We start from the raw sequence: 144,179 nt of genomic DNA, 5'->3' as shown, positions 1-144,179 counted from the left end.
CTCCGTCCCTTTGAACTTGCCTCCGGCACCTGGGATACGTGTGCGTGGATCGGAGAAAGCAGGGAACAGGCTTTGCCCCCACCCAGGCAGCTTCACAGCGGCAAATGAAATCAGAAAAACAAAACAGTCAGTTCCTTGCTGGAGACATGGAACATCAGCCCCAGTAAAGGAAAACAGCCGGTGCCCTTTCGTTGGGCGGCCAGCTGAGCAGGGGGTTCTCATGGGTCTTTTCCACGTTGGGCGCGTGATTCGTCCTATATAGAGGAGGGTGGCTCTCCAGTGAGCCGGGCCAGGGGCTACCCGGGGGTGGGGACCGGCCTCGCCTTATCTCTGTTTTACTCCTGCCTTTCTAGGCTGGGGGTCCTTGGGTTCTAAACATTCTTTTGTGGAGCATGTGGGGAGAGATTATTTTCCCATGCGTGGTGGGTATTCCCTTTGAGGCCACATAGTCTGCCGTTTCAGAAACCAACGCTGGGCAGCGTGCCTCTGCCGGGTTTAGTTGGAAATGTCGGCATCCTCGGCGCCACTTACCGAATCAAAGACGGGGAAAGCAGCTAGCCCAAGCCAGGTGGCATCCTCGCCCGCACACAGATGCAGCGAGAAGGGGCGGGGGGACGTGGAAGCAAGGTTTATGGGAGCAGATCAATCCGGGATGCAGGGGTGGGGGGGGGGCGGGGGAGGGAGTCCTCTGGATAAAAATAGCACGCACGTGAACTCCTGCCCCCCACTCCTTAACGATCTCTCTCTCCGCTGACTAGTGCTTGGCTCTCGGAGGAACAGCGGGAGCCGAGACTGTTACTCAGCTAGACAGACATGGAGGGAGCCCGCCTGCCAGGTGGGCTTTCCAAGCCCGCGCGGCTCTAAACTTCTCCACATGTGAACAAGTGTTTACAGTTTTAAAGATGTGTTGAGTAATTGCACATGCGAGATATCTCCCCCTTTAATGCGCCCAGCATGTTCCCAGGCTTTCCAGAGAACACCCTGGTTGACAATGAAATTGTTTGCCTTCCCTGCGTCCGGCTTAAGGAGGCACTGTTTTGTGTTGAGATATAATTGGTAGCACTCCTGCCTTCGTAGTTCAGGTTTAGCTACTGAAAATGACTGCCTTAATCCACTCTTTATTTACCCGGATTTCGGCTAGAAGCCCCACGGAACCCCCTTTGCATCACGGCACAGAGTGGCGGTTCTTTTTTTTTTAATTTTTTTTTTTTCTTTTCAACGTTTTATTTATTTTTGGGACAGAGAGAGACAGAGCATGAACGGGGGAGGGGCAGAGAGAGAGGGAGACACAGAATTGGAAACAGGCTCCAGGCTCTGAGCCATCAGCCCAGAGCCCGACGCGGGGCTCGAACCCATGGACCGCGAGATCGTGACCTGAGCTGAAGTCGGACGCTTAACCGACTGCGCCACCCAGGCGCCCCAAGAGTGGCCGTTCTTAAAACTCATTTTGAGGCTCTCCCAACATCTCAAAATGCTGGTTAAAAAAAAAAAAAAAACAACAACAACAATAATACCAGCTCACTTTCGAGCTCCCCCAGTTTTCAAGAGTTTTGAAGCCCCTCAGAATACTGCAATGTGTTCTTTTGCTGCTGAAAAGTCACTGAAAACCCGCCTGTTTTTACGGAGGGGTATCCGATTCTCCTCTCCCCCCTCTCTTAATTATTCCTTGCTCTCTTTATTTTCATGGGAAAATAGCTGGTGTCACCTCAGGGAGAGAACGCATTCTGCTTCGCTTGTTATTTTTTATAGTGTTCTTTGTCTTCTCTCTGGCTTCCAGCAAAACACAGCCAGAATGGTTTGGCAGGTCACTTTGCATTAGTAAAACTCTGTGTCAGCCACAACTGAGGTCCAGAGTAAAGGACTAACGTCAGCTTGCAAGTTGGAGAAACGTACCGAACCTTACAACCGGCTTCCCGGCGGCCTTCTTTTGGGGTTCCGGGGGCAAGCAAGAGCAGCGGGACGGACGGCACCCTCCTTCCATGTGTCACCTGCCTGCTGGTCCTCTGGCCGCCCCAGGATCTCCGCACCTCCGCTGACAAATCACGGAGCTTCATGACCTGGCTGGTGCCTATCAATTAACGTCGGGGCTACGATCGTTCCAACTGGAAAATCGTTTTACTACCGTTTTGCGAATTTCCCAACTGGCCATTTTGGCGTCTGAGACGCGTCTCTGAGAAGTAGGGCCCAGAGGGACTGTATCCTCCCTCCTGGCCGGGGAGCTCTGTCCCTGCTCCAGCCCTGCTGCTTCCACTCTTCCGTCCGGCCCTTCCGTGGCCAAGCGGATCCTCACTCGAGACACGAGTGCCTGTTTGGAGGACAGACCTTCTAGTTTCTCAGGCCTTTGCAACCTCTGCGCCTGAGGCTCGGCTTCGCTGGAATCAGACGTTAATTACGTTTCAGTTAGAAGTGAAATCTTGCTGACGCTTCCTGCACGGGATCCCTGCTGCCCCTCCACCCGAGCCAAGGGTAGGGCAGCCTGTCGAGGAGCCCCCTTAGTAGGATGGTCTGGTGGGGAGGCACCTGGAGCCCCCCCCCCGTCTTCTCTTTCCCCTGCACCCCCCTTCCCGCAGCTCCAGTGGCGGAAGCGGGGCACTTGTCATCTTAGGGTGGTTATTTGTTTCTTTGCCATTTTGTGAGGTGGCTTCTCGAGAGGAGTTTCTATGGTTGCTCGGTTTTGAGCAACTCCCAAAACAGAAGATCTGGCACAGAGCAGGTGCTCGGGAAACATCGTTTGAACGAATCCTATCTTCTCTCTGGACTTGGGCCTATTTCTGAGATTGGTATTAATCCCGGAATTGGCATTAAGGATAAAATTCCTACAAAAGGACCGGGCTGGGAACGGGAAGCTGAAATCTAGATATAGCCTTTGGAGGGTCTGGGGTCAGGCAGCAGAGCGGTCAGCCCCGGCGGGGGGGAGCTCTGGTGTGGAGGAGAGTGGTGATCCGTGGGCAGTCCTGGGAGACCCAGACCGGGTGGAATTGTCTGGCATCATTCATTCCAGCACACGAGGACTATCTGGGACAGAGGCCCAGACACTGGGTGGGGTCCTGTGGATCCAAGAAGGAACAAAAGAGAAGCAGACACTGTCCTCCTGGTACATGCTGCCCACTGAGGAAGACAGACGATAATATGTAAAATTAATAATTCTGAGAAGTGCTAGGAAGGAAACGCACCTCCCCCTGCCCCAGCTGGAGTCAAGAGTGGACCCTAATGCAGGGGTCCTGGGAATAGGAGCAGACGGGGCAGGAGGTTCAGGCCAGGGCTTTGGCTCAGCGTATCGGGGGGCACGGGTGGGTCAGGAGTGGGGGCAAGGCAGGGATGGAGTTGCAAAGGAGGCCGGGTATTGAACCCAGAAATCCAGGCTGGAGCTCCTTAAATGCATCCCTCCTCGAGTCGGGATTGATGCTGAGGGAGACGGGGCTGACCTTAAAGTTCAGGCCACGTTCATTCATTTGCTCATCCATCAGATGTTTATGGTGCGTCTACCACATGACTGAGACTGTTACAGTTCCCCAGCAAAATCAGCGCAGTTCCTGCTCTCACAGAGCTTGTAGTCTAACGAAGAAAACAAGCAGCTCGTACTTTAGACTGGTTTATCTGATTATCGACTGCTGGAAGTGCCACCAGGGAAAGAAACAGGAGCCTGGTAGAGTAACCAAGAGGTCTAGCCAACTTAAGGTGCCTTCTAGGGAGGTCTCTCGGAGGATTTGACATTTGCCTGGAGCAACTGGCCTGGGGTAGAGTGCACAGATGAGCATTCTGGGCAAACAACACATGCAAAGGGCCTGTGGTCTGCAGAATGATGATCCCCCTCCCCCACAGATGTTCACACCCTAATTTCCAGAACCTGTGACCTAACCATGTTACCTAACATGTCAAAAGGAACTTTGCAGATTTAGGCTACAGACCTTGAGGTGGGGGAAATAGGCTGAAGATCCAGGTCACCTCAATTTAATCATAAGAATCCTTCAAGGCAGAGAAACGTTCGTTCGCAGCCACAGAGAAATGTTTGACAATAGAAGAAAGGTCAAGGAGATGCGGTGTTTGGAGATGGAGGAGGGGCCATAACCTGAGGACTGCGGGTAGCCTCTAGAAGTTTGAGGGGCAAGGAAACAGATTCTTCCCAGAACCTCCAGAAAGCCACACAATCCTGCCGAACGTGGACTTCAGCCCGGTGAGACCCGTGTGGGGCTTCTGACCCCCAGCACTCCGTGGTGATACATTTGTGGGTTTTTTTTTTTTTTTTTAGTTTATTTATCGATTTTGAGAGACAGCAAGTGTGAGTGGGCAGAGAGAGGGAGAATGCCAAGCAGGCACTGTCGGTGTGGAGCCGGACGTGGGGCTCGATCCTACAAACCGTGAGGTCATGGCCTGAGCCGAAATCAAGAGTCGGATGCTTAACGGACCGAGCCAGCCAGGTGCCCCACGTCTGTGTTGTTTCTAGCTCTCTTATAGGAAACCCATGCAGGCCAGAAGCAGGAGTGAGCTTGGTCCGCTGCAGAGACCAATAGGGGCTGGTGTGGCCAGAACCGTGTAAGTGAGACACACACACAAACCATTTAGGTGATTTACACAGGGGAGGGCAGACACAACGGTGTGACTGCACATGTTGCGACTTCGCTTGCGTGTTGGGCGGAGAAAGCGTTAGAGGGCAGGTGTCGGTGTTGGGCGGGGGAGACGAGTTAGAGGCTGTTTGAGCAGCCCTCACAAAAGATGGTGGGAGCTCAGACTTGGGGGACTGCAGAGAAGAGGAGAAATAGTGGACGGGTTGGCCAACTCTCCGGAGGTGGAATTAACCACACAGGATGGTTGATTGGATTCGAGGGGCAAGAGAGGAGAGGGATCAGGGATGACCCCAGGTTTCTGGCTTGCACAGAGACTTGGAGCGAAGGTCGAGGGAAGCTGGGAAGGAGACAAGCAGGGCCCCACCACCCCCGGCCACCGCACAGATGGCCCCACCTACCACTAGCAAAGCTGATCATTGGGAAGCATCTGTCATCTCTGAGGTCGACGGAAAATCCTCTGAAAGGCAAGGAGAATGGCTGTTACAAAGCCCACGGGTTGGGACTCTTTTGGAAGATGCGAGTGTTAGAAAGACCAGGTCCCAATGTCTTAAGCCTGAAGAGAATTTGCTTATTTTTAAGCTGAAAGTTCAGGGGGTCACCTCTGGCTTAATCGTAGCTGCATTCAGGGTTCCATCTCCTGGCCTCACTTCCTCTGTGGGGCTTCATCCTCCACCCCTGTCTGCCAGCAGCCCCTCCCCCAGAAGAGGACAGCAAGTGTCCTTCCCCCGGGATGCCCAGAAAAGCTATTCTGGTGATTCTGAGTGGACCAGCCTAAATCAACCGCCCCCACCCTCCCGCTAAGAAAGCCGTGGGACAGGGACAGGGACAGGGAAGGAGCTGAATGGCCTGGCTCGGGTCCTGAGTTCCACTGCTTAGCTGTGGTTTGAGAGAAGGAGGCGTGTAGGTGTAAATACAGGTCAGGAATGCTACGGCAAAAGGGGCGGGTAGGCCCAGCGCAGCTGACCCCACCGCCACCCCATCGACACATCCACAATCCCTGGGTAAATACTGATTCATAGCAAAAATGTGTGTAGCCCCCAAACATAGGGCATGTTGACTGAGAAGTACGTGTGAAACAGAGCACTGAGTCACTGGGATTGGTTGTCTCCTTCCCGGGCTGTTGGTTGCGATTCACATTCACAACAGGCAAAACGGAAATATCGGGTTAGAGGGACCAGGAAAACCGGATGGGGAAAAGCAAGTGGCAGGGGCGCCTGGGTGGCTCAGGCGGTTGAGCGTCCGACTCTTGATTTCAGCTCGTGTCATGATCTCACGGTTCATGGGTTCGGGATGAGATTCTCTCTCTCTCTCTCTTTCTCTGCCCTTCCCCTGCTCTCTCTCTCTCTTTCAAAATAAATAAACTTAAAAAAAAAAAATGTCTGAGACCACTGAGTGTAGGGGCAGCAGAATATTCTGTGGGCATCACCGGGCTTGTCATCCTGAGTGCTGGACATATCTCACTGGCCCTGTCGCTCTTTCCCTTGTTGCCGAAGAGCAGTGTCCCAATGGATGGGGGTCCTTTCTCCCCCGGGCACTTTGTCCCTTGAGCTTAAGTGGCAACTTCCAACTCTCCCCCCCACCGCCCCGCTTTTAGGGAGGGCATGGAGAGCTTTGATCAGCCTCAGAGGGCTGCATGGTTTGAGCAGACATTGCTTGAGGGGCTAAAATCACAGCGGGACCCATCTTGGCCCTACCAGCTTTGGGTGAGCCCAGTAACTGAGCAACTGACAAAGGCACCGCTTAGGTCTGAAGGTTCTCTGCGGAGCACTGAAGTGTGTGTCCCATCTAAGAGGTTCTAACAAAAACAAAGTTAAAACCTTAGAGCCTGGGCAAGAGACATTTTAGGCAGGATAGCTCCTGGGTAGTTTGGGCCCATAGCAGATGCCATTACGGCCATGGCCAAAGCCCCTCAGACCTCGCCGTTTCCCAACACGCTAAGAGTTTGCTACAGCAAGCCACGGAGGCTCCCGGCTGAGGGCACTCTGTGGCTGGAGTGTCTGTCCCCTGCTAGGGCAGGCTGGAATGTCTGGCAGGTGACTGTCCAAGGGCAGCCGTTGGCCAATGACTGGGCTGTTGGCGGGGGCGGGGGGGAGGGGATGTTCTCCACAGTGGCCTCTGCTTCCGGGAGGATATCATCTTGCAGAGTCCCCCCCGGGCAGTGGTGTGCTGGCAGACAGGCTCTGGGGAGGGAACAGAGAAAGCTCCGTGGTTATCCCACCAACCCCCCCACTGCCAGTTAGGAGAGATGTTGCTTTGTGTGTGTCCCTCGCTGGTAGCACCGGGGCTTTGGTCTTGTTTGCAAGGTCCGTGCTTGAGGGTGTTGGCACATGAGGAGCCAGCACCCCTTTGGATCCCGACTCCCGGAGGCCCCGCTGCATGGTCGCCTCGGCCCCCCTGGAAGCTGTCCGTCCAGCCCCTCCCGGGGAGACCCTTTCCCACGTGGCCTCAGAGCTTCTGGTCAGGCTCTAGGAGCCCTGGGCAGCGGGCTGAACAGATGGAACAAATGGCCCCCAGTTCGCCACCAGCGTCACCTTCTGCAACGCACCTCCCTTCTGTGCTGCCTTCCCTCCCAGCAGCGGAGCTCGAAGGCTCACCGCGTTTCTATGGTGAAACGACGTCCCTTGTTTGGAAATACGCGGAGCTTATAAAATATGCTCCTGTGTTTTCCTGGATCGGGGCATATTGTAGAGTCCGGGGATTTATTTACAATGGAGAAATTGTTTTTGCGGATTGTGGTTAAACAAAAAGATTGTTTTTGGAGGGCTGAGTAAAGGAGACATTGTTTATTATATTAGTTATTTGGTCGCACGCTGGAAAAGGATGTTTGGGGGGGCGGGGCGGCTAGTGAAGGTAATGGTCCATTTCTTTGGGCCAAGGGAGCTAGAAGCAAAACACTGTGACCTCTATCATCGTCCCCTTGACAGGGGCTCCGGGGCGCTGGCACCCGCCCCCCCCGCCAAGCCCCACGACAGGAGATGTGCTGCCCGGCCCACCTGATCTTGCTGCAAAGCTTTGCCTCCAAGGGGCTCTCAGCGCGCGGGAGACAGAATATCTTCTTCGCGGGAGGGAGAACGGAGCCGGTCAGAGTTCACGGGATGAAAACAAGAGGCGAATCTCAAATCTTTACATTGTTACCATCACCTCTCGGGAGCTTTCCCAAGTGGCAAAACTGGGGCACAGACAAGGAGAGCTTATTAACAAGGCTCGGTTCTCCGGAGGATCCAGGCAGTAGTCTGCTCTTGGGAAGATATGTCCTTACTTATTCAAGGAGGTTGTCATCTGCCAAGCCCTAAGCTTTATGCATTTTGAATTTTTATTTTGGGGTGGGGGGAGCAGAGCTAACTTCAGTTATTAGGCATGTGGGCGCGTGGGGCGGGGGTGGGAATGGGGCTTGTTAGCCTAAAATACCTACCCCACAAATGCCATTTTTACACCTTCAGAGGTCTTGAAGGCTTTTCTGTCTTTCTGGAGCCCTGAGTGAAGATATCCCCAGGATGTGTGTGAGCTCCTGAGTGAAGAGTACTCTGTGAACCTGCTAAAGCTGTGGGAATTAGTTGCCTGCCTTCAGGAGAAGGGTCACAGATGTGCATTCGGGGGAAAAGCAAGGGAGCTAGCTGGTGGAGAGGGTGTGTGGGTTCCTCTCCTCTCACTTGGCGATTTTTCCCAGGGCAGGGCGGCATCTTATTCAATATAGCCCATGGGCAGTGCAGACCCATAGCCCGTACTGTTAGGGTCCTGGCCATGACCACTCAGCCCTCCCTATTCTCTTACGTGCTAATGGTTTTCTACTGCAAGTGACTCAGGTTCCCAGCCTGCTCCAGACTGATTGAATGTGTCCCCCTGGAATTTACGGGTTGACATTCTAACCCCCCATGTGATGATATGCGGACGTGAGGACCTTGGAGGGTGATTAGCTCATGAGGGTAGAGCCCTCGTGAATGGGATTAGTGCCTTTATAAAAGAGTCCCCAGACAGACCCTCGGTGCTCGGTGCTCTGTGCCAGTGAGGACACAGCAAGAAGATAGTCATTTATGACCCAGGAAACGGGCCCAAATCTGCGGGCACCTTTTTTTTTTAAGTTTACTTATTTATTCAGAGAGAGAGAGAGAGAGAGAGAGAGAGTGTGTGTGTGTGTGTGTGTGTGTGAGCAGGGGAGGGGCAGAGAGCAAGGGAGAGAGAGAATACCAAGCAGGCTCTGAGCTGTCAGCGCACACAGTGATTCACGGCTCAAGCCCATGAACTGTGAGATCACGACCTGAGCTGAAATCAAGAGTTGGAGGCTTAACTGACTGAGCCACCCAGCTGCCCCTGCAGACACCTTGATCTTGGACTTTCAGCCTCCAGAACGGTGAGAAATAAATGTTTGTTAAAACCGCCCTCTCGATGGTATTCGTATCACGTAGCGTGAGTGGCCTGAGACCCACCTGAGGGCATTCTTCAGCTGGACGTGTGCTTGTCCCATTCTAGGGCCCGCTGAATGCCTGGCAGGTGACCTTCCAGGGGCAGCTCTCAGATAAATACCCCAGCTCCCCAGGGCCCTCCACCCTGGGGGAACATCCTTCGGAGGCCCCAGCAGGCACCTGTATGCCGTTAAGCAGCTCTTGGGAGGGGACTAAGCCCAGAGAAGGCCTTAGTCTGTAGCACCTGCCAATTTCCGTGGTGTAAATTCTCCCACTGTGGAGGAATCCAAGTTACTAACAGATGTCACTGAGCTCAGAGCTGCGGAAAGATGCACACAGTTGGCTCCTATGAGTCAGTCGCAGCCGCTCCAGCACGGTCCTGCCAGCGGGACGGAGGCCCAGCTGCCCCTGGCGCTAACCTGCTCATTAACGCGGCCCGCACTGGCGTCCTTCCCTTCCCTGTCTCCATCCCCCACAGCCTCCCAACGCTTCTTTGGATCACCTCCCGAATAAACAACTTGCACCGAAATGCTTCTTTCGGAATCGGCTCCTGGAGGATTCTAAACTAGAACGAGATGATACTCATCGTCTGTTGTTCTTTGAGCCAAGCGGGCAGAATTCTGCACCGAACGGACGAGGTGCGTGTGCTGGTGGTCTGGTCCCAGCCTCGCTTTCAGCCTCGCTCCCCACCAGAGCCCGGCGCCTTCCTCTGACGTCTTCTCCACCCACCACCACACGGTCCTTCGTCGCCTGGCATCGCCCCACGGGAGCCTCTCAATCTTCCATCATTTCCTTAGTCCTAATTTGTATCCAGCCTCCTCTCCGAGGCAGGTCCTGGTCCCTCTGGGCACGACGAACCTCTTCCTCCCTGTTTCGGTGACTGTTTTGGACCATGGTTATGACATTTGCTGCGATGCAGCCCGTATTCGCTCTTCTTGGGTTTGTGACCCTCCGCCACTGCCCTGGGAGCCTGGAGGGCAAGGGCCGTGCTTGGAGTAAGAAGTTTCCAGCCCAGGCAGTGGCTGGGCCATGTCAGTGAATGTCTGCTGAAATACACGGGCCAGGTACTGGCCCGAGTTGTTGACTCTCCAACTCCTGCTTGAACTTCTCCCAAGTCGCCGGCCAGAGCGTTCCCCGTCTAGGAGCAGGTGGGCACCGTGGTGGAGTGAGCCCAAAGAGGGCAGTCCGGAGGGGGTGACTGTTCCTTCCCGAAGCGGGAAAATCTACCAAGCTGCAAAGAAAACCTTTCCAGTTCCTCTCAGGGTGTGTTCAGCAGAGCAAGCGGAGGTGAGATAGAATCTCCGTTCCCCAAATTTCCCTCTGATGAGAGAATAAGGTCACCTGGCAGTCACCATGGTCTAGCAAACATTCTCTGCTTGGCAAGATCACAGGGGGTGGGGGGGGAGGAGGGGGCACGTTAATTTTTTTCTTACACCCGTTAGTTCATCAAGTATCAAGTGCCTGGTCGTGTTCAGGGATTAGGAGGCTTTGTCTGGAGAGCTCGGGCCCCGGGCTTGGCTCAGTCTTTGCCACAGGCTGGAAGGCTTTGAACACAGCATTCAACTGCCCCTGTATCTCCATCTCCGCTCCTGTAAAATGAGGATAATCTGGTGTCTGCCTCTTAGGATTCGGGGGGAACATTCGAAGCAGGTGACGTATGTGAGGTGTTCAGTGGGTAACACGGGCACAGACAAGCGTCCGATATGTATTGGCCATTATTAGAGTAACAGCGTGGGCCGAGCCCTGTGCTAAGCTCAACGTGTGATCGTTTGAAGAAGATGCAGCCTTTGCCCTTGGGAAGGTCACGGTCTAGGGAGAGAGGCGACGACGGGCCAGCGACCCCAATGCAAGGTGCTGAGTGAGAGCGAGGTCTGCAGGGGGCTCAGGGGGGGTCCAGGAGAGCAGGCACATGGCAGCGGCTCCCCAGCCACGAGCTTCCTCTGTCTTCTGATAAAAAAATGTTTAGCTTTTTATCAGATGTTAGTCTGATAAAATGTTAGTCTGTCCCTTCAATCCCTACTGTGTCATGATGGAGGAGGCTGGCTGCAGCAGAGGACCCAGGACACGGGGGGAGCACGCAGGCCACGGGGAAAAGGCAGGGGCTATCGATCATGCCATCTTACCATCCCCAAGACTGCAAGGTGCGGTGGAAGGGGTCACAGGGTCCCCTGTGCTGGACAGCAAGTCCCCGGAAAGTCAGGAAGGGCTGGCTGACCCCTCCCGAGAGCTCCGTTTATTCAGATGGACTCTTGGACTTTCTCCTAAGTACTTAAACTTTTTGATTTGTTTAATCTCGGAAATAAATCACAAAAGGGGAACTTTCTTACCCAATTGCTAGTGTCTCTTGGCTCCGTGAGAAGCTAGAAATGGTCTTCTGTATGCTGCTTTTAGGTCCGAGGCAACAGTGGGGGTCGATTTTGCTCCTTGGGGGCATCTGGAGACATTTGAGGGGTGTGTGTGACACGGGCACCCAGTGTGACAGACACCAGGGACACTGCTGAGCATCCTATAGGGTCCAGGGCAGCCCCCGTCACAAACAATTATCTTCTCATTTCCAAAACGTGAACGGTGCTGAGGTCGAGACTCTGTTCTAAGAGAACGAAAAGTAAGGGGTGTGTTGGGGCGTCCGGGTGGCTCAGTCGGTTAAGCGTCCGACTTCGGCTCAGAGTTTGTGAGTTCGAGCCCTGCATCAGGCTCTGCATTGACAGCGTGGAGCCCAGTTGGGATTCTTTCTCTCCGTCTCTCTCGCTGCCCCTTCCCTCCCTCATGCTCTCTCTCTCAAAATAAATAAAGAAACTTTAATGGGGCGCCGGGGTGGCTCAGTCGGTTAAGCGGCCGACTTTGGCTCAGGTCATGATCTCACAGTCCGTGAGTTCGAACCCCGCGTCAGGCTCTGTGCTGACAGCTCGGAGCCTGGAGCCTGTTTCAGATTCTGTGCCTCCTTCTCTCTCTGACCCTCCCCTGTTCGTGCTCTGTCTCTGTCTCAAAAATAAATAAACATTAAAAAAAAATTTTTTTTTTTTAAAAAGAAAAGAAAAGTAAAGGGGGTGGGTCGGGGGAGGGCTGGCAAAGAGCAAGAGAGGTGGGTAGGGTGTGAAGGGAAACGCTCTGCGGTATTTTTCAAGCCTCTAAGGAGGGAATGAAGGAAGATATCACTTTATTTTTTTTTTTCAACGTTTATTTATTTTGGGGACAGAGAGAGACAGAGCATGAACGGGGGAGGGGCAGAGAGAGAGGGAGACACAGAATCGGAAACAGGCTCCAGGCTCTGGGCTGTCAGCCCAGAGCCCGACGCGGGGCTCGAACTCATGGACCGCGAGATCATGACCTGGCTGAAGTCGGACGCTCAACCGACTGCGCCACCCAGGCGCCCCATATCACTTTAGACTCCACTCTATTGAAATTTGATTTGCTGGTCAAGTCCATTACCCAGGACAGTTTTGGATCTAGTTTGTAACAGGAGGCGCCTGGGAAACAGACCCACGAAGATGCTGGTGAAGCCTGGAGACAGCATCCACGGTGCAGCCGAGGCCCACGCACAGATCACCCTCTGACGGCAGCGGGAGGGATCCCGCTGTCCAACGGCCGGACAGGACGGCTCGGGAGCTGTGGCGGGTGGAGCGGAAAAGCGCCTGGCAATTATAAATAGGTCTCCCCGCTCCCAGCAGCAACAAGCAAGCAGAGTTCAAAATAAACAGGATGTCCTCCTCCCAGGAGGCTCGGATGACGCTAATTGATTTGGAGGCCCGGCCCCGGACGGCAGGCAGCTCTCTCGGCAGAGGATCTGGGCCACGGCTGTGATAAAACACCTGCTCCGCTTCGGGGTCCCGGGGGTCTGGGCCACTGCTCCCCATGCAGCACTCGCAAAGCAAGTGGCCTGGAAGCCTTTGCCCCTTTGCGGGTACCTGGCAACGCCTGCCCTTTTGAGGCGGCTGGGCATTCCGGGGCCATCGGATGCCGTGCAGGCTTCTTGTCGAGATGGGTCTTGCTCGAGTGACTGTTTTAACTTCTCCTGCTTCCAGACGGCTCCCTTGTGCCCGGCTGTAAGGACTCTTCAATTCCGTCTTCGGCTGCGGGGCATTTCCGACGTAGCTAGTCCAAGAGAAATGCAGTCAGAGTCAGCCACCCTGCACTGATGGTCGCCACACGTCCTGCGTGTCAAAGAGGCCCTAAAGCTTGTACAAGGCACCCCGCGTCAGGCAAAGACCTCATGTCACCCACGCATGTGGGTAGAGCCTAGGAAAACCATAGAAGGCCCTATGGGCCAACCTGCATCTTTATCCAGTCTGGTCACTTAGATTAGCAAAAGTGTCAACTTTTTTTTTCAATCATTGATTTATTTTAATGTTTCTTTTCTTTTTTTATTTTTTTAAGAGCGAGAGAGCAAGGGAGAGAGAGAGCAGTAGAGGAAGAAAGAGAGGGGATCTCAAGCACGCTCCCCACCTAGCATGGAGCCCAACGCAGGGCTCAATCTCACAACCCTGAGATCACGACCTGAGCCAAAGTCAAGAGTAGAACGCTTAACCGACTGAGCCACCCAGGTGCCCCCGTTTTAATGTTTCTTGAATGCCTACCATGTTCTTGACCATGCCCTGGATGCTGGAGATGCCCAGGAGGGGTGGCGTTGAGAACAGGAACGAGGTTACAAACACATACACGCGCTCTCACGGAGCCTCCCACGAGGACTGTGCGTAAGACACGCGGGGCCCCACTCGTTTGTGAAACAAAGGATGTGGGGTGTTGGAGGTGGGACGTAAGGTAGAGGTGGGTAGCAGCAAGGTGAGGTCCCCAGGAGGAGTTGGGCACTGTGCTAATTTTCTTGGAATCCCAGCAAGCTATGCGATTCAGTAGAATATGGGCGCGAAATCAACAGTCCATTTAAAATGTCTTACATAAGATCTGGCAATCCATTGGCAGACTTGGTTGGGAACATTAGGGAAGGTTTCGTTTGGTTGGTTTGGTGTGTGTGTGTGTGTGTGTGTGTTCGGGTTTTTGGTTGTTGTTGGTTTGTTTGTTTGGTTGGTTGTTTGTTTTGCCGGAGTCAGTCTGTTCTGCGTCTGGGCAAGCTGTCACATTGGTTTCTACTCCCAGGCCAGTTCTGGGCCCTTGGGGCACAGATGGTTTTGAGGAAGAATCCGTACCGGCCAGGAAAGTGTCCCATCTGATTACCGCTGTCTGCCAAGGTCTCGGGAGAGTGGAGTCTCGAAGTGTGTGGCACGCCTTTGCCATCCTGGGTAAAACCATGACCCTTCAAAGCACCTCCCAGGGTGTGTGAGTCTCTTCTCCCGCCGGTACATGAGCTCTGGTGGGGTTCCCATCCTGTCAAAGTGGTTCTGGAGCAGTAACCACCCCCTTCACCCCAAGGCAGCTATGGGGACGCTCGTGGGACAGGAGGAGCCCCCACAGGTACAATGCTTCCTCTGCACGAGACACGAGGCCGCGTCTGGATGCTCCTGCATTTCTCTTCGTTTCCACGGCAAGTGGCGCTTTGCCTGTCCCTTGAAGATCTCTGCAGACAGCTCACAGGCTTGCTGAGACCACACGGCTCCTTAAAGAGTCCCCCCCAGAACCCCGATTTCGAGTGTGTTGCTTCACTTTCTCTTCTCCTAACTAATCATTATTTAAAAATTTATTGAGGGGCGCCTGGTGGCTCAGTCGGTTAGGCGTCCGACTTCGGCTCAGGTCATGATCTCGCGGTCCGTGAGTTCGAGCCCCACGTCGGGCTCTGTGCTGACGGCTCAGAGCCTGGAGCCCGCTTCGGATTCTGTGTCTCCCTCTCTCTCTGCCCCTCCCCTGCTCGCACTCCGTCTCTCTCCCTCTTTCGAAAATAAGTAAATGTTAAAAAAATTATTAAAAAATAAAACTGTATTGAACTGTGGCCAGAGTAACCTCATTTGACATATCTAGAGGATCTAAAATAACAGCTTCAACTGCTTTTGAAATGTGGTTGGAGAAATCTTACCTCAAAGAGGATTTTGAGAGGAATTTGTGGAACATTTCTAAACCTGCAGAGAAATGTCTTACCACCCGTGAGTGACTCTAGATCAAATATTCTCCACTTGACTTTGAAAAATTAATGTCCCTTATTTATTTTTCTAAATATGAAAGCAAAACAATATGCATTAGAGAACATTTGGAAAATATAAAGAAGTACACATATGAAAATAAAAATCATCTTTGTTGCCTCTGCCAGGGCAATAGTCACTGCTAACATTGTAGTGTTTACTTTTCCAGTCTTTTTCTGTAAAACTGATATACATTTGAAAATAAACTTTATGGAAATACACTGTATAGCGATATCCTGTCTTCTCAGAGAGATTTTCCTGGACAACCCTATTTAAATAGCCTACTAGTCTTATTTTCAGCCCCTCATCCTGCTCTATTTTTCTTCCTAACACCTTTATCTTAATATCCAGTATATGGTGACATTACATCATATATCCATTTGTTTATTGGTTGATCTCCACCATTAGGATGTGAGCTCTAGAGAGACAGAGGCGATGTGCCAGTCATAGCTACAACACCAAAGCCGAGCAAGGTGCTTGGAACATAGTAGGTGATCAGTAAAAACATGGTTCAGTAGGTGAATTAGTGGGTTCTTACTAAAAGTATTTAGTTTGCTGTTGGATTACTTATTGATCTTTTTCACAGAATATGAGACCCCGTGTCTTTACCTTGACAGAGAGCACATTGTCTCTCTCGTTCCAGTCCAGACCCTCCTCCCCTCCCCTTCTCTATTGCTCTGGCGATGAGTTCATTGTTGTCTCTTCCTCTGCTCACGGGCACCCCTACATTCAACCGCTGTGCTGCCATTGAAGGTGGTTCCTGGCCTTCCCTCGGGGAACCTTAGCTGTCCGCTGCACCTTCACTGGGGACCAGCACATCCTGGTCCACTGCCTGTCGTGGGCTCATTTTCCGGGGTCTCTGCTGCCTCCTTCACTGACTACTGCCCCCTCTACCAGCCACCGTGGTCCCTTGACACTGTGGTCATTTCTGTGCCCTCACCGCTTCTGGGAAGCAGGGCCTTGACCTCTCCGATTACCTTGGGATTACAGAGAGACTCCATCATGTTTCATTTTCCCTTTAAACTGTATGTAGCAGTCAAGGGCAAGGGCTTTAGCACCCCTACACCTGGACTTGAGCACTGGTTGCTGAGTACTAGCCACAGAGCCTGGAGCAAATTATAACCTTTGTGGACCCCTAGCTTCTTCATCTGTAAGATGGAATCAAACTCCAAATGTGATCGTTATTATTTTTAGCACATGATGAAGAGGTCAGTCCATGCTGTGAAATACAACCATTTCCTCTTGCCCTCCCTTCCCTTGAACTTCACACTCCAGCCACACAAACACCGTCTACTGTTCTGGGCTGTTCCCCGCAGCTGTGCCTTCGCCCGTTCTCTCCCTTTTGCCCAGGGAGGCCCTTCCCTCCCATCTCGCCCTGGCCACACTCCTACACATCTTCTAAGAGCCACCTTAGAAGCCACCTCCTCAGGAAGCTCCCCACGATTGCCCTGCCCTCCTTCGGGACCCACGGCCCCACCAAGGCTGTGACAGCTCCTGGTTGGTAATCACTCACAGTCCACAGGGCATGTCTCTACCTGCACGTTGGCCACTTCGTGGTTGGGTTGTCTGTCTTCCTTGCTAGACGGTGAGCATCTTGAAGGTGAGGGCTGTGTCTTACTCTCTTCCGTTCCCTTGCACCAGTACTGTGCCTGGCCCCTAAAAGCTCAGGATCCATTTGTTGCTCTCCAACGAGTGGCATGGACCGGCTTAGAGGGTATTTCTCTCCTGGGGGATCCTCTTGACGTGGAGTGCTGTCGGTGGGAGCACAGAAATGATGAGCAGCTAGGGAAAGCAGCAGAATCTGCCCTAGCGATTAAGAGGAAGACACACACAGTAGCCAGACCGCCTTGGCCTTTCGGGGGCAGAATGGAAACGGCTCACCCTCGCAGGGCGGCCCTTCCACCAGAGCTGGCCCCATTTCTCTCTTTCTGCTGAGGATGGCCACATTCAACATGCAGCAGGGATAGAAGCAAAGACACATGTGTCACTCCCAGGCGGCCAAATGCTCCCAGCTCCAAACAAGGCCCGACTCAAAGGATCAAAGCCTGCACATGGCCAGGCAGTGACAAATTTATGAAGTCCCGTCATCCACATGAAAACATTGTGTATTTTAATCTGCCCGGTGGAAATAAATCAATCTCGAGTTTCTGTAGAAGGAATTGCAAGTCAGCTACACTTCTCCGTAAAGAGGGAAGTGATCTGCTGAAAGCAACGTTTCCATCTTTCAAAGAATCAAGGTTTTCTTCCCAGTGGAGGCATCTAAATGCACCTTCGTTTATCCCCTTTTACAAAGAGTCTTGAACATCTAGCTTTCGGTGAGTATACAAGCTTTGTTATTACACTTAGATTTACAAACAAAATTGTTGGCACAGGAAAGCCTGTGGTAGGTAGGACAGACCACCCATAAGTATGCGTATGAAAGCCCAGTTGGAAAATCTCCTTATGTCAGCCAAAAGTGTGACTGCATTTCTAAAAACTTGGCTGTGCTCTTGGTGGTCGAAACAGTGAACCTTTTTGTTCATTGAATGCTGAAAAAACAAGTATGCCAGAGTGCCTTTTCCTAAAGGGTTTCAAAACTCTTAGCTATTTTTGACCCTTTCTCTCAGAGCTTGAGAACATTCAATAAACGTGAATCAGAGATGTTTTATTGTTTTGTGTGCACATCGGAGACTTCAGGTCATGGCCAACAAGCGTTGGCCGATTTGCCAGGCATGTGCCTTACAATGGGGCCTCTTTCTGCCCGTGTCCTCTGGCCACAGCGGGGACAGATGCTCAGTGTGTGCACTTCGCTTCTCGGGGATGTGGGGGAGAGGTCTGGCCGTCGGATGGGAGGGAGAGGAGTGTGATCTTTCATCCTGGAGAGTCCATTGTGCAAGACGGCTGACCGAGTCTTCACGCGTGGTCTGTGATGATGGGAGACGGAAGCCGTGTCTCCAAACTGTGGAACTAGTGACCGGAATTTCACGAGCTTGCTTCTTCCAACCAACTGGGCCAACACATATATACATGGCACGTATATATGTAATATAGTTGACATATTAATTACATATATACAACGCATAATAGTATATAGGCACACGGATATGTAATACTTTACACAGCAGAGTTGACATAATTTCTCTGGTATATTTTTATGTTTTTGTCATGATCCCTGATAGACTAAAAAACATTTTTGAAACAGTTTTTTTTTTTATGAAAAAGTAATTGCACCTGTAAAGGTAAACATTCAAAGAGTACAAAAAGCTCTGCCATAAAAAGTAACTCTCCCTTTCATCCTGGGTCCCCAAGTCCCTTCCCCATGGCAACCACTGTTACCACTTTTCTTTTAAATGAATCTTTCTAGAGTATGTCTATGCATACACACACACACACACACACACACGCACACCTTCAAACCATACAGCCAGACCAAATGCGAGCATACTGTATTATTCCCCGCTTTTTCCTCTTAATGATACATTTTGGAGATCCTTCCCCAAGGGACGTGTTCACTCACCTTATTCTTTTTAATGACAGGGTGGTATTCGAAATCAGATGTCCCACAATTTAATGTACCAGCCCTCAGCCAAGGGCACACAGTCCCTTGTTAGCTTTCTGTTATGATAGACAGCAGTGTTATGGATCTTCCAAGTACGAACTTATCTCTAGGAGAATCTCCTAGATGTGGTTCATCAGTGTTAATGGGCACATGCTCTGCAATTTATTCCGACTGCTATTGTTGCATCACTGCTTTCTATAGACATCCAAAGAGGTTAAGCCAGTTTCCTCACCCATCAGTGGGGCTGAGAGCGCCTGTTTTGCTCTTCCCTTCATAAGCTCGGTGTGTTTCAAACCTTAGTCTTTGCCAGTTTGATGAATGAGAAATGCCAGTCAACGTGAACGCTTTTGAAGACAGAAACACTTTATATAGCTTTGCCATAGATATTACAACATCGTGGGCCTTCAACCCTCCTGAGACATCGTTTGGTCCAATTTTCTCAGTTTTTCAGTTGAGGAAGGAATGCCTTCTTCCGGTCCCTGCAGCACCACCCCTGACCTGCCCCCTGCCAGTGCAGAACCAGCAGCCGAGCCAATGTAGGGCCAACACAGGCCTTCACACCTGTGGAGCCACCGCTCCTGGTGAGCGACATCAGACCAATTACTTGACTCTTTGGTGAGCAGAAGTGGAGGTACAATACCTGCCTCGTTATCCACTGCTCTTGGGAACATAGATCCTCTGTAGGCAGAGTTTGCCCGCACGCCTCACCTCAGTGATGTTTCCGATACTGGAAGCTCTCCCAACGGAGGTAGTAAAACGTCCTTTTTGATCACGTGAGAGAATTTCCGAAATGTTTGTCTCCTGGAGGAGGCAAGGCATCCCTTTATTGACTCCGAGGGTATGAGTGTGAGATACGAATGATTGATAGCAGATCCTTCCTAAGAGGGAGGGCCTTTCTTTGGGGGTGAGGGAAAGAGAGGGCAGGCAAGGGGAGAGCAAGACGTGAAGGCTAATGGCGTTAGTCTGTTCAGGCTGCTAGGAAAAAAAAAATCATGGACTGCGTGGCTTCAACACCATATAAATATAAACACCATTTCTATCTCACAGTTCTGGATTCTGCAAGCCCAAGATCAAGGTGCTGGCAGATTGGGTGTCTAGCGAGGGCCCATTTCCTGCTTCAGAAATGGCCATCTCTTCACCGGATCCTCACATGGCAGAAGCAGTGAGGGATCTCTCTGGGGTTCTTTTATCAGAGCACTAATCTCATTCATGAGGGTGGAGCCCTCATGGCCGAATCACCTCCCAAAGGCCCCGCCTCCTAATGCCATCCCACCGGACATTAGGATCCAACACATGAATCTGGGGGAGAAGCGCAAGCATGAGCACGCGGTCTGCAGCGACCAGCTCTGGTCCTCTCCTCCCTAGTGTTGCCACTTTGGACAAACTCCCTGATTCTACCAAGCCTCAGTTTCCTCATCTCTAAAATGGGGATAATTAGACTATCCACCCCTTAGGGTATCCGTGAGGACTCATAAAGTAGTACGTGGAAGGCATTTGGGACAGCGACCGACAAGAGGTCGTTAAGCTCTGGTGTATGAAGACGTCCACATCAGTGTTATTCACTGCTCTCCAGAGTTTGTTTCTATGACCTCTTCATCTCAGCCACCTCTGACCTTTACTTTCTTCACCTGCACTCAGAGATGCTCAGAGACGACTCTCCTGGACGAGGCATCATCTAAAATAAGAACGTCATCGGAGAAAGTGACTCCTCCTGGAAGACGTAAGCAGCATCCCACAGGGAGGAAGGCGAAGACCCCCTCCTGCCCAAGAAAGACCCAGCCCTCTCTCAGTTGTGCTGAATCAACGCTCGAGACATAGGTGGTGTGGTGATGTTCGGAGCCTTGGTTCATCCAAAGGCGTCTGGGAGAGGGGAGTCGGGATTTGTCTCAGCTTCCTCAAAGCCAACCACTGGAGTCCTTTGGGTCTGTATTCAACATGGGGTTGTTCTGAACCCGACTGACATTCTCCACTCATGTTTGATTTCAGGAGCTGGCACCCTTGGAGATAAAGCCCATGTGGTGAGACAAAATGGCCACCTAGGAGGCTGGCTGGGATAAACAGCTTTTCTAGACCATCAAAATATCAAATAGAAACTCTGTCCTCCCAGTATTTTAAATCTAAAATATTCATGTCACTTTCTCTCTTCTCTAGTAATGGGACAGTTTAACTCTTGAGTTTTTGAAGCTGGAGTTTGGTTGTAGTTCTCGGCTTTGGGTGTACAAAGTGTATGAGTGTGAGAGTGTGTGTGTGCGGGGGGGGGGGGGTGGTCATTATCATCCCTTCTTATTAGCCATTCTCTTCATACCAGTAGGAAAACTGGCTTCCAGGAGATCTGCTGGTTTCTAGGGACTGTAGAGGACATATTCTGTGTGCCCAGGTTGCAGGTAGGGTTTCTGTAACCTGTGTATTTTTTGGCCTCCTCACAAAAACATCAGGTCTTTTTGATAGAGCTGTAACTGATGCTACATCCGCCCCTTTGCTAGAAAAGATTCAATGTAAAGATTAGTTATAGGAACAATAGCCCCTTTTCACCTCATTTTTATGTTACACATTCTTCCGATTTTGCTAGCCCTGCCTCCCCCCAAACAATCAGGGCTCTGTCAGAAAGCTTTCAACCATGTTCCAAGCACACTTAAAAAATAACACACACACACACACACACACACACACACACACACACACACCAAGCACAATGTGGGCACTTCACAGCCAGCTTCATCCATAGGAAGTGTGTAGAAAAATATAATTAACTCTTGTTTTATTAAGAGAATGTAAAGGGCATGAGGCTGGTGGTTAACGGATCAAGGCTCTGAAACCAGCAGTGCCCCCCTTGCCGCAGGGGTTGTTGCCTCTCTGGGTCCTGTTTGCTCAGCTGTGACACTGGACTGAACGATCTGGATCGGGGGTGGATCCCCTCCACCCGTAATACATCTGAATTACAACACCATGCCCCTGTTGTCCTTTCCTTACGTTTTCCTTATTGGCTTACTTGCCTTCTTTTTTTTTTTTTTTTCCCATTTGTGGAGATTTATAAAACAAAATAAAAGGAGAAGTAACAACCATTTTATTTCTAGAATCTTGAATGGATAGGCTGGCATTATGAATCCAGAATTTCTTTCTTTCCTCTTGCCCTCTTTTAAAAATCGTGCTGTTGATATACTAAATATGATATATGCTCAGATTAAACAAAAACTCATACACTGGATGCAGAATAGTACCAAGAGGAAAGTTTTAAAAAGTGCATGAAATCCTACCCTCAGGAACAAATATTCCGAATATAAAGTGAACATCATTTCTTCCATACACACACGTATTGAGAGACGTATTAGGTGGATCGATAGATGTCATTGATAAAGATGATTTTAATCTGTACGTGTTCTTTCAGTGACAAGTGGTTAGACTGAAGTGTGAGTATAATAAAAGAAATTCTGAACTGAAACAGAAGATTTTGTTGGAACCACATGTGGGGTTTTTTTGTTTTTTGTTTTTGTACCTATGAAAGATTATTTTCTAAAAGAATTCTTTAAGGCTAAAAATGTAATTGTGGTGTTTTGGAAAATGTATTGGCTCATGTCACTGGGAAGTCCAAGGAGAGGGTGTTATTTTAGATGCAGCCAGAGCCAGGAATGGCAGTGAGATAGCTGGGTCTCTAATTCTCCCTTCACCCATGTCTCTTGCTGTTCCCTTTGGCTTTGCTTTGTGCTCCGACCAGCTTCCCCCACGGGGCCGCACATATCACGATGCCGCTCCGCGCTTACATGATGCTGAACCAAGAGACTGGAGTCATTGCAACTTCTTTGTTTAACTATTCGTTTCAATCGTCGTCAATATTCACTGGCTTCCTGCTCGATGAGATAGAACACTAGCATCACACTTCTGCCTCGTCTCTTTCTACTAGACGCCAGTTTTGCTAATTACTATGTTTACATCATTCAGGTTTATAGCATTAACCTTTATCATCGTAATTCCTGTAGCTGTTTGGTGTTGCTTTGACACAAAAACAAATTCAGTGTTCACTATGAGTCATTTTAATATGGTTCTCCATTCCTGATGGCATGATTTGGCCTCATCATGATTGGTTGGATTTCGATGTCAAGCAGCTTTTTCAAAACTGTTCGTTATGACTGTATACCCCATGGTTTTTCATGTTTGAGACTGTCTCCATGTTGCGTTTATACTTGGATGGTATCATACCTACACAAAATTTTCTTGGGACATACTTTATTTTCTTTGGGTATTTGCGATTTTGCCAATGTCTTTGAGCTTTAAATTTTGCTAAGAATTCTGAGACCAACTTGGTCCTCTCCCTGCCCCCACCCCAACACTTACAGGCACTTTTTTGCCTGAGGAATTATTTCCTTACCATTTAAGTTGAATAACTTAAAAAGGATATGTCTTAATGTTAAGCATTCTCTTTCACATTTTCCTGGAATACTGTATGCTCTTTCAGTCAGAGGAGTTGGGTCTTTCTTAATAGAGGGATGTCCTCATATGCTATATGTTTAAATGCATCTTATTATGGGGCACCAATTCTTTTTATGTTGGATGGTTTTATTTTTTCTGCCTTCTAACTTGTTAGCTTTATTCATTGTTTCCCATCTTTGAATTTTGTAAAACTCTGTATTTAGCTTGATTATTTCAAACCTCTCTAACAGTAATCTGAATTCGTATTTTAGTTCATGTTTGCCATTTCTGGTATTCTTTATCTTGAGGTTCCAAGTTTCCATCTATTGTCTCTTTTTCTTTTAACTTAAAGACCTTTCTTCAGCATTTCCTGTATTTTCACTTAATAGATTGTACTGTACTTTAGATTCTAGGATTTTCGTTTGGTTCCACTTCTCTGCTGAGGTTTCTCATCTTTTTTTCATTTTACTAAGACTGTATATATTTTTTAAATCCTTAAACATACTTTTACTAGATGCTTTCAAGTCTTTGTCTACTAATCCCAACATTTGTGTCAAATTGTGATCAGTTTCAACACCTGTTTTGACTCCTGGATATGGGTCACATTTTCCTATGTCTTTTCACATTTAGTTTTGCCTTGTTTTGTTTTTATTCTAGCCTGAACATTGTGAATGATATATTGTAGAGACCCGAGATTCTGCTATCTTCTTCTGAAGAGTGTGGAGGTTGTTTTTTTTTTTAACTTTGTTTGTTTGTTTGTTTGTTTGTTTTGAGAAAGAGATAGGCAGAATGCACACAAGCATATGCACACACATGAACAAGACAGGGGCAGAGAGAGAGGGGGAGACAGAAAATCCCAAGCAGGCTGTCAGCATGGAGCCTGACGTGTGGCTTGACCTCATGAGTCATGAGATCATGACCTGACCATAAATCAAGAGTCGGACACTTAACCAACTGAGCCACCCAGGTACCCTGTGGAGTTATGTTCTAGTAAGGAATTAAATCACTAGTTAATCATCTTGAACTTGTGGAGGCTCAGTGTTTATACTTTTATACTTTGTTTTGGTTTTGCCTTTTATCTAAGGGTGAATCTTTAGTTCTAGGACATAGTCTTTATTCCTAAGAATGGCCTTTCTGGGATTTCAATGAAAAACCTGAAGTATTTGCCAGGACTCTGTAGTTTGTCAGGATCCAAGCTCAACACACTGTCTACCCTGCTATGGTCAGCAGCTGAAATCTATGCTCAGCTTTTTCAGTCTTCTAGCTGTTTCTTTCTACTAACCTTTGAAGTATCTCTCCCCATGTGCAGTTCAGGGGTCAGCCAAAGATTTGGGGAACTAATATATGCATATTTGGGGGCTCTCCATTAAGGTGTTCTCAATTTTTGGATGCTTTGGCAGCTCAAAATTCCATCTCCAAACACCTCCAGTCAGTAAGTTTGTGGTTTTCTGCTTGAGCCTTAGCCACTCTGTGCTCTGTGGACCTGAGAGTTCCATCAAGGAAGACGTCATACAAGCATAGACCTTACCCAGTGCACCTCCATCTTTCAAGAATTGACTCCCAGTTCTGTCTGATTTGGGTTGCCCTCCAGCATCCTTAAATTGTTGCTTTTTAGGGGTGCCTGGGTGGCTCAATTAGTTAAGCATCCAACTCATGGTTTTGGCTCAGCTCACGATCTCATGGTTTCATGAGTTCAAGCCCCACTTTGGGCTCTGTGCTGTCAGCACCGAGCCTGCTTGGGAATCTTTCTCTCTCCCTCTCTCTCTGCCCCTCCCCGACTTGTACTGTCTCTGTCTCTCTCAAAATTAATAAACTTCAAATAAATAGATAGATAAATTGTTCCTTTTTATGTTTTTCCCAGAGTAGGTGCAATACAAGCTGCTCCACCATTACTGGACTTGAAACGCCATCGATAATAAATTGTTACTGTCCTCATTTTGGTTTTTTTTTTAAGCCTGAACCTCCACTTTTATCTCACTTGGTGGGTTTTCTATTTTTTTAGGATTATTACTTTTTAAAAAATGCTAGACATTTCATTTATTCAGGAGCACTGCAACACCAAGAGGGTCTGCCACATTAAGATGGTGTTAGCAAGAGAATTAGCCCAACTTGGCAGCATGGCTGGGTTTCCAGTCACTTCCAATGTCATATTCCCCAAAGTTGTGTTATCATCAGTTCCTCCTTCTATACACAATTGTATCAATTAGAACTCCCTTCGTTGCAAATGGCGCAAAATCTATCTTGGCTTGAGTGTGAGAAGGAAAATGATTGATGTACATGACTGAAAACTCCAGGAATATGTCATTTCACACGAAATCTGATCCTGGAGCTCAAATGTTGTCCCCAAGACCCAGTCTCTTTCTCTTTTTCTCAGCTATGCCTTTGGTACAATGTGAGCTCCATTCTCAGCAGATTGTCACCTCAAGGTGGAAAGATGGTCCACCCATGCCTCATTTTGGTCTGGATTTGAGTCCAGTGGGAGTAGGAGGTACTGAATGCCTCTCAGCAGGAGCCATGAACTCTCACTGGCTCTGACCGCAAAGTCACTTAACCCTGAACCAATCACTGTGCCAGGAAAATGTGATCCTCTCATTGGTAGGCTTGAGTAAGTAGCCTCCTCCGGATGCACAGTTAGAGTCGGCTCCACTGAACCACGTGGACTGATGGTGCAGGAAGTGATTTCCCAAAGGTAAACTATCATAGTGTCAACAAAAGAAAGGTCATTGAACTCTGGAAGACCGCAGAACAACAGGTGTTCTCTATGACAGAGTCGTGTGTTGGGTGGTTGATTGGTTCCAAGTATTATTTTAAAATTCAAAGGTCCTGAATACTAACTTCTATGCTCATCAGTTGATTTAAGGGTGTGTGTCAAGACTTATATAAGAACCACCCTGGAAGAAGCCACATGAGTCTCCCAAGCAGGAAACCTGAGATAATCACAGAAAGGCGAGATGCTCGTATGACCCAACTTCCATTTATTTTCTGCAAAGATGAACCATTCCAGGATTTAAGTCTTTGAATTTTATAAAATTAAATAGAAAAGTATTTCTTCTGGGCATTGGGATCAAACATGCATTTAAAAATATTTAATATTCTAAGCAGAGATACAGGGTGAGGGCCCATGGAGGCTACAAAGCCCTCTGGTTATCTCAGATCATTCTTTCTTATTTATCTCTGGTTTTTAAAGGAAATGAGACTGTATTCTGATACAGTCTGTGCAAAACTTTAAATCTTTAGAGAAATATGCAAGAGAAAAGGATCTGAGAACCCTATCTGGAATTTGTTTTTGGTAAACCGGACAGAATTAGAAAGAATAGATTGAACTCTTGCTATGTAGCATGAAAATGAAATTCTCTGTAGGACAGAACAAAGCTGGTTTGGCTGTGTTCTTTCTTCGGGGCACTTCACTTTATGGTCTCTGCTTCTTGTCACTTCTCAGGTTATCTGGGAACTTTTAAAGCAAATGTGTAGACTGGTTAGTTTCTCTTAATCATCCTTTCATCCTTAGCCTGGATTGTACTGTCCTGGTAGATAAAGAGGTTATCATCATGTTATGCTCACATCTAACCTCTAGAAGTTAAAAATAAAATTAAAAAAAAAAATTCCACATCTGAAGAGTATCCCAATTTAATGTATCGAGGCCTGGCTTAATCTGAGAATTTTAGGATTAAGAACAGGTTAGAGACCTTCAGCAATGCTTTTTCTTCTTGAGCCTCTGACTCATGTTTCTGGGATATTTCCATAATATCCTTAACTGGCACACTAGCCTCTGTCCTAGAGGTCAAGAAGAAACCCAATGACTAATTATTATCTTTACAAGCCTTTATAGCAAAAAGTCTTGGGTTTGGGGGTCTCACCATAGAGGGAGGGGCAGATCTGGGGCTCTTGCTGCATGCTATGAAATTCCCACTGTTTCCTAAATATTATTTGTACTCAGTTTTATTTAAAAGACAAATATTTCACATTTGTAGCAGATAAGGAGACGGGAACCTAAAAATTTAAAAATAACCTCTTGCCAGCTGCCCCAGATTCAATGGTTCACCAGACTTTCGGGGGTGAAAAGGGTTGCCTACCATGGTGGGGGGTCTGAAGGTGTCTGATGAACCTGCTATGGTTTCTGTCCCAGGACCGTGCCATTTTGAGGGTATCCTACCACATGACCCACTTGCTTTCTGGGAAACTAATGATGCCACATGATGAGGAAGCAGGCATTGCAGGATGGCCAGGAGCTTTCACACCAAGAACTTGAGCAAGGCTGCCTTGCTAAGGGCCCTTTCAACCTCTGGGTTTGCTCCCCTCTGATCCAGTCTCTGAACCACAGCTCATGTGCTTTTGAAAAAGCACAACCTTGACCTTATCACTCCCCTGATGAGAACTCAGAAGTCACCTTGTACTGCACAATAACAGCACTCCAGTGGTGGTGCCTACTACCTTCAGGAGGAAGCCCTAAGTTGTGTGCATGCCTCATGAGACCCTGGTGGTCTGGCCCCCTCGGCTTTCCAGCCTCTTCTTGGCCTGGCCCCCTCCAACAGGGGGGCTGGGGATGGGGAATGCACCTTGTCCTCTCCTCTCTTGTCTGCTCCACTGGCCCAATGCCTGCCCCGCTCCCCCCTGCCTCCCTCTCCCCACCCTCCCACCCATCTTGAAGGTCAGATACTAGCTCTCCAGGGGATCTCCCCTCCCTAAAACTTGAACCAGAGTGCCTCACCCAGCTCTGTCTCTGGACTGACAGCTACTGTACAGAACCATCTTCAGTGCCGCCTCCCTGGGGCCCCTGGAGTGGGCCTGGCATGTGGTAGATGCCCAGGAAACATTTGTTGAACGAATCTGAACATAGTTTACAATCCTTTCACAGGTAGGGCTGGGAGACAGAGCAAAAACAGTTGGGAGCTGTTTCGTTTCCTTTTAAAACAGTTGTTTCTGAAAGTGTTAGCATTTAAGAATCTGCGTGTGTGTGTGTGTGTGTGTGTGTTTGCGTGTTTAACATCCTTCGATGTCTGCCACTTTAAAAAGGGTCTCTTTTGATCTGCGAATCAACATCTCAGGATGGAACGTCAGAGAATAAAAAGCCCTGGGAACAGTTCATTCGAATTTGACGTGGTGGAAATGACTGAATGGACTTCTCACCTGTTTATAAATAGTGATGAAGTACTTTCTTCTAGTTTCTTTTTTTTTCTTTCTCTTAGAACATCTTGGCTGAGGGAAGTGGAGGAGAACTTGGAAAACGGTCCCTTGAAACTCAAGTCATTAACTGAGAAATGGTGTCAAAGGAAAATATCTGCCTTATAGAAATACGGTGTAGTTATCACCCATATGGGATGCATTTTACTTGAGTCAAAAAGTTTCTGAAGAAAAGAATCCCATAAATATACAAACTGCTTCATTTTGTTATCCAACTCAACTCACAAGTGCCACAGGGAATTTAATATAAGCAGCACTGGCTTTTGAAGACCACACCTACATTTTTATTACTGTTGGCATATTTACTGAAACATGTAGCGTAGATGATTGATTGATTTCCATGCTGTTTTGCTGAGCTCAGGTTTAAGTCTTGGTTTCTGTTCAAAGCTGGGTTTTGTCTTTGGGACTTTATTTGAAAGATATTTTACCGTATGGGAATAGATCCATTTTGACTTTCATTTCTGTAAGTAGCAGAACTGCTCTCGGAACCTCCCTTTTATGGCTAAGGTGTGAAAATTCAATAGTGCTAGCGAGAGGATCTTCTGAGAGTCTCTGAAGTGCCTCCCAGTTGTCTTCCCCTCGCTGGCTTAGAGCCCCAGGGCAGGACCACCTGGGTCAGGGTCGTGAACTCACGTGACTCTTTGATACGGTAATGGCCATAGGACCTGCTACTTACCCAAACATAAAAATAGATCTTGCAGGAGCTTAGTCTGGGTTCAGAATCCTAGGCTTGCATGAAATTCACATGTGGCTCACACTTTCTGCTCTTTCTTTGCCAATGCTGGAGCACAATGCAGTTAAAGAGAAGATAAGCCCCTGGCCAGTTGAATGGAAAACTTGTAATAAAATGAATATCTCACCACTAAACCTAGATCTCTTTTCACCAACTCTGAGCCACCTCTGACACGACCAGAGGTCCCTGGGGGAAATGTGCTGGACCTGCATCAAGTGGAGAAACTATTCCAGCAAAGTTAGATTGTGAGAATTCTTCTTATTGAAAGGAGCTCTTTGTGGAAAGGAGGGAGGGAAGGAGGGGCAGGCTTGGAGCTCAGCCCAATAACTCCCCTGCTCGTCTTGCAAAACACTCCACCCAGGCTCCAGGATCCGGAGACCACAGTGATCCCAATTCCTCTCCTTGTGGACTCTCAGGAGGGTCCAGGTTTGTCTTACCTGTTGGTCTGATCTGTCCGGTCTTCAAGCTGTTGTGAGCCTGGGAATTTTTAGGCAAAAGCTACCACTAGGCCCTCTTAGACCTTGAGGGAGGGAATGACCAAAACAAATGTCCTCAGGAGGCTTCCCCGGAGAAGACCATCTCACTCAGACGATAGGTTCAGGAACAGAAGCCCCTCAGACGAAAATCTTCCGTGTTCAACACTGCCTGTGGAGGCGTCTAGGGGAAGCACCGTGATGGAGACTGATATGCATCGACACTTGTCTTCCAAAGTGTCCAACACTCCATTTTCCTCCTGATGTGGTAGTTAATCGCTGCTTCCTTGTGTTGAGCACTAAATGAAATAGTTGATGTGCCTCTAGGAGCCATGTTTGAAAATACATCCTAAATATGAGAGGTGTCCATTCTGTGGACCCCACAATAAAAAGGGAGGGAGGGATGGGAAGAGAGAAGCAACGCAGAGAAAGCCAGATGGATGCTTCTCTCCCAGTTCACATTGACTCAGGCACGTGTTCACTGAGGGAGAGTAACCCTATTCTTCCTTGTCTCCCATAATCCACTCTGCTTCACTCCCGTGCCCTGCACGTCTCACCTACAATTGAATGTTTCGGTCTGCTTCAATTACTCCTGTACTGCCCATGCCTACACTATTTTCTGTAAACATTTGTGACGCGAACTAAAATATTCAGGAAGAGATTACATGAGAAATGAAAATGATGAGAGTAATGGTTCTGAATGGCGTTAAATGGGTGAAATCCGATTTAGTAGCTGAGGGAGTAAATTCATCAGCTGAACTTGACTAAGGAGAGCTTCCTGGAGGGCGTGGAATTTGAACTAGCCCCTGGGTAGGATTGAAGATGGGGCCTGAAGGATACGAAGACTGAACAAGCAGAGACAGGAAATTACAAGGAGCGGTCCTAGAATTCTGGGTAGACCAGTTAACTAAGAAAGCTAGTAAAGCAAGAGTAGGAAAAGTATACAATTAACCAAAAAGTTGGACTAAATTGCAGTGAAATCATAAATTTCCAAACTTTTTGGTCTGTTTCTTTGATATTTCTGCTTTTTTCCCCCTCCCCTCCCCTCTCTGACTTCTCAGTTACGTGTTAGCCTTCCCTTTATAGTATTTTCCATGGGTTAGAAATCTATTGGTTGAATGTTCCTAGGTAGGCACTAAGGAGGGGTGCAGGTGGTATAATTCCTAAAATGGGGGGGGGGGCGGTGGTTCTCGGTGACTGAGGTGAACTGAGTCCACCATCTGAAGGAGATGTGATGCAAATGGGTGAAAAAAATGTGCTTCAAAATATACGGAGCAAAACCAAAGTGCATTGGATATGATTTCATGTGACTTCTCTATGTATGTTTTCAAAGGAATATTTACGAGGAAAAAATACACTGCTTTTAAAAAATAGAACTCTCCTGAATGAGGGCTGCCAATGTAGACCGATGGGATAATTCATATCATGAAGATGGCTCAGTTACCAAAAAAAGTGTTAACCGGTGGAGAATGCAGTCAAGTTCAGAACGTTTCTCAGGGTTCTAATGATAGAGCAAATGCACTAATCAGCAGCACATTTCCTGCATTACTATGCAAATCGCACTACCACGAAATTAATAGCTGTCATGTGTTGTGTTTCCTGGTTTCTCTTATCCCTTTCATTTTGGTATCAGAGATTAAGAAAAAAGGCATACTTCTATTATCAGTCAACTTTTGACGACATGTATTTTCACTCTTCTTGGCCAACCTCTGGTTCACTGACACAGACTTAATGGAAAGAAATGATAGTACTATTAAAAAATAATTATGGGCTTAAAATAGCAGCACATTCTTAACCACCATGGTTATAATGGAGATGGGTTATGATTAGAACCTTGAGAGCAACTGTGAATTATCTTCCTTCTGCTGTTTGGGGGGCAGGGGGGAGGGGTACACATTGATTCTGACCTGATCTTTTTCCTTTCTGAAATTATTTTTTTGGCTGGAGACAGAATTTAAAGATAACTTTGCTGTGGCGCGCTCTAAGAAGCCCGCTGAATAGCTTATCAGTGATTCCCAAGGTGTGTGGGAGGGTGAGCTGCACATCAGAATTAGCAGGGGGACTGGTTCGATGTAAGGTCCCCAGGAGATTCTGATATAGCTTAAGGGGACCGTTCACATCGCTTCTTGCCATTGTGAACAAGTTCCATTGGGTTCCATGATATTCTTTGGGTATCTTGGGGATATAGAAGAGTTGAGAGCTGCCAGCTTGAATGGATTTTACAGCTAAAAGAAGTAGGCCACCGTTATTTAGCATTCATGTCTTATAGGATAAGATTAGTGGCCGGTTATTGAATATTGAGTACCTGCCAGGTACTTTGCTAGGCGCGTACATCCAGCGTCTAGTCTAAACAGTGTTCTCCCTGTATGGATGAGGAAGTGGAAATTTGGCAAAGTGTATTGTCCAAGATTCCAGCTAAGTGGCACTTTGGTGGTTTGCATCCTAGCTTTTCTGGAGCCAAAGCTAACCAAGGTCACTGTCAAGTCCAGCAACTGGGTCATGGCCCTATAATGGGCATCTGGTTTAACGTGTCACTATCTCTTTCTGCGTCCGGGTAGCAGCACCCTGACTCTCCTTTTGGGGATTCTTCCTCCCTTGTTCTTGGTTTCTGTGGCCCGTTCTCACCCACCAACTCCAGGGATGAGCACCTTTCCTAGCTAACACCATCTCACAGTAGAACAGTATACCTCACTTCTGGCCCACGACCTCTCCTTCACTGTTTCTTGTTCATTAAAAAGTGTGCGCTGCTTAAACTGATGTGTCCCTGCTATACCTACCCGATGGTTTGATGCATCCTTAGAGAATAGAGACAATACTGCAATCTGGGCTTACAAAACTATAAAGACGCTTCGAACAAGCCCATAGCTCAGATTCTATCATCCACAAAATGGGACAGTCAGTGTATTCTCAGTTTACTTTCTAAGGCAATTTTGAGAATAACCTTACATACAAGATATGAAAAAGTACATTAAAACACTCTCCAGGGTAGTCATTCTGTGTTATTCTTTGCAGCATGGGTTGGGGGAGGCGGTTCTAATGGGGCTGAGTGATGAGGACCTCTTTAATCTAAAACCATTCTAGGCAGGGGGTGGTCTAAAGTCTCCTGGGGCGGGGGTGGGGGGGTGGGTGGGGTGGGGACCTAGTGCAGGGCAGGAGGTCTCCGTCCTTCCCCACCACAGACAGCATGGAGGACAATCACAACCTGTGGCGAAGCCCAGATTCCTAACACCTCCATGCTCCAAATTTTCTAGAATGTGAAGCCTTCCGTGGCTATGTTGCCAAAAGCAGGAATGGGGTATCAGCACCAGTGGCTCCTCTGGCCTGAGGTCTGGCTTGGACAGGAGCAGGTGGAGAGTGACGGAATCTTCTGCCCTCTCCCCCAACACACTCCATGTCTCCACTCCTCTCTCCCTTACAGATGGATGTGCAAATGGGTACAAATGGGTCATTAGCAACTAACCGGAAATCTGCCATAGTTTTTTTAAAAGTCTTTAACAACACAACTATTGAAACATAAACTTAAGCAAAAATTACCTGCCATGTAGTTCACACATGAATTTGACCCACCAGTGGGTTGTGACCCTGCAGATGAGGATCGCCCATGTGTGGGGGGTGGGGGAAGATAGAGATATGCAGCAGGAGAGATGGGGCTACCATGGGTAAAATCATCTGGGAAACCTGCTCCTTGCAAAGATCACAGGTGTTCCTGGAATTTCAGAGTGAGCCTCCATTTGTTCGTCTATGAAATGGGCGTAGTATTAGGACTGGAGACTGTATGAAAGCACCTAGCCTGCAGACGCTCAGTGAATGGAAGCAAATCTTCCTCTATAGGACGCAACAGTGGAGCGCTTTTCCGGCTCTTAGAGACTCAGAAAGCATTATCGAGCAGCGGGTTTTCTGCTACGCGTCCTGCTGGGGCGTCAGAAGAAAAGTGGAAACAAACCCGGCATATGAGGCACGCTCTCCTGGAAGCTCCCCACTAATGGGGAAAAGAGACACAAACCTGAGGAATTCCACTATGGCTAAGTGTGGACAAGACCTACATAGAAAGGCAGAGAAAGTTCCATGGTGTGGGATTTGCAGGGGAGGGGAACAGGTAGGTGATTGTGTTGAGCCAAAATGGATACTGTTGTGATGCTTAGCAGCTCCCTTCCCTCCCCCCAGAAATTTCTGCCACTCTACCTTAACACATCTAGGATGGTGCAGGAAAAAAAAACAATTTTTTTTTTTAGCAGGTTGGGCTCCTGGGAACACAGAGCCATTTCTTGGTGCCTTCCCAGGGAGCAAGAGAAATTACAAGGGTGTGCCTACACTGATTACCGAGAAGTTGCGACATGAGCCTCTATCAAATGCATATGTTCCCTGGCGAGGGATAATTCCAGTTCAGCCTTTCTTGCACAAACAAACACTACCAGGCATCAGCGTCATATACGGGCACGCAAGAGTGCCAGGTTCCTTGCTTCCTTGAAGAACTGTTGCCCTTAAAGAAGAGAACTAGATGCTTTCCTTCCTTATGGCGGGAACAAGGAAGTCAGTGACTAATGGCCTCTGTGCCCTGGTGCTGCCTGCCCTTTGGAGGGCAGCGTTATCTCGCCTCCTTCGTCTGGCAGGGCTGGGCCTCGACCTGGGAGCCCGAGAGCTGGCGGGGAGCACCAGCTTGTCGGCTGGCTGCTGAACGCGCAGGCCAGCCAGCCCTTTGTCTTTCCTGAAGCCGCACCGAGCAGCCTGGGAGGCTAGAGAAGATTTGGCTGCATCCAAGCCCCACGTGGAGGAAAAGGCTGGAACAATGGCTCAGTTGAAGTGATGATCCACGGTGTGGTTGCCAGCGTCTGGTCCAAGGGTAATGACAGTTGGTGTGAGTCTTTCGCTCAGGAGCCCTATAATTAATGCGCCAACACGAACAGAATTGGACCTGGGCAGCCTTTCTCCTAAAACTGGGTCAGGGCAGGGCAGCCCCAAATGGAGACAGGCCTTGTTAAAACACTGGGACAAATAAAAGCCCAAGCCGGTAACAGCCCCACAAGCTTCTCACTCAACCATTAAGGAAAAGGGACTTGCATTGTTTGAGTGCCAGCAGGTTGCCGGCTCTACACGAGACTTTCAGTGAGTTGCCTGATCCAGGCTCCTAACGATGTAGAAAGTGGGTATTATTATTTCCATTATGTAGGTGAAGCAAACGCTCAGAGGTTAAGAAAGTTGCCTGGAGCGGTTGCATTAACAAGCCCGGTAGAAGAGCCTGGTCCCCACTCAAACGCGCCAGACTAACGCCATTTTCATATGCTCTTTTCTAGAATAATCCTCCGTGAGCCCAGAGACCGGGTTTGTTGTTTTCATTGTTGTTCCCTCTGTGCTTAGCCCAGCATCTGTTCTCCTTAGGTATTTGCTGATGATCAAAGACCTGCTCGTAGCCATGATCTTAGGCCAAGCATAGCAGAGAAGGAGCCCGGGACCCTCCCATGCAGATGCTACAATCCAGTAGCTGAGATGTCCACATTTACTGATCTCCTGATGTGGGCAAGTGCCATGTTGGGAGCCACAGTGGGAGACAGACGGGGCATCTGTGGGGCACCGGCCTAGGAGGCACCACTCACAGCAGAAGGGTGTAGAGTAAAGGTAGAAGGAGGGTCCTACCTGAAGGTCTCCATCACCACACTCTGTGAAAGCCAGATCAGTGCTCCATTTGTCCCTTTCTTCTGTGTCAGCTCTTGGTAAGATATCATTTGAAGAGTAGACGCTGTGGTCTAAAATATAATCAGCCTTCTCGGTTTAGGGGATGCGGAAGCGGAGGACCGGGTGATTTGCGGGGACCCGCCCAAGACCACCCAGAAGTTAGTGGCAGATCCAGAATCGCACCCCGCATCATGGGGGACAAGTCTGGGCTTTCCTGCATTCCACCCTTCCCTTCTAAGCACCAGACTGCGAGGCCTCCTCTTGGTGAGGTATGGCTGCAGAAACACCCAAGCATCCTTCTCATGAGAAGAACTCAAGCTGTCTTTCCTAACAGTAACCACTAATCTGTCTGTTGAGGACTTACTGTATGCCAGGATTGTTCTAGGTGCCTTTCAAGCTTTGTCTCATTTAATCCAGGCAGAAGTTCTTCGGGAGAAGCACTGTGATCATTGTCTTGCAAACGAGGAAAACTGATCCGCAGTGACTCCTTGAGATCCCAGCCGGAGAAACCCGGGATCTCACCAAAAGCTGCTTCTCCCTTAAGACTGCACTGAACACAGTAATAATCAAGCCATGTTTTCTGCACACTTTGCCTTTTTCTTTCCTGGTTATTATGTGTGTGTGTGTGTGTGTGTGTGTGTGTGTGTGTGTGTGTGTATGTATATATATATATGTATATACGTGTGTGTATATATATATATATATATATATATATATATTTAATCTAGTGAGGCATGCTTGAAAGAGCATAGGCCAAGAGATCCTGCTTATTATTCAGCCAACAGTTTCAGTGCTGACTTTCATATGAACCTTATCAGTGTCAAACCAGAGTTTACTAACACTTTGCTAACTTATAAACAGGCTCCCACACGCTCACTTTCATGCTTATACAAAGAAACACATGTAAACATTTCAAAACATTTCTGGTGGGCAATTAATTTTTTTTCCCTTTGGGAAAATATCCAATTGATGATGATAATGAGGCAATGCATATTTTGGAGATAAATAATATCAAAATGGGTAGCTTTGGTCTCTTTCAGGGGATTTTGGATGCGTAGAAATTGTCATTAAACATCTGTATCCTTAGAGATCCGTTTTTCGGCATGCTCTGAGGCATGCGCTCAGGAATTCGAGATGGAAGACGGGGACCGGTCATGAAATTTTTTGGTTTATTTGGAAACTGTGTGCCTTCTGGAAAACTGAGAACTTTTGGCAACGGGCGTTCTTTGTTTTTTCTAAGCCCAGTGCTGTCCTTCCAGATTTCTTCCTTGTGGTTTCTGTTCTCCTTTTCCTTTTCCCTTTCTCTCTCTTCTCTGCGTGGGAAAGGTAGATTGAGAGGCTGGTTGGGGGAAAGGAGGAGCATGTTTTTCATGGTTTATGACCCCAGTGCTTTCAAAGGGAGAAACAGTCCTATCTGGGCATCCTCTCTGGGTCTGCTGCCTTTGAAAGATGTCTCTTTCCAGGAGGAAGCCCTGTGTCATAATGGCTTGCTTCTCTCTAGCAACATTAAGATAGCTCCAACTCTCCAGTTGAACATTTTTGCCTAAGTGCTTCAAGAAAGACACCAACAAATTCAAATCCGTGACCCACAGACTCAGACGTTGTGTGTCAGTCATCAGTTTTGGCAACCGTTCACCCTCGGTTCAGATGGGGCACTGGAAGGGTCTTTAAGACATTTGCTACCTCTCCTTTTTTTCCTGGAACATAGTAGGGTTGCACTTCCCCACCCCCCTTGGAAGTCAAGCATGACCTTGTGGCTTGATTTGGCCAACGAAATGTCAGTGGCAGAGCCAGGAGCCAGAGGGCAATTTGCCACGTTCTCTTTCCCTCCGTGGTAGCAACCAACAGTATTTCAGTGAAGACTCCATCAGTCGGAGATGCCTGGTCATCTGTGGTGGCACATCCTATGTGGTATAAGTACTCAGTGGGTGGGGAACTAGGCCCAGATGTCCACCCGTGGGGAGTTTCTTGGCCAGATGAGGGTTGCCTCCTGAGGTTCCTTTCTATTCTAAATTCCCAATCACTGTGAAACTCCAAGTTGCAAGTTAACTTTAGGGTCTCCATAGTATTTTTTCTGACTTATACTCAACGATTCTGGTGCAGATTTGATTATCGCCTCTTATTAGCTATTCTTAGCCAATTAGTAACCTTAATGAGCCGAACAGTAACCTTTCCAAACCTTGCCCAAATCATTTCATCTTCCCGAACCCCAGCTCCAAAAGTCCAAACGTGCGGTAGCAACAAGGTCTGCCTGTCCTACGGCGCCTTTGAGGAATCTCAAAGCCAAAGCAAGATGGCACAGTGGAGGGCCAGTCCAGCCCTCTACAGGTGGAAAGCGGTATCATCATCCCATGCTACAAAGGTGCAGTCCACCAACTCCTGTTTGCTGGGATGGGCGGTCCAAGGGCTGGTGTATGTGGTACACACATCCTCGTTGGGTCCGGGGCTCTGCTTCCTCACGGGATGAAATAGACTCTTTCTGCACCCAAGAACTGGAGACCCCCGTCTCCTCTGACCAGTGCTATCTGTAGTTGGGCTCTTTTTACTAATCACAGGTGATGCACCTTGGCTCAACCATTTGCAAAGTACCCAATGACATCTGAAGGAACATTGTAAGGCCAGAAGGGTCACACAGAAGGTCCTAAGAGAGCATTGGTCCTTTTTCTATCTCAGAGCGTTCACGATCCCCTTCAGTCATTGGTCCCAGCGTGTCCTGTCTGTGAAGAGTCCAACCCCAGGAATCCGTCACTTTGGCCATTTCCTAGTCAGTGAGAGCAAAGCATTTACCACCTTCTGAATACCTGTCTTTCCTGAGGCGCCTGGGTGGCTCAGTCGGTTGATCGCCCGAATTGGGCTCAGGTCGTGACCTCGCGGTTCGTGAGTTCGAGCCCCGCTTTGGGCTCTGTGGAGCCTGGAGCCTGCTTCGGATTCTGTGTCTCCCCCTCTCTCTGCCCCTCCCCTGCTCGCACTCTGCCTCTATCTCTCTCAAATATAAATAGACATTAAAAATAAATAAATACATTTGAATACCTGTCTTTCTCAGTAGATAGATTCCTTTTCTTGGTTATATTCTCACTAATTTTTATTGTCAGTCTTTTGCTGTGGAGTAGATCCTGAGCTTCGACCCTAAGTAAATTTATTGTATTTTATTTTTTTAAATTTACATCCAAGTTAGTTAGCATAGAGTGCTATAATGATTTCAGGAGTAGATTCCAGTGACTCATCCCCTCCATATAACACCCAGTGCTCATCCCAGCAAGTGTCCTCCTTAATGCCCCCTTGCCCATTTAGCCCATCCCCCCCACCCACAACCCCTCCAGCAGCCCTCAGTCTGTTCTTTATATTTAAGAGTCTCTTACCGTAAGTACATTTTTTAACTCTACGTAAATTTGGGATATTTCAAGACCCACTCCCGCCCCGCATTGCCTTTTCATTTTGACCTGTCTTTTCAAGGTAACATTGTTTCTATTTTCATACACTGGGCATCACACAGAGATTCGGAATAACTCAATTCTTCAATTCCTTCTCTCCCCTCTTTTTCTCCCTCCCTCCTCCCTCCCTCCCTCGCTTCCTGTCTTGTAGTGTTCTGACCAGCTCTTCCTGCTGACCCTGGCTCCTTTGGGGAAGCCATCCACTGGACATCTTCCAAAGCAGTCCCTGAGAAAGTGATGGTGGTAACCCCCATAGACTCTTGCTTGGAACCAGCCCCCCTCGAACAGGTTGCCTCCCCATTTGGGAGTGTGGTTACAGAGCTCGGGAGGCATGTCGGGCCAAAACGGATTCATCCATAAGCGTGGCCACAGCGCACAGAGAAAAGCTCTTTCTCTGCCCTGGACCCCCGGCCCCAGCCAAACAGCTTCAGCTTATCTCCGAGAAGATTAGAGGGCCTTTGGCTCATCGCTGGCTTTCTTTCGATGCCAAAAGGCCTGGCCGATCAAAGTTGACATGACTTCACATAGCTAGTGGCTTATCTCCGGTCTGTCCTGAGACTGCTGACCTCTCAATTAAGGTTTTAACAGCTTCTCTTTGGGGAGGAAAGGCTCGTGGTATGGAGGACAGTTTACAATGCTGGACTGCCGGTCCTGACCCCATGGGCTGGGCAGCTTGTCGTGACTGCTTACCATGCAATTAGGCGATGTTTTTCAGTTCCCTTATAAAGAGAAAAAATGTTATTTTTACTGAAAATATCTCCAAGTGTCCTAAAGCATTCTATTTTTCACATCTAATGAGGTGACAGTGGAATTTGGTAGATGACTAGGACTTTATCAAGCTTCAATGCTAACACGCCTCGCAAGTCCAGAGCCTCACGGCACATCGAAGGAGACATTGGTTATCCGAAGCATTGGATGATTGATGCATTTCGGTGGATTCCTCTGCTTTCTCATGGACACCAGCCCCTCAGCCCCTGTATAGTTTCAGCCTCATCGGAGTTTTGTTGGAAATACGGCCTGCTAGTTTGAAAGGCTTCAGTTGATTCCATTGAAATCGAAAGCCGGAGAAAAATATTTTGTGCCTTGGTACCGAAAATTTTCCTGAAAGATGTAAACTTGTCAGGTGAATGTTGTAAACTGGTGAATTATGGGGAAAATAAAGATACAGATTTTTTTTTTTTTTTACTAGCAGATAAATTCCTTTTATTGGATGTTTGTGCCAGTCATCCTGGAAGATACCAGAGACTCCTGTAACGTGTCTCTCTGCTTGAGAAGCTAACACGGTAGTTAGGAAGCTAGACTGTTGCAACAGACCAGGGTTCAGGCTCTGGGGCAGACAGACCTGGGCGGGAATGTCAGCTCTGCTCTTTGTGATTTCCACCCCCCTCCCCAACCTCTCCGGAACAGTCCCTGTTTCTTTGTCTGGAAAATTGGAAGAAGCATCCTCAGTGCTTCTCAGGGTTATGACCAGTATCAAATGCTGCCCGGTGCATGGCACATGCTGAGTGTTGCATGAATAGCTAGTTGTTTCATTGGGATTTTGTAATCTCTGCAAAGTTTGTTGTGAGATTGGGGGTAGGATGTACTGGAAGGCAAGGAAGCAGGAAGCCCTTGTTGGAGCAGAAGCAGACAGGAGTGCAAGCTGAGCACTGAGGGGACAGCTGGTAAACCCTCAGGAGCCCCTTGTTGGCCAGCTGATTTTACGTGTGCCTTCTCTCCCCGTCTTTCGTATACCTTGTCTGCCAACCGGCTTGCTGAGAATTCCTGAGAAAGCCACAAAGTTAGTTTTCTGTATCTGTTACAGAGGAGGGTCAGTTGTCATTTCCATCATAAAATCCATGCTTCATGGATCTAAAGCTTGGAATTTAGAATGATATGGGGCTTAAACTCTGCTTAACACTTTTGATTTAGAACCTCAGAGAACGAGCATTCTTAGCCCACATGGCTGATAATACCACCGCAGGCTCTTTGAAAGTGAATCCTGTATCTGGCTTTGCACGGCTTTTTCAACACACATTCTTTAAACAAAGAGCCATAAAAAACCAACACTTTTAAAAGGCACGTAATCGGCCCCATTTGCGTTCTTGGTGGAAGAGTGACTGGAGACTTTAGAGGTTTCATTTTTGTGCCTTTTAATCCTGACTTTCTGAAATGACTACCTTAGAGAAGGAAGGTTTAAGCAGGGGAAGGAGAGACATTTGAGAGGCTACTTTCTTAGAGTCTAGAGGTATATATTTAGTTCATCTATATTTTTATACGGAATTTTATTTCAAAGACAAAAATGTGTTATATACAAAATCAGTACATGTTTTGTCTTCTGGGTATGCATCAAAGACATCCTACAGCTAACTAGGCCTCTGTTAGCAGACGGATCCAAAAGCATTTTATTTAAAAATAACGGGATCAATATCCCACGGGAAGTATCCAAGGGCCAGGATCAGCAAAGAATTTTAATATTTTGTTGAAAAAAAAAAAAATGATTGCTCTGATTTCAACTTTGGAGAGAAACGGAGACATGAGTATGCGCAGAAAAGTTTCCAAGGGAAGGCTGAGAGTTTGAAACACCTGCCGGAAATGCTCAGAAAACTCCCCATTAATGTGTGTTGCCTATCACACATTAATGCTTCTGTATGGGGTCTGGGTGAAGGTGACGAGGAGGGGAGAAGATGATGGGACTCCGTCTTCATTTATCTGCCGTTTGGATTGTGAGCAGGACAGGTCATGGAAGGACTGGCCTGGGAAAGACTCCTTGTCCCCTTCTGGAGAGACACGGCTATCGCTCGCAGCCTTTTACTTTTCATTTTCCGGGGTCCAACGCGTGTATCTTCCGACATTGGACTACTTGCACGACAGGACTCAGCATCTAAGAAAAGCTGTCAAAAAGCATTTAGACGGGGAGCTTAGTTTCATGACCGGTGAATTGGCTTCCATGGACTCATGCTGGTCACAAGGGGCCTGTAACCTGCTCACAGGCCCTAGTGGATTTCTATCTACTAGTAGAGATGAGAAAGCTAAGGGAGCCTGGCCGCTTCCCAGACAGGTTGAAGAGTAACGACGATGAAACTGAGCAGCTCCCTCTAGAGACTCCAGAGGCAGAGTCTCCTTCCCTAACCCCTAGAACCTGGCCCAGCCTGTGGCTTGCTTTGACGAATGCAATGTGGTAAAAGTTGTGTACGTTCTGCGGTCTAGGCCTCAAGAAGCCTTGCAGCTTCTGCCTTTTCCTTTTTGGAATGTTCCAGTCACTGCATAAGAAAACCCAGACTAGATTACTGAATGTGGAGAGACCGTGCGGAAAGAAAGGCCAAGCTGAAGCCGGCACCAAGGTCCTGGGCATGTGAGTGGGGTCGCCTTAGTCTCCCCAGGCCCAGCTAAGCCACTGGATGACTGAAGTTGCCCTGCAATGAAATGTGAACCCAGGTAAGAGTGGTGGAACTCGTCAGTCAACCCACAGAGTCAGGAGAAACAAGAAATTATGGTTTGAAGTCAGGGTCCGCAGGCCAAATCTGAGCAGGCACATGTTTGTGTAAATAAAGTTTTATTGGGAACACCACGACCCTCACTTATTACATATTGTCTACGGCTGCTTTGGAGCTCCACAGCAGAGTCGCGTGCTTATGACAGAGACCATATGGTCCACAAAGCCTAAGCTATGTGCTCTCTCGCTCTTTGCAAAGGTTTGCCCACCCATGTTTTAAGCCCCTAAGTTCTGGGGGTTGCAACAACAAATAACATAGAGATTGGGTGTATCCGTCGGTATTCTCTACAGAAACCTAACCAATAGCGGTTGGCTTACATGATTACGGAGGCTGAGGAGTCCTAAGATCTATAGTCAGTGAGAGATGGAGACCTGAGATTGCTGATGATGTAGTTCCAATCTGAGTCCGGCCACTTGAGAACCAGCAAACCCAATAGTGTAATTTTTGGTCCCAAAGTCAGCAGTCTCAAAACCCAAGAAGAGCCCATGTTTCAGTTCCGGTCTAAAGCCTGGAAAAGACTCATGTCCCAGCTCATAGTCAGGCAGGAAGAATCCCCCTCTTCTCGGGAGGGCCAGGCCTATTTGAGGTTTACTCAAATAGAGAGGGCAATCTGTTTTCCTCAGTCTATCAACCCAAATGTTAATCTCATCTAAAACACCCTTGTAGACACACCCAGAATATGTTTGACCAAATATCTGGGCACCTCATGACGCAGTCAAGTTTACCCGTAAAATTAACCACCACAGTTGGTAACTAAAAGTGAGGTGTTTCAGCAACAAAAATCTAAATTAATGGTGTTGGCTCTGGACAAGGAGGTGGGCAAGAGATGGGAAGGATGCCATCAGTGGGGTCTGGAAAGAAGGGGAGGAAACTTCTATTGGCACTTGGAGAAAAGAGAAGCCCAGGCTATTCGATGGTGGAACAATAGTCCCAGATGGTGCAAACTATCACCCAAGGTGACTTGGGAGGTAGGAAATTACCTGTTGAATTCACAGATCTAGCCAAGGAAGTCTCTAGATAGAACATTGAGAGTGCCAGTTGGCTACTCCGAGCTGTGTGTGATAGTGTACATCAAGAGAGAGATGAGCTCAAGACCCACTAAGTTTACAGGCAGAATGTAGAGGCAATGTAAAAGGCTCAAGATGTGCTTGCTTAGAAAACATGACTGTCTCTCATTTCCAACACATGCCCCCCCAACCCCAGCCAATAAAACATTGTGTCCAAGTGAAACAAGGCATGGAGCCCAAATCCATCAAGGGTGTGGCTATGAGATCCCTTATTAGGATCTCGGAAAGCTTTAAGCTTATGCCTAAAGGACCCTTTAGCTAGACAAAGGGCTTCTAAGATTTTTTTTTTGAGAGTGCGTGTGCATGCATGTGTGCAAACACACACACACACACACACACACACACACACACACACACATGAATAGGGGAGAGGCAGAGGGCAAGGGTGGGAAAGAGAAAATCTTAAGCAGCCTCCACACCCAGCTTGGGCTTATGCAGGGCTCGATCTCATGAACTGAGATCATGACCTGAACTGAAATCAAGAGTAAGACACTTAATTGCCTGAGCCACCCAGACGCCCCAGGCTTCTAAGAATTTTAAGGGAGTATCCTACAGCAGGTCCACAGCCCAAAGGAGAGAGAGACATGTCTCCAAAAAGAATAACAGATGTGACTGTGTGGCCACTGAGATTCAACCCCAATCAGACTTAAGGGAAATTTGCTAAGTTTTAAAGACCTAGTGTTGGTGAAAACACTCCCAACTTGGATGTAAATGGGAGGACACATTTGAAAATGAAAACAGTCTCTGGGTCCCCAACTTTCTAGGGGAAGGAAGCAAGCAGAGGAAAAATCTATTCAACTGCAAGCATGTGGCACTTCCTACGGAGAAGGAAGGACTACTCAGAGGGCAGAGCCAAGACCCAGGGAGTGGAGCCAAGAGCCAAAGACAAGAATAGGTTACGGAGCTGCTCTTCTATGGACTGGTTGTTTGAGTCCCTCCAAAATTCCTATCTGGAAGCCCTAATCCCCAATGGGACAGTGTTTGAAGGTGGGGCTTTGGGAGGTAATTGGGTTTGCGTGAGGTCATGGCAATGGAGCCCCCATGATGAGATCGGAGCCCTCTTACGGGGCTGAGGAGACTAGGGCTCCCTCTCCTCTCTCTGTCATGTGAGGATATGAGAAGACAGCCATCTGCAATCATGAGGTGGTTCTCACCATACACAGAATCTGCCAGTGCCTTGATCTTGGACTTCCAGCCTCCAGAGCTGTGAGGCTGTGAACAAATGTTTTCTGTTTAAGCTCCCCCAGTCTACGGCATTCTGTTACAGCAGCCCTAACTGACTGAGACGCGGTCCAAGGGAGAAGCGGACCCTGATGGAATACTGCTTGATTGGAGATGAGAAATTTGTGCCTGGCTAGATTTCAGAATGCTGTGGGTCAGCAACTAGCACGTGCCTTCCATTCTTCCCTATTTCGGAATGGAAACATCTACCGTGGTAACACTCTTTGCCAAGTATGTTGCCAACGTGGGACAGATAGGAAGGCTGCCTAGTTTGCAATTTTTGATTCCAGAAGAGCTGCATCTGAAGAATTGCACCTGAGGAACTGCTTCCAGGGCATCTCAGCTGTATTTGCATTTAGATGGTCAAGTCTCTGGACTTTGAGGCCAAAACTGACACTGCCATAAGATATGATCACAAGGCAGGGGGGTGAATGCATTTTTTGTGTGGGATCAATGAAAATAAGTTTTCAGTCCCTCCTATTAGAAGATGGAATTTATCCCATCACCCCTTAGACGGGTTGTGACTGCCTCTGGCCAATGGGATATGCTGGAAGTGACACGTAAGAGTTTCAGAGACCTGGCAGCCTCCAGCTTTGCCCTCTTGGCACACTACCACTCCATGGTAGAAACCCCACGCTAGATACCGAATGATTAGTGGCCTCATGAAGAGAGAGACATGGCCAACAACCAGCGCCAAGGCCCCAGACATATGAGTTAGGCCATTGTAGTCAACTGGTTGACTGAGTAGTCAACCTACAGAGCCACAAGAAGCAATCAATTGTGGTTTTAAGCAACTATCTTTTGGGGTGGCTTGTTACACGGCAAGGAATAACTGATACACTCTCCAACTAATTATTTTCATGCTCACATTCAACTGAATGAAATTCAGAAAGAACAGTATGGTTACATTTGCCACTTATGGAACAGTCATTATTGCATAATTCCAATATAACCTCTTTCTTTCTGTTAAAGTCTATCAGAGCCACAGGCACTATTCCAATCAAACGTATATCTAAGATTGTGAAAACATATTTGGATCCAATAGCTAAACAGAAGAGTTCTAAGCCCACAAGCCAAACCATTTTATTTGTGTTAGTAAATATATACTCGTATATTTATTGTTTAAAAAATGACTCCGGGGACCTTTGTTCCAAATTAGGAGCGAGAGTTTCCATCTCAGAACCTACCTGGGACAACCTAGAGAGATGTATTCAGCTTAGAAAATACCGGTTAAGCCACACAAAGTGAGAAAGCATCCTAGTCAGCTGTAACAATATTGTCACCGCGACGAAGGCAAAGAGGAGTTTGGGGTCATTGTTTTAAGCATGGCTGACTGCAGTACTTGGTACTAGAGAATTAAAACAGAGATGGACGTTTGAACAAAAGTCTCCATGAATAACTAGAGCTTTCTCCTTCTCATTGAAAAAAAAATGCATAAGTAGTGATGAATTTCCTTGTCACTACGTTTTAACAGAATGAGGGCACATCGAAGCAATAGGAATGTTCAGCCAGCCACTGGGCGGGGGTGGGGGGGGGGGTGGTTTCATGTGTTTACTGGCATCCTGCCCACCTCTAGAACTTATGTGAGTCATTTTGGTTTGTCTCTCTGTTTCTGTTTGTAAGAAGGGGGCTTCTTCCCCCACCCAGGGCTTGACCCATTTCAACCCGAGGCCGTTCTTAGCACGCAGGCGCTGATAACTCTAGGATTAAATAACTGTTTCAAGGGTTCTCCTGGTGTTACTCATTCTTCCTTACTGGGGTTCAAAGGGCAGATCTGCTGCTTGCTGCGGGCCCTTGGGCAAGTTATAAAACCTCTCTGAGTCTCAGCATCTCCTCTATGGAGAAAATCCCTCCCCCTTATAGGACAGGTGTGAGTATTCGAGACAGTGTGGGTACAACAGCTCAGGTGGTGATGGTACTTCTCTTACAGGGCTTTTATGTGAACCTAACACGTTAATACTTGTAACGCTCTGAAAACGTTGGCTCGCACATGGTCAGAATTTGTTAAATAAAAGAAAAATCTCCTAGATGCTGTTGTAATCGGTAGATGCTGGGCCTCCAGGAGTTTGCCTTCAGTCGTATACAGGAAGCAGAGTCAAAACCCTGATCATTTATGACCAAACCCGGTGGGCAGAATGTGGCTGTGCCCTGGTTTCCATGCCATCCCCACGCAGTGGATGCCTGCTGTGTGCACTGTGCCAAGCATCCTGGAGAGCACAGGGGAGGATGTAAGCATCAGAGAAGGAGAGCTTCGCAAACCGCTACCTGGGTGTTCCAGGACCATCTAGGCCAACTCAGCGGTAGTTTGTTTGGACTGCCATAACAAAATACCACAGACTCGGTGGCTTATAAACAGCAAGTATTTATTTCTCACCGTTCTGGAAAGTCCCAGATCGAGGTGCTGGCAGATTCAGAGTCTGGTAAGAACCAGCTTTCTAGTTCCTAGATGGTCATCCTCTTGCTGTGTCTTCACTTGGTAGCAGGACCAAGGGAGCTCTCTAGGGTCTCTTAAAAGTTTATTTATTTATTTTGAGAGAGTGGGAAAGAGAGAATGTGGGGCAGAGAGAGAGGGAAAGAGAGAATCCCAAGCAGGTTCCACGCCGTCAGTGAAGAGCCTGATGGGGGGCTCGATCTCGCCAACCACGAGGTCATAACCTGAGCCGAGAGCAAGAGTCAGACACTCAACCCACGGAGCCACCCAGGTGCCCCTTTCTGGGATCTCTTTAAAAGGACACTAATCTCATTCATGAGTACCCCACCCTCATGACCTCATCACCTCCACGTAGCAGCACGTCGAGGGCTAGAATTTCAACACATGAATTTCAGTGGGACACACATAGTCCATAACGGCGCCCATCCCCCTTTCCTCTACTTACTTTGGGGGGCTCCCTGTCCTAAGGGTTATAGTGTTGGTGGGATTGCCCATCAACGTGTCTTCCCTCTTCTGACCAAGAGGTGGCCTCAGACCCATCTAGACCTATCAGAAGCTCTCTTTCCCTGGGATCAGAATCTTCTTCCCAGTGGTACTGAGACCCCACCCCCCAGTCTGGTGCTGACCACTCTCTGACAGGGTATCGAACCTCTGGTGTTGGGGCCCGGAGATGCATCCATTTATCATTCATTTATCACAGGCCCCAAAGAATGGTAACCCGTGAGTTGGAAGACTGGTTTCTGGGGGCCACCGATAACAGCCCGTGGCCAGACTGAAAGAATCACATGACAGTCAGCCCCTAAACCGGTGTTTTTCACACTGGGAGCTGGTTAATGAAATTGATTACTGGGTGGTAACCAGCACTTTTAAAGATGGAACAGAGTACAAGAGAGTGCAATGGAGTGGAGCGAAACGGAAAGGAAAACGGTGTCCAACAGATAAAGTAAGGGTAGCATTTGGTGAAAATTTCAGTCATTTGCATGTGTGCTGGTTTGCAATGTCAAGTGTATTTATTAATGTATTTTTACCGTGGGTCTTGGCCAAAAAAAAAAAAAAAAAAAAAAGGTGAACCCATGTCCTGAAATGTATTTCTCAAAGCTCCGGTACCCCTGGTGACACTTCACCACCACCAAGCGTGGCAGTGGACGCGGGGCCACTGCCCTCCATGCACGCAGCTCTGCGTTTGACAAGTAAGAAGCTGGCAGAGAAGGCTGAATGCTCGCTGAAAGCGGTTGCCGGAGCGGGAAGGCTGAGCAGTCCGGACACAGTGCAACCCAAAGGGCAGAGGAGTGAGGCGCAGTGAGCTTGTGCACCAGGACGATAACCTGGCAGGTGCGTCTTTCTGCCCCCTCTGAAGACCAAACGCTCATTCCCTCTCTCAGCTCACATCGCCGGAGACCACCAAAGGCCTGTGGCAGACTGCTTCTTTCCTACAAGCTCTGTCAGCCCGGCCACCCAAGTCAACCCTCTGACGTCTCAGCGAAGGAGGAGCAGGTGGACGTTGACCCCCATCTGTCGGACCCCACGCTTGGCCCCGCAGTCCTCCCTGTCCCCCGGGATGATGCTTCTCTCCGACAGACTTCCACTGCTGTCTGTCTGCTCAGGCGGCTGGCTGTATCTTTTGACCTTTTCTGGACCCTCTCACTCTCCACCGTGATAGAAGACGGCAGGGACCGTGGGAGGTCCATCCCTGGTGTCTGTTACTAGGAGGACATTAGCCTTGGCCTGGTGCGCAAAGCTGCTGGGGAGATCGATTCTTTGTCTTGTCCACACTCTCCAATCCCATGGCGGTGCTTATCAACAAGGAGGCTCGGGGCCTCCCCTTTGGGCATGGCTGTTCCTCGTCGTGAAACAAAATGAGACGCTGATTTGGACAGCCCAGACACCTCTCCCCGCTCTTCTTGTCCTGCCCGGTGTCCCCACTGACTGAGCTTGAGTGGAGAGAAGGCGAACATGATCCTCACTCTGTATCCTGTCTGGAGAATCCAGCTACCCCTTTGTGTGTGTGTGTGTGTGTGTGTGTGTGTGTGTGTGTGTGTGTTGCGGGGAGAGGGTCTTAGGAGGAGAGGGAGGACTGGGGGAGAACCCAGGGACCACCGTGTGTCCCAGCTCGCGGTTTGTCCCCTCGGACCTGCCAGAAAGGTGTTTGTATCCCTGTGGAAAGACTCAGACCAGAGCCATCAGCAAGATGCCCTTTGGGCCAGGCAGGGAAGGTTCAAGGCTGAGCTCAGCCTCTGTAGAAAATGACCCTTGTCCCCTCTTTCCATCTGTCCGTCCATTTGAAGCCTTTACCTGGGAAATTCTATGTCTTAGCTGAGTAGAAAAATGAAGAGTATGTTTTAAAAAATGTTAAAGTAATTTTTAAAAATTTAATGTAACGTTTAAAAAGTGTTAAACCACTAATATGCACTGAGTGTGTGTGTGTGTGTGCGACAGGGAGAGAGAGAGAGATTGTTCTAGAAAAGTGGCATTAAGAGGCAGAAAGAGCTGGGATCTGAGATTCAAGAGATACAGGCATGAGCCCGGGCTGTACCACTTGGGTCTACCTGTGAACCTCAGTTTTATTCTTCTGTGAAATGGAGGGAATTGATAAAAGCCATCTTGGACTCAAGAATGTTTGGGCAAACTCCTACCACGTGTCAGAAAACACACGGGAGCTTTTCACACACGTGAATCATTGCACACCATGCAGTCCCGTTGGGTGGAGATGACATCCATCAGGCAGGTGCAGGTAGGAAAAGTTAGTTTCGGGGATTTTTGCGGGCTAGCAGACTGGGTCTCCTGGAGGCACATCTCTGCTGCACCACGGTTGCCCCCGGCTTATAGGAACTGTGCAGATAAGGCTGTGCGTGTGCACCATTCATTCATTCATTCATTCGTTCGGTAAATATTTGTTGAGTGCCTGTAATACACCAGCCACTGTTCCAAGGTGGGGACATGTTGGTGAAGAAAACAAATAAGGTCCCTGCTCTTGTCAAACTCCTCCTTCTTCTAGAGAAAAGAGACTATAGGCGAACAATAAGGAATAAGCTAAGAATAAATGCTGTGAATAATCTAAAACAGGCAATCGGATGGAGTAGGTTCAAGGGCCATTACTTAGAAGGGACATGGCCTCCTTCAGAACAGTAATATTAAAACACAGGCTGGATCCCACTGACTTCAAGGAACAAATATGCTCTCCCAAGGGCCCCAAGGCCTTGGATGCCAAGTGTCCCGTGATTCTGGAAGCTTATCTTTATAACCACCCAAGCTGTTTGCTGCTAATCCTAGGTAGTTTTGTTCGCTGTGATAGAGGCGTGTCTTAATCTTCAAAAGAATATCAGATAATGAGATTAAGAGAGGCCACCAGAAAGAGCCAGATACAAGGTTTTATGCCGATTTGAATTCAGTGCAGAAATAAACATAAAGTATCAGCTAAGTAAACCATGATTTTTAAAAAATGAATAGCCCATGTGTGCATGTGTGTGTGTGTGTGTGTGTGTGCGTGTGCAGATTGTGTAACATTTCTTCCCATTAGCAGAAATTGCTCTGTGGCCAGAACTCATTGATGGGATTCGGCTGTCATCCCCTCTCCATCACATAATACCTATTGTCCCTGGGACTTTGAATCACTAGGAGCTGAGGACCGAGGTCATCAGGGTCTGAGTGTAGGGGGGACTCAACTGGACTCTGGCTCCCAGCTGCAGAGCCAGACTCACCCCCTTCCCAGCCCCACACCAAGGCCATCAGGCCCTGTCTCTGCCATCTTGCCTTGTCTTTGGCCTTATTAATCACTTCCCTGGTATCTCGGTGTCCCTGGAAAGTACCACACAAGTGTGCGGGCAGCACGGTCCTCATTTTCACTCAGCAGTTCCCACTGTCTGTGTCTCTGCCGACGGCTCAGAGTTTTCATGCTACATGGGGCCTGAGAAATTATGTTACTCAGCAGTTTGATTTAATGGATTTATGTACTTAACTATTTAATTACTTAACGGGTTTGGGCCACCAAATCCTTTCTTGAAACAAAATTTCACGCAGACTTCAAAACTGTGAAACAGATACACGTGGGTCAGGGACCCAGAATCCCCCCCTGGCCCCTCCGGAAGGGAGGCCCTCAAAATGCCCAGAGCTCTTCCCAGAGGCCCAGTTTAGAAAACACCCGTTCTCGTCCAGACCCCTTCCTGTTCTAGAAGGGCCAGGAAGAGCAAAGCCTGCTGTTGGCTTGGGGAATTGGTAGAAAATAGGTGAATGAGCGCAAAACACCAGAAAGCAGCCCAGCGGTGGCACGAGTAGGGTTGCTCGGGGCCGGGGGGGGGGGGGGGGTTCATGGCAGGCTGGTCCCAAATATCACTGCAAGTCAGGCAGACTGGGGGAAAGTACACTGGGTTAGAAGGCTGTGTGGCCCGGGGTAAGTTTCCCAACGTCTCTGGGCCTTAATTTTCCATTTGTGAAATGAGGTGGATGATAATAGGGTCTACGGCACAGGGTCCGTGTGACAAATACAGGAGGCAAACCGTCTGAAGTACTGGGAATAGTCACCAGTATATGCTCATTGAGTCCCCAGTAAATTCTGGCAATTGTCCCTACTGCTGCCGCAGACCTGGTAAGGACTCTTCTCCTACTTCTCACCACAGGAGGCCACACCACATTCGCCCATAGCTACCTGGAGGGCTATCTTCTGAAGACCCTCGGGAAGAACTTGTAGGACAAATGTCTACTGCTTGCTAACAAGCGTGTGCTATAGGGGCTCTCTGCTGGGCACTTGACCTGCCTTTTTGTCATTTATTTTATTTTTAAGTTTATCTATTTATCTTGAGAGAGAGCACGAGCAGGGGAGGGGCAGAGAGAGAGGGATAGAGAGAGAATCCCAAGCAGGCTCTCCGCTGTCAGTGCAGAGACCAACGTGGGGCTCGAACTCACAAACTGTGAAATCGTGACCTCAGCCAAAGTCAGACGCTTAACCGACCGAGCCACCCAGGCGCCCCTGCATCTTTGTCATTTAAATCTCACACCAAACCAATGAGATGAGACTGTTTAAGTTCTCAAGGAGGGGACACCGAAACTCGGGGCGGGGGGTGGGGGGTCACGGCCCTCTAGACAGGTGTGCAGCTCAGGTGGGCAGAGCAGCCTGACTCCCCCTCCGGGGGCGGGGAGAGACAGCATGACAGCGAGCAGAACTGGGCCACTTCTTTGGTCAGCAAATTCTTCCCTCCTGCAGGTTCTGGAATAGAGACCCCTGCTCCATTGTGAACCATGTGACCTCCAGCAGCCCTCCTCACCACTCTGCCATCCAGGCTCTTCCTTCACGAAATGGGAACATAGGCCCACCTGTGTTCTTGTAACGTGCGTGGATCATGCATCATGTTCGCCACGCAGCAGGATGGGAACTGCAAATCCAGAGACTAGGAAAATGCCAGATAAACGCACTGTTCACACCAGAGGCATTCTTGCCATTTGGGCTGGGCAGGCTTTACGGCGTCGCCGTAGAAACTCTTGAGACGTAAAACTCTCGTGTTTTGAGGAGCAGTACCACGATTGTGCTGAACGCTCGTTCACAGCCACACTTTGGACAGAAGGGAAAGGAAGCTCGCTGTGTTTGTAAAGGGGCAGAGTGCAGAGCCGAACCTGGGTCTGTCTGAGGAGCTCCGATAGTTCTAGTACCCCACGTGACCCCCTCGGGGTGCGGGACGGGGCAGAAAGAAATAGCAAAGGGGGTGTGATGGCTTGGGGCTTGTGCGGCTTCCTCCGCCTCGTGTCCTGCCTTGGCACCGGGACTGGCGTGTGTCAGGTCTCAGGATCTTTGTTGAATTGTGTAGAAAGACACGGCCGACGTCGTTCCTGCCTTCTCCTGCCTACGCCCAAGGAGTAATTCCTGGGGCTCCCCGAGGAGAAAATTGCCAGGTTCTTTCAGCCTACCCGAACCACACACCCATCTATAGCTGCCGAGACAACCATTCCCCGGGAATCCTAACGCTTACAGCAGCCCGATCTTTGTAAAGTAGAGAAAAACATCTCTCCCCAGCTCAGCCCGTGCAGATGGGCTCATTTTTCAGTGCTCTCGGCCAACAGGCTGACTCTATGCTTGATTAGGGTAATGAGGCTTATGCAGGCTTCCTCTGTCCCTCCCCAGCCCCTTGGCTCAGAAAGTTAGCCCACTGTCTATCAATACTGTCTGGCACCAGAAGAAAGCCCCTCTCCCTTCCTGCACCCAGCATCTTGTTGCCTGGAAACCAGGGCAGAAGCCTAGAGCATCTTGGGTTTCTCTTTAATTTTCCTGCCAGGTCCCGAAAGCAAGCAGCGTTTGTCTTAAACGGAACCTTTGCCCTGTGGAGACTTGCCTTAACCTTGCCCAGAATGATTTCATCAACCTGCATAAATGTCAGGTGGAGAGACAGGGACGGCCACTCCCGGCTCAGCGTCATCTGGTTACTGATGCACAGAGTCATAATTAACAGTGAGGGCTGAAGATGAATTGTTTCAGAGGGAGCCAGGACCAGGATCCCCGTGTGTGCCCGCGCGCGTGCGTGTGTGTGTGTGTGTGTGTGTGTGCATGCATGCAGGTGCCCACGCACATGTGTCGTAATTGGCAGCTTTGTAACTTGCAGCTTGCTGTAGCCACACGCAAAAGGCAAGAGAGATTTTTCTTTTCTCAAAGAACAAAAGCCCATCTTGAAAATGAACATCCTTCAAAAGCCACGCAGTGCCAGACAAAGGCTCTAAGACTTTGCTTGGCTCACCCCGCCCCTGCTGCACCTCAACAGGAATGTGAATCATCTTCAGATAGAGCCATAGGAGAGGCAAGGATCTAGAAAGTCATAAATGGGAAGAGAATCTCCCCGCCCCCAATCCTTTGGCTGAACACGGAGAGGGCCTGCCAGAGTTTAAGACTAAAGCTGGCTCCCGTCCCCTCGAGTGCATTCTGGCTCATGTCACCTGGATGCTGTGCGTTCCCAGGGCTGAGAGGCATTTCATTTGCAGTGAGTAGGATTGGATTTTCTATCTGGTCCAGGGAACGCAGGACCCAAAAATATGAAACCTTTTTCGGGAACCAGCAAACGAGGCTCCAGGGAGGAGGCCACTTCCTAGGGATTATGAGCCAAACATCTTGACCTTCACCGAACCTGGCCACCCAAAGCATTCTCCCGTTTTACAGATAAGAATAAAGAGGCCCAGAGTGGCCAAGCATCTTGCCTGAGGTTGCATCGCTACCGGGCAATGGAGCCGGAACTTGAACTACAAAGCTGACTCAGAAATCATTATAAGGAATACTTTATCTCACCTCCTCGATCTCAAGATCTTTAAAAAAAAAAAAAAAAAAATTATCTTTGAAGGAGATACTGGTCTTCGAACACAATAGTCTTTTGGAAAAGTCTTATCACTCAGTGAATAAATTGGCATAGATCTAATAAAAGACAGATATATAATGTGTCCAAAAAAGGTCGATGTGCTAGGTCTTCTTGCTAGAGTTTTAAAAGTGCTTTGATGTACTTTTTGCGGAGAGATGGAGGCGTAGACTGTTTTCACTATCTAACTGAATCCCGGTTTCCTGATTCCATGACTTTCCTAGAATTCCCTTGTCGGCGTTTTGGGGGATCCTGTGTGTTTAGAGGCATTTTCTCGACAGCGGTCTTTCTCTTGGCTCGACGAGTATTTGAGAGACAAAACAATGTGAAGACAGGGTCTCGTGTGCTTTCCCCACAGAAGCGGGTGAAGTGTTTGACCACCAGGTTGCCAGGATGTGCTGGGTTCATAGTCTGCTTCTGCCAATTTCTTACCCCATGTGATGTGAAGAACATCGATCACCCATCCAAGCCTCAGTTTGAAATCTGTGAAACGGGGATGGCGATGGTGCTGAGTTAGTGCAAAGCGTAGGAGAATTAACACGCAAAGTGAGGAGAACGTGCCTGACAAACAAGGACTGGAGAAGGGGTAGCCACTGTGAGTTTATCATCAAAATAAGAGACTGGAGACCACAGGGCAGACTGAGTCTGTGGTACAACTCAGGACTAGAAAGCAGAAATTCTTAAACCTCAGGGAGGTGCTCAGAAGGGGCTTGTCCTGATACAAAGAGGATTTGGTCACGGACCCCTGTTTCCCGACTCGTCTATCTGTAAACAATTTTTTAGGTCTTTGAAATAGGACTGGCGTATAGGCAGATGTCTCCATGGTGTAGGAAGATCTTGTCCACGGGAGGTAATTCCTGCTTGAAAGCACAACACTCTAAATTTCAGTGAGAGAATTTGAAATGATGACCTTAAAGAAAAAAAAAAAAAAATTCAACCCCAGGCCCCTTGAAAAGAACGCTTCCTTCTGCTATGTCCTGCCCGTGCAAAGACAGTAAGAGTGATTTTGTTGGGGGCGGATCCTGTAAACGCCGGGAAATGAATTCTTGTCACTTTCGTGCACAAAACACACCCTTTTCATCTTTGCAGCTCTTGCTTATGCCCTGTGCGAACGCCACCTGGACCCCCGCGTGCGTCCGGCAGGGCGTGGAGCGTTAAGGGACACAACACTCGGAAGAAACAGACCTTCCTTTCTGAGGGTGAGTGTCTGGGCCCACCTGTCTTCCTGTGCATCCTCCAGGACTCTGCAGAGCTTCGTCACCCGGCCCGGCCCACCCTCGGTCCCCCAGCCTCACGCAGCGGGGCCGGGAACGGGATTCACACCTCTGTGCTGTGGGCCCAGAGAGGATGCTAAGGCTGTGCACGGCGCCTGCATTCCTGCTCCTCCTGGACCCCAGTCCCCCTCGGAGCCCCCACTCTACCTGCTACACACAGCCCGGGCTGCGCCCCTGAGCTCGGTAGAAAGAGAGCTGGCTTTCTATAGGAAAGACACTGCCTCCTGCCTCTGTCCTTTCAAACCGCCTCGTCTTCCTCACCCCAACCTCCCCCAAATAAACCCAGCTCAGCAATTTGCTAAAGAGGATAACTTAATATGTTTCCCTTTGAAGGGAACGGATTTGCATTTTAATGCGGGTTTCCTGGAGCCTCGAAGACCATTAGAGACACCTAAAGGATTGCGTCTAATGGTGTGAACCTTAGGCGCCAAGGCCTAACATCTGGGTTCCTAATTTTAAACATATGGTTTATTTCAAATCATGCCATCCACCAGCCGGCTGCTCCGCTCCTGCCAGCCTTTACCTCAGCCAAACACTTAGCACCTTCGCTGCATCAAGTTAACCAGTTCTTCGGTCTCAAAGTAGTTGTCCTCACTGCCGGGCGGGGAGGAGCTTCGGGCTGGCTGGCAACAGGTGAGGTTTACGGCCACGGACGCTCTGCCAGCCCACTGCGTGGCACCTTTGTGGCAAGCCTGTGAGCGAGGGTGTCCCTGCTCCCACTTTTCAGACGAGAGCAATGAGCGAGAAGTCCGGAAGGTTAAGTACCTCGTCCGAAGTCGCCAGACTAGAAGCCTGAACTCAGGCTCCGGCTCGTGTGATATTATCCATCACAGGGCACCCCTGGCCTGGGCAGGAGAGACCCTGAGATCTATTTCCAGCTACCAGCAGTGACGAGAACCATGGAAACCAACATCCACCAAGCAGTTACTCTGAACCCCACGGTGGGCTTTGCGAGCTTTGTCCCAAGAACCTAACGCAGAAGGCACTGACCTCACGCTCGCGGTGCCACGAGGAACCTGAGAACTTTAGTAACTTGCCAAAGCCAAGGGCAACGGAGCCGTGCGGTGTTCTTAGCCGCCGCCTTTTCTTGCTTTGCGGTTGACTCACTATGTGACTTTTGGCAAGTCCCTTAACCTCTGGAAGGGGAGGGGCCGTTCCTCGCCTGACAAATGAAGTCGTTGGCCTGGAAAATGGTGAAGGTGCCCCCCAGGGCTTCCACACGGACTCCCCCGTGATGAGATCAGGAAGCGGAGCCAGCCTGGCCAGCCTCCCATCTGTACTCCCGGGGTTTATTTATGCTCCGTGTCTCTGGCGACAACTGCTAGACCATATGGGCCGGCCTGGCATAGGACGGCCTCAGTGACAGCCCCGGGGGCCGAGGTTCTGGTGCCGCTGAAGGAGGGAATTTGGTCCTCGCGTTGCTGGTCTGTTGGAGGGCTGCAGTCCTTGGTTGCGCCCTGAGCAGGCACCCGCAGGCAGCTGCTCTCGCACAGACAGCCCCAAGGGGCAGAATCCTTGCTGGCTGCCTCTGCTGCTTTTATTGCTTCATTATCTCTCAAGTCAGAAAACGTGAGGGCTGCGGCTTGGGCTGCAATCTGTTAACCTGCCAGCTCTCGGGGAGCACAGCCCTGGCTGAATCCAGCAAATGAAGCTGTTCCTCGCCTTTCTTAACTACCATCTTATTGTGCATACCCAGGGCTCAGGCACCACAGATGCCCTTCTCTTCTCTGTCCCCGGTTCTGCCGACACCATTGCTCTATTGCGCTGAGAAAGATATTGTAAATTCTAAACGTGTTGTGCTCGCATTCGTTGCCCTGTTCCTTTTTGGTTGTTCGTGATGATGACTTCAGGAGAAAAAGCACCCCCAAACGCCCAGAAACTGAAAGCTCACCGCGTTAATCTGCACACCCCTGGCGCAGTACTTAACAGGTTGTTCACAGGCCCTGCGTTGGCTCTCCCAGGACCCCACCTGGGGGAAGAGGCTCTGATCCCACAGTACTGCGTAGAGATGGACCTGGCTTTTGTGCCTGTGACAAGTACCGAGGGCAAGTGTGACATCTGTACGGAATGATAAAACCTGTTTGCTTTTCTGTACTAGATTAAAGGGCTACTTCTTCTGTTCCAAATTCTCCGGCAATACCTGGAAAAACTACTGGAAATTTGTTTCAAAGACTTGGGATTGTACCAATACCTCTGTTTTTAAGAGGCTGAAAACAGCCAGAGACTTGTTTTTCTTTCTCTATGCAGAGGAGGAATTCCTCCTCGGAACAATGGTATTGAAAAGAAAGAAAGACAAGAAAGGAAGAAAGGGGAAAAGGGAAAAAAAAAAAAAAAAAAAAAGCTGTCAAGGGCATCAGGTCTGCCCAAACTGGACATCGCACAGGCCCTCTCTTTTGGTGGGGGTGGGGGTGGAGGGGGGCTTTAATTCTCTCCCCCAGAGTTCGTGGCTCACCCCAAGAGGCATTGAGCTGGGTGCCTGGGGCTCCTTCTGGACTGTGTCAAGTCCAAGGGCGCAAAGTATGTAAACAGCACCTGTAATTGCGACTGCTGTTATTATCCCTAGTGAACCTGATCTTGGGGCAGCCTGATCGCTGAGGCGTCGCTCACACAAGCCAGAAACTCGGCCTCCCACCCTCCGAGCTGCCTCCTGGAACAGGCCTAGGTCTGATGACGATGATGGGATTAGCGCCGTTTGCTTAGTTTAATTTCGGATTTGTGCTAGCTCTCATAAGATCAGCACCGTTGGATGGTTGCAAGACTTTTTCCAACCATGGTTCTTGTAAATCACTCGAAACGCCTGACTCTAAGGTTCCATGTGTGGCTGGGCTCCGGAGGGCAGCAAGGAGGAGGAGGAGAGAGAAAGAGAAACGTAGGAGAAGGACGGCCGGGAGCATCAACCCGGCAGCCGAGTCGCCGTAGGTGTGGGGGCCCACACCTGGACTCAAGCGGGCCAATCAGCTCGCTGCCCCTCCAGGAAGACAGACGGGGCTGGAGCAGGGCCAGGGAGGGATAAAAATAATTGAGAGGCTGAGGTGTGCGTGAGGACTAGCAGGCGAGACGGATCGGGTCTTTGAGTCTGGAATGATGATGACCCAGGGAATGTAGATATAAGCCCGTAAATGCGTGAAGGGAGAAATACGACCGTGTTCACATGCCAGAAATCTCTACCAGGAAGAAGAAACAGTCCCCGAAGCTGGAAAGAGGTCAACTGTGAGACTGAACTCACACAGCTGCCTTTGTGCCACGACGTGTCAGGTTTGGGACCTTCCCAAAAGAAATGATGAGGTCCTCAGCAGTGGGAGGTCCTGGGTCCGTGATGACGCGGTGACTAGGTCCTACCCGAGCGGGGAAGCCCACGAGCGACGTTCTCCCTTCTGCCGGCATCATGGAGTGCCCCTCTGTGCCGGGCACTGTGGTCAGTGCTGGGGACAAAAGCAGGGACAGAAGGCTACACGCGGTGCCTACCACCAAGGAGCTAGCACACGATCAAAATCCATTACGGTCATTGCTACAGTGGGGTTTTGTGTAAGATCCAGTGGGAGCACAGGAGAACGGGGCTCTGAATGGAGCCAGGAGATCAGAGAGAGAGTCATGGGGGGAGGTTTGCTGGATGGACAAGTGAGGTGGGCTCATTAAGTAACGGTAGTAACTACCATTGGTTGCGTATCTACTTAGTGCCAGGCACTGCGCTAGCAATGTGGTTTAATACTGTGTAGTCTGGTATAGTATGGTGTAGTGTTGTGTAGTGTAGCACAGCAGAGTGTAGCATACGGTATAGTATGGTAGGGGATAGTGTAGTGAGGTGTTATGTAGTGTATTATAGGATAGTGTACAGTATAGTGCAGTATAGCACAGTGTAGTATACGGCACAGTACAGTAGAGCATAGTATAGTATATGGTACAGTAGAGCATAGTGTAGTATATGGCACAGTACAGTAGAGCATAGTATAGTATATGGTACAGTAGAGTATCGTGTAGTATGTGGTACAGTAGAGTACAGCATAGTGTAATATATGGTACAGTAGAACACAGTGTAGTATATGGTACAGTAGAGTATAGTGTATATGGTACAGTAGAGTATCATGTAGTATATGGTACAGTAGAGCATAGTATAGTATGTGGTACAGTAGAGTAGAGCACAGTGTAGTATATGCTACAGTACAGTAGAGTGTGGTATATGGTGTAGTGCAGTACAGCATAGCATAGCATATAGTATAGCATGCTACAGTATTTGTGCTGTAATACAATATAGTACAGTACTGTGTAGCATAGTGTATAGTGTAGTGCAGTATAGTAGAGTATAACACAATACAATACAGTATAATACAATACAATACAATACAGTAGTATTGTAGTATATACAACCTATATACTACAATACAGTATATTGTATAATACAATACAGTATAATACAATAGTATTATACAATACAGTAGAGTGTAGCGTAGTACAATATAGTATAATACGGTACAGGGGATAGTATAGTCCAGTATAATATAGTGTAGTGCAGTATAGTAACGTATATAGTGTAGTATGGTATAATATAGTATAGTACAATACAGTATAGTACAGTATACTGTAGTTTATAGTGTAGTGTAGTACAGTGTAGTGTTGTGTAGTGTATAGTGTAAGGCAGTATAGTATACTATAGTATAGGACAATGTGGTATGGTACAGCACAGTAGAATGTCGTATAATGGAGTATAGTGCAATGGAGTACGATACAGTATAGTGTAGTCTAGTGTGACATAATATAGTATATATAATACAGTATAGTATAGTACAGTATAGTGTAGTCTAGTATAATGTAGCATATAGTATGGCATAGTATAGTATATATAGTATAGTACAGTACAGTACTGTGTAGTATAGTATAGTGTAGTATAGTATGACATCGTGTAGTGTATACAGCCTAGTATAGCTTAATGTAGTATAGTACAGTACAGTGTAGCATAGTATAGTATAATGCGGTATAGTACAGTATAGTATAGTGTGGTATAATATAGTCCAGTATGGCATAATATAGTATATATAGTATAGTGTAGTACCGTATGGTACAGTACAGTATAATGTGGTATAGTATAACATTAGAGGAGGCCAAGATATGACCCAGGACCGATCTATCCCTAAAGCCGGCCCCTTGACCACAGTATCGTTTGCCTTTCCTACATATAGCATTAGTCCCCAGGAAGGCAACAGGAATTGGGCAAGAGATGGGCATTAACAACGATTTGGGGCTCTCTGAACATTCTCCCCTGTCTCTGAGGTTGGCATCTCAAATAATAGTGTGGCCTCCGGCCAACCATCCTCTCTGCCGTGGGTAAGACAACCTCTGTCTGGGTAAGACGACCGAACAGGAGTGCTCAGGCAGGAGCCGGCCAGGCAGACCTTAGGTTGCAAGTGTTAAGAAATCTCCCCAGGCAGCCAGGCCTCTGCAAAGCCCTTTCTCGTCCACGATCAGCTTTGCTGAAAGCAGCCATCTGAGTCTCTGGTAACTTAAACTCCATTCTCCTTGGAGAGAGGGTCAACTTTCTGCATTCTCGTCCTTAACCCCAGGTAGTAGGTGGCGGGTACGAAATATGAAGCGGGGAGGGGTCGGCCACTAGGTCTGTTTTCCTCCGACACTGAAACTTGGACCCTGGAACATTCTTGCTACTGGCTTCTCCTGGGATTTAGAAACTGGAGAAGACAGGGCTGCTAGAAAATGAAAAATGATGAGCAGAGCAATTTTCCTCATGAGCCCTGGCCCCAGAAGGACTGTCAGTCCTTGCTTTGGACGCAGGTCCTTGTCTGTTCTGTTCTTAATTTATCCTTGCCGATCTGCCCAAGTGTAGTTAAAGTTAATGGAAGAGAGGAGAGCGGAGAGGCAGACAGACTGGGAGGCGTTCAGGCTGGGCTCCTGAACCGCCTGCCCTGGAGGTTACAGGGCTACATAGAACATTGCATTCTCAGAGAGAAGCATGCCTGTGCCAAGGGACTGTTCCTAAGGATCCTCTGGGAAATGGGCCTGACCCGCCTGCCCAGGCCCCCGGGAGGGTCCTGTCTGTGACCTCCCTCTCGCTGGCTCTATCATTATTCAAACTCTACAGGGGAATTTTGGACACAGTGTCCACAGTGGAAAGGAGAAGAGTGGCAGACAGTGATGGTCTGTGTCAACTGTCTATCCAGTTATATCCATATTGGAACAGATTTGGGTTTTCCAGATACGAGGCAGTCGCCAACTCCAACCTGTGGCCTGAGAGTCAGATGAATAATGACAGTGATGGAGAGAATAGGGCATAGGAACTCTGAGGGTCCTACCCCAGGCGCTTTGCATCTCTCGCCTGAACTCTTTAGTGCATCCTGGTCCCCACTTGCCCCCGTCTGGACTCCCCCCAGATCCACTTTCTACATGGGGTTGCCCGCGCAAGTGCTCTGAAGTGCTCATGTGACGGTGTGGCTCAAGACCCTTCCATGATCCCCAGCTATGGGACTAGGTCCAAGATCTTGAATGTGGGGAGGAAGGTCCCCCAAGATCTTCCCCCACCTGGCATCCAGTCAAGCTTCTCTGCCGCCTTCCTGCCCCCTGTGCCCCCTCTGCCAAAGCACAACTCCTGGAACTTCCCGCCTTTGCCCCTGACCTCGTCTCTGGATTCAGCCTTGCTGCCCTCTCTCCCTGGAGTCCTTCTCCGGGACAAGCCCTAAGCCTCCTTCAGGACTTGGCTTCAGATGCCTTGTTCCCTAGGAACCCGTCTCCAGCCTCCATTTCCCACGGAGCGGGTTCTCCTTTCTCTGTGCTCCAGCAACGACCTGCATCCACCCTTATTCCCACTGACAGATGTCTTCATTCCCTGCCCAGAACTGGTGCTCAGCGAATATTTACAGAAGGAATGGGAGAAGAAGGGAGGGAGGGAGGGAAGGAAAAAGGAGAAAGAGAGGTCCCTTTCCCCCGCTACCATAGCGTTTATTAACACATGGCAGTTGTCATTCGTTCCCACATATGTCCCCACCACGGCCAGAGAAATCCTAACAGAACCTAAGTCAGACCATGTACCTCATCAGTTAAAACTCACCAGTGACTCCCTGTCTCCCGACAAGGCCCTACCTGAGCTGGCTTTGCCCCTCACCTCTCGAATGTTCTCCCTCCCTCTGCTCCAGACCCACTGGCCTCCTTGCAGCGCCTGGGCCCGCTGCGGGGATGATACCACCCCCAAAGGCACAAAAATTGGTTCTTGAGAGCAAAAAAGATGTCACTGTTTTGATTTACAAAAGTGTATATATACACCCAGCACATAAACAGAACACTAATATACCTGTGGTTTTAAAATTTCACTAGGGAAGCAATTTTTAAGAAGTCTAAAATGGCTCCCTAGGTGGGTGAAAATTCAAACAAACAAACAAACAAAAATGTTGAGAAACACTGCCTAAGGCATGCCAGGAACAAAGCACCCCAGGCCTTTGCAGTTGTGGTTGCCTTGCTCAGAATCTTGCCTGGCTCATTCCCTCCCCTCCTTCACTTCTTTACACAAATCCCATCTCGGGGGCATGTTCCCCAGCCACATAGCTAAATAGCGGTGTCTCACATTTCCTGTTCCTATCTGCTACTTTCGTCCCCCGTAGCCCTAGCCTATCTGGCACACCGTGTATTTTGCTATATCTTACTTATTTTTCTTGTTTATTACCTGGAAGGTAAACTTTTTTGTTCACAGCTCTGTCTCCAGTGCCTAGAATGAGCTCTGGGGCAGAGCGGGCACTCAGCCAGTGGTTGCTCCACGACCACCGGGACGGGGCAGGCGTGGGATGGGTACTTAGTGTACCAGTGACCGGAAAGGCCCGTCCTCGTGCCTGTTTCAAAGTTCTCCCCAGCTGTGACCTGGGGAAATGCTGGAAGGCAGGCAGCACAGGTGACCTGAGGTCAGAGAGGAAGACGGGTGGAGATTTCTGAAAACACAAGCAGCCCTGGCCAATTGAGAATTAACCGAGTGCATCCTGTCGCCTAAGGTGTGATGGATGCTGGGTGCCGTGTTCTCGATGCCTGCGCCCCCCCCCCCAACCCCGGCCATTGGCTGTGCAACAGAGGCTGCGGGAAGGGTCTGGGAGACTCCCCCCGGCCCTGGTAATGGCCCACTCCTGTGCCCCACCCACGAAGCCCCAGCAGTAGCGCAGAACTGGGGACAGAGGTTACAGGTGGGAGGTCCCCACCGCCCCTGCTGACAGACCACACTGGCCAACTTTCCCCCAAGACACGTGGGCCTTTAAGGTTCACCCCTCACCAGCCAGTCCTTGTCATCAGGACCTGGACGTCTTCCTCTGTAAGCTGAGCACAGAGCCCACTCCCTGACTGTCGTGAAAACTTCCCGCTGCTCAACTTTGCCGTCACGTTTGTAACGAGCAAGAGGAAGCCCCGAGCCAGGCCCCTGTGAGCTGATCAACTTCTGGGAAACTCGAGGCTGGGCTTGGACTGATTGATGACCCTTCGGTACAACTACGCCAATTTCTTTCTACCGTATTATGAATTATTTATAATCCTTCACAACCTCAAAAGTCAGGGTTCATTATTAAGTTCATCTTACCAAGGAAGGGAGTCACACGCTCTCCGAAGACATTTCGGACCCGAAGTTGTTCAGTCAACGTGTGTAGGCCAGCAACTTCGTAGATAATTACTTAGACCCTCTAAGTCTTTGTTTCCTTTTCCTCTCTCGTACAGAATCGTGTTTATCCCTAGTGAACCTTGAAACAGTGGTTTCACGTCCCACCAGTCCCAATCAGCTGTCCTCCTTCTTTCTCTTCCCTTCTCTTTGTTTCTTTCGAGACCATTGCTTTCTCGTCCTCTCTGCCCCCATGCCATTCTTTCCCCCTTTTCTCTGCCTCTCTGTTATATTTACCATTCTTCTGATGAAATTTATAATAATTTTTTTTTAAATGGTGAGAAACACTGCCTAAATCTGGTTTGTGCCAGGAACAAACCACCCCAGTGCCTTTGCACTTGCTGTTTCCTTGCTTGGAGTTCTGTTTCTGGAAATTCTGTTTTCCATAAATCGATGGAAGCTCATTGTAAGAAATTTGGGGAAAAAAGGCAAAAATCCAATCCCTCGTTGAGAAAACTATATGTGTATATATTCTAAAAAACATTTTAATGTGTAGAATTCTCATTCTCTCCCTTTCTTCTTTTTCTTTTCTTTTTTTTAAGTTTATTTATTTTTGAGAGAAAGAGTATGCACAGGAAGAGAGAGAGAGAGAGAGAGAGAGAGAGAAACTTACAAATCATGAGATCATGACCTGAGCTGAAGCCAAGAGGCAGATGCTCAACCAACTGAGCCACCCAGGCGCCCTTTCTTTTCTTTTCTTTAAACATGAGATGGACAACATACTAATTTTACAACCTCTTTTTTTCCCCCCCACTTAGTGTTTTGTGGCCATCTGTAAAGTTCCTATATCTTTGGCTATTTTTCCACAACATGTTTTGAATGGATGCTTCGTATTCCTCTCTAGGGCCGAGCTATACTTTATTAAACCCATCCTGTATTGTTGAACTTTAAGGTAATCCTCCCCGCCCTTTTTATTGCTATAAATAATGCTGCGGGGACACCCTCCAACAAAATAAATCTTTGTGCACACTTTGGCTTTTTCTTAGAAGGAATTTCTGGAGGTGGGGTTGCAGGTCATAAAGTATGAATGCGTTTCACTCTTGTTCTTAGACCCATCAGTTCTCGGGAGTGAGATGCGTCCCGCGGCCGCCATGGCAGGGAAGCCTATTGAGTCAAGTGAGTTGTCAGCGGCCCCTCTCCCGTTCCTTCACATTTGTTACTGGCTTTGGCTCTGAGGATCCCCTTTCCTTCTTCTTTGGGGAGGCAGGGATCCGTGCCAGGGAGCAGCTGTATACCTGTGAATCCACATTCCCGTTCATGCTGACCCAGGGCGAGGAGTCTTCAAAATCTGCTGGAAAAATCCTAGCAATGCCAAGTCCTGGCTGGAGTTGCCATGGTGACAGACAATGACAACAACCCTTTATCCACCGCCCACCTTAAATCTTTAGAAGCTCTCCAGGGATGTCAGACGCTAGGGAAAAGTCTGTTTCCTCGGTGGGGCAGTTTCATCCTGTCCCATCCAACCGGGGGTCCCGTGTGGGCAAAGCTAATGGCCCGCAAGATTTCTCACGGATCTTATAAAGATACCACTGCTGGTTTGGTTTTTTTTTTTCTTTTTTTTTCCTGGCCTCTCCCCTGCTTTCAATATATCCTAGATAATCCTAGATTTCCAAAAGTCAATCTAAACACATGCCTAGGGCACTGATGGAGAAGGGGCGTTAAAACAAGAGAACAAAGAACAAATGAAAATGACCCCCTTGAGTCAGTCAGGGAGCGTGTTAAAACAGTTTCGTATCAAAGAAATTTAATAAGAACAAGGTCACGTGCTTTCTACTCATTATTTCCAACAAAGCGTTGAAACGGTCATGAGAGAGAAACATCAGAGCTCTTACATTTATTCTGTGATTTAGCATTTTCTTTTGAATCATATGTGGGGTTGTGTTGGACCACTGTCATTTAAGAGCCCTGGTCCCAACCTCCCAGTCCCCAAGCTACTGGGGAGACCTCCCCTCACCAATGCCAGGCAGGCCAAGGTAACCCCTGACCTCTCCTCTAGGGTGGGGCCTACGCACATCAACTGGTGGCCGTTGTTGGCCTTGGCGTCCTGTATACCTTCTGTAATTTAACACTCAAAAATGCATTATTCACACAGAAAAGACTTTTATTGCCGTTTACACACAAGGAACCTGAGAAAGTCAACCCTCTCCCTTCAACCCTCCTTTGTTCTTGGTTGCTAGGCATTCTATCGCTTAGAAGGACAATATTTACTCTTATTTATTTTATTTGCCCTTGTATTTGAAGAGTCTGGGCAGCACCCGGGATGCTGGGGCGGGGGATTTTCTGGGGGATAAAGTGTTCATGAGGCAGTTTGTCTGTGCCTGCGTCTCACTGCTCAGTTCTTCCCACACGAGGTCAAGGCCCTGGTTCGGTGCTTTGGTCTCTCCTGGAAGCAGCAAGCATGGGGTTCCCACAGAAGATGGCGGGTTCGAGGGGAGTAGGAAAGCTGTGCAGAAGTGTTGGCCAGCTCACCACCCCTCTTCAATTATTCACATTGCCGGCTTTCTTGGCAAGATAAACGTTTTAAAACAAATAGTCGTATTATTAAAGACTCAGATAATAATACATGAATAAAATTCAGAAGTCCCGCTCATTGCCTGTCCCCAGACCCTTCGCGTGGTAACCATCCTGTACGAAATGGTATGATTCCTGATTTCGCAAAGCCCGCAGCTCCTCAGAACTAATTCTAGGGACCTCCTGGGGGTGGGGTGGGGGTGCAGATCCAAGAGAGACAGGCCATGGTTCCTACACTTAAAGAAGGCTATGAGGCTTGGGGTCAAGAAGACCTCAAAGAGGTCTCTCTAAGGACAGATTTAAAGGATGGGTTCGATTCAGGGTTGCAGGTTATGATCACAACCATTTGAGGAAGTGAAGGGAACCCTCTACTTCTCAACTCACAACACTTCTGACACCGAACGTGTAGCGCTTCTCCCCCCACTGAACAATTCTCCAACTCTGCAGACTGGTTGTCCTGCAGTTCAGTTCTGTCACTACCTCCCCAGAGTCAGCGCAGACCCCACAGGGTAAGGACTCAGTCCCACCACTTCAGACGCCAGTCACAAGTCCCAGGCTGTCTGTCACCTGGACTTTTGACTGGCTCTAAGTAGGGGTTCTCACAACCTTTTGCTCGGGTTTGGTAATTTGCTGTAACACCTCAGAACTTAGGAAAAACACATTCACCTGTTTCTTACAAAGGGTAGAATAAAGGCTATAGATGAATAGCCTTTCATCTTTAGCTGGAGCCAGATAAAGAGGGACACAGGGCAAGATCTGCAGTTCCCAAGTCTGGGTGCTTTTTGTCCCCATGGAGTTGGAGTGTGGCACCTTCCCAGCATGTGTATGTGTTCACCAACGTGGGAACTCTCTGAAGCCCATAGCTTAGGAACTTTATGGAGGCATGATCAATCTCCAGCCCCTCTCCTCTCCCTGGAGGCCAACTGGTGAGTGAGGCTGAGAATTCCAGGCATCTAAACACGGCTTAGTCTTTCCGGTGATCAGTTCCCATTGTGAAGATATCTGGAGCCCACCAAGAGTTATCTCATTAGAGCAAAAGTTTCTGCTGTCACTCAGGAAATTCTAAGGGACTTAGGACCTCTGGGTCAGGAACTATGATCAAAGACCAAATATTAGAAAAACAGATGCTCCTAGCACCCCTATCTGTCAGGAGGATACAAGGGTTTTAAGAGCTGTATATTGGGAGCTGGGAGCAGAGATGTCATGGCATGATCCAGGAACCCATAAAATGTCATACAATATCTTTATCTTCAGCTCTGTTCTCCTTCCTTCACGTGGACTTTATTCTCAGACTGCAGGTGGTACGTAGATCAAGGTGGTGGCCCACAGCTCCAGGGCCCGAGGTCCTTCCAGGGAGAGGCTGTGGAGAAAAGAACACGTCTCATCCTGTTAGCTTCTGAATAAGTACCTGATTTATTCTGATAGGACAGACTCGGGATATGAGCCAGTCCCTGAAGCAATCACTGTCACCAGAGATTGAAATTATGCTGACTAGTCTGAGTCACACGCTCAGAGAGATTAGTTGTTACTCAAAGGAGACTTGGGGTTCCAACCAGAAGAGGGGTGTATTGGCACTCAGAGAAAACTGTAGAAAATGGCCTCCATGGAGACTCTAAATACAATGAGATCTTTGCCTGTCCTACTTGCAGGAGCCTGTTCAGGAGCAAAAGTCTACACTAAAGAGATTATGTTGAGCAAAGAATCGTCACTTGACTCCAGGGAGTTGGTCGCTTGTGCTCCAAGAGCTCTGGGGGGAGGTGGGGGGTGTCGATTTAGGAGGGACGCACCTACTTCAGTCAGAGGATCCCAGAGGCTTCTGAGGAGAAGCTGGTTGCTTCATGCACAAATCCAAGCCCGGGGGCTGGAGATCACTGAATTGTTCAGGCTTCTGGAGAGATCAGTCATCCGGAGAATTCAGGATACAGGAAACCCAGGGAAGCGTGTTCAGAGTTTCTGACCTGATATCTGGGGGGGCTGCGGAGTGAATTGGGGGCCCCTGCCGTTGGCCACGGCCAAGGCAGCCACACTCCGGCCAAGAGGACGCTGAGAAAGAGGGTGACGTGGCCCAGAAGGCACAGGGGCCCAGAAAAGAGACGGCAGACAGAAGGTGCTAGACCACACCTTGAGGAGTGGCCTGAGGACAGAGTCCTACTTCCCTGTAGTCCGGCAGGCACCCAGCCACCCCTGTGGGGACACAGAGTGGGTTCACCCCTGCAGCTTTTGGAAAAAAAAAAAATACAGGTGGAGACTGGAGATTTCAGTGTTTGCACAGAAAGATTATAGAATGTATATGTTGCTTTTAACTGACAACTGAGAGTAAGCAGGGAGAGAGGCCCCTAGAGGCTCAGGTGGGGAGTGGGTCAGGCAGAGGAATCGGGGCTCGGCTTGGGGAGTGGGTCAGGCAGAGGAGTTGGCCTTTTGAGCAGTTATGCTTTGCACTGAAGCCATTTGGGACAGAAATATTTCAGAGTACTTCATATAGTGCCATGCCTCGTAAAACATGGGAGAAAACGATGATGTATCTTTTTGTCTCGGAGTTGTCATTGTGAGCGTCAAATACAACTATACCTTCTGGAGTGTACAGGATATTTGACAAAATCAGAAGTTCACACAACTCTGGACTGAGCATAATTTTTCTTTTTAAGGAAGTTAACTGGAGAACACTCAAAATCTGGGAATAAGAGGGAACATCCTCAACCTGATAAAGGGCATCTATAAAAAGCCCACAGCTAACAAAATGGTAAAAGACTGTTTTCCTCCTAAGATCAGGTATAAGACGAAGATATTTGTTCTTGCCGTTCATATTCAACAGTGTAGTAGAGGTTTCATTCAGGAAAATTAGCCAAGAACAATAAATAAAAGGCATCCTGATTGCAAAGAAAGACATAAAACTACATTTATTTGCAGATGATGTGCTTTCATGTATAGAAAATTCGAAGAAATACATTAAAAGACTATTAAAAGAAATAAATCAGTAAGGTTGCCGAATACGAGATCCATATACAAAATTAATTGTATTTCTATACTAGCAATGAACAATCCAAAAATGAATTAAGAAGACAATTCTACTCATAATAGTATTAAAAAGAAAAAATGCTTCGAAATAAACTTAACCAAAGTAGTACCAGATTTACACTGAAAGCTATACAACGTGATCAAAGAAAATTAAATGATTTAAAGACCATGCAAATGAATGGAAAGTCATCTTTGTTCATGGCTTGTAAGATAACATTGTTAAAATGACAATACTGTCTCAAATGATCTATGGATTGAATGAAATCTTTTTTTTTTTTTTAATATTTATTTATCTTAGAGAGAGAGAGTACAAGCGGGGAGAGGCAGACAGAGGGAGACACAGAATCTGAAAGAGACTCTAGGCTCTGAGCTGTCAGCACAGATCCCGACATGGGGCCTGAACTCACGAACCATGAGATCATGACCTGAGCCGAAGTCGGACGCTTAACCGACTGAGCCACCCAGGCGCCCCCAATGAAATCTTGATCAAAGTTCCAACTGCCTTTTTTTGCCCCCAAATTGACAAACTAATTCCAAAATTTATATGTAAATGCAAGGAACCCAGAATAGCCAAAACAATCTTGAAAAGGGAAGAATAAAGTTGGAGGACTCAAACTTCCTGATTTCAAAACTTACTACAAACTCACAGTAATCAAGACAATGTGGTACCAGCATAGGGAGAGCCAGACCAATGGGACAGAATTGAGAGTTCAAACATGGAAGGCTGCCAAGATCATTCAATGGGGAAAACAGACTAGTCTTCAACAAACAGTGCTGAAAAAACTGTGTCTCAGGTGCAAGCAAATGAAGTTGGGCCCCTACCTTACACCATCCATAAAAAATTAACTTAAAATGGATCACAGGCCAAAACAGATGAGCTAAAACTCTAAAAATCTTAGAAGGAAACATGAGTAAATCTTCATGACCTTAAGTTAAGCAATGGCTTCTTAATTATGACACCTAAAGCACAAGCAATAACAATAAAATAGACAAATTGTACTTCATCAAAATGGAAAACTTTTGGGGTTCTTTTTTTAATGCTTGTTTATTTTGGGGGGGGGTAGAGAGACAGGGAGACACAGAATCCAAAGCAGGCTCCATCCAGGCTCTGAGCTGTCAGCAGAGAGCCTCATTTGGGGCTCGAACTCACAAACCACGGGATCATGACCCGAGCCAAAGTTGGATGTTTACCCAACTGAGCCACCCAGGTGCCCCAAAACTTTTGTGCTTCTAAGGATGCGACTAAGAAAGAAAAAAAAAATCCTTAGATTTGGAGGAAGTATTTGCAAATTACGTATTTCATAAGGAATTTATGTCCAGAACATATAAAGAACTCATACAACTCAACAACAAACAACCCAATTTTAAAAATAAGCAAAAAAGGGTCACCTGGGTGGCTCAGGTAAGTGACCAATTCTTGGTTTCAGCACAGTTCATGAGTTGGAGCCCCATGTCAGGCTTAGCATCTCTCTCTCTCTCTCTCTCTCTCTCTCTCTCTGTCTCTCTCTCTCTCTCTGTCTCTCTCTCCCTCTCTGTCTGCCCATCCCCTGCTGTGCTCTCTCTCAAAATAAATAAACTTTAAAAAATGGGCAAAAAGATCTGAGCAGATATTTCTTCAAAGAAGACATACAAATGACCACTAAGCACACGAAAGGATGTTCAACATCTTTGGTCATTAGGGAAATGCAAGCCAAAGCCACAATGAGCCCACCACATCACACCCGTGAGGATGACTATAATCAAAACGACGGACAATCCCAAGTATTGGCGAGGATCTGGAGGCACTGGAGGCCTTGTGTGCTGCTGGTGGGAATGTAAAATGGTGTGGCAACTTTGTAAAACAGTTTGACAGCTCCTCAAAAAATGAAACACAAAATTACCATGTGACCCAGGAATGCCATCCTTAAGGTATGTACCCAAGAGAACCGAAAATGCGAGTCCACACAAAAACATGTATGTGGCATACATACGGTCACATATTCATAATCACCAAAAAAGGAGAAAAAGCACAAACGCCCAGTTGACGAATGAATCAATAAAACATGGTATATCCAGAGACGGGACTATTATTCGGCCGTAAAAAAGAAACGAGGTCCCGATACCGATAAACATGGATGAACATTGAAAGCATCATGTTCAGTGAAGGAAGCCAAACACAGGCCACCTGTTGTATGATTCCATGTACATGAAATGCCTAGAACAGGGACATCTGTAGGAACTGAAAGTTATTAGTGGTTGCCCAGGTCTGGGCATTGAGGGAGGGTGAGTAGGGATGGAAAGTAACTGCTCCTAGATACAAGCTTCCTTCTTAAGGTGATGAGAATGTTCTGGAATTCGACAGTGATCATGGTGACACGATTTTGTCAACACTACAAACTATTACAGCCCACTTTAATAAGGTGAATTACATGGTATGCAAATTCTATCTCAATCAACCTGTTAAAGGAAAAAGCAGAAAAACGTAAGACAGGACGTAGAAAACTCGGGCCACTGAGAGATCTGGACGCCATTGATGATTTTGAAAACTGATGTAATACATCTTCTAGATCTTGCTACACTGGGTGTATCCCTCTGCTTCTTGTATAGGATCGGTGTCTGTATGTACCGTGAGTTCGATTTTCACGTATCTGACCAGCACTGGACTCCCCTTGCCCCTGCCAACATTTTGGGAAGTGGACACAGAATCAGGTTTACAACTGGGTGTGTGGTTCGAAGGGGAGGTGTTTGCACCCCTCTCGTGATCTTTCTCTGGAAAGAAGTAGTAGGTAGTGGTATTTGTGTCCTAGCAATGTAGCAACACAGGTTGCCTTTCAGTTCTGAAGTCCCAAGTCCCATGTCAGTCTCACTGGGCTGAAGGTCAGGTGTATGCAGAGTTGGGTCCTTCAGGGGGATCCAGGAGACCATCTTTTCTTGTCTTTGTTTTTTTGTTTTTGTTTTTTTTTTTCCCCCAGCTTCTCGCAGCCACCTATATTCCTTGGCTCTTGGCGCCTTGCTGCATGTTTAAAGCCGGCAGCCTGGCCTTTTCTGACCCGCCTCCCTCTCTCTCACCTCTCCTGTCGGCACATTGCTGTTTCCTCTTCTGGGGCTGAATCTCTCTCTAAGATTGACGTGTCCCTCATAAGTGTTTCATAAGGACCTTTTGATTACATTTAGGGTCCACCCAGGTAATCCAGGATAATCTCCCCATCTCAAGGCCCTTAAAGTAATGAACACAGGTTTCAGGGATTAGGACCTGGACATCTTTGGGGGCTGTTTTTCAGGCTACCACAGTGGTGATGACATCCAATTGTAAATCCCCGCTGGAAGTATCTAGAATGGGCAACCCTCTCTCTCTCTCTCTGACCTTTAGCTACAATGTTAATCCACCTGCGGGCTCTGCTTTGGGACAAAAATTTCTCATTGGAACTTTGTATGCATTATTGTTCTGTTTGTTGCAACAATGTGAAATTTATCTGTATGAGCGCAGACCTTGCTGGGTCTATTTGAAACCAGTGGAGGTGGCCCGCCAAAACTCATCTGCATCGGTTTCCCAGGACCAAGGCTGAGTTGTCAGCTGGACGGTGAACATTTCAGGGCTCTAGGCCTAGAAAGGTCTCCTGGAACTCAGATTGCCTCCATCAGGGACTTGCCTGTTGCCTCCCCACAGAATGGCTCCAGGCTGCCGTCCTTTGATCTCTGATGTCTGCTCTCTGCTGATTCTCTCTTGCCTCCTTTGCTTTCTGCTATTCACACCCCTCACCGAGACTCCTGTGTTTGCCTCTGTGAGGTCCCCATGCAGTGGGGATGAGGAAGCAGATCACACAGCTTGGGGTAAAGCATGAACAGATGAGCTTGGCCGGGTGGCCAGAGAAAAGCCTATTCCCTCCTGCATCTCGTAAGTCAACTTTGATACTTCTCTTTCAACTCCTGAGCTCTTTTTTGAACTTACTTCTAAATTTTCTCAAACATTCCAGATACAAGAAGTTGCTAGATAGCAGGGTTCTACGTAACTGAAGCATTAGAGAATCAATCATCCCCAGAGTTAACCCTATTCCCCCGAGGACGACTCATATTTTTAGCCTGTTCTGACTATAGAGGTCATGGGTCCCCTACATGTTCTATTCTTCCCTCTTCATGACGAAGATCATTCTGAGCAAGTGAAACAGATGCAAGAAAGGACAGAAAGAGTTGATCTCAACTTTCCATGAGCTCTTTGCCCTGGACAAAACTGAAGCAGACTCTTTGCCATCTCTGACATGTATTGTGGTGCGGGGTGACACTTCCCAGAAGTCCATGTGGCATTTTTATATTTGTCTCCTGTTGAGTTCCTCTCTCCCACTTTCTACAAAGTTCTCTCTATGGTGTCAGTACCGTGCAACAGCACTGGTTTCTGCCACCCAAATTGGTGTGGCCAACCACCGCCCAAACTGGTGTGTCCATTGGGCCCTCTTCGTAGAAACAGCGGTCACAAAGACAACCGTGCATGGAGTGCCCAGTGCCATGCTCAGGGTTTACCATCTACTGTTTCTGTATAGAAACAATTCTGTGAGGAAGCTTGTAGCGTTTCCTTTTTGCAGATCAAGACATTGAGACTCAGGGAAGTTCACTTGCCAAGAATCCCCAGTTACTGCGGAGCAAGACTGGGATTGGAATACAACCCACTTTGGTTTCAACGTTTGTGATTTCAACCACTATCTCAATGCCAGAAGATGTAACGCTGCCTCTGTCTGCACCTGGTGAGCCTTGCCGTCCCAAATCTAGAGTCTGTGATTGCCTTTATGGAACTTTTCCTGGGTCACATACTCACGGAAGCACCTGCTTTTTTCCTTTGATTTCTGTGCCAACCACTCTACAAATCAAGGTCTTGCTATATCGCCGGATCAGGACAGGGCGGCGGGTCCCTTAGCTCCTTATGAGTCTTGGAGACTCATTCAGAGTCTTCCCTTCGGGGAAGCACAAGCCTTGGGGTTTCTACCCAAACAACCTAGTTGATCATTCCCTGAAACAGGTATATCCGTTGGGGTGGGGGGAGTGAAAAGGTGTTAAAATGTTAGTCTTACATTCCTCCAAACATGGAGATCCTGCACTAAATTTTTGGCTTTGTTTCTTCTTCCTTGTTAATGGAAGTATTTACATCCAGCAAAATCCCAAACCTTAGGCATGCAGTTTGATAAGTATTGACAAATATATGTATGTATACACACACACACACACACACACACCAGTGAAATCCACATCCCAAAGTATAGAGTATTTCCATCTCCCCAGAAAGTTCCATGTGGCCTCTTTTCAGTGAATCCACTCCCCTTCCGCCTTTCCCACACCCCAGAGTTTCTTACGACATCAGGTAATCAGATCTGATGTGGTAGATCCCTAAATCTTTACTGGGCTTATCTCCGACCCTCAGGAGTTCATGTGTTTGACCAAAGCCTCCAATATCCACTGCTTGTTTATCTGTTTGGACTAAGATGATGTCATTGATGTAACAGAAAAATGTGATGTATGTGCAATGGCCAGATAGCTCAGATCCCTTCAGAACACATTAGGACCAAGGGTGGGAGGGCTAAGATAACACTGGGTCAAGATCATAAATATATATGGTGGTTTATCTCCTGTGAATACCAACCGCTTCTGGTTCTCCTTCAGATAGGAGTACGTTCTCTTGATCCACGTAATCTGCTCCAGCAAAGAGAGCACATCTAGCCTCACAGCTGCAACTGGGGTTCCTGCTGGCCGAGTTCACATTAATCCTCCAGGATCTGTCTGGATTTTGCAGGGGCCAAACTGGTGAATTATGTTAAAATAGGATGGGGCCACCACCCCGGCATTCTTCACATGTTTCTGGTTCTCCACAACTTCGCCCCCGAGATGAACATTTTTGGGGGGTTTACTGTCTTGATGGGGGGCTGGGAGGAGGGAGATTCCAGGGGGCTTCTGCTTGGCCTTCCTTACTATGATAACCATAACCCCACAGGCCAAGGAACCAACACGTGTGTTATGTGGCGGGTGTAGGGGGAGTTGCCACTTACCAATTCCAATGATATCTTCAGAGACTGGGCAAATAACTACTGGGTGGATCTATAGACCCAAATGGACCCAAGGTGAACTAGGCCTTAGCCAGGACATTATTTATTATCTGGGCCTTATATTCACCCCCTAATGGGAGGCATAATCATGTTTCAGGTCCTCAGATATCAATGTCAGCAGCAACCTATGTCCACAAATCCTCAAATATGTGAGCAGAGTCCAGATGGCCAAGTAAATGGCTGTAGGAAGAACTGGAAAGCCAGCATCACCGCCAGTCTGTTCCAAGTGTGAGAAAGTGGACAAGGACTGTTAACTACATTGTGAGGGCTGCCCTTGGCCTCCCGATTATCCATCCTTGATTTATTTTGGCCGTATAGATTGTGCAATGCCCTCGTTGGCTGCCTGTCTGTCTTTCCCCTCAGAATGCAAACTTCATTTAACCACTTCCATCGCTCTCTGCGGGTCACATCCCTCTAACTGCCACGCCCCACCTTGGTGCTCATCGCGATAATTACACTGACTCACCTTGTGTCTAATGGTAAGTGCTACTCCCTGGCCTCTATCATCCTCGTTGCTACCAGGGAGCTCAGTTCTGCATCAGGATCTCCACCAACAGCCTTGACCTTCAGAGGAGAGCTCCCATGGAGCTTCTTGATGCCCTCTTAGTGCATTCTTTTGCTTTGGCGAATGCAACGTTGTTCCAGGCCTTCTTGCGGAACGTATCAGCTGTCGGGTTCTCTGGCTTTACGTAGTGTATCCACTCTAGCTTGTCCACTTTTCCAAGCCTTTGGATCCTTTCCCCCACCAACTGCCATGACAGATGAGGACATCTTGACTTGGTTTAGCCAACTTGGTAGGGGACCAGCTCCATCTCTTGGGTCCCTTGCCAGAATGTTAGATGCTGTGTCAACGGAGAGTACTTCCACATCTATACACCTTCCCTATCCAACGTCACATTGAGTCTTCCTATGCCCTGCGCCCTCACCATCCACTCCCACACACAACCCATGACTCCTGCAGGCACATGTTGGCTGGGACCCACAGCTATATCAGGGCTATATTCCCTTTCCTCCACCAGCAGGACTACACCTCCCTGGCCAGATTCTGTTGTGACTGGACCTTCGTTCTTGGTCTGGAGGCAGGAGGGGAGCTGGGAGGTTTGCGGGGAAGCAAGGGGAGGCATGGGAGAGAGTTGTCACACGTTGTCTTACAAAGTGGGCCTCATCTGTGTTTCATGCAAAGGCTGGCAGCTTGTAAGGAGAAGAGCAGGATGCTTCTTCAGGCCTAGAGAATTCCAGGTGATCTGGGGTTTTAAATGTTTTAATATGTCGGCCCAGCCAGCCCCTTCCCGCTCCTTCCCCACAAAGTCCTGACCTTGGCATTGAGACTCCCCTGCTCCTTTGGGCACATCTTCTCCCATAGTCAAATCCGGGGCCTGCCTCGCAGCCGTCTCTGCCCTCCATTTGCCGAAGACGGGGGTCTCCACATACACTGCCAAAGATGTCCTCTGCTTTTCCTACTTTGCCTTACGTTAACAACCAATGGTCCATTACTGCCTTTCTCCAGTGCACTGATCCTTTCTAGCAGCGACCATCTGATTCTATAGTGTTTCTAATTACGATTTCCCCCAAATTCTAAACACCTGAGCATTCCCTCAGCGCGTTCCACTCCCAGGTATGGCATCCTAGCTCACCACCAGTGAAAATTTTGGTAAGGGCACAGCTACTCAGCCCAGGTGACAAGGTTTTCATCGCAGCAGCTGGCAGGTGACCTGGGCCCATAGGTCAGTTTCCCCAGCAGACTGCGTGCAACGCTTTCTTGGGACTGGTCTCGGGACCGACACCTGAAAGGGGTGGGGGGAGGGGAAGCAGACCGAGGGGAGAAGTTGAACCCGATCCTGTTGCGACAAAGGGCCTTAGCCAATCCGACCACGGACTCTGGAGCTGGAGTCTCCCCAACTGAGGCACAGAGGCTGGGCCTCTAGGATGCAGGCTGCCCCCCCCCCAGAAAAGGGAGGTAAGCTTGGGTGAGGCTGCTTTCCAGGGCCAAGGGCAATTCTCAAAAAAAAAAAAAAAAAAAAAAAAAATCAGCAAGAAGCTGTGGTAGTGAACTTTTGTAGAACTGGGGTAGGGGGGTGAGTGTCCGCATGCTGAAGGCACATCTGGGTGGCACATCTCTTCGCTTCTCAAAGAGAGAGAGAGAATACCCTATTCTTTTCTTTCCTTTTTTAATGTTTCTTTCTTTTGAGAGAGAGAGAGAGAGAGCATCCATGCCAGTAGGGGAGGGGCAGAGAGAGAGGGAGAGAGAGAGAATCCCAAGTAGGCTCCACACTCTTAGCATGGAGCCCGATGTAGGGCTTGATCCCATGACCGTGAGATCATGACCTGAGCCGAAATCAAGCGTCGGAGGCTCAAACAACTCTTTTTTTTTTTTAGTGATTGCACAAAGACTACAATTTGCATCCTGAATATAATATACACTAAATTAACATTACGCCACTTTACGTGTAAGGTTTTAACAGGCCGTTCACATTTATGCCTCGTCTTTTGTGCTACGATGTCATATATCTTACTTCTGGGTATGTTTTAACCCCCCCACAGCACATTGCCATTATCTTTGCTTTAAAATCACCCTTTAAATAAATTTTGATCAACACTGTCTTTCATATTTACTCCCAAAGTTATACTTTTAGGTGATCGTCATTTCTTTTCGTAGATCTACCTTTCCGATCTTGCCAGTATTTGAGCTAAGAAGGGGTCAAGCTGGGATTCCAGAGGCTGGCGTTTCCTTTTGGGTTAAGATCTGTCTGGGCTTCTGAGTCCAAGCGCCATGGGGCCTGTTTTCTGGCTCTTCTCCTTAGCTGGGGTAGCATGGGAGGGAATACTACCGGCTGGGTGATTTGTTGGGATGCTTCCAGATTCCACCTTCCCACCAGCTCGCTTCTGTCTGGAATCCAGTTCATCGGGAGTTTCCTGCATCCCACCGCTTTTAGGCAGCCTGATTGAAAAGGCCACTTTTATTTTTGCCGAGTTTCTCTCGCTGTTCCCCTAAGAACAAAGGTCTTTTCCATTCTCCTACCTTCTAACCGGAGGGAGAAATCCCCTGCTGGGTTGCTTTGCTTCTGTTCTCTGTTCTCCTTCACCAGCGGGTTGTGTTGAGGCGCTCGAGTGGCCCGGGTGATATTTTGAGGCCAGGGCGACCCCAGAGCTCTGGCTGACCCAGGCCAGTACCCGGATCACCAGCGCTGCGGGTACGGACACCCATAGGTGCCGCTGCCAGACCCCTGTGAGGTCTTGGGCCTGTCACCACCTCTCTTGGACTGCCACTTGCCCCCTGGCAAAGTGAGGAGTTCCTGTCATTACGCCTCCGTGGGGAATTAAGCGGTGGCCCTTTAAGATCCCAGCTCAGGTTTGCCCGACAGAAACGAAAGGGGCATCTTGTGGTATCGGGGTTCCGGTAGCGTGAGGGGCCCCAGTCATGCTACCCCCCTCATTAGCTTCTGATGATAACGTACACACAAGGCACTAATTCTTTATTTTTAAAAACCAAGATGGGAGCTAATTTGATTTGAATGCTCCGGCCTGAGAGTATGCTTCGTGATTTCTAATCCAATTAGTGCTGGAGATACTTCTGATTCTAGGGGTATCTGGTTTCCGCTTATGGTATAAGTTCTAGGCCCCAGTGACTCATGTTTCGAGGAGGGAGAAGTTGGGGCCTACAGTTGATAAAAAGGGTCTGTTTATATGGTTGCTTTGTGTTTTGTTATTAAACCCAAGCGGCGGGGAGCAGAGGCCCGGCTTTTAGCTCAGATTTCTATAAGCAGGAACAACAACAACAACAACAATAGATAAAAAATTAAAAAAAAAAAAAAAGACCCACAGACAATTTCAACTTGAAAGTTTCCATACAAATCAGCATTACTTCTCAACAGGGTCTCAAAACTTCCTACTTGAAGGTGAACAAAAGCTGCCACCATGACAAGCACACTAAAGGACGTTCTGGAAGTCTCAGCCCAGAGGTCAGGGGTCATTAAGCCAGTAGGTCAGCTCCCGATTTTAAGGCGAGTTATGTAGGTATATGACCAGTGCCTGATTGGCCCTGTCCTTGCAGGCTTTCTCTTCACATTCAACCTCCAAGGCAGTCAGAGCCACTCTCCAAATAAGTAGCATTTTCACTGAAGAAAAGAGCACCCCGGATGCCTCAGCGGGTTGGGCGTCTACTCTTGGTTTCGGCTCAGGTCGTGATCTCGCGGTTCGAGGGATCGAGCCCTACATCGGGGAGCACAGAGCCCGTGCAGAGCCTCCTTGGGATTCTCTCTCTCCCTCTCTCTCTGCCCCTCCCCTTGACTTGCGTGTTCTCTCTCTCTCTCAATAAATAAACATTAAGAAAAAGAAAAAGAAAATAGCGTCCTAAATTAAATCCTCAAAATTGCCGTCAGCACCACATCAGTTAATACTCAGAAACGTCTGAAGAGAATATGTGTTTGTAGTAACCCTGGGGTGCAGTCTTCTCACTTAAATTTTCTTTAACCGATGAAACTCTCATCACGCTCAAGGTAATTTCATAACGAGGAACTTTCTTCTGTCCTTGGCTGTTGTTGATAAAAGCCGAAGGCAGCCATTGTAGAGACTCGCGGTGCCCTGTTGCCCCTGTGGTAAATCAGCCGATGACCCAATTGTCATGTGCCGGCAAAGTGCAGAGAAAACAGAGAAGAGAGAAAATGATGGAGAGGAAAACGCTTTGCAGATCCCGTCTACATGTGCTTTAAGCTGTGATCCTGCTCATATGATTGAGGCATAAAGTTTGTAACAAAGCTCAAGTCTCCATCGTGGTTGACAGGGGGGGATGTCACTAACTAGTCTTCGATGTTCTTTCACAAGATGGCATTTCATATCTTTGCTGCTGCTGTGGTTCTCGGGTGACTAGAAAAGAACAGGGAGAGGAATCTTACATATTTTCAGCAGGAAAACAGTTCCTGGGATGTAATTACCCACAATGCCCTCTATGACGAGTCTGGGTCTGTGTGTTCAATTAATTATAAAAACATAGATGAGACCAACAAAAATACTGTACAGAAATTAAAAACAAACACTGTCCCATCAGTAAAGTGTTGTGGAGAGTATGAAAAACATACCTCTGTCAAGAATGTGGAAAACAGGGAGTGGCCTTGAAATAACATTTCTTTTTTTTTTTTTGAAGGCTCTAGGAAAATCAAAAGCATATTGAGCTTTGGATCAGGGCTCACGGCAAAGGGGGTGGTTGACAAGATTATTTCTTCTTGGCAATCCTAGGAGAGGGATTAGTTAATTGAATCTGTGGTTTTTAGATTTAGTTGGTGCTTCTGGCATGGCTGCTGCATGGGCAAGGTTCTTGGGTCCATTTTCCTGCTGGGTCCTATGCCCAGTTCTCCAGGAGGAGAAGGAAAGATTCTGCAGTCCACCAGCGCCCCGGCCTGTTGAGACAGCTGGATGCAGGGAGACACGTATTTATTTGAGCAGTCGGAAACTTAGATGTCACTGGGTACCAGGAGAAAAGTTTCTTTTTCTGTAGATGGCAGTCCTGTACAAATATCTCCAATGGAAAAGTGAGGGTGGAGAAAAGAGCAGGGTGGCATATGTATGTGTGTATATGTATACACACACACAAGACATAGGATGGTGGAAAACTCAATGATTTCCTTCTTACATCTAATTTTAAATCTTTAACACTTTTAGGGCACCCGGGTGACTCAGTCGGTTGAGCGTCCGACTCTTGATTTCAGCTCAGGTCATGATCCCAGGGCTGTGGGGGTAAAGCCATGCATGCATTGGGTTCCACGCTGAGTGTGGAGCCTGCTTGGGATTCTCTCTCTCTCTCTCTCTCTCTCTCTCTCTGCCCCTCTCCCCCACTCATGCTCCCTCTCTCTCGAAAAAAAAATAAAAATAAAGTTTAACACTTTTACAAAATGATTACACTTCCTAAAACTGACTCTCACAAGATTCCCACGTCTAAGGGGTGTCACTGAAGTCATAGGAACAATATCTCAAAGGGAACAGGCTATGAATCTTGTTTCCAACCCCCTACCCCATGCCCCTCAGCACAGCCAGTTACTAATTTTTATACTGAGTGTGGGCAAGTTTGGCTCTTCTTATCCCTAGTTTATAATGAGGGCATTCATGACCCAAATAACTTCTTTCCTTAAGTAAGATTACTGTGCCCAGTCTATTTCTCTAAGAAACCCAAAACAAACAGATGTTGACAGTTCCCTGGAGAACACGGAGACTTGACATTGAATGGTGACAAGCTACTCTGATTCTTCCCACCCTAAATGTCCCAAATGTGAAGTTACAAGTCTGTGGTCAGCGGTGGGGGGTGGGGGGTGGCGGTGCCGTGCTGATGATTGAAAGAGGGCACACCATCAACACACACATTTCAGTTGAACAACTGTCTGACCTCTAAATGTCTGGACGACAGCATAAAAGTCAGGTGGCCCGGACTAGGTCTTAATTTCCTCATTAATAAAGTAACAGAGCTGGGACAGACAGTCTCAAAAATGGCATCTTCCCCTTCCTCCAGATCTACTGATGAAAATTCTTTTTTTTTCCCCCCTTCGAAAGTTAAGTCTTATGTATATTTTTTAGAATAGCCTAATGTTCTAGCACATCTGTATTTATGAATTATATACTTCAACTGATCTTTAAAAGGCTAAATCGAAACTCACGATTCTAGGGGCGCCTGGGTGGCGCAGTCGGTTGAGCATCCGACTTCAGTCAGGTCACGATCTCGCGGTCCGGGAGTTCGAGCCCCGCATCAGGCTCTGGGCTGATGGCTCAGAGCCTGGAGCCTGTTTCCGATTCTGTGTCTCCCTCTCTCTCTGCCCCTCCCCCGTTCATGCTCTGTCTCTCTCTGTCCCAAAAAAATAAATAAACGTTGAAAAAAAAAATTAAAAAAAAAAAAAAAAAAGAAACTCACGATTCTATAAAAAAAACATATTGACAATGGTTTAAAAATACGAATAGTCAATGAGCATCCTTGTTGCATCCAAATTCTTGGGTAAGTCTGAGAGATGCGAAAATTATATTCTTACAGCTAGTTCATAATTCTGACCGTCAGCATGTTCTTTACATAGGTGTCTCCCCCAAGCAGACAGCTTTCTACATGTCCAAAAGACTCCCACAACCAAAGACAAAAATAAATTAATAAGTAAACAACCAGAAAGCAAAACGGAGAAAAGCCAACGATCCACATTCTTGCCTCTTACATCACACGAAGACAAAATTATGCCTTCAGATGTTTCCTTTTGGAATTCAGACATTTCAAGTGTTTTGTGTATGATCACTGCAGCCGCTGGCCACTGGGGAGAAAGAGGAACAGGAAAACTGGTTTCTCTCCAGCTTACCTCTTCCAAGGGAAATTCCAGCAGGGCACCCAGGACAATCTCAGCAAGAAGCAAGCTTTACTTGATTCTTTCCCCTTTTCTTCCTTCCCCACATTCTCTGCTTTACTCCAGAAAACGCAGGGTGCATCATAGTGTCTTTTGGAGCTGGCCACGTAGAAAATTCGGAGAAAATTGTAAGACCTTGGATTTGGTTCCAGTGTGGCCAGTCAGTAGTCATGCGATTTGGGGCAAAGATCCCTGGGACTCGGTTTCCCCATCTGTGAAAGGAAAGGTAAAAATCCCCGAATGGTCTCCAACGTCTCATTCAGCTCCCCCATCATATGGCGATGACTCATTGTCGGTAAGCGTTTGCTAAGTTTCTCGGAGATGTGTCGTCCTTGTTTGCAGAACCAGAACCTTCCAGGAAGGCTAAAAGAAAAGGATCCTGACATCATGTTATCTAAGACTCAGTTTGGAGAAGTTTTTGGTCTATCTCTTCCTCTCAATAATTAAAAATCTTTAGAGATAATTACCATTTAATGGTGGAACTAGTTTGGAGTTAATTAAGAAGGAAACATATTGGCCCTAAGTACTTGCTTATTCTGAGATGACTAAGGCTTTAAATATTTAACTTGTAAATATTGTGATTCAGACAAACATAACTCTACGAACAAGGAAATTGAGATTAAAATCCAGGAACACCATGCTGCAGTTGGCTCGTGTTATAGAGGGGACAACCTCGTGAGCACGTATCCCTTGTTTGGGGCAAGAGATTACAGCTCAGGATACGCGGCTTTGAGCAGCGCTAACCTGTTCCCTCAGATGGCGTACCACTATTTGTTCCTTCCTTTCCTCTTTCAAGACTCTGTATCGCTGCCCGAGTATGACAAAAACCTCACTCCATGAGGCACGACTGGGACTCATCCTGGGCCGGTTTTCAATGCATTGCCTCCCAGCTCCAAATTCACCCTTAACCGCCTGCTCTGGGGAAACGCAAGAGCCCTTAAAAATGTTCTCCTTGGCCAGCTAGCGTAATAGCAAGCTCCGTGCATAGAGGGCGCCAGAGAGACACTGCAGGAGGAAGGTGTTTTGCTTTCTGGTTCTGGCTCTGGCACCCCACGGGACTTTTCAAGCACCCGGTTCCAGGGGTGCCCGTGGCTTGCCCAATGCACAGCTCCTGCCATGTATGTGGCCAGCAGCACCCGGTAGCCAGATCCCAGTAGCCTGAGCTTACTCTGCTCAGTGGCCAGGGCAATTTTGGGACGGAATACCTCCAGTGAGACGTTGCTACGTGAGGTACGGTAAAGGCACCCTAAAAGGCAGATTACTGGCAAGTTCCTCAGGCGTGGCACCACAGCGACTTGCCTGCCGTCCAGTGAGCCGAGACAGTGGTCTCTCCAACAAAATGGATCTCAGCCCTGATGGTGGGCTGGGTAGATGGGGGCTCTTCCTTGGGTTGTCTACACCAGCCCCAGGGACAGTGGCTCCTCCTTATACTTCTTACATTTGCTACTCCTATATTCCTCAGAGCTCTATTTATCCATTAGCAGCCAATCCCCCATTGTTCCAATACTATCTGGTAGTGAATAACTCTTTATAGTAAACTTTTCTGGTTCAAATTACTGTAGTTTCCTTATCCTGATTGGACCTCGAGTGATACGTATCCCAGGGTGAAAATGTATATATATTTATGGAGAGAGAGAGAGAGAGAAAGAAAGAGGGGAGAGAGAAGGAAGGAGAGAGGGAGAGAGATGCGTTAACCTGAAACAAATATGGTTACATTCATTGTTCATTTATTAATGGTGGTTTTGGTGTAACTCTCTTTGGTCTGGTATGGCTATGTATTGGCTCACTAGAGCTTCCATGAAGGAGAATACTCCAGACTGAGGGCTTAAATAACGGAAATGTATTTCTCACAGTTCTGGAGGCCAGAAGCACGAGATCTGGGTGTCGGCACGGTTGGCTTCTTCCAAAAACCCTCTTCTGGGCTTGCAGATGGCCGCCATCTTGCTGTGTCTTCACACGGCCTTTCCTCTGTGTGAGCACATTCCTGGTGTCTCTTTATGTGGCCACATTTCTTCCTCTTATGAGAGCATCCGTCAGATTGGATTCGGGCCCACCCTAACAGCCTCATTTTCACTTAATCGCCTCTTGAAAGGCCCTATCTTCAAAGACCGTCACATTCTGAGGTACTGGGGAGTGGGACTTTTGAATTTCATGAATTCTCGGGGGGACACAACTCAGCCCATATTATTACTAGCTCTTATCTTCTGATGTTGGTATTCGAGATCACGCAGAAGTAACTCTGTGGCAGCAAGAAAATCCTAAGACTCGGCTTTGGAAGACGTGATCCAAGGCCCAGGTTCTGTTATTTAGCAGCTGCCAAGTTGTTTAACCTCTTGCACCTCAGTGCTCTCATCCATTAAATGGGTTGAAAGGGCCAGAATGGGGCTTCAATGAGATCATGCAAAGGGAGGTGCTCTAGAATCTACGAAAGACTATAAAAAGGGAGACATTCCTTGGTAGGTGTATAGACTCACACGTTTTTTAAAGCTCTCCATTACATTTCATACTTTCTACTTATTAAAAGGCAGTTGCCAACCTATTAAACCGGTGTTCAGTATAAATGATTTGTGTAGCCATAAAGTCTCTTTGGCTTATTTATTAGACACAAGAAACATTTCTCCAGCCCCACAACTGTCTCTGTTCGTGCCAGGTAGCGTTAATTAAACCAAAATTTTGAATTAATTATTATATCATCTATTTGTTTTTTTCATGCTCTGCCGAAGTAATAAGCAATAAATGTTTAAAGCCTCATGAACTCATCTGACTTGCCCTTAGTTTTTGAAAAACATAGAAATTATATGGCCCTTAGAATGACAGCCAGCAAATTTTCTGGCAAGTAACAATATTCACTAAGAGAGGGGTAGGAAAGAAACTATGGCCTGGTTTTCATCTCACTCAGCATCACACTTCTCCCCATGCCGCAGTGACTATGTGCTTGTGGCCAGCTTCACAGGGGGGAACTGAGGCACCGGGTATCACCAGTTCGTTGAGGTCCTGAAGAGAAAGAAAACTCTCATCTACTGAGAAGCTTAATATACAAAAGTCACATCGTACAAATTTCCTTTCATCTCTCCGACATTTCTAGAAAGTAAATATTATTATAAACGCCATCTTACAGATAAGGAAACTGAGGCTCAGTGAGGGCTAGTAACTTGTCCAGAGTCACGTGGCTCGTAAGTAGAAGATCAGAGATCAGAAGGAAGCCGTGCCTGATCTGTCACCTTGGGTCTTATCACCTCCTTTGTTAGCTGAAATTTATTTACAATGGTCTCGATCTGCATTGCCGTCAGCAATGTAATTGTCGTGGAGTGAAAAGCAATTAGCAGTTGAACCTAACACAGCTTCAATTAATAAGATTATCCTGTGATTACTTAGTGAGGAGTTCTCAAGCTTTATCACCGATAATGAGAGTTAAGTGCTGGGTCTAAAATAATTTTTTTTTTTGGCAAATATTCAACCAGATGCTGTAATAGTACCAATTGGCCATTTGCCGCATGTGCATATATAATCACTATCTACAGTGATTTGTATTCTGTGACCTTTTTTGCTTTCTCTTTGCCATCTGGGTATGCATTGACTTAATCTGTAGAGCAAGTTATGTTCACGTCTTTATCTAGTAAAAGAAAGGGCACTTATGGCAGATAACTACTTGTTTTCCTTTTTAATTTTCACGTCAGATTTAGCAACTGAAAATCAGCGTGCTTTTATTTATTTATTTATTTATTTATTTTTAATGTAGACCTTTTCATGTTTGTGCTCGATCTTTAAGAGACCTAGAGCTTCGCCCTCCATAAGCTACGCTTTGGAATCTTGTTGAATAATCTGGAAGACAGATCTCATTTCAAAAGGAAAACCGAAAAAAAAAAAAAAAAGATCAAATCAAACTTTACTGAAATTGAAAAGACACGTCACGAGGCTCAAAGGAGGAACGAACGAGAGGGCTGCTTTAATAGCAGGAGGGCGGAAATGACATCAGTTAAGTAGGACCATTCACGGGGAACCCCCCTCCTTTGTGGTGTCTCTCTTGGCCTTCTTCCTTATGAGGCTCTGCAGTGCAATTATTTCAGTATTAGATTTTACCCCCTACTGGATAAGTGCCTTGGGATCCGGAATTGAGTTACCCGTCTTTATCTCCTCTCCTCTCCTTCAACACGTCTCTGCTGCATTATGTAGGGATCATCACCTCTCTGACTGGACTCCTACAGTGACTGCTTGAAGAGCTCCCTGCCTCCAGTCTCCTCAGCATCACCTCCTGTCCACAATGCGATGCGATCCCACTCTGATGCTAGATTTCTCCCCAGGTACCATCCAGATGCCTTTGCAGACTCTGAAGGCCTTGGGAAACTTGGCCCACACCAACTACTTGGTCAGCCACGTTTCCCACACCGATTCTTTCCCTGACCCCACCCCCTGCAGCTCTATGAAGGAAATAAACAGGATGATAAGATACTGAGGATCATGTGGTGGGGTGGCCAGGACTCCTTTAGACTGAATGATCAGAGGCCTCTCTGAGGAAGTGACGTCATGTTAGAATGTATTGAAGTTGACCATGCGGAGAAGTGGGAAGGAACATAGGGAGGTCCAAACAGAAAGACCCTGTGATAAGACACAGTTGACCTTTTAAAAGGACATAATGGAGACAAGTGCTTCCATACTTCACAGACCTACCTGGAGCATGGTGAGGACGGGGGAGATGCAGGAAACACCTGCAGATTAGGCAGGAGGAAGGTTCTGGAGAAGCCTTGCTGCCTTGTCAAAAGGGGCAAACGTAAGCCTTTGAAAGTATCTACGGTATCCGTGATTTTGAAAAGATCATAGAACGAAATGGAGGGGACTCCACCTCCAAACTACTGTTTTGCCAAGTTGCCTGTCTGAATACCGTCTGTGTGCAGATGAGGGATTATTTATGACTCAGTGAGTTGCTAGAAGGACCACAATATCTTTGTTGGGGTCTGCATTTTCAAGCCTCCATGGAATAGGCTAGCATCGTTCCTGGTGGTCCATGTTTAACGTTCTGTTGGTGCATCGTTTGAGACTCTTAACCGGCCACGTATGTTACCATCTGAAGATATTTGGCACAGCATTATTTATACCAGCGTCTAATCCATTGTGGCCATTAGGTGATATTTTCACAGCAGAATCACACATTTTTCTACATTTCCCAGTTTAATCTACGTAGTTGTTTTCTTTCTCGCTTTGGGCCGTAAGGACTTATTCTCTTTGATTCTGATGACATTTCTCAGGATATTTATAAATTTGCATACTGGCTGCAAACAGCTCAGGATCACTTCAGAGAAGTGTTTTTCTGTGGAATGAAAAGTGCTACCGATTAAGTAGTCCCAGGACTGGGGTGGACTCTGGGCTTTCCCCAGTAGTTTGATAGGTTTCTTCTCAGTTTGGACAGAAACTATAGTTAGCCAGCCATCAACTTTAGTCTGTTTCTTTACAGTGAGACTATCCCTGGGTTTGGGGACAGACCTCCGATTTGCAAGGACGCTGGAAATTCTGAGGTATGTGCCCCCACAGCTCTAAAATTATATCTTAGACACAAGCGGCCCATTTTCAAGGCGAACACAACCACATTTGTGGCATTTGGATCCAGCAGGGAAAATGAAAATCTTGTGTTTGTCAGCAGCGAGGCCACGATGCCCAGGCCCCAAGTTTAAATATCCAGGAATCACCCAGTGGTTTGCTTTTATTGTTCATAAAGTCAGCAGAGACAAACCACCTGAGTAGTTCCAGATGTCGGATCAACAAGGCTGTGCTTCACAGACCTACATGTAGAAAGTGAATTTATAGACCCAAGAAAAGGCTGAGAGGATTGTGCTGTTTCAGGATAGAGAGGTACCTTCATTCTGAAAATGGAGTGAAACACAGGACGGGCAGGCTGGCGGATGGCAGGTGGAGGGCAGTCTCACCTCTGTTGGCCACTTGAGGCTTCGAGCGGGGATCCATCCACTTCTGCCCTCTTTGTGAAGTAAGAAATCCCAGCAGCCCGCTGCCCAACTCAAGAGGACTGGACTGTTTTAAGATAGCAAGTCTCTGTTAAATTGTAACACAGTCACGTGAGGGCACCACGCAAAGAAACACTTCTCCACGTTGACTCAAACGCTTCTCTCCACGTTGACTCAAATGCGGGACAACGGAGAACCAGAACTGGGGCTCATGGCCATTGAAGTGGGCTCCATTTGCTGGTAGTTTTGGCAGTGAAGCCTACCATTGTTCTAGGCACCTTGCTTTGTGAGTTGGCCACACGAGGTAACATTATACGGTGGCAAGGAACATGACTTGCCTGGGCCTGGGGCCAGGAGGTTGGAATTTGTTGCCATAAATCTTGAAACTGTTGAAGGTGTCTCGTGTTCAAGTTTATCTGGCACAGCCCAAACAGCGAAAGTTCTGATAGCCAAAATGCCTACATGGCCATAATACATAACCTTACTGAGTGGTGAAGAATTTTTATGGCTATTGGCAAGAATCCAAACAAAGACTCAACTGTATCTCCACAAGATGTTCCAGTGGAGCGGCCCCAGTTATCCAAGGAAGATCGGCCCATAAATCTGGGGTTGGGATACTAACGTTACTCTGTGTCCTGAATATTACGTTGCAGCGGCCGGGAGATGGAAACATCTATTTTATTGGCACACAGTGCTGCTCCGCTCTCAATCGATGAGCCATCCCGGTGACTGTCCAGCCCCATGCATTTTGTGCAGTAGCTTCTGTCTAACCTTCACGGAGAGGTGATTATGTGTCAAGTATGGCAGTAAGTGGGCTTCAAACATTATCTCCTTTAAGCCTCCCAGGTGTTACGACGGAGGTGCTCCTGACAGACGGGACCCGAAAGCCCAGAGCAGCCGAGCAGTTAAGCAAATTGCACAGGGTCACAAAGCACGAGAGCCCCATTCCGACGGGCCCCAGGGACTCGACCAGCACGATGTCTTCCACACTTAAGCCCTCTTTCGGTGAGGATAGAAAACTTAAAAAAAAAAAAAACATCTTGACCCTTTTGAAGTGTTAAAAACACGCAAAAATGTATCATGAATAGTGAGTGGCAGGAACACTCACGCAGCCTCCCGCCAAGGTTGAGAAATATAATATTGCTGGTCCTGTTAGACCCCAATGCCCGCCCTGCTCCTTCACCCACAGGGTACTTCCTGCCCCGAACTAGACACTCTGCATTCCCATGTGTTTGATTTACACTCTGACTACATCAGTGTGTGTCCTTAAGCAACGTAGACAGCATAACTTGACCTGTCTGCGCGAAAGGTATACTGCGTCCTCCTTGTTCTTTTGCAACGTCCTGCGCTCAGGGATGCAGTTGTGGGATTCATCCGTGTTGGTGTGTGTGGCCGTAGCCTTATTCGCTTTCATTGGATGAGTACGCACTCGTTATAAGTTTCTCCTCCTATGAGGGACATCTTCCCAGCAAGCACGCCGATGGCCTTCACAACCAACCACCTTCAGTGTGGAGCAGGATTGGTACCGATGTTTTCATTTTCCTGATCAAGAGTCTGAAGATCAGTTCAACGCTGTCCCCGAGGCCTCTGTCTTACTTTGGGCTGCTATAATGACACCATGCATCCTGCGTGGCTAACAAACAGCAGACAGTTATATATCACAATTCTGGACGCTGGGAGTCTGAGATCGGGGCACCAGCACGGTCAGGTTTCGTTCCTCCCTGTTGTCCTCACATGGCAGAGACCAGAAGAAAGCTCCCTGGGGTCTCTTTTATAAGAGCACACATCCCCTACGCCAGGGCTCCAGCCTGTGAGCCAGTCACCTCCCAAAGGCCCCGCCTCCTAAGGCCAACACGTGTGAACTCAGTTCTTCTGACTCATGGTCTGAGGCTTTCTCTTCCACTGGACTTTGGCCTTCTGGGATGGCGTTCTAGAAGTCTGTGCTAGAGCCCTGTCTGCCAGGGCCTTTTCTGGCCATCCTTTGGTCTTCTAGTTTTCATCTTATGGCTAGAACAACTTGACAGCCTCTTGGCTGTCGCTCTTGAAGGAGGCGGAGGGTGAAGGCAGCATCCAGGACTCTGCTCATCACTTCCTGCATCCGTAGGTCACGGTAGTTAGAAAGCAAAAGAGGTGAAGAGAGTGCCTTTCCTCAAATAGGTCTGGGGCAGAGTTTTCCCTTTTATTTTTATTTGTAGAAGACTCTTGAAGGTGTGTGTGTGTGTGTGTGTGTGTGTGTGTGTGTGTGTTGGCTGAAAGGCCCTACAGAGCGTTTGTAGGTGGTTACAAGCACTCACACCTTGCCAGGGGCATGGGATTGAGAAAGCAGTTGCCTTTTGCCATGAGGTTTAATACTTGAATTGGGGGGGACTTGCAAACTCACAAATTGAAAAAACAATAAGAAGGGACTACAAGCCAGAAGGTATCATTTAGGTCTCGGTTTTGAAGAGGTTCATTAATAAAACTAAAAGCCAGTTTTTTGTTTTTTGGTTTTGTCTTTTTGTTGTTGTTTTTTTGTTTTGTTTTTTTTTTACCAGTAACCTCCTTTCCTGGCATCCTTGGCAATTAGCATCATTTAGCCTCAGAAAGATTATTGTCTTGCTTTCCGTGGAAAGCACTTCTAGAGAGATAAAGTTGATTATTTGGGGGAGGAGGGATACATTCTTTAATGTTTAATTAGTTGAAACTTGAGCAAACTGGTAAAATCCAAATAAGATTGTCAGTCGGTAGCTAGTATTGTACCAATGTCCATTTTCTGGTGTTCATATTGTGCTATTGTCATGCAAGATGTCAAGGGGGGGAAGCCGGGTGAAGGGCACTTCACCTAGGAGCCAGGCAACCCTTATCAGTGGGCCTCTTATAGCTCAGGATAAACAAGGAATGGGAATTTTGCAACAATGTTTCGCAGCCAGTAAATTTGCGGGAGGTTCAGCTTAGTGCTTACAAAAGCATCTTGAGAAGTTTATGATCACCCAACTCTGTTAGTACACACTAGAGATGTGGTTCAGTTCCTAGGTGTTCTGTGCTCCCACGGGTCTTAGCTGTGGCACTGATGGCATTCTGGAATGGACAATTCTTTCCTGAAGGCGCTGTCCTGCATGATAGATGTTTAGTGACATCGTAATTTCTACCCACTAGATGCCAGTAGCACCCTGAATCCCGCTCCCCGCCCCTCCCCCCCCCCCCCCCCCCCCGCAAGTTGTGACAACTAAAAATGTCTCTAGGGGCACCTGGGTGGCTCAGTTGGTTAAGCACCTGACTCTTGATTTCGCCTCTTGATGTCACGATCTCACAGCTCGTGAGTTCGAGCCCTGCATTGGGCTCTGTGCTGACAGTGCTGAGCCTGCAGGGGACTCTCTCCCTCTCTGCTTGCGTGCTATCTCTCTCTCTTTCAAAATAAATACATAAACTTGAAAAATATATCTCTAGACATTGTTAATTGTCCCCAGAGGGAGCAAAATTGCCCCTGCTTGAGAATCTCTGCTATGCTTAGAAAGCAAACCGTTTGTTTCTACTTTCAAAGGAAAATAACATTTACTGATTTTATAGATTACAGTGACCCTCCCACTCTCTCCCATTTATGCTTCCCACGCATCTTTCCACTGGCCTTAGACCACACATTCCTGGAGGAGGGATGCTGGATTTTTTTGGTGTTTTTTTTTTTTTTAATGCACAGTTTCATCCATTCTTCAGCGCCTTGGACATTTGCAGCAGCATTGAAATAGAAATGCTTCGACCCTTAAAAGACTCTCCGAGGCAGATATTTCAGAAGGAGAAAGGAACCTACGGCCCCCAAAGAGCAGAGTATACACAGAGCTGGCAGTACTGAGTATCATACAGAGTAATAATTTCACATGTGAAGGTAATTCATTACATTAAAACATTCACTGGCTTTAGTTTATTTAAGCCTCTGGGACTAACACAGCACATTTCTAAATATTATGGGTTTTGTAAAGGTGCATGACGAATAAGCAGACTGCCAGTGTGCTGGGAAAGTGATAAAAATCAGCGCTAAGCTTACTCACGGCTTTCTTTGGAGTGTATATTTATGTGGTGATGTCAGCACGGTATCCTGCGGATGGCTAAAGGTCATGTTCTGTGTTCATCTGCACAGGATTTAGAAACCCTCGAACAGCCTTGCGAGAGAAAAATGGCCAGCTGAATCAGAGCACGGCTGCCCCCATCCCGGTGCCGGTCGCCCCACCGCAAAAGAACTGAACAAAGAAATCCATCTTGAAACGAACTCAAAACCGCAGCAGCTCCGTCTTTTGCCACATGAGTTATGTGAGTGATTGAGGCTGGCTCCAGTGTCAAGCGGTGTATGTTGCCTTAATGTATTTACTTAACCCAGGACTGCCGCGGAGAAGGCAAACGCACCTCGGCACCCGAAGGTCCGTCCGTGACAAAGAGAACATTCAGACCAGATCCAGGGCAACAAACACATCAGGAACCCTGGGAAGGGAAAGATGTTGCAAGTACAGCGCGATGCCGGGCTTTATTCCCCATGTGGAGGCAGGCTGTAGCCAGCCAACCTGTGCACCGTTGCTCTCTGATGGCAGGCCTGCAGGGAGAGGGGACTCCAGCCGGGCTGCGCAGAGCCCCGATGGGGGCCAGTCCAGGCCATCAGCGGCCTTGTGTTTCCTTTTAAGGGACCAGGATTGGCTGGGTGCGGCTCGGTGGCTACTGCACAGAAAGAATCTTAAAAGCCTGTCACCCACAGTGCGGTCCATAAACACAGGCAGCAATCCGGCCCCGCCCACCGACTCCCCGCCCACCGACTCCCCGCCCACCGAGGGCCCCGCCCACCGGGTCCCCATCCACCGAGGCCCCACCCACCGAGTCCCCGCCCACCGAGTCCCCGCCCACCGGGGCTCCGCCCACCGGGGGCCCCGCCCACCGGGTCCCCATCCACCAAGGCCCCGCCCACCAGGTCCCCATCCACCAAGGCCCCGCCCACCGAGTCCCCATCCACCAAGGCCCCGCCCACCGGGTCCCCATCCACCGAGGCCCCACCCACCGGGTCCCCGCCCACCGGGTCCCCGCCCACCGAGTCCCCGCCCACCGAGTCCCCGCCCAGGAGAACCTCACTCAGGCGGATGGGGGCACTGATGCCCACGAACACTGCCTTCATGTATCAAGTCCTCCGAGTGTGGTGACTACAGATGACACACTCACTGGGCCTGTGGAGGATTCGGCTAATCCGAGGTAAAGCGGTCCGTTTGTTTTTTTTCTTGGTAGATTTGACATCCGGGAGGCAGGTGGATGGCTTTGGGCGAAGGTGGAGAGTCTCTGCCGCCAAGCGAGGTGGCCTCGTCTTTCCGCCAATTGCAACTGAGACACCCCTCACGGAAGTTAACTCTGCGGCCGGGAATCTTTCCAGGGCAAATGACAGAAACGCAAAGCGGGCTAACTTCAACGAAAAATGGCTATCACACATCTCCGTGCCGGGCGTCGTTCTAATTCGCTCCTGCAATAACGTCCTCGACCTGCAATAACAACTCAGTGTCGCGAGGCTATCAGATGCCCCTTTTAGAGATAAAGAATCCGAGACACGAAGAAATGAAGCAACTGGGCTTGCAGCCACAGAGTTCTTCGGTGACCGAGCTGGTGCAGCCCGTGGGGAAATGGATCAGCGCAGGGGAACCGGCGGGGCTACTGGAGTCAGAGCTCTTTCTCCCTTCTGCACGCGTCCTATCTGCTCTTGTCCCTGCTTCTCTCTGAAAGCTGGTCTCCTTCCCTCCTGCGGCAAGAAGGTCCTCTGTAAGCTCTGGGGAGCGTGGCTGCTTGCAGTCTCAGCCGAGCACCCCAGGGGAGCTGTGAGCTTCTTCCTCCTGGGATTTCTGTACCAAGGCCTTGCTGGGCGCGTGGGGAGCACGTGAGTTTGCCCATGATCTGGCCAAGCCTAGGTCACTGGCTCCTGTGGAAGGTGATAGCACCGTAATGGCTCCAGTTGTGCTCCCTTCCCTGTATCTGTGCCCTTTTCCATGTGACTTTGCAGTTCTCTCCACAACGAACCCACGTCTCGGTTGCTCAGGGCTGAGTGTGGCCGTGTGACTGCTCTGGCCAATGGGATGACATGTGCTGAGGTTGGACAAAGAACTCCCGCGCCTGGGCTTCCATTCCTGGGGCTCTGCTATGCCTCCAGAACTTGCTGGGCTGGCATCCTGGAGGCCAAGAGACCCGTGGAGCGGAGCCCAGATGCCCCAGTGGCCCCTGCGACAGCCAGGCAGCCCCCCTTGGCTGGGGAGAGGACCAGCCAAGACCGGAAGCACTGCTCAGCTGAGCCCAGTCTAAATCATCAACCTGCAGACCAGCGAGCTAACACAACAAGCTTAGGCCTCTGCGTTTCTGCCTTGGATTGTTGCCTGGCGGTCTTCACAGTGGAAGATGGGGCATGCTGGCTGAGGCCCACCAGGACCCCGGAGAGGCAGAGAAAAGGGGGCGCTCTTACCAGACAGAGGGCCCAAGGAAAGCATTCTGGACTAATAGGAGAACAGCTCTGTAATCCCCCAAGTTTACTTTTTCTGTTGTTTTTAGGGATCTTGTTGAGGACATTATCCCTATGCTACCTGGAGTCTCTTTGTGATAAACCATTTAAAATCCAAAGGCTTTGATTTTCTTAAGTACTATTTTCCCTTATGAATAATGCACATTTGTTAACTGAATAGATTTTCCTTTTTACCTTGACCTCCAGGAAGCTCAGGGCCAAAATTCTGGCCCAATATTAGTAAATGGTTGGTCCTGAAAAGATGCATGTTGTTATAGGAAACTTCCCTCCTTTTTCACCTTGCCGTTTGCCTCTTTTCCTTTCTCTTGATTTAAAAAGAAAAAACTCTCCCTCTCTCTTTCGTTGTGTATTTTTTCTTTTATTAAACTGCTTCAAATTCATTTGGGGATGAACAGTGATACAAACTTAAAATGAATCAAAGTTGGCCAGCAGTTCGGGAAGAATACAAAATTTGTGGTTGTAGTAACTTTGGTATCATGAACATTGTGGTTTCACATTAAACTGGATTTTTTAAAAAATAAATAAGATCTCATAATAAGGGAAATGAACATTAAAATTACAGTGAGTTTAGGGGCACTTGGGTGGCTCAGTTAGTTAACCGTCCGACTTTGGCTCAGGTCATAATGTCACAGTCCATGAGTTTGAGCCCCACGTCGGGCTCTGTGCTGACAGCTCAGAGCCTAGAGCCTCCTTCAGATTCTGTGTCTCCTTCTCTCTCTGTGCCTCCCCCTCTCGTGCTCTGTCTGTCTCTGTCTCTGTCTCTCTCTCTTTCAAAAATAAACATTAAAAAATATTTAAAAAAACAAACAAAAAAACCCAACATTACAATGAGTTTAGGACAGATCAAAATTTGGATGACCCATCTTGACAGTAGGAGTGCTAATCGGGACGACTTGTACGGCAAGTGACAATCCGACAATGTCTTCTCATAACGTGTATGTCCCTTGGTCCAGGGCTTCTAGGAATTTATTTTAATTAATTTCATTTATTAAAATTAACCAATTTTACACCAAAATTTAAACGCTGAAATAAATGTATTTAAATTTCACATTTAGGAATTTAACTTTCTAGATATGCAAAAAGATACATGTATAAGGATATTCACTGTGGCTCTGTGAGTGATAAAACAAATGTTTGGAAACCGCCCAAATGTGCCTTAAGGGGTAACTGTTTAAAATACGGTATAATCCATTTAATGTAACAATAAGCAACCATTTAAAAATGAGAATATTATTAGGTGCCTGGGTGGTTCTGTTGGTTGAGCCGGCTTCTGCTCAGGTCATGATCTCGCGGTCTGTGAGTTCAAGCCCCACGTCGGGCGCTGTGCTGACAGCTCAGAGCCTGGAGCCTGCTTTGGATTCTGTGTCTCCCTCTCTCTCTGCCCCTCCCCTGCTTGCGCTCTGTCTCTCTCTCTCAACAATAAATAAACATTAAAATAAACAAATAAAAATAAAAATGAGAATATTATCTATGTGATAACGCTAAAAGGTCTTTAGGCTTTAACATTAAAGGGGTGCCTGGGTGGCTCAGTTGGTTAAGCATTTGGCTCAGGTCATGATCCCAGGGTCGTGTGATTGAGCCCCATGTCCAGCTGTGTGTTGAATGCGGAGCCTGCTTAAGATTCTCTCTCTGCCCCTCCCCTGCTCACTTGCATGCTCTCTCTCTCTCTCTCTCTCTCTCTCTGAAAAACAGGATTTGACATTAAATAAGCAAAGCAAAGTGTAGAATGCTGTGTATGGTACACACTTTGGGGGGTGCAGGTGGATGCAGGTATACATAAAAGCCTACATGTATATGCTTGTGTATGCGCAGAATATCTCTGGACGGACCCTCAAGGAAACTGGAGACCACTGCTCGTTCTAGGGATGACAGCGAGGTGGCTGGAGCCAGAGGTCAGAGATTTACTTTTAATTTTACACCTTTTGTGATTTTAGAATTTTGTGCCATATTTTATGAAATCTAGTTTAAAAAAATGATGGGGGAAAAATGAGTTCTCACTGGTTCATTGCATAAAGAATGACCACAATTGCTTCTTAATGTGAGGGAAGAAAATGAATCTAACCCCTCAAGCAGCTCTCCGTAGTAAAGCAATTGCACCATTTATTAAATGATAGTTCAATGATCTGAAAGAATTAATTAGTACTCATGCCCCCAAAAGCACGGCTGCAGCCCGTGGAACACAGATTTATATATAGCACCCATTGTTACAGACACCATATCAACTCAACCAAATTTGCTGAGGGCCTCTCATCAGCCAAGTCTTTTGTCAGGAGCTGGAAACAAAAATACCCATAAGACTTTGTCTTTGTTCTTGAGATAGTCACATAAATGGCTAATACACTGTGATGAATTCTAGGACGCTTGAAGGCAGGAGTCATTGGGGTTGTCTTTGTATCTGCAGCATCTAGCATGTAGCAGACACTTTCAGAATGTTTGTGGAATGCACGAATGAATGAGTTAATCAAGTAATGAAATTCTGCATTACGTATGGACAAAGGAGACAACTCTAGGGAGGGAGGCAACTTAAGAAGTGATAAACTGGGTCGTGAAGAATTACCCAAATCCACAGCCTCATTACCCAGCACTAAGACTATCACAAAAGGTGTCCACGCAGAGGGTTGTCCATTATTGACATGAGCTATTATTGAGTAGGTCGGCAGGTAGGCAATTCCTGGTTTTCTGGAAGAACATGCCCTGTGGGGCCAGAAAGACTTGTGTTAAAAACCAAAATTCGCCACTTATCCCCGGAAGACCATGGGCAACTCAACCTCTCTGAGCCTTCGCCTTTTCATTTATAAATTGGAAATAATCTTACCAAACGTACAGGTTAATTGTGAATGTTTGGGATCGCGGATTCATTTATTCACTTATTGAAGAAACAGCGAGCCATGAGTAGGTGCCTGGCACTGTGTTTATATGTACAAAGTTGAGCCCGGCAGGGAAACCCAATAGATATTAATGCATGGAACCTGTTGCGCTATCGATATTGTTTGGTAACAGGTCATTCCTTCCACTCCGTGATCAGGAGGAATTAGGAAAGAGTAACTGCGCACTTCTGTTAGTGTGAAATGAATGGAAGGGAACTTCATAAAGAAAATGAAGGTGAGTAGAAGGATAAATCCACTCGTGGCTTAATAAGTTCAGAGAGGATTCTGACTCTCATTAGCAGAGACCACAGGGCCTTTTGGCAGGAATCTCCTGTTACTGGTGTAGGATGTCTGAAGTTTTTTGAAAACGTAAGTGGAGATCACCAAAGGAAAAATTAAGAAAAGTAGAACTGGGAAAAGCTGACCATCCCCAGTAGCCCCCACCCAGCTTCTAGACCCTAGGCTTCCTGCTGTCTTCACTTGGCTGAGGAGAGAAGGGCTTTCACTCACTCTGCTTCAAGGAGGCTATGAGGACCAACAGGTCAAGCAATTTTTGTCAAGCAATTTTGACTTTTGTGGGGAGTTGGAGTGTGCGGTGGAGAGTGGCTAGAATAACAAGGGAAGTGGGGACATTGTTGGAGAAGATCAGGTGTTCTGGAAGAGACAGAGGAGAGGTGTCTAACAGGCACTCCCTACCAGCCATGGGAAGGCCTCCAAGAGGAAATCCTGAAGCTCTGGTTGGTGAGAACCTTCTCCCTGAATAGAGGCAAGACAGTAGGCCAGAGGGCTCAATGTCTGATTTAGTCCAAACCCCCATCCCCAACCAATGTTATAGGTTTCGAAGGGTTGCTATAGACATTGAATAATGACCTGTCTGAAACTTCTGTTTCATATTTCTTTGGGAAATATGAAATAGCTGGTAAAATCAACATTGAGGGCAAGAATCTCTGTGCCCATGAAGATATCTCCAGATGGGCTACGTGCTGCAAGGAGGCCCATACACAGATGCCCCTCAGGGCTGAGATGCTCTTGTGGGCCATAGAGGAGGGACTTCTCACAGGGGCAGTGATGGCAGAAAGCCAGCATGGTGACCTGGCCTCTGCCTCGTTTTGCAATCTTCTCTCCTCCCTCTGTCCCCTTCCATGCGATGCTGCGGCCCCAGCATACATCTCCCTTCTCACTCTTGCACCTTCTTCATAAGGCTGCTTCTGTCTTAAACAGTTTTGCCAACTCCTCTGTGTTCTTCGAAGTTCAGATTGGGATTATCCTTCCAGAAGTCAACTTTGGTCATCTTTTCTTTCACCTGCCCATGCCCACCAACCCATGCCGGCTCCCCACCATCCCAAGTAGTATATACCTTACCGTAGAGTCCTCAAGTTCCTTCCTTCTCTGACTCCTCCTCCACTGGGCTGTGGGCTTGAATATGGATAATGGGTCTTGTATCGTCACATCCCCAGAACCCGTGACAGTATTTGGCACGTAGTTGGGACTCCAGAAGTGGTTAGGTTGACTGAACTAGTTACTGAGTGAGTTTGGAAAATTCACCCACTAGGGGAAAATGATCATTTTTGATCAAAAATTTTTTTCAAGGAGTTTAAACTGAGATGATAGACCAGAGTCCACACTTCACCTCTTGCAGGATGGAAATGGAGGGGCAAAAAGGACCTGTCCTGAGCCACTGAAGGGCACAAGGGTGTGAGAACATATATAATATGTTCTCAATATATAATATGTTCCCCATATATAAAGGGACAGAGCCAAAAAGAGTCCACAAAATAACTGGTGGCTTTATGAGTTTTTCCCAGGAGGTGACATTTTCAAACACCAATTCCAAGTCCTGAGAACAGCCTCTTTGGAATGGTTCTTGAAAAGCATTTGAGAGAGAAGCATTTGAGAGAGAGAAGTTAAAGCTAGAAACATAGGACTTCACTGACAGGAAGTGGTTTCTTTTCATTTTGTTTTGTTTTGTTTTGTTTTGTTTTGTTTTGTTTTTCCTCTACAGTTGAAGACTGGAAAACCCAACCCCATGCCTCTTGAAGATTTACAAACAGATGTGGCTCTCACGGACCATCCGCAGCCGCTGTCCCAAAGCCAGCCACTGCATGGCTTACAAGGAGCAGCTTGTCTGACGGGAACCCACCGCCATCCCCTCCAAGGGCAGGGACCCAACCAGCTTCCTGCATGAGGTCATCGCTTCACAAGGGGGTTGAAAGCTATTTGTTTTTCAAACAGCTGCTTCCAACCTTGTACTGGCATCAAGATGTAAAATTGCAAAGTGATTATCAGCATTTCACATCAAATAAGTGCAAACAATGGGGTCAAGCCACAGACATGTCTTAATTCTGCTCATCATGGCTTTTGAGCCAAAGAGAGGTCACACGAAGGTGGGGTGGAAATGTTTTCTGATGGAAGGAAGCGGAGGGTTTTTTCTTAGGTGGTTTTGCCAAAACCTCAGGGCAAGGAAGTCTCCTTGCCCCCCCACCGGCCCCACACACACACCCATGGAAGGTTCTGGAAGGCTGCTGTGGCATAGCTATGCATTGGGAAGACTGGATTCCCTCAGACGATCCGTCACCCTATGGGTTAGGCTTGTAACACCACCGAGGCTACTAGATTTAGAAACAAGAAATGAAAAATGGAAATCAGGCTAAAGCCTGCCGCAATCAGTTTGAAAGAAATGCATTTTTGTTAGCTATTGACAATGAGGGAAGGAATACGGTATTTCGCTTTGGCAGATTTCATTTCAAAACTCCGGTTTCAGCAACAGAGAGCTGGATGGCTCTGGGCAAGTTACTAGCGAGACAGAGCCTTCATTTCCTCCTGTTTACAATGGTAATTATGGAACCTTCTACAGACAGTTGTTGTGAGGATTTGAGGTAGTGTATAGATAGAATGCTGACTCACGCAGCAAAGAGGGTGTAAAATGTGACATTAGTAATGGTAATGTAGTATTTCGCTTTGAAAAACCGTCTCTCTTCAAGTAACTGGGCAACTCACTACCGAGTCCAGGAAACAGAGGAAGAGGCAGCAGGCAAGATAAAAATGACGACAGGGCCAAGGTAAGGAAATCCCATTTTATGAAGGAAATGACAAGGTGCATATGGCCTGGTCTAGTACCTTCTTCTTTATGGGCTCCTGCCATGTGTTCATGTGTTGACGAAGGTGGGGCTAAAGGTCTCTCCATATTCATAGTCCAAGAAAACTGGATTATTTCACTGTCAGATGGAGGCGCAGCCTGCTCAGAAGGGAGTTTATTTGATCCTTACTCCCCGAGGCCCCAACTTCCCAAGGGAATTCCGCCCCACTCCTTTCCTTCCAGTGCACAGAGCGTGGTCCACGCAATCAGTCTATCTTTTGGCACCTGAGCGATGCCTGAGAAGCAGGTGCATCTGCTTAATATCCAACCTGTTTTTATTGCCAACCCCAATGACACCAGTGGGTTCAACTGACCGTGATTGTAGAGGAGTCAGGGTTTGTCCTTGTTCCAAGAATACAATTTCATAACAGCCATAAAACGAGGACTCTGTTTAGCTCAAGGATATTGAACTGGGGTGAGGAGCTCCAGCTGGGAAACTAAGGATGATAAACTTCGCCGCAAATTGGCAAGAGTGTTGTTATACCAGTCTTTTGTCTTCTTGGAGAGGTCATAAAAGGCATCCAAGACGCTGTGTTTGAGTTACAATAAAACGCACATCCCCCTCCCCTGATCCAGGCCTCCGGGGTGCCTTCCCTACGACTCCCAATAACACTCGGGCAAACAATAGTCTTGGACTGTGTAAAAAGGGCATTTAATGAAATCCTTTTGATGCGACATGCTGAACGCATAAACTGAAGGAGACTAGCACAAACCGTGGTCTAGTGTCCTGAGAACCAGTCATTGACCACCTGGCTCAGTCTTGGTTCAGGACAAACCAATACAACCATCTCTACTGTGGACATAAAAACAATGGCCCCCAAAACGATACCCCGAGAAGGGCACAGACATTAAAGAGGTGCACCTGAAACAGCTGGCAGAGTTGTAGAGCCACCTCCTTTCAAGAAAAAGAGCATCTTTTGTTTTTTGCCACCTAGAGTCTTTCCCATTAGAGAATCTCCCCCTCACTTCTGCCGGTCCTTATGGTTCTGTGGAATTTGAATCCGTACCTGATCCAGGAGGTTGAATGAGCCAGGATTAAGCCAAGCAGCACCTATTTTCCCTGACCACTGATTGGTCGAGAGATAGGCATGTGACTCACACAGAGCCAATGAGATTTTATGAGGGAGTTCTGGGAAACTCTCACTGGCTGTGAAATGAGAGGGTTGGGAATGCCATGTGAGGTCTGGGGCTACTGAAAGAGGAAGCCTGGGGCCCGGGAAGAGCCAAGGAGAGAACTGGGTCTGGGGGTCATCATCTGAGCCCTGCCGAAGCCAGCCCTTCTAGGGACTTTGCAATTCTGTGAGTCACCAACCTCCCTTTTCTGCCCCAGCCGCTTCAGGTGGGGAATTTTGCCACCTGCAGCCCTTTATTGCCCCAGTGTCTCTACTCCTGCTCCTTATCACTTCCTCTTTTTACTTGTTTTCTCATTTTAAAAGCATTACATGCTTATTTTTGACAATTTCGTAAACACGAAATAAAAAAGAAAGCAACTTTTCCAAGACCACGCAGATCTCGGGTGGCTGAGCCATGATTCTTACTGCGGCTGGCTGATGTCCAAGGCTATTTTCCTAACCCTACAACCTACTTTCGGCCTCTCACAGGCTTCTAGGCATTTCAGTGGAGAACCTTCAGTCTCTTCCTCCCTTTGGAGTAGTTTTTTCTCATGAGCATAGATAATTATTGTTCTGCAAAGTTGGAGTGATGTTATACATATAGTTTAGATACTTTTTTAAACTTAGTAATATATTACGGACATTTCCCCAAGTCTTTAAGTATTTTACAGGAACACTATTTTTAATGGCTGCATACTATTTCATTTAAACTGAATATATCAGAATTTGTTTATTTAAACGTTCTTTTATTGTTGGACCTTTGTGTGATCCATATTCTTTTCTAATTTTTTATATCCTTTCCTATCAAAAAAAAACCAAATAGGTGGAGCTAGGAGATTTTAGGCAAGTGAAATTATTCTTTAAAAAAAATTTTAATGTTGATTTCTGAGAGAGAGTGTGAGCAGGGGAGGGGCAGAGATAGAGGAAGACACAGAATCCGAAGCAGGCTCCAGGCTCTGAGCTGTCAGCACAGAGCCCGACGCGGGGCTCGAATTCATGAGCTTTGAGATCGTGACCTGAGCTGAAGTCAGATGCTTAACTGACTAAGCCACCCAGGCATCCTGGCAAGGGAAATTATTCTATATGATATGGTAATGGTGGGTGCTTGTCATGCATTTGTCAAAACCCCAAAATATACCACAAAAAAAGAGTGAACCCTACATAAACTATGTACTTTAGTTAATAATGATGTCTTAACGTCATTGTTGTGTCATCAATTATAACAGATATACCCCACCCAGTGCAAGCTACTAATAATAAGAGAAACTGGAGAAGAAGAGTATATTGGAATTTTTTGTACTTTCTGCTCAATTTTTCTGAAAATCTAAAACTTTTTCATAAAATATTCTATTCACGAAAATTAGTTAACAGTCTAAATGAACAAACAAAAAGCCACATAAATATAACTTGTTCACCAGTTCTGATTATTTTCTTACGATGAATTCGTAGGAGCAGAATTACTGAAACAAAGGTTAAGATGTTGTAGACATGTCATGATCATTTCTTTTCAGGAAAAACAAAAATGTATCACTTCACATACTCACCACCAATGTGTTAGAGTGTCTAGTTCATTCCATTCTTGTTAACACTAAAAGGTATTGAGTCTTTAAGTCTTTGCAAATTTAATGAAAAACACACAATGCCTACTTCTGATGGCCTGTCTTCATTAACTATAAAAATTAAAGCAGTATGTTACAAGTTAATGGTACAGAATAAATATTTCAGAAACAGAATTAAGTTCTTGAAAAAGGTAGTATCAGTGGGCGCCTGGGTAGCTCAGTCGGCTAAGCATCCGACTCTTGATTTTAGTTCAGGTCACGATCTCATGGTTCATGAGTCTGAGCCCCGCAACGGGCTCCATGCTGACAGTACAGAGCCTGCTTGAGGTTCTCTCTCTCTCCCTCTCTCTCTCTCTGCACCTCCCACATGCTCTGTCTCTCCCTCTGTTAAAATAAATAAACTTTTTTGAAAGGTAGCATCACAAACCATTGGACAAAAAGAATAATTTCTCGGGGCAAAGTGAGATTCACACGTCATACCTCCTCCAGTGGTCTTCAAGCATGAGTGTACATCCAGAGCCCTCAGAGGACTTCTTAAAAGACATATTGATACGTGCCAGGCCATTTCTAGTTCAGGAGGCCACAAGGCTCAGCATTTCATTTCTACCACGGTTTCAGATGATGCTGATGCCGCTGGTCTGGGGATCACACCTTGAGAAACAATCCCTCGTACAACAAACTCTAGGAAAAAAAGAAGCGTGGATGACGAAATAAGTCAAGTCTCTCTCGGTCCTTGACAGGTTAAGAATGTAAAATGCACGGATGTAGATGGTCTTACTAGTATAATTAATAATGTAAGTGTATATATATACATATAGAAATTTATGTGTTACATAATTATATTCCAGAATTTATTTTTTTTCAAGTGTGTATGAAATGATTACAGACCTTAATTATATACCAGGAACAAGGTCCACATTTTACCATAAAGCCAACCTCAACATATTTTTAATAGCAGAAAGAGGGTGGATCACAGTTTCTGTCTAAAATGCAATAAATCTGGAAATAAACAAGTGGGAACAATCCAATGATAGCATCCCAGCCACTTGGGAAATACACCACTCTCTCTCTCAATACATATTTGCTGACACAACAATAATGAGACCGCTGGGCACCAAAATGCATATGTTGAAGTCAAAGTGTTCTTGAGCTGCAAGTTCTCCCATTGCTAGCAAAGAAGAGTGACATGAACTAATTATGAAACCCAAAAATTTAGGAAAAGAATATCAAACCTAAAGGAGAAGGAAATTAACACAAAAAAGCATGAAGCTTTGCGGAAACCAGAAAACCTAAAAGCAGGAGAGTTGATTCATTAACGAAAGAGATAGAAAAACTCAAGAAAAGCAAGTCCTAATCTCCCTTAATCCAAGAAGCAGAAAGAGTAAGAAAATGCAAATATCCAAAATCCGACAAAAGAAAAGGCCGATAACCACCGAGGCAGGGGAAAGCTCTCAAAAGTATTAAAAGATACTTTGTAAACCTGTGGAAATAAACTTAAAAACTGATAGGGACAATTATTCTGAGATAAATAAATGTCCCCCATGAAGAAGAAATAGGAAACCTAAAATAAGCTAGGAGATGATTGTGAAGGAATCTCTCCCTAAAGAAGCCGGGTCCACACAGCTTATGTGGCTCCAACCATCAAAGAATAGAGAATACAGAAATTACTTAAATTGTTCCAGAAGTCAAAGAAAGAAGGAGTGCTTCTCAATGCTCTACTGTTTTTACAAAGCCAGAAAAATACTGAAACAAAACCTATCAAAGACACGCTAAAAAGAAAGCTGCAGACCTTTTTTCACTTGTAAATCCTAAACAAAATATTAGCAGGTAGGATCCATCAGTACGAGCAGGCCATTGTCATTACGGACCCATGACGTCTGTCCAAGCCAGCACGATAAGCCAAAACAGAAGACGTAAGTATTAGAGAGTAGCAAGCAAAATTATCTTTACTTGAAGAAAAAATGATGCTATACAGAGAAAACCCAACAGCATGGACGGAAAGCTATTAAAACCAGTGATAATACAATTCGGGTTCCAAAACAAATAGACAAAAAAAGTAATCACTTTCATACTAACCAGTCAGAAAGTATAACAGATAAACAATTCCATTCATAATAGCAATTTATAGGTATCATAAAGGAATACGATGCACGCTCTATAGAGAAAACAACAAAACTCTCTAGATGGACAATAGAGGAGATGGGAGAGACCGACCTGGTAGATTGTGAAGCAGGGAAAAAGCAATTATTAGTTTCTGAGCTGTAAGATTTGACTACAGAATTTCTCCTGGGAGAGAAAAGTGTTTTTGTTAAGCCAACACCTTGATGGGCTGGTTTAATTTTGGCAAGATAGTGCCTATTCCTTGCTGTGGAGGACAAGAATTAAAATAGTGAGATCGGGTTGGAGGAGAGTAAACCAGGAAGAAGAAGGCAAGAGATCCCGGGGGTGCAACTGAAGCTTAATCGGAAAGTGAGGACCTTCTTCCTGTAAGAGGACAAGTAGAGGCTTTTGAGAGCAAATACGTAAACATTCCAATATTCAGTTGAAAGTCATTTGTTCTCTTCGTTTTAATGTAAGCCATTCGCGGAGCCTCCAAATCTTCAGTGATGAAGATTGTGGTTGTGGTCGTGGTGATAACAGTTCATGTTTATTGTGTACCTACTTTCTAGGCAACACACTAAGCATTTAAACTGTGTATATCATTTAATAGTCAAAAAAAATCTATTTCCCATAACAGATGAGGAACTCGGGCAGAGAGAAGTTAAGTAACTTGACCAAGCGCACAGCTTGCCAGTGGAGTCTAACTGTTGACCTAGACATTCTGACTCCAGGGCTCAGACTTATCCTGAAGTTGCCCATGTCGTGCGCTCGTGGCCTTGAGTTCATGCCAGCAAAAAGATCAGATGGTCTCCAGTGGGGTGTTGTGGACTGGAGAAAGGACAGACGTGCAGGGGTCAGAGCCAGAGCAGAGATCAAAAATTCCATGGAAGCAGAAAAATGGAACTGGCTCAGGAAAAAATAAACACCGAACCCCTTCCACTGCCATGAAACCCCAGAGAGACTGAGAAGCGTGTTGGGACTTCTATCAGGTGTGAGATGGGATGTTGAGACAATTTTATTACATCTTAAAGTAAACGATTACTTCAGCTGGCTGGATAATGTAAATTCATCCAAGAGGCTGAAATATGGCTTATAATTATTAAAATGCCAACGTTCCCTAAAAGAATCCGTAAAAATAAATCCAAGCCCTCCCAAATTCTAATGGGATTCTCTAACTTGCCCAAATTATTAAAAATGTATTTAGTAGAATAAACTTAGACAAATTGCCAAGGAAAGAGCTAAAAAGAACTGTTACATTGTTTGGTTTCTTTGCTATGGAGTTGTAGGAGTTCTTTATATATTTTGGATGATAACCCCTTATCAGATATAGAATCTGCAAATATTTCCTCCCATCCAGTGGGTTGCATTTCCATTTTGTTGATTTCCTTTGCTGTGCCGAAGTTTTTTAGTTTGAGGTAGTCCTACTGGTCTTTTTTTTTTTTTTTTTTTTTCTTTTATTGCCTTTGCTTTTGGAGTCAGATTTTAAAAATCATCACCAAGACCAATGTCAAGGAGCTTCTCACCTCTATTTTCTTCTAGGAGTTTTATGCTTTCAGGTCTTACAATCGAGCCTCTAATCCATTTTGAGTTAATTTTTGCGTGTGGTGTAAGACAGTGGTCCAGTTTCATTCTTTTGTGTGTGGCTGTCCAGTTTTCCCAAGGGCATTTATTTCCCCGTTGTATATACTTGTCTCCTTTGCTGTAAATTATTTGACCATGGGTTTATAGCTGGGATCTCTATTCTATTTTATTGATCTCTCTGTTCGTTTTTATGCCAATAACACACATTTTGATGACCATAGCTTTGCACGATAGTTTGAGATCAGGGAGCATGATGCCTTCAGCTTCGTTCTTCTTTCTCAAGATCATTTTGTTTATTTAGGGTCTTTTGTGATTTCATACACATTTTAAGATTATTCTATTTCTGTGAAAAATGCCATTGGAATTTGGATAGGGATTGCATTGAATCTGTAGATTGCTTTGGGAAGTGTGTATATTTTAACAATATTAATTCTTTCAACCCATGAGCACAGCATATTTTTCCACTTCTCTGTGTCTTCTTCCATTTCTTTCATCAGTGTTTTATAATTTTCAGTGTATGGGTCTTTCACCTGCTTGGTTATATTTTTTCTAGTTATTTGATTCTTTTTGATGCAATTGTAAATAGAATTGTTTTCATAATTTCTCTTTTTGATCATAGTTTTTAATGTGAATTTTTATTTTTGAGAGAGAGAGAATGAGCGGAGGAGGGGTGGGGGAGGGGGGGCACAGAGGATCCAAAGGGTGCTCCCCACTGATAACAGCGAGCCCAATGAAAGCTCAAATTCAAGAACTATGAGATCATGACCAGAGCCGAAGTCAGGTGCTCAACCGACTGAGTCACCCAGACACCTCTGATCATTATTAATGTGTAGAAACACAACAGATTTTTCGGTATTGATTCCATATCCTGCAACGTTACTGAATTTGTTTATTAATTCTAATAGTGTTGGGTGGTGTCTTTAGGGCTTTCTGTATATACTATCATGTAATCTGCAAATATTGACAGTTGTACCCTTTTCTTTCTAATTTGGATGCCTTTATTCTTTTTCTTGCCTAATTGCTCTGGCTAGGACTTCCAATACTATGTTGAATAAAAGTGACAAGAGTGGGCATCTCTGTCTTGTTCCTGATCTTAGAAGAAGAGCATTCACTTTTTTTACCATTGAGTGTGATGTTAGTTGTGGGTTTGTCATATATGGCCTTTATTATGTTGAAGCACGTTCCCTCTCCACCCACTTTGTTGAGAGTTTTTATCATAAATGAATGTTGAATTTTAACAAACTTTTTTTTCTGCATCTGCTGAAATTATCATCTGATTTTTCTCCTTGAGTTTATTGATGTCGTGTATCATGTTGATTGATTTGCAAATATTGAAACTTTCTTGCATCCCTGGAATAAATCCCCACTTCATCATGGCGTATGACCCTTTTAACGTATTGGTTTACCAATATTTTGTGAGGATTTTTGCATCTATGTTCATCATGGGTATTGACCTATGATTTTTGTTTTTGTGGTGTCTGTCTGGTTTTAGTATCAGAATAATGCTGGCCTTGTGAAATGACTTTGAACGTACTTCCTTCCCTTCTAGTTTTTGGAAGATTTTGAGAGGATTGGTGTTAATTCTTCTTTGAATCTTGGCAGAATTCACCAGTGAAGCCATTTGCTGCTGGACTTTGGTTCATTGAGAGGTTTTTGATTACTGATTCAATCTTCTTACTATCAATAAGTCTCTTCAGATTTTCCATTTCTTCATAATTGAGGCTGGAAGGTTGTGTATTTCTAGGGATTTATCCATTTCATCCAGGTTGTCCAATTTGTTGGTTAAGTTGAAAATGGCCAGAGGATCTGAATAGACATTTTTTTAAGGAAAACATACAGATGTCTTCCTGCAGGTGCCTGAAAAGATGCTCAACATCACGAATCATCAGGGAGATGCAAATCAAAGCCATAATGAGACATCGCTTTGCACCTGTTAAAATGGCTAGTATCAAAAAGATAAGAAATAACAAGTGTTGGCAAGAATGTGCAGAGAAGGGAACCCTTCTGCACTGTAGATGGAGATGTGAACTGGTGTAGCCTCTAGGGAAAACTGTATGGAAGTTCCTTAAAAAATGAAAAATAAAACTACTATATGATCCAGCAATCCCACTTCTGAGTATCCAAAGAAAATGAAAACACTAATTCAGAAAGATATATGCATCCCATGTTCATGACAGCATTATTCACAAAGGCAAGATATAGAAACAACCTAAGTGCCCATCAACGGATGAATGGATAAAGAAGACCAGGGAATATTATTCAGCTATAAAAAGGAATGAAATCTTGCCATTTATGACAACATGAATGGACCTTGAGGGCATTATGCTAAGTGAAATAAATCGGAGGAAGACAAATACCACATGATTTCACTCATATGTGAATTTTTTAATTGAAAAAAATAACAAGCTTATGGGTATAGAGAACAGATTGGTGATTGCCAGAGCCAGGGGTTGTGGGATGGGCAAAATACGTGAAGGGGGTCAGAAGGCACAAATTCCAGTTAGGAAATAAATAAGTCCTGGGGATGTCATGGACAAGCACGGTGACTATAGTTACTAATACCGTATTGCATATTTGAAAATTGCCAAGAGAGTAGATGTTAAAAGTGCTCATTACAAAACAAGGGGAATTATTAAGGAGAACTTCACCCATGAGATAACAAAACACATTATGAAGCTACATGAACTAAAAGAGTATATATTTCAAATCAGAAAACTAGTCAATAACTAATGTTTGAACAAATGGTTGAACATTTGAAAAAAATCTAGACACCTTTCTACATCTTACACCAAATATAAATTCAAATGAACCAAGGATTTAAATACGAAAATGTAACACAAAAGTACTACCATAAAACATGGATGAATAACCTTGGTGTGACGAAAACCATTCCAAGTTCGATACAACCTTCCAGCTCACCCCCTAACCACCAAAAGGGGGAAAAGAAGATGGCCTGGATATTTTCAAAGCCAGGATTTGATGAGATGGTTAATTGAGCGCTTGTAATTATTCCCGGTTCCACCCAAATTTTCATGAAGTGTAGAAATATATATATTATATATATATACTTTAATAGTAAAATGATAACTGGTTTGGATAATAAGAAAGAGTGCCATTGGCAGACAAGAACTTTTGAAAAGCTCCTTTAAAAAGCCAAATGGATCCGATCAACATAGAGAAAAGAGAAGAAAAGGGCCATAGGAAACCCATGCCTCAGACATTTGCAGGAGAAACTTCCGTAGAAGAGGGAGAGGTTGGTGGCTGCTGGGAACCCCCAGGGACAGATTGTGGGAAGAGGAAGGAAGAGCGGGTTGGAGTTACTGCGAATGTGTGGTTAGTTGAGGGCCTGCCTCCAAGTACCGACATCCTGACAAAAAAGCAGTGAGTGGACACTGAGTCCAGAGAACAGGGCAGTGTCCAGGTAGCTACTGACTCCAGAGAGGAGAGAAAACAAACTCTCAGTATGACAGTGGCTCGGACACCAGTGTTTTCTTATTCTCCCTTCCAAAACCCCTCTAAAATAATCAGAGATTTTGATTTTTCTTGACTCATAAACCCACAAGGACAAACAGACTGGGAAACCCGACAACTGTAACGAAGTCCGGGATGCTAGGAAACAGGTGGACCGGCGGAAACTGGAGAAAGCTGGCTACCCCCCACCCCCACCCCGTGGGGGCGGGGGAAGCCAAGAAGCCGCCTGCTCTACACCGCAAGACTCCCAAAAGGGGGCATCAGATGCCTCTGCAGTAGCAATGAAGGTAGTGCAAAAACCAAACCAAAAGAAATGGGCGTTTAAGAAGCCGGTTCCCCAGACTCGGCTACCACCACCACTAGCATCCAGGCAGAAATGCAAGGCCCCAGCCCGAGGGATGGAAAGTTCAGGAGCACCAGGGATTGCAGAGGACGGGGGTGCCATTCAGGGCAGGGGGAAGAGGGGTGAGTGATCATTCACCTGACTGAATGCCCCATTGTAATCAGTCCCCAGAACTGTGGCCGACAGGATGATACCCACCAGGTGGGGGGTGGAAGGCCCTTCTCTAGACAAGCAGAACGGCCCAAGAGGAAAGACCTGACCATTCTGCAGGAAGTCCGCAGCTTTCAAACCTCGCCTTCAAGCTCAAAGCTCCCAGGGACATATTTTTCCCATCATGTTGCACTGCCCTCCTCCCCAGCACCCAGTGCCACCCTTAGGACCCCCATCGGCACCCTGCTTTGGAGTCGTGGACAGTGGCCCAGTGCACCTGGCCTGTGGGTCCGGGAGCAGACTTCCTCGCTGGCCAGGAAACTCCCTGCCTCCTCCACACGCCCACCCCCAGTGGTGGCGGCGACGCCTGCTGGTTTCCGCCTCTCCCTTCTGGGCAGAGAGAAGGGGAGACCCCAGCCTGCTCCTGGTGCCGCTCCCCAAGGAGGGCTTAGCTGCCGGCCACTTTGCTGCCCAGAATCTCTGCAACCAAGCCACCCATAACAGTGGAAGAAAACCAACACCATGCAAGAAAGACCACAGACTCAACAACAGAAAAGGCTAAAAGCCAAGTAAATTGAGTTAATAGCGAGGCACAAGACTTAAAAAAAAAAAGTATAATCTTTACAGGCTTAAAGAGAGGCCCTCACAGCTCTACAACAAGAACGTGCCAGTATAATGAAACAGGGATCTTGGAATTAAACTGTGATAATCACAATTAAAAAGGGGCAGCTGACAAGCCCACCCTAAGGTTGAACGGTTGAGCTAGAGGATCAGACCCAAGGATTTCTTCTCCCCAGGACACAAAGAGGAAGCTATGAAAGGGAAGAGCCTTAGAGGAGTGATTCTAACATTTCAACCCTTTCTGGTCAGAGATTCACAAAAAGGAAAACAAACCAGTGAGAAGAGGGGCACGTGGGTGGCTCAGTCAGTTAAGCGTCCAACTTTGGCTCCGGTCATGATCTCACAGTTTGTGGGTTCGAGCCCCACGTCGGGCTCTGTGCTGACAGCTCGGAGCCTGGAGCCTGCTTCAGATTCTGTGTCTCCCTCTCTCTGCCCCTCCCCTGTTCACACTGTGTTTCTCTCTGTCTTTCAAAAATAAAATGTAAAAAAGAAAAGAAAAGAAACCAGAGAGAAGAAAAAGAGTCAGAGTTGCTATTTTGAATTTCCCAGACCTTGAGAAAGACACAGGTGTTCATATTGAAAGGACTCATGACATCATAGTTATTCTGTGACTTCTCTTAAAGTTTATAAAACTTCATAAAAATGCTTAGACTCCTCTGAAGAATTGGCTCTGTGCGTATTCTGCTCTTCCATACATTTAAGATATAATAAGCTCTAACATTTTTTATAAGTCCTGCTGTACGTCTTCTACAATCTGGTGGTCTTGCCATCCCTTTTCTTGGTTCCTGAGTTCCTGTGTCAAATCTCTGAATTGCTATAATTTGCCCCTATCTGTGGCTTTGCTATTCTAGTTCCCACCTCAAACGGACACGGCCAGTTTCTTCTGTTAGGACTTTAGTCTCCAAGAGGCGGGCCTATATGAGCTTGAGGGGAGCTATCTCACCAACAGGGTGCTTTAACTGTGAGCCTTTGTGCTGGAATGTTCTGCTGGTGTGTTATATAATAACCATTACATGGATCATTTCTACCAGCCTTCTAGGGGCCTCACAGGAAATTATCACTGCCCATCTTATAACTGTTGATTTGGATGCATATCAGGTAAGAGTCCATATGTGCACACATGAATCTGTGTAAAGTAGGATAGCGTGGGCTACATCCGTGTCCCCAATTCCAAATTCAAGTCACATATTGAACATCTAACGCACAGGTCAAATAACCACGTGTCCTGCAGGACAGTTTTGTTCTGTCGACTGAATACAGATCATAGAAACATTTTGTTCGGCCCGCATGGTATTTTTAGAAGCATTTTAATTGGTTGCTGGAAAATCAGCCTCAAGTGCCAGCAAGGCAACAGTAGGCATGTGCTCGCTCAAACCACCACGTACCAACACCAGTGGGAGCAAAACAACCCATACAACATTATCTTTGTGAAGCAAAGCAGAGAATCACTCCACACTCATCCACCCGAGATACTTACTAAGCACCTGCTCTGTGTCAAGCACAATGCTAATCAAAGGGGATACAAAGATGGATAAATCCATTGGATGTTTCAGCAGAAAAGACCTTAGAGATCACCTTCATCGATTTCCAGATAGAGAAATACAAACTCAGTGATGTCAAAAGCTTTTCCCAAGGTCAAACACCAGTTGGTGGCAAAGCCAGAACAAAAATCCAGGCTCTTAATGTACTCAAACATTGTTATACATGGTTGATTTCATTGCACTTACTGTGATCTGTCTTTGAATAACGCAGTGGAATAAAAGGTAATCGGATATGAAGAAGAAAACAATTCAGTTAGTAAAAAGATTGGGGGCAATTTTTAATAGACAGTACTTTGTATGACCTCAGTTCCTTGTAAAATGTCTTATGGAGATTATTGTTCTACTGTTGGAAAGGATATTCTATGTACGTAGAGACTTGAATAGTTATTTTTTTCTTCCAACTTTAACGTTTGTTAAAGGATAGCTGAACCTTTACAAACACGAGGAAATTCAATCTGAGGGAAGAATTTGGACTGTTTATGGCCTTTCTCGCCACTTGGAAATGGAATACTCCTCCAGGGTCTGAGGATCCCTGGCTTGGAGGCGCTGTTGTTTGGAATCCTTAAGAGAATTTATGATCATTGCCTTCCCGTTTTTTTTTTTTTTTTAATCTGGAGTGTTATGAGGGGCTGGGGGGTTGAGAGTGGTCCGTTATTCACAGATGAAAGCCATTCTGCTATGAATGGGATCATTGGATCTAGCACCACATTGGAAGGAACCAGAGAAGAAAGCGTTTGCTCGGATGGGCACGCTTTTGTTCTTAACTGTACAGTAGAAAAGCAATATGAGTGGGGCGCCTGGGTGGCGCAGTCGGTTAAGCGTCCGACGTCAGCCGGGTCACGATCTCGCGGTCCGTGAGTTCGAGCCCCGCGTCGGGCTCTGGGCTGATGGCTCAGAGCCTGGAGCCTGTTTCCGATTCTGTGTCTCCCTCTCTCTCTGCCCCTCCCCCGTTCATGCTCTGTCTCTCTCTGTCCCAAAAATAAACGTTGGAAAAAAAAAAAGCAATATGAGAGATTCCTGGAGTCAGATTCAAAGAGACGAGTAGATGATACAAATTGCATTGATCGATCAATCGATTGATCTATCATCATCTATCTATATATCTATCTAAGGAGGTTGGGCTCCTCATGGGCTTCTCTCTTTAATCATTCCTCTTGCTGTGTTGCCTCTCCCCCTGCTTTGGCCTGAACCGCACACGCAGCCCTGCGCCCCTTCCAGGAAATCATGCAGTTACCACAGTCCCACACGGTCTTCCCCAGAGCTTTCCAGTCTTTGATGAGAAGGTGCTGGTTTGTGTTTCCTAGAAACCTGGGGCCCCTGCTAAAGTTCCTGATATCTGAGCCCTCTCATAAATTCCAAAGGAGGAAGGGCTTGGTGAAGGTGGAGGCCCACTTGCAGAGCTGGAAGTTAAGGCTTCACGTTGTGATGGTTGAGTCCAATCTACCAACTGGGTGTCTTTGTGACACAGGATAAACTGTCCGTGTTGGTTCAACCTCAGCCTCTTCTTCCAGCCACGTCTCTCTGCTCCGGTCCTCCACAGACACCTAGTAAATCCTCACCTCCATCCGTGGGCTTATTTCTCTGCTTTCCACATTCCAGCCTCATGGGAGGACTCTGCATTGGATACTCGTGCATTGGATCCTTTGCACATGCTGTTCCCTCAGTCTGGAACCTCCTTCCCGATCCCTTCTGCTTGGTGTGGCTTTCCCTGGCCCTTGTGCCCACAGGGAGGCTTGGGCACCCTTACTTTGTGCTTCCACAATGTGAGTTTCTAGACCAGTAACAGTCTAGCCCCACTTAGACTGCTGCATCTGGTCAGTGCTCGTCATTGACCATGACTCCCTCTGGAGCAGACACTTCTTGAAGACAGGGATTTCATCAGTTTCATTAATTATGTCATCAACTCTTTGTATCTCCAGTGCTGCCACAGATAAAGTCTCATTTTAAAGTGAACGAGAGCATGATTGCCAAGAAGCACCCGAGGGGGGGTCTCATACCTGTTCCTAAGGGTTTCCTTTTCCATTGAACTGTTTTCTGAAAATTGATTTTTAAGGGTCCGTTGATTTGTAAGGGTTTCTCTTTAATGAATTCAGGAGATATTTCTCACTCCAATCATTGTCAGCTGCCCACAGTTTCACTAACTTCTTACCATCAGAGCCAAGGGAGGGACTTCTAATTTTACCATCAAGCCCCTGCCTTTCAATGGATTTTCAGAGTAATAACTTCCTCTACGTTATTTAACCTTCATTACAATAGATTAACCAGGCGCAAATAGGAACATACGTGGAGACTCTCATTTGTCCTACGAGAAAAAGCGGCCATAAGAATCCTGTTATTGATATAGGGGCGAGATTTTCTTGGTCCTACGGGCTACTAGAAACACGCAAAGTAAGAGAAGAAACTTCTAAAACTCGTAAATATGTCTCTACTGCGCCCGTCGGCTCATGTGCCACCGTGCATCAGGTTGAACGATCTATTTGTACTCCGCACAAAATCAGACAATAGCAAGAATATAATTTGGAGCACAGCAAACCTCAAACCCAAAGTCACGAAGATGAAAAGAGAGTACCCACATTTTTCCCTCCCCACCGCCTCGCCCCTGCCCACCCACGGTAGTTCTGTAATGGCCACCCCAGTACAAGAGCTGGGGTGGAGAAAGCCTTGAGAGACCCAGTGGAGAGCAAGAGCCTCCAGACACCTGGTAGGGTGGACGTGGGGGGCTGGGGAGAGACATTCCAGTAGATACTGTTGCTGTAGACTCTAAATTTGGATCTTCTTCACAGTTTTGAGAAGCCCGGATATGGTTTGGAATTCTTTTTTTAATTACTTTTTTGGCCCCAGGACTATGGTTCTTTGAATGCGAAGCTGCCCACGTGGGCCCCGGGATTTAGAAGGGTTACAGAAACAATGGCGCTCCCAGCTGGGTTGGCTTCCAGTGCTTATCTGCTGAAACATGCCTACTGTATGCTGCGCAGACGTTCTCTGAAAGGAAGATAATTGCTATGAGAATGAAAAGGAAAGTAGGAAACGACACGTAATCTATAAAATAGTTTCTGAGAAGAAATCTATTCCTGCTTGGCACCAATAAAAGGATCCTTTCTGCTGCCAGAAGAAAGTCAAGGCTAGTTTTCAAGACTATTGAAAACCTCAAAGTTTTGCCTGGAGGCATTTCCTTCTACAGGAGAATTTTGAAAATCTTGACTTTGATCTGCCTCGTTTGATCCGTGGAAAAGCAATATCGGCAATATCTCAGGGTTCGGCAGAGGACCCCATTAACCTGACATCACAGTGAAGTGATTACTTGTGCTTAAACAGAGGCATATTTAAGACAAGACAGAAGCCTTCAACCAAAGGCATCTCATGCGCCCTAAACAGCCCCCTGTGGTGGACACAAAACCATTCTCAATAAACCAAATAATCCAGCTGGTCTTTAAGAAGTCCCTAAACTGCTGACAACAGTATAAGCTGGGGTTTTAGACCATGCTTGGCAGAACCTGCTACGGGGGCGGGCTCTAGGCCACCTCCCTCCCCTGGATCTCAATTGCACTTGTTGGTGGTAAAGTCTGTTTCAGATCAACGTTTGAACAAAGGTTGCTGGAGCTTAAAAAAAAAAAAGTGTTTGAAAACCATGAGAAGCCCATCCATAGCTATAAATGGACAAACAACGTATAAGTCAGTTACTTGGAACTCAGAACACATGTCCCCTCTCCCAGAAATCATATTAAAGATTGTAGGTGGGACCCTAAACTGGTCCCTGGATGCCTGCTTGTTACCCGCTGTGTCCTGGGAAAACCAGGACAGATAGTGGAATTGTCACTGCAAATGGTTTTCTAGAAGCAGGAGGCTTGCTGTAGCTCTAATGAGGGACAGAAAATATTAGTCATGATAAGGAATATCATTTACTGAACACACTGTTTGTGCCAGCCTCTCTTCTGGGTGGTTTACGTGAGTCATCTTGTGTGTTATTAATTAGAGTTGACCCTACCAAGCTCTTTCTGGGTTCCGGGCACTTTTCACAGATTTTTCTCATTAAGCCTTCTTCATAACCTATTTTATAGACAGAAAAACTGAGTCAGAGAAGTTGATTAATTTGCTTTCATTTGTTTGTGTTTCAATCATGTTTTTTAACAGCCGGCAGAGTGATTCCTTTCAAGCAGTGTGCCCCGCGTGGGCCCCATACCTCCAGAATTGCACTTGGGGCCACAGTGGGAGGAGTAAGAGGCCGGAGGGTGAGGCCAGCTGGCAGCAAGTTATCAGGACTGGGATAGCCAGCAGGTTTATATCCCGAGTCTCTACTTATTGGCTGTGGGAGCCCAGCAAGTGGGTAGTGTCTCTGAGCCCCATTGTCCTCATCCGTTTACAAGGGATAACAATAGGACATCTCGTGGGGTTTCAGCGAGGATTAAGACGGAATGCATTCAATGTCTTAGCAAAGTGCCAGGTGCCTAGTGGCTCAGATCTGTCCACTGCTGGGTCTCTGAGTCACTGAATTAAGAGCTATAAGCCTTACCTTAGCCACTAAGGACTCCTGATCTACAAAAGACTTAGGCCACTTGTGACGATTTCTGTAGAGGCCTGATTATATAATCTAACATCACAATGGGAAAAGCCTGGGATGTCCAGGATACAAAAAGGTGACCAGCGTGATGCCTCCCTCAAGTTCAGCCCCATGATGGTGTACCTGAGCCCCAGCAGAGTGAACCCTCTGCGTCTTTTCTGGACAGTCAAGAAACTCCCGAGGAAGTAAACAGCGTGTTGCGCAAACACGGCAGAAGAATGGCCGCCTCCTCTTTCCTGATGAGAGTCTGTAACAAGATGGAGTGTGTGAAGGCCCAGGCAAGGGGTCTGGGTCACAGACCAGCATGTCTTAGGGTCTGGGACAGGGTGGCTGTGAAAGGTCTGTGTCCAGGGCACTTGAGGCTTGCTCAGGTGCAACAGCTCTGTCCCAAAGGCCTCGTGTGATGGGGATTCTCCAGAAGGTTTTATTTATACTTTTGTTTCTTTTCTTTCAAATGTTGTGAGTGAGGGGAGAGGGAGCTTAGCTTTAACATGAAAACTCGTTTTGTGAATCCATGAAGGGAAAGATTGGAAAGGGTTTGAGAACCGCCTGGTAGAGAAGTATAGGTTTGAGTAAGAGAAATGGAATTTGGAATTCTCCAAATTTGCCAACCACACAGAGAGGCAACCCAGCTCTCCAAAAAATGTACATATATATGTGCACAAGTATATTATAAATTGAACTGTTATAAAGGATTACAGCATAGAATTTAGAAAAAACAGGGCTGCCCTGGGTGGCTCAGTTGGTTAAGCGTCCGACTTCAGCTCAGGTCATGATCTCACGGTCTGTGAGTTCGAGCCCTGCGTCGGGCTCTGTGCTGACAGCTCAGAGCCTGGAACCTGCTTCGGATTCTGTGTCTCCCTCTCTCTCTGCCCCTCCCCTGCCCGTGCTCTGTCTCTCTCTCTCAAAAATAAACATTAAAAAAATTTTTTTAATTTACAAAAAGCAGTATTCAATAATCTTTATTGTAGGGGCGCCTGGGTGGCGCAGTCGGTTAAGCGTCCGACTTCAGCCAGGTCACGATCTCGCGGTCCTTGAGTTCGAGCCCCGCGTCGGGCTCTGGGCTGATGGCTCGGAGCCTGGAGCCTGTTTCCGATTCTGTGTCTCCCTCTCTCTCTGCCCCTCCCCCGTTCATGCTCTGTCTCTCTCTGTCCCAAAAATAAATAAACGTTGAAAAAAAAAATTTTTTTTAAAAATAATAATCTTTATTATAAATTCCTTACACCTTGAACTTCAACGTGACCTTCTATTTCTTGCAAAATCCATAGTTTTTATAATTACTAGTCAACAGTGTCACAGAATCAGACTATGAATAAATGCTTGAAGAAAATTTGGGTCAGCAGAGTCGGTCATATCGCTGACAATGAGCCTACTTCGAATGAATGTACAAGTAACACGTGCTGCTTGGTATTTTCATAAGACAGACGTGACACAATGAAGTTGTATATTGGCACTTCGCTCGTTGGTCACTCATGGGACCGACCTCTCTGCTGAATCAGACAACAGTTTTCTAATGCTGCAAGAGTATTTTCTCGAGTTTTTATACTACTCGCAATGCAAGTACGATACACAACACACTTACGTTTAACTGTATCACTAACATTTTCTCCATCATGTTCTTAAATCAAGACAATAAGCAGAAGAACAGCTCACACTGATTCCTGTGGTGTAAATGCTCCTATCGTGGCCATTTCGGACTACGAAGGTGACGTCGCTGAACACAGAGTTGGAAGAAGACACCCAGTCCCGCCATTACGTTGTGTTTCTACCCTACAGATGCAATGGATGTAAATGTAAATCATATTAAAGAATACATTTATACATAATAAAAGCAAATATATAATAGTAGATGACGAAGATGTAAAATAGCTAGGAAGTCCTGAGTTTTGAGTATTTCTTACCTTTGACTACAAAAACAGAATAGAATACATTTTACGTATACCTTAATTTTTTCATGTGACCTTTAGAAAAAATTTGTTTTTAGGTTTCGTTTATTTATTTTGAGGGAGAGACAGTGTGAGCAGGTGAGAGGGAGACAGAGGGAGAGAAAGAGGGAGAGAGAGGGAATCCCAAGCAGGCTCTGCATTGACAGTACAGCCCGATGGCGGGCTCAAACCCATGAAACCGTGAGATCGTGACCTGAGCCGAAACCAAGAGTCAGATCCTCAGCCGATGGATGGAGCCACCCAGGCGCCAGATCCTTGAAAACCTAGGACTAGCTAGTGGTCCAGGACGAGGGGGCCTCGGCACACACTGCCGGAGGGCGTGGGAAGGCAGGGGAGAAGCCCAAGGGAAAAGGTCCGGCTGGGCAGCTGCTCCCGGGGGCAAAGCTGAGACAAAGCTCGGGGGGCAGGTGCAGAGTGCTCGCTAAGTGGTGGTGATGGAGGAGGGCTTGGTGAAGGCCATCTCGACCGAGAACGGGAAAACCAAACACAGCGAGCACCAATTTGCCTTACACGGTTGGGCTCGGAGGGGTTGCATCCTTGGCATTGCTAACTCCCGCCTGGATGCTTCTCCCCTCTAAGGCCCCAGCCTGAAGCCCGCGCCTCCATGGCCCTCCCCCTCCACATCACTCAGGCCCTGAGCGCGTACCTCTCTGACCCCTAGATTCCCAGTAGGCCACAAGCCTCCGGAGGGCAGGCACTGTCTGCTTTCTTGCTTCATCGTTGGTACCTACGGCACCACGTGGCACCTAGGAGGCGCCCGACCACCTCCGAGTGGAGACGTCAAGTTAAATGGCTAATTCCGGGCTGGTAATGATTCCAGGCATCGCCTTCCTCAGCCTTATCTCTGGCCCCAGCTTCCTGTTTGGGTTCAGGTTGCAGATTAAAGGTGCAGGTGAGTGGCATGGGCTTATCAACTGGGCAAACTTAGCCGGGTCACTTTTCAGATTAAAGGAACGGCGGGAGGGGTTGTTGGGGCATGAGTCATAGAGGGAACCTCTTGGGCGGGTTTCCTTCATCTCAGAGCAGTTTTGTTCTCTCGTTTACGCATTCATTCGTTCACACGCGCGTTCGTGCACCCTTCCGTCACTGAACAGGCACGCTTTTGACACCAACTCTGTGCCTGGCCCTCATACCCCCTCAGTCATTGACAGCAATATTTGTAAATAAGCCTTCCGGAATCAGCCAGACGTGGCGTCCGATTCTGGGTCTTTACCGGGAGCTATGAAAACTCAGGCGTGTCCTTAACCTCCCTGAGCCTCAGCGTCCCTTCTTTTCGAGAAGCGCTAACAACCCAGTTGATCTTGCAGGGCTCTTGTGGGGTCCAAAGGTGACATATCTAAAACCGCCAGCTCCGAGTTGGAGGCGGGGGGCAAGTGTGTCGGATCCTAGCACACTCCACACGCCCACCCACCTCCAACGTATCTCTAAATGGTTCGCACACCTCTTTTTCCAAAGCGTTTTTCTCTCCTCGAGCGTTAAGCCACTTGGGGAAGCTTGCACTGGTGTCCTTCAGAGCTTCTCCAGGGGCAGTGCCCGCATCAGCCACCCGGGGAGCCTGTTAACATGCAAATTCCCGGGCTCTGGTGTCGTTTTACAGAATCCGAACCTCCGGAGGCTCAGCAGACAGCCTTGCAAACACGTTCCTGAGGCCAGAGCACCTGCCCCGGCTCCTTGCAGCCTCTGAGAAGCCTCTTGGCAGCAATGACAGATGCCCGAGATGGAGACTTGGCTTGTCGAGGAAGTAGAACCGAAAAGCCCGTGTGCTTAGCTAGGAGCCTCGAGGGGAAGGATCGAAGCTACGCAGCGATAGTGGCATGGCCGAGCCGCGGTGGTGACGGAGAGGCCAGATAGCAGTGTCCCCGCTGGGCAGAAGGGAGCGGACACCGCCTGAGTCTGCGGGTGGAAATCCGCCCCACCCTGGAGGTGCCAGTTCCTTCAGCAGTCACAGGGGAGTGTCAGGACCGGCACCGACCCTGCAGGCGGCATCCTGACAATGCCATTCTCCAGGTCTGTCCTGGTTTCGAACCCTGTGCCCTTTCCTAGTGGTGACGTGAGTCACTGGTACCATTGACGGAGCACCTCCCGTGAGGCAAAAAGCACCCCCGCCAAAGGCTTGGGGAAAGGGCGGAGACACCCGGGGTGAGAATCGAGTTCGAGTCCCGGCTCTGGCCCTGGTGAGGAGGGTGGAGTCGGAAAAGCCCTGCGCCTCTGTTTGCTCATCTGTAAAGTGGAGCAAAGCCCACCCCTCGGGACTGTGGCGAGGAATGGATGAAATAGGTGACATTTCAAAAGCCTGCCGCGAAGACAGGCGCAGCATAGGCGCTCCGTGAATGTTCCTTGCTCCCCTACCCACTGTTCGAGAACAGGAGCCCAGGCAGCAGCCTGCCCCTCGCCGAGCCAAAGTCCACAGTCTGGGTCGACCCAGGCAGCTCTGGCACGAAGCCACCCACAGAGATGATTTTTTTGTCTGGCGTTACACTTTGACTGACAGGCCTGCGCTAAACACAGAAGGTTTGCATTTTCAGTGGAATGGGAGGGAGAGACAGGGAGGGGTGAGGCGTCGGGAGGCCTCTGATCCAGAGCTGGTGGCCCACAGACAGGCCCGAGATGTTCACGCAGGGCTGGGAAGTGCCAGGGGCCATGGAGGACAAGGAGGGTTTGTTTAAGACCCAGCTCCTTGGCATTTCACTAGGAACAAGTGGGCAAGGCTGCGAAGCACCGAGCGTGGCATTGGCTAAGCAGCGACGTGTGGTTCCGCCCCAATCGGGTTCCGGGCAGGGGCCGCTGCTCATGGTGGGGGGAGCTGCGCTAAAAATCCAGAGAGGGGCTGGCCCGAGGACTGTGGGCTCTCTCCTCCGAGTGGATTCGGTGACTGGGGGCAACGCCCCGGCCGGTCTCCCTCCTCCCCTTCCCCTCCTTTCCCTGGATTCTCATCCCGCTCAGTCCCTTGGGGGCAGGGCCAGGGCCCGACATTGACTCCAGCAGCAGCAGCAGGGACCGGCACAGGGAGGACAGGAGGGCTCGGCCACCCCGATTTTGCTAAAGGCGCTGGTTCTTAAACAACTTTCAGCTTTGGGTGGCGTTTGCAGGGACTTCTGTGGCTTCACGGCCGCGGGAGCCGTGGGCTGTGCCGACAGCCAACGCGGAACCACAGGAGGGGAAGTTAGCCGGGCCCCCCAAAGCCAAGAAGGGCATTTGGCGAGCCGTCCCTCACCTCTCCTCCTGCTTTGGGATTTCAGGAAGGCCTGGGAGAAACCCGTGAATTTGGAAGCAATGGAACCCCAGAGTCACAGGGTGAAACTCACTGGTGAAAACCTGGGCCCCCGATTCTTTCTAAAGTTCAAGGAGCTTAAGGGCGCCTGGGTGGCTCGGTCGGGTAGGCATCTGACTCTTGATTTTGGCTCAGGTCATGATCTCATGATCTCTGTGCTGACTGCGTGGAGCCTGCTTGGGATTCTGTCTCTCCCTCTCTCGGCCCCTCCCCTGCTCGCACACATGTGCATACTCTCTTTCTCTCTCAAAATAAATAAATAAACATTAAACAACAACAAAAAAAGAATGATAGGGGCTCCTGGGTGGCTCAGTTGGCTAAGCATCTGACTTCAGCTCCGGTCATGATCTCACGGTTCACGGGTTTGAGCCCCGCGTCGGGCTCTGTGTTGACAGCTCAGAGCCTGGAGCCTGCTTCCAACTCTGTGTCTCCCTCTCTCTCTGCCCCTCCCCCACTCGTGCTCTGTCTCTCTCTGTCTCTCAAAAAATGAATAAACGTTAAAAATTTTTGGAAAAACAAAAAAGAATTACGGGAGCTTAAAGCACAAGCCTCCTTATCCTGACTGTGGACCTCCACGCGGTCCACCCAGCCCCCTGCCCTCCTAGCATTAGCCAGCCAATGAACAGGAACCCGTGCGGCCCCTCCCCCACCCACCTGACCCTCCACCCCTCCTCACCACCCACAAGCACATGCTTCCGGGTTTGGACCTATGGTCTAGACGATTCTCGCGTTCTGTCTCACTGATTGGTCATGCCTACTCTCCAAGAATGCCCTACATCAGAGACCCCACTGACCCAAGAGCTTGTCTCCAAATTTCCCCTGCTCTCGGCCAGTTCAAGCTCACAGAACGTGACCGTGTCCGTGGAAGTCACCTCTCCCCAGCACCACACTGGTTTCAGGTCCCGCTGTCCTCCTCATCCTCCGGGGGCGCGTCTGGGGATACGACGCAGAGTGACTCGGCAGCCCTGCCCTCAGGGAGTGGAGTCTCGGCAGCGGCCCCAAGCAGGAGGAGAGGGCAAAGACCCTCTCCTTCCTAAAGCTCCCCAACTCCCCAGGCCTCGCCTCTGCCTCTTCCGTCGCCAAAACACTTCACACCTGTCAGGACTGTGTGTGTAGTAGAAGCACATCGGCAAGGCTCGGGATGGTAGATGCCCGAAGCCCTGGCCAGCTGTCGTTCCCCTGCAGTCCTGGGTTCCCCGGGGCTTGGGTGGGTGGGACCCCCGAGGAGTTCAGCCCTGAGACCCTGCATGGCCCTGAGTCCTGAGGCTCCCTTTCCTCCTGCCTCACGGCGAAGCTTTTCTTGCGGGGTCTCTACCCACAGAAATCCCAGCAAAGGGGAAAACAGCAGCCCTCATGGGGCTAAGGCTGGTCTGAGCACACCTGCGTCTACACCACTTGACTCCCAGGCTGGCAGCCCACAGTTCCCCTCACTCTCTCAGCCTTGTTTCCCGGGCTGGGGGACTAGGGGCTCCCCCACTGCCTGGCGCTCAGAGGGTGTGGCCAACACTGTCCTGGGCACTCGTGTCCTCAACTCCCTGCCTAGATGACAAACGCAGCGCCTACCTTTGTCCCATCTCCCAGGCGACACCGAGTGCAGGAACGCAGTAGGTCCGTGGAATCGTCCGACAGCGCCTCCGATACGACTCTGGCTTCTGGCCAGTAGTTCCCAAGCTTCCCACGGACAGGCTTTGCCCCCAGCCTTGTCATTCAGGTAAAAGAGCATGTCTCCCCTTCTCCAGACCCAGCTCACATCTCCTCTGCTCTAGTCACGTCCCCTACCTTCCCAGGTCCCCAAGCGAAGCTGCAAGGACAGCCATGAGTTCTGATTCAGGAGGCGACCCGTCTTGAGTACTCCTTGCTCCTGGCACTTGGGTGGTGGCTTTGGTCTAATCACACACCCTTTTTAAGAAAACGGTCAGTGCTCCCTGCCACGGGCCAGACACGGCTCCGAACAAGCACCCTGTGATTCTCACACTCGCCAGCCCTGTTTTCCCGATGTTACCCACGGGGTCTTTAGGACTGACTTGCCTGCGGTCTCACGACCAGGCAGGGCGGTGCTGGGGTGTGGACTTGGCTTGCCTGGTCCCAGGGGCATGGGCCTCCCGGGGGACCACCTGCCGCAGCCTCTCTTAGAGGACGGCCTTGCAGGTTTTGTGCGGATGCCGGGCAGGTAAGCGGGAGGCAGTGCCAGCGGCCAGCCGGCCGTGACCCTGAGAGGGGAGAGGCCGTGATCATCCGTGTTGCGGTTGAAGAAACACAGCTAGGTGGGGGCGAGCCTGTCCGGCTGGGGCGTGAGGCTTCGAGGGGTATGCTGCAGACACGGCTTAGCCAGCTTTGATGAAGGTGGCACGGAGGCTGGAAAGGGGTCTACAGATCTTTCTCCGACACACACACACACACACACACTAGATGAACACATTGCTACCCAGAGCCGTGGATAGTAAGAGAGATTTGGGTTGCACAGAGGGGTAAGAAGATCCAGGGAAGAATGGTCTCCTTGAGGCAGAGAAAGCCAAACCCTCCCTCATCCCCTCCTCTGCCTACAATGCCTTCGATTCCCTCTCTTTGCCCAACCTCCTATTCTGCTCAGAACTCTCCTCCTACAGGAGGCCTCCCCTGATTGCCTCCCCCTCTAGGCTGGGTTGCGTGCTGCTCTCTCACAGCGCCCGTGCCCTGCCATCAGGGGAAGGGGTGAGCAGAGCCACGAAGGAGGGAGCAGGCCGGGCTTACGGGTGGTGACAGCCTGTTTTTCTTGGAGCTAAGAGTCCCTACAGGAGCAAGTGGCAGGTGGCCCTGGAGAAGTGGGGTGGCCCCATCCTGGTCCTCTTGGCCACGGATGCTACCATCGCAGGAACTTTGGGGAAAGTGGCGTCTCCCTCATTTCTTCAAATAGCATCTGGACCCGAATGCTCCAGGCGGCTCTTGGGTGCAGAATCGTACGTGCAAATTATGCCACTTCGGGCTGATAACTCCGAGGGCTCAGGAGACAGTCCTGGCAGGGACTGTGCATAGTCAGGGAGCAAAGACAATCCGATAGTGTGGTTTTAATTCCACGTTCCTTGATCCTAAGGCCTTGAAAAAGAAAACACGCTCTGATTTGGCTTGGAGAACAGACGGAAACTTCGGTCTCATCATGGGGAAGCCGTCTCCTCAGCTGGTTCGTGCTGGTGAATCCTGGAGCTGGAGCCCAGTCGTCCAAGCTTGGACAGCAGCAGCGACACTGGGGGGGCAGAGGAAGGGCCTCCTTTCCGCGGTGGCCCGTCCCTGCTCAGAAGGCGGGGGAGAGGCCGGCATGTTCTATCCCGGCACCTGCTTATTGTTCGGCCCATCCTCTCTCCCCTGGCCTACGCAACTCCCCCCTCCTCCGCCCTCCCTCCCCCCCCGCAGTGGATCTTGTGCATCTTTACAAAGCATATGCGTATTTCCTTGAGAAACGCGGGCAGAGAAGGGAATTTATTTAAGTAGGCCACGGAAAGAGGCAGGGAGGTGGAGACATCTTAGACGTGTGGCAAATAATCCCAGTGGCGAACTTTCTTTTTTTTCTTTTCTTAAAGTTTATTTATTTATTGGGGGCGGGAAGAGAGGGAGAGAGAGAATCTTAAGCAGGTTCCATGCTCAGCATGGAGCCCGATACGGGGCTCGATCCCAGCAACGTGAGATCATGACCTAAGCTCAGATCAAGAGTCAGATGCTTAACTGACTGAGCCAGCCAGGCGCCCCCCAGTGGCTAAACTTTCTAGAGCACTTGACTGTTTTCTGAGCATGTGCAAATGTACGAGGACATCGTGAGTCTCCAGTAGCCAATTTTACCAAATCTTTAAATCCAACTGCTGACATTTACTAAGCGCTTGGACCTTAGCACAAACCCCGGGAGGTAGGGAAAATGCCAAAAGTTTCCCTACAGCTCAGCTAAAGAGAAGCAAAAATGAGTTAGAAAAATAATAATAAAGGAAACTGTAGTTCCCCCGCAGCTCAGCGGCTACACGGGAGTTATCCTCTTAACTGCTCGCTACCAGGCCGTGTCTCCCTTCTGTTACAGATGCGGAAAGTGGGCCTAAGAGGAGGGGACCCACTCAAGGCCAGGAGTGGGTCAGTGTGGGCAGGAGACAGCAGAGTTGGGGCCAGAGCTGGGGTCTGATTCTATAGCCTGTGCTTTTTCTCACACTCTCAATGGAAGGAGGCTTCTGGCGTTTGGTCCCAAGGTGGTGGATCCCACTCTGAGCCCCACGGGCTCAGGGAACTTTCTCTACCTGTCCCACGTAAAGCCCCTTGCTCACCAGTGTTCCCATCCTGCGTGCTTGGGCTGAGATGGCTCTAGGCCGCTGGTTATGGGCTGAGTTGTGCCCCCTCAGATCCCCATGTTGAAGCCCTAACGCTCAGTACTTCAGAATGTAACGTATTTGGAGAAAAGAAGTGATTGCATTAAAATAAGGTATTTAGGGTGGGCCTTACTCCAACATGACGGTGTCCTAAAGAGAAGAGGCTTGGACACCTGGAGTGATACCAGAAATGTGCACATGCGGAGAAGCCCTTGTATGAAGATACAGTGAGAACATGGCCATTTACAAGCCAAGAAGAAATTCCCTTCTTGACGCCCTGATTTCAGACTCCCAGCCTCCAGGACTATGAGAAAATAAATCTTGTGTTTAAACCACTCAGTCTGTGGAATTTTGTTATGGCCGCCCCAGTGAACTAATACAGCACCCCAATCTTTTTTTTAAAGTTTATTCGTTTTTGAGAGAGACATAGAGAGAGTGCAAGCAGGGTGGGGGGGGCAGACAGAGAGGGATAGAGAGAACCCCAAGCAGGCTCCATGATGTCAGCACAGAGCTCAATGCGGGGCTCAAACTCGTGAAACCGTGAAGTCATGACCCGAGCTGAAATCAAGAGTCAGATGCTTAACTGACTGAGCCACCCAGGTGCCCCCAGCACCCTACTCTTAAGTCATAAGGCCATATACACCTATTAGAATGACTAAAAAGAGAAAGAAAGAAAGGGAGGGAAGGAGGAGAGAAAGAAGGCAGGCAGGAAGGAAGGGAGGGAGAGAGGGAGGGAGGAAGAAAGGTAGAGAAGGGAAGGGGGAGGGAGGGAGGGAGAGAAGGAAGAAAAGCCTTCCCTTTGACTGGCGATCCCCTGAGGGAGGGACCGAATCGGGTGCTGGGCCCAAAGCCGTGCTCGGTGCTCATCAGGTGGGTGCAGAGTTGAACAGTGCTCGTCAACTTTGGCCTTGGTGCACTTGGGCAGGAAGCCAGCTTCCAGAGCCCCCGGAGTGCTTGCTTTTGCAGGAAAGGTCTTCCCTGAAGACCCCACTCGGCCTCAGTCCAGTCCCGCTGAGCCCGGCAGTGTCACGAAGGGTGTGAGTGGCTCTGGGGCCTGAGCCTTTCCTGTGGTTTCCGTGCAAATGAACAGGTGACGAGAGGTAAACAGATTAGGATTGGCTGGTTGGAGTCATTTCAGCGGGCTCTGGGTTGCAGGGGCTGTGCTGGATGTAAGGTAGGGGGCCTGGGTGATGAGGGCGGGGGGAGGTGGCCTGGTCGAGCTCAATAAAGGAGGTGGTTGGGAGTGTGGACTTTGAAATGCGTTGCCTGTGAAACGCATCCTCCGGGGCCAGTGGTTGCCATCTCTAGGAATCGGCGAGCCCTGGGAGGGAGTCCCTCCTGGGTCAGCAAGGCCGCAGGCTGTCAAGCCATCAAAAACACAGAATAAAAATAACGACAAGCCCCCAGGTGATAGCCAGGCGCTTGGGATCTCCCAGCCCCTCTTACACGACATGTCATAGACCTAGCTTTTCCCCCCCTACCTCACATGGGGGCTGGCCACACAGGAGTTCGAGAGAGCCCTACCTGGAGGGATCAGAGTTTTCTCTGAGGAGTTGGTGAGTGTAGACAAGGTGTAGGGTTGTCCCATCCTTGTGGGGTTTTGCTGTGAGAGAGAAACCTCATCAAAACGTTCGTCAAACTTTAAAGTATTTGGGGGGCCGGGGTGGCTCAGTCGGGCAAGCATCTGACTCTTGATTTTGGCTCAGGTCATACATGAGTTCACGGTTTGTGAGATCGAGCCTCGTGTCGGGCTCTGCGCCAACAGTGTGGAGCCTGTTTGTGATTCTGTCGGCCTCTCTCCCTCTCTCTCAAAAGAAATGAAAAACATTTAAAAATGTTTTGAAAGTATTTTCACACATACCACCTGGCAGAGTCTCACAACGGATTCGTGAGGTGATATTATCATCCTCGCCTCACAGTTGAGACCGAGGCTCAGAAGGGACTGACCGAGGTTCATGGCTCCCCAGTGAACCACCCCTGGGGCACTGGGGTGTGGATGAGACAAAGGTGGTCAGAGATAAGAAGCCTCTGGAAACTCTGGCTTTCTTGGGAAAATCAGCCCTGAGCATACGAAAAGGGGAATGCAGAGCAACCGGCTGGAATGAATGGGAGCTGGAAAATAGGAAGGTTCTGGGTGGCGGAAGGGGTCAAGTGCGTTGCAGTCAGGCGGGCTGAGGGAGGCTGGTGGGCATTTCAGGTGGGAGCAGGCTGGCTCCCAGGAGAAGGGCTAGTGGCTGGTGTCAGTGGAGGGGAGGGGGGTGTTAGAGGTGAAGGGAAGGGGAGGGAGATCCTGCTACAAAGAGGATTGGCCGAGGACAGCTTCCGATGCCCAAGGAAGGAACGAGAGCTATGTTCTGGTGCACTAGGGAGCCACTGGGGATATCTGAAGATATCCCCAACTGGCTTTAGAGCCAACTGGCTTTAGAGCCAGTTGGATAGAGGCTTTAATACCCCGATCTATCACTTACTAGCTGTTTTACCTTCAGCAAGGTGTTTAGCCTCTCTGGTCCTTAGTAGCCTCGTCGAGAAAACGGAGATCAACGCTTGGAATTAATAGTCTCAGAATTGTCACTATCAAATGAAATACCATGTAAGACATTCACACTATCCGACACGTCGCAGGTCCTCCAAATGGTAAATACTGTTCATCAGAAGGGAAAGTTCATCCGGGCACCTGGGTGGCTCCGTTGGTTAAGCGTCCAACTTCGGCTCAGGTCATGATCTCGCAGTTCGTGAGTTCGAGCCCCGCATCGGGCTCTGAGCTGACAGCTCAGAGCCCGGAGCCTGCTTCCGATTCTGTCTCCCTCTCTCTCTGTCCCTCCCCCACTCACACTCTGTCTCTCTCCCTCTCTTAAAAATAAATAAACATTAAAAAAAATTAAGAAGAAAAAAAGAAGGGAAAGTTCATCTCTCTGAGCGTCAGATGCGTCATCTCTACAACAGGAAAAATAATGCCAGCTGTCGAATTTCTCAGAACAAACATCAGGAGACTTTATCACAGAGCACACCATCTTGACAATCCTAGTAACGTCTCCGGAAGGGGAAGCCGGGAGAATAGAGTGACAGGGTTTGAAGTCCAGGGTGATTTTAAGGCAGTTCTGGAAAGACTGGTTGGGACTGGGCAGGATTGATGACATAATAGTTCTTGACTGGGGAGCACAGTGAGGTGAGGGTCTTGGAATGAGTATCCATGAGGCACCTGGGTGGTTCAGTGAGTTAAGCATCCGACTTCGGCTCAGGTCATGATCTCACAGTTTGTGAGTTCGAGCCCCGCATCAAGCTCTGTGCTGGCAGTGCGGGGCCTGCTTGGGATTCTCTCCCTCTCTTTCTCTCTCCCTGCCCTTCCCCCACTTGCTCGCGCGCTCTCTCTCTCTCTCTCTCTCAAAAATAAATAAACTTGAAGACAGTATCCATGAGCAAGCCTGTGGTCTGGATCAGAAAATCAGTCTGTAGCCTGCTGCCAGCAGCAAGTATTTTCTGGAACATGCAGCTAATTTAGCATAGTCCAGTTTTATCTTAGCACAACCCCCAGAAAACATGTTTTGCCCCAGTATTAATTAGCACAGGAACAGTAAAGTATGTTGGTTTCCATAATAGTAATACCTCCTAGGATCGTTTGGAGAAATCAAGGGAAATCGTGTAGAATGTGTGCTTAGCACAACCTCTCCTCAATAACATACTTGTTAATTAGGGGGAGGCGGGAAATAACCAGATTAGAATAGGCTAAAGCAGTTTTGCCTGGGTGACCAATCCCCGGGCTGGGGGAGGTTTCCAGGATGTGAACTTCCAGTTTTAAAACGAAAACAACTCCCCCTACCCCGCCCCTGGTAACCGCCATTCTAGTTCTGTCTACTGAATCTGACTACTATTCCATACTAATGGAATTATATAGTATTTGTCTTTTTGTGACTTAGCATAATGCTTTCAAGTTTTAACAGCGTGTCAAGTGCATGTGTCAGAACTTCATTCCTGGGGCGCCTGGGTGGCCCCGTCGGTTAAGCATGAGATTTGGGCTCAGGTCGTGATCTCATGGTTCATGGGCTCGAGTCCCTCATCGGGCTCTGTGCCGACAGCTCGGAGCCTGGAGCCTGCTTGGGATTCTGTGTCTCCCTCTCTCTCTGCCCCTCCCCTGCTTGCGCTCCGTCTCTCCGTCAAAAACAATAAATCAACATTAAAAAGAAAGAACATTCCTTTTGAAGGCTGGATAATATCCCATTGTAGGGCTACACCCCTGGTCGTTTGTCTTTTCATCTGTCAGTAGACACTTGGGAGGCCTTCCACTTCTTGGTTCTTAGGAATAATGCTGCCATCAACGTGCATCAACACAGGTGTAATTAAAAAAAAAAAAAACATTTGAAGTGTTACATAATGTTTGTTCACAAGTCAAAGAGTACAACGGGAGGCCCTTAGTGAGTAGAGAGTAGGGTTTCCTCAGTAGCAGAGGCTCTATCCTTCAGCAAGCCTTTGTTAGATTCTTGCTTCGGGGCCTTTGCCGAGGATGCTAGGGCAGCCCTTTGGAAGCACCCCAGCTCCTCTGGGAGACACTGCATTGGAAAGAAATAAGCCCATAGACGATCCTGCTGTGCGGAGAGCCTGAGCTCCCAAACCCAGCAGAGTCACCCTTGGCATGACAGGCGGAGCTACACCTCTTTCATTCCTCTCTTCTGTTCAAAGGGAAAACTGAATCTGAGTGGAGAGAGGCCCAGAACTGGGGTGAAAAATAAAGCAACTGGTTTCTTTTCCAAAGAAGACATCCAGATGGCCAACAGACACATGAAAAGATGCTCAGCATCACTCATCATCAGGGAAGTGCAAATCAAAACCACCATGGGATATTGCCACACACCTGTTAGAATGGCTAATATCAAAAAGACAAGAAATAACAAGTGCTGGCAAGGATGAGGAGAAAAGGGAGCCCTTGTGCACTGTCGGTGGGAATGTAAATTGGTACAACTATGGACAATAGAGTGAAGGTTCCTCAGAAAATTAAACGGAGGGCTACCGTAGAATCCAGAAATTCCGCTTCTGGGTATTGACCCAAAGAAAATGAAAACACGAATTCAAAAAGATATATGCACTCCTATGTTTATCGCAGCATTGTTTACAAGAGCCAAGATATATATGAAACAATCTAAGTGTCCATTGATGGGTGAATGGATAAAGGAGATGTGATACACACACACACACACACACACGCACACACACGCACACACACACAAATAGTATTCAACCATAAAAAAGAGTGAAAATTTTGCCATTTGCAAAGACATGGATGAAACCTGGGGGCATCATGCTACCTGAAATAAGGTAAAGACATATACTGAATAATCTCACTGGAATCTCACGTGGAATCTAAAAACCAAAGTTAAAAAAAAATACAAGCTCATAGAAAAAGGGAATAGATTGGTGATTTCCAGAGGTGGGGGTTGGGGGTGGGGGAAATGGGTGAAAAGGGTTAAATGGGTGAAATGGGTGAAAGGGGCCAGTTTTAAAACTAGTAAATCATGAGGATGTGATATACAGCATGGTGACTATAGTTAATAATACAGTATTGGGGCACCTAAGTGGCTCAGTGGGTTCAGCGTCCAACTCTTGACTTCAGCTCAGGTCATGTCTCATGGGTTCATGAAACGGAGCCCCACGTCAGGGAGCGGGGATTCTCTCTTTCCATCTCTCTGTGTCCCTCCCCCATTCTCACATGCACCCATCCGTTCTCTCTCTCTCTCAAAAGAAATAAACATTAAAAAAATTACAGCATTGCATATTTGAAAGTTGCTAATAGAGTAAATCTTGAACGTTTTCATCTCAAGAAAAAAAACAACTCTTTATGTGTGGTGATGGATATTAACTGGATTTATTGTGATCGTTTCACAATATATAGAAATATCGAATCGTTACGTTCAACCCCTGAAACTAATGTAATGTTGTATGTCAGTTGTACCTCAATTAAAAAAAAAAAAAAAAAAAAGCCACAGGCTTCACAGACATTTCCCCCATCCCCCTTTCCCTGGATGGAGACCCACACGGCTTACTGGCTTTCTGGATTTCTCTGCTAAATGCCTGGCTGGCACTGGTGCATGTAATTCTCACCACCGCCCTGTGATGAGTGTATTACTATCCACATTGCAGACCAGGAAATTAAGGTTGGGAGGGGTTAAGGGACTAGCAAAAGGTCCCGCAGCAGAAAGGACAGGAGAGCTGGGATTCCAATTTGGGTCTGTAGGGAGAGAACGGGGGCCTTTCTTCTCAGTCGCCTAAGTGTTGAGCCATCAACCACTGGGTGATCGGGTCTCCAGGACTCTTAAAGCATTATCTGAAGGTAAACAAGTCAGTATCACCTCCCGTTTAGGATCTGCAGGTCAGGTCGGTCTGCGAGTGACTTTTCCTCTCTTGGGAGAGAAAGGTGGAAATCCATACCTAATTGAGCCCAAGGCAGGGGCTCAGGTTTCTCCTGGGGCGGCCTTGCTTCCAACCCCCTGGGGGGTCCTGGCCCAGTGCTATTCTCAGTAGGGTCCCCGGTCAGCAAGGAAACTAGAACAGATTGACGGGAACTCCAGATGGAGAGAGACGCCCTGGGGGCACTTGGCTTAAGCCAGATCTGAACTGTTTCCCTCAATCCTGCTCCCCAGGCAGGAGGCCCTCTGAAAGGCCCTAACCACACTGATCTTATCTCCTCCTGCAGAACTTTCCCACAGGGAGGTGGGAAAGGTCAGCTGTGTGTCCTGGGAGCCTTGGCGGCAGGCTCAGCCCCCTTCTGCTGCAGAGGGGCTATGACAGAGGTCCCAGAGCCTACACACCTGTACTCCGGGGGCCCCTGTGTCCTTCTAAGACATATGAGAGAGCTCTGAGTGTGGGGCATTAACATGGTACCTGGCCTACAAGACAGCTGAAAATCATTGTTAGGTTTTATTTTTTTATAGAATTTTTTTTTAATGTTTGAGAGGGTGGGGGGCAGAGCAGAGACGCTGAAGCAGGCTGCACACTGCCGGTGCAAAGCCTGACGGGGCTCAAACCCACGAACCACGAGATCATGACCTGAGCTGAAGTCAGATGCTCAACCGGCTGAGCCACCCAGGCACCCCCCATTGTCAGGTTTTATCAAGCTCTGGTTTGACAAGGTTTAAAATGGGCTCAAACCTGAACATGGGTGCACGATGAGAAACTCCCTCACCCTGAATCAGTAGGTCAGAAATGCCATCTCCTCACAATTCATGCACCACATTCACTATTTTTGCCACATCTGCGTTCCACCAAGTGCTGTTGTTTCCATTTTTAAGTCTTTTTATCCCTTAGTAATTTTTTTTAACTTTTTTTTTAAACGTTTATTTATTTTTGAGACCGAGAGAGACAGAGCATGAACGGGGGAGGGGCAGAGAGAGAGGGAGACACAGAATCGGAAACAGGCTCCAGGCTCTGAGCCATCAGCCCAGAGGCGACGCAGGGCTCGAACTCACGGACCGCGAGATCGTGACCTGAGCCGAAGTCGGACGCTCAACCGACTGAGCCACCCAGGTGCCCTGTTAGTAATTTTTTTTTTTTTTTAAGTATCAACAGAGGTCAGTGGAAAGCCGGTACCAGTACCCATGTACTATGCATACTCTCTCACCATATTTTATACATGTACATATTTTATCACCGTAAAAATAAATACGATGAATACTCGTCAGCAATGAGAATGATCAACCTACATATAAACACAGTAATGCGGATGAATTTCACAAACAGAAAGCTTCAGGAAAGAAGCTGGGCCCCGGGGGATTCCATTTGTACGAATGATGTGAAAAACAGGCAGATCTAACCCATGCTGTTAAGAGGAGAGTGGGTGGTCGCCCTTTGGGGAGGGAGATAGTGACTGGCAAGGGAGGGGAGGGGCTCCCAGGAGCCCAGAAAATTCTGTTTTGTGAATTCAGCATTATCTGACTGCTGGATTCACAGGTTGCTCAGCTTGCGATAGATAATTCGCCCAGTTGCCCAGTTGCACACCACTTAGGGTGCTGAACTTAAACGTTAAAAAGAAAAAAAAAAAAGAAAGGTTACAAGAAGTGGAAACACAGTGAACCAGCGAGGGTGCGTATTAACTTCTAGGCATCGGCCATGTGGGTGCAAGGACCCTGAGCCCGAGGGCCGCGCCCCGTGGTAGGAAGAGGGCATAGGAAGGGCCCAAGAGGAGTCAAAGGCTGCTCCTTTGGTTTGCTCCGAAGGTTTGCAGGAGAACTAGAAAGGACGGGGCCTTCTCACGGGCACTTGGGGAAAACACAGAAGGAGGCAGCCCACCCCCAGCTCCAGGTAAAAGGCTGCAATGCGGTGGGTCAGGGTGCAGAGCAGGGACCACTGAGGGTGCGCAGCAGGAGGCAGGTGGACAGGGGGTGGGTGGGAGGATGGGGGTGTGCAGGGGCAGCAGAAAGCAGAGCTGAAGCCCTGTGCTGAGGGCCAGCGGGGGTGGGGGAGGGGCTGGAAAGAGCGGGGCGGGGCATAGCGGGGCGGGGCATGGCGGGGCGGGGCGGGGCATGGCGGGGCGGAGCGGGGGGGGGGGGGGGGGGGGCGGGGCTGCCCAAGGTTGGGGCCTCCCTGCCGCCCCTGGCCTTTCAGAGCGGCCAGCGTCTGTGGTTTTGGGCTGCTTACACACCGCATCTCAAGTGTGGCCTAAAAAGTGGGCTAATGCCTCTCCACCTTCCCAGGGCTGCGCGGGCCGGTGGAAGGGCCACCTAGGTGCCCCCCACTCGCCTTAGATTCGCAAACGATTGAAACCTCAATAGGCCGCAGGTGCCCACCCTTGGCGTCAGCAGGACGCCCCATCCACACCGTGGGAGCCGCGGAAGCCACCCCCTCCCCCGCCCAAACGCTGAGCCAGGGCATCCCGGGCACCCTCCGCCCCCACTTGGGTCGCCCTCCTGGGGCTGCTTTAGTATTAAGCGTTAATGATTAAATCCGGGGTTCTCCATTAACCCCGCCGCCAGCCTTTGTCCCCAGGCCGCCCAGGAGCCTCCTCCTTTGAAACGCCACATAAAAATGATAGATGCTCTCTTCCTCCCTCCCCGGATCGGCAGGCCCTCTTTCCCTTTAAAGTTTGAGTCGGGCGAGTCCAGCTTAAACACGGAAGCGCGGGGGAGGGAGGGGGGAGGGAGGGGGGGCGGGGGGGGAACCAACGCGGCGCACGGTGGCTGCGGGACCCGGCCTGGAGGGGCGGGGCGGACGCGGGAACCGGGCCAGCCACCAGCGACCCCCCACCTGCGCTGCGCCAGCTCAGGGCGGGACCTGCCTCTCCGCCAAAGATCACGTTGTTGTGGGCGGTAATGGTAACCTCAACCGCTGGAACAAAGCTTGCTCTGCCCACATGGCAACGCGCTGTAATGAGAATTGAATGAGAAACGTGTAGGCACGGCTGGTGAATTCCGAATTCTGCCCCTACACCACCCAGAGCGGGGTCCAGGCCTTAGAAGCACTGGCCACACCCGCGTGCTCCTGAGAAATGCGGCATCTCCGGCGCGCTGAATCGGAATCTGGGCTTCAATTAGATTGCCAAGTGACTCCGGTGCCCACTACAGTCTGCAAGCCTTGTCCACCTACGTAACCGGTGGTTCTGGTTATAATGGCAACAAAACCGGGTAACGGGCATTGAGTGCTTGTCATGAGTCAGCATCCATCGAAGCGCTTTGTGTAATTATTCTGCTTAATCTTTGCAACAGGCCGGCTACACCATTTTGTGGATGCCAGAGTTGAGGTTCAGGGAGGGTTGGTGCCTTGCCAGAGGTCACATGTGAAGCGATCCGAAGCCCAGGCCGGGACAGTCTAGCAAACAAGCACCCACACAGATACGCTTCTAGGTTAGCTTCTGGGTGCATGGGCCACATCGAGTTGGGGACCGTCCTTTGGGAAAACCAGAGACCAACTCCTGGTGCCTCTGGGCACACCCAGCTGACATGGGTGAGGCAAAACCACACCTGCCCCAGAAAGACATGCCCTTTGTGGTACCCACCTGCAGCTTTTGGAGACAGACAGATGAGACATCCCGTCCCCATACTCCAGCTTTTAGGAAGAAATACCAGTGCGAGGCGTAAGCAACTGCCACTACCCGTGTACCCCAGGTCAGCTGTGGCGCCACGAAAGGGTTAAGCTCGGACTCAGCCACTACATAAATCTGTGTTTATCTGCTGCAAAGTAAGCTATTTAGGTTTCTGATTTACAATCCTCGGTTTTCATAAAAGTCAGTCATTCCCAGTAAAAGAATGTGGGTTAGATTTATAGGATCTGCGTTAGTCTTTAAAGCCCAAAGCTGGTCTATGACTCACTCTCTTTAATGTTTTTGCTCTAGTCCGGAGTATTCATGTGCAAAGAGAAAGATTCAGAACTCTGCCCTAAAAAATAAGACTTTTGGGGGGAACTAATTATAATGGCATCGCTTGTACTATGCTTGTAAACTTGCCGTCAGCAGGCCCCCTTGGAGCCTGTTTTCCAAGGGTTTTATTCCATAATAAAATGTGCTCTGGTTTGCAGCTTGGCATATGAGACCTCCAATGGTATGAGCGCATGTTTTTTTTCCCCGCCAAATTATTAGAAATAAACAGCCCACCGGTGGAAAGGCAGAAAAATTATAAGCAAGGAAAATAAATCTTGGAATGTTTGCATTTGGTGACTTTAATAAAATCGGTCACTTAGCCCAACAGCCCAACTGGCTAAATGGAGCCGGCCTGGTATTTTTATTTTAACTTGAGTTTGTGTTTTGCCAGTGTGAAATGGGGTCAAGGCAAGGCACCATGGAAAAAGGCTTTGATGTCTCCTTGAAAAATATTTTGCACTGTGACTTTACGGTATTTCATGTCCTTCTCCCCCTCCCCCCCCCCGCCCCCTCCCCCAGGCCCAGCTTGATGAACTGCATGTTTAACCCATGGCCATGACACATGGTGAAATATGGCCATCACCAACAGTCCTCATTCCAGCTTGCTCCCCTCCCCCAAAAAGTCCGAATTCAAGGCAGAATGCTTAATGCAAAATAAAAGTGCTGATCAAAATCAGCAAATATAATTAAAAGGGATGGAGGAAAGTAGCCTTTTCAAATTTCTCCTAAGCAAAGCCAAGGTGGGGGGGCCCATGTGCAAGAGGGAAGGAAGGTCCCGGGGACTGGGCAGTTGGCTAGTTCTATTCCAACTGGGTTAGGAGGGAGGGTTTGCCAGTGCGTCGAGAAGCAGAGAAGGACCGGTTAAAAAGGATGACAGAGAGCATTGAGCCCAGAATAAAAGCAAGCCCTCCTTCACCAGAAGTGTGAGAGAGCTAGGTGGGCTTATGTTTACTAGAGCTTTCTGTCTCAGCGTGAGCACATTGGAGATCGCGGATGGTCAAGAGACAGACTTAGAAGTATCTGCTGTTAGTCCCGGTCAGGAAAGGTTTACTGTGGGCCTGCAAAGCGCAGGCAGAGGCCCCCGGACACACGGATGCATGTTGCCCCTGACTTTTTCCCGGACCAGTGCTGGAGCAGATGATTTGGCAGCGGGTTTCTACCCAAGCAAGCAGAGCACACAGAACAGTACAGATCGATCATGTGTGGCCCGTCCGTATTTCAGTGCAGCTGGGACAGAAATCCTATTGGGCTGCTTCCTTAATTTGTCTTGACCTTCACCTTAGCGCGGGGGATGATGGTAGGTAGGTCCTTTGGGGCTCTCACAAGTGAACAAAATATGGTCCTGGCCTGAGTTCAATGGCACAAAGGAGTATACAGAGCACTCCACTATACCACAAAGAAATTGGTAAGGGCAGGAAAGAGAGAGAGAGAATATGTGTGAATCCAGAAACCAGGGAAGGCTTCAGGGAGCAGGTGGCGTTTCTATGGCTCTGGAAGACTCGGTAGGGACTTGATATGTAGAGGTGAGGAGTAAGGATAATCCAGGGAGAAAGAAAAATGAACAACAACAAAAATGTTTGGAAGTAGGAAGCTTGGCCTGCTTGGAAAGAGGCAGGAGTTCTTTGCGGATGCTTCATGGAACACATGAGGAGTCTAGAGGTTAGGAAAGGGAACCCAGGCCAGGTGTGGACAACTTGCATGCTCACCGAGGAAACTGGACTAAGTCCTGCAAGTACTGGGGTCTATCCTGACCCGCGGAGTCTGGGGTCAGTGTCCTTATCTGTGGCCCCAGCATAGCCTCTCCCTCCCTCCCTAATACTCTTCACCCTGTAGCACAGCTTCATATCTGTCTCCCCTCCTGGGTCATGAGCTCCCAGAGTCCCGTTCACTGTTCTAATCCTAGCTCCTAACACGATGCCCAACATGTAATCGATATTTAAGAAATACCAGATGCAGAATGAATGAAATGGACTTCTCATGGTAATGAACTGAATGAAGGCTTATGGCAGGGAAAGGGTGTGGACTTTGGAAAGGCCGTGGAAAGGCCGTGGCCTTCGGGTGTAAGGTAGACTGGAGCTGGGGGAACCAGGACGCAGAGATGAGCTGGCATTGGCTGGGAGCTGGGGAGTGTGGTCTGCTGGAGGTAGGAAATGGAAAGGATGGGGAGGTCAGGATGCAGAGAAGTCTGCAAATGATGGAGATGAACAAAGCACAGTGGATGGATGGATGGATGGATGGATGGATGAGTGAATTCAATCAGGGATATGCTACATTTGAAACGTGTTATGCGCCCGAATAGAGGATTTGCAGGCATCAGGTAGAAATTTAGTGTAGAAACGTCTGCATGGCGAGCTCCAAGAGAAATAATGCAGAGAAAAAGCCAAGATCAGAGCCCAGGAGGTTGCCTATTTTGGGGGGATGGAACATCAGACACTACATCTGAAGCTCCCTTTGCTGCGACCCCCTCTTCTCTATCTATTTTAGCTGAGATCAGTTTGGATTCACAATGGGTCAGCCAGTTTCTCTCTGATGTTGTTTTGATCTGAACCCCCCACAAATTGGAGGTCTCTGTAGTCGGTGAAGTGTACCTCTCTCCAGCACACTGGGAAGTAGTCCGGCTGGCAGAAACCTTGAACTGTGTGTCACATTGTGATAAACAGTCCCCAACAATGAACAGCTCCCCACCGCCCACTCCCTAGGCTCTGTGCCTCAGCTCTTTTGCAATATACCGGCATTATCGACTGTGAGAGCATCTAAAAGCAGGTGTTTTCTGCTCCCATGGTGGAACTGGCTGAAAGGATCCATGGGTAATGAACAGAGGGGTTGGCCTCCTACCCAGGACACAAGGAAATAGAGATACAGTTGACTAAGGTCAGAAATGACAGTGAGGGAGAAAAATGGGGGCCAGGATGGGGTGAAGGGCAGGAGGTGATGTTATGAACTGAGAAAGATTGGCCTAACTTGAGCCTTGGAGGAGAGAGCATATTTCTGGAGATTCTGAGTATGTGAATCAGGAGAGAGAGGTGACTGAGAAGACGTTGCCCAAGGAGCCATGCCAGGCTAGAGCCCCCACCTGAATAACCAGGCAGGAAGAGCCTGGTGTCCTTGAGGGGTAGAGAAGGAGGGAAGGGAAGGCTGACTGGCTAAGGAATCCCACATGACGTAGAAGACAAGAGCTTCCATTAAGCTGGCCTCTGGGCCGGTGGCGGCCCTCTAACCTTCTTCCCAGGCCACGTCTCTAGCAAAACAGTCTTTCCTCGGGGCAGATTAGCTGGAGGAGTGTGAGATCATTTGGTTACTCACCCCTGACCCCAAAAGAGAATACAGAACAGGCTGTCCTCATCTCCCCAGTGGACGTGTCAGAAGTGCCCAGGGTGGCCTCAAATATGTTCCCAACGTTAAGAAGTTTCTGCAATCTGTGCTCAAACCAGCTGCTCTGGTCTCCATGCCATGCTCTGGTCAGCAGAGGCTGCCGAGATGAACTGACCCTCCTCTGCAGGGGATTTATTTACATTTCCAGCAGAAGATGTGCTTTTACAGGAAGGATCTCCCAGAAGTAAACAGCAGTCGCTCCCATAATGGGTAGGACCCGCTGAGGTATAAGGTCCAGCCGTAGAAGTGATGTCACCTTGGTGGGGTCTCCGGAGTCTGGGGACTTAGTCCTGGCAGGAATCGCTGGTGCATTTAAAGTGATTTTAAAAGGAATTTTTTCACACATACCATAAAACTACCACTTAAACGATTTTGAAGCTATGATTCATTGGTACTTAGTACGTTCACAGAGTTGTGCAACCATCACCACTATCTAGTTCCAGAACATTTCCATCCCCCCAAAAGGGAACCATGTATCCATTAAGCAATCATTCTCATTTTCATCTCTGCCCCAGCCCCTGAAAACCACTGATCTGTTTTCTGTCTTACGGATTTGCCTATTCTGGACGTTTATTTAGGTGGAGTCATACAATAACATGGCGGCTTCTGTCTGGCTTCTTCTACTTAGTGTCCTTTTCCAGGGATCCATCTATATGCTACAGCATGTATCCAGACTTCATGCCTTTTTAGTGCCGAATAATATCCCTTGTATAGATACACCTCATTGTATCCGTCCATTTATCCATGGGGGGACATTTGCGTTGCTTCTACCTTTTGGTTACTGTGGATAATGCTACCGGTGAACATTCATACAAGTTTTATTTGCATGTTTTTCGTTCTTCTCGTCATAGACCTAGGAATAGAATTGCTGGGTCATATGGCAAATCTGTGTTTAACTTTTTCAGGAACCACTAAAGCGTTCTGCACAGTGGCTCGTCCATTTGACATCCCCACCAGCAAGGGATGAGGGTTCCACTCTCTCTCCATCCTCACCCATACTTGGCATTTTTCTTTGGTTTCTGTGACAGCCATCCTAGTGTGTGTGATGTGGTATCACACCGTGTTTTGATGCACATCAAAGGAGGCGGTAAAGATGTGAAGCATCGTTTCACGTGCCTGCTGGCCATTTGGGTAGTTTCTTTAGAGATACGCCTACTCAGATCTTGTGCCCATTTATTAATTGGGTCCTCTGTCTTTTTATTATTGCATCCTAACAGCTCTTGGTATATTCTGGATTTTAGGCTCTTATCAGATATCTGATTTGCACACGCTGTCTCCGGCTCCCTGAGTTGTCTTTTCACTTTCCTGCGAGTGTTGATATGGACCAAAGTTTTTAATTTTGATGAAATCCAATTTATCAATTCTTTTCTTTTGTTGATTGTGCTTTTTTTGGGGGGGGGGGGATAATATCTAAGAATCTGTTGATACAGCCAAGGTCATGAAGACTTACCCTTATGTTATGTTCTAAGAGTTTTATAATTTTAGCAGTTGTATTTATGACTGACAGGAACTTTTTCAAGAGGTGTGTGCAGAGTTAAAGGACACCAACAAGAAATGGTGCAGGACTTTGGGGCGAGGCAGGCAGGGGCGCTGTCACCATTCCTAAGCCTGGGGGCAGAAGAGAGAGAGAGGAACAGGCTGAGTGGAGTTTGCAGCTGCGTGGAGGGGGGAAGGGACTGGCTAGCAGGTGCCATGTGCTTTGGGAGAGGGATGCACCCATCCACAGCCCACCACGGGGAAAAGCTGGGGGATCTCTGTTTTCCGATCTTTGCTGATGCCTCCATTCGTCGATCCCACCAGAAGCGAGAGGACAAGGGAGTGACTAGATGCGATCACTATGGGTCAGTCTCCCCGGGGCACTGAACAGCTTAGAGGAAGTGAGGAGTGTAAATCTGGGGAGTGTGGCCAGCAGGATAATAGCCCCCAAATATCTGCTGGTCCTAATCCTCAGAACCTGTGAATACATTGCAGATGTGGTCAAGGATCTTGAGATGGGCAGATTATCCTGGATTATACAGGTTAGCCTAATATAATCACAAAAGTCCTTACAAAGGGGAGGCAAGAAGGTCATTGTGAGAGTTTGAAGATGCTACTGCTTTTCAGATGGAGAAGAACACCATGAAACGTAGAATGTGGGTGGCCTCTAGAAGCTAAAAAAGGCAAGGAAACAGATTTTCCCCGAGAGCCTCTAGAAAGAACGTGGCCCTGAGGACTCCATAATTTTAACCCGATGAGACCCACTCTGGACTTCTGACCTCTAGAACTCTAAGATAATAAATTTGTGTTGATTTAAGCCATTTAGTTTGTAGTAAGTTCTTATAGTAGTAATAACAAACCAACACAGGAAAGACAGGTGGTGTTCCCCTCTGGGGAGGACCTGAGGTAACCAGTGCTGGAAACACTCCAGGTGACACATTGAGTCTCTCTGGGAAGACCGCATTTCATGAGTCCTGGCCCCTGCTTCCTGGGGCGGGGGTAGGGGCACCATAAGTGCTCTTGGTGATTGTAGCTCACAGGATTCGCTCAGAAAATAGATGTCCTCTGAGGGATAGAGAATTGGGGGTTCATTATAGGAAATGGGCCTTACACAATCCTGGAAGCTGGT

The 144,179-nt window shown here is 47.8% G+C and overlaps 2 long non-coding RNA genes across 2 annotated transcripts; one reads left to right on the top strand and one right to left on the bottom strand.

Moving 5' to 3' along the window:
- Positions 1-80,156: 80,156 nt before the first annotated feature.
- Positions 80,157-141,701, bottom strand: LOC123577167. Its single transcript, XR_006701737.1, has 4 exons — positions 141,506-141,701; positions 104,446-104,646; positions 82,788-83,044; positions 80,157-80,331 (listed from the first exon to the last, which is right to left on the bottom strand). It is a non-coding gene; the product is annotated as an uncharacterized LOC123577167 (long non-coding RNA).
- Positions 90,472-93,546, top strand: LOC123577168. The gene is made up of 3 exons (XR_006701738.1): positions 90,472-90,916; positions 92,477-92,645; positions 92,898-93,546. It is a non-coding gene; the product is annotated as an uncharacterized LOC123577168 (long non-coding RNA).
- Positions 141,702-144,179: the final 2,478 nt, after the last annotated feature.

The sequence above is a fragment of the Leopardus geoffroyi genome, chromosome D2 (genome assembly GCF_018350155.1).
Source record: "Leopardus geoffroyi isolate Oge1 chromosome D2, O.geoffroyi_Oge1_pat1.0, whole genome shotgun sequence".
Taxonomy (NCBI): Eukaryota; Metazoa; Chordata; class Mammalia; order Carnivora; family Felidae; genus Leopardus; species Leopardus geoffroyi.
The sequence above is the reverse complement of the archived record's forward strand: the minus strand, read 5'-3'. Positions and strand labels throughout refer to the sequence as shown.